At 45.7% G+C, this 144,179-nt stretch overlaps 2 protein-coding genes, 2 long non-coding RNA genes and 1 pseudogene across 4 annotated transcripts; 2 read left to right on the top strand and 3 right to left on the bottom strand.

The window, feature by feature from the left end:
• Positions 1-5,562: 5,562 nt before the first annotated feature.
• On the bottom strand, positions 5,563-15,574 carry LOC138922053 (ral guanine nucleotide dissociation stimulator-like). The gene is made up of 14 exons (XM_070258890.1): positions 15,362-15,574; positions 14,807-14,923; positions 13,752-13,942; positions 12,187-12,299; positions 11,692-12,053; positions 10,694-10,909; positions 10,231-10,334; positions 9,687-9,753; positions 8,102-8,155; positions 7,609-7,683; positions 7,012-7,044; positions 6,525-6,646; positions 6,215-6,318; positions 5,563-5,889 (listed from the first exon to the last, which is right to left on the bottom strand). The coding sequence occupies exons 1-14, from the start codon at positions 15,494-15,496 to the stop codon at positions 5,732-5,734; spliced, it is 1,851 nt and encodes a 616-aa protein (XP_070114991.1). The 5' UTR covers positions 15,497-15,574; the 3' UTR covers positions 5,563-5,731.
• A 21,538-nt stretch (positions 15,575-37,112) lies between these two features.
• Positions 37,113-40,017, top strand: LOC138922082 (ral guanine nucleotide dissociation stimulator-like). The gene is made up of 7 exons (XM_070258910.1): positions 37,113-37,212; positions 37,426-37,479; positions 37,898-37,972; positions 38,537-38,569; positions 38,935-39,056; positions 39,263-39,366; positions 39,692-40,017. Exons 1-7 carry the CDS (start codon positions 37,150-37,152, stop codon positions 39,847-39,849), a joined length of 609 nt encoding a protein of 202 aa, XP_070115011.1. The 5' UTR covers positions 37,113-37,149; the 3' UTR covers positions 39,850-40,017.
• A 16,019-nt stretch (positions 40,018-56,036) lies between these two features.
• On the bottom strand, positions 56,037-60,232 carry LOC138922102 (uncharacterized). Its single transcript, XR_011435184.1, has 2 exons — positions 60,113-60,232; positions 56,037-59,234 (listed from the first exon to the last, which is right to left on the bottom strand). It is a non-coding gene; the product is annotated as an uncharacterized lncRNA (long non-coding RNA).
• On the top strand, positions 60,233-101,724 carry LOC138922098 (uncharacterized). Its single transcript, XR_011435180.1, has 3 exons — positions 60,233-60,327; positions 72,701-72,877; positions 101,269-101,724. It is a non-coding gene; the product is annotated as an uncharacterized lncRNA (long non-coding RNA).
• On the bottom strand, positions 91,326-96,393 carry LOC138922067 (ligand-dependent nuclear receptor corepressor-like protein pseudogene; annotated as a pseudogene).
• Positions 101,725-144,179: the final 42,455 nt, after the last annotated feature.

Raw genomic sequence — 144,179 nt, 5'->3', positions numbered from 1 at the left:
AGGAACCTCCAGACTATTTTCCATCATTACAGTATTAGTTTACGTTCCCATCAACAGTTGCAAGGCTTCCTTTTCCTCCACAACCTCACCAACATTTGTCACCTCTACTTTTTTTGATAATAGCCGCCCTAACCGGTGTCAAGTGATATCTCCTTGTGGTTTTGATTTGCATTTCCCTAAAGATTAGTGATGCTGAGCACCTTTTCATGTGGCTGTTGGCCATTTGTGTGTCTTCTTTGGAAAAATGGCTATTCTACTCCTTTGCCCATTTGTTAACTGAGTGCCTTGGTGTTTTTGCTATTGACCCGAGAGATGAAAAAAGAAAAAAAAATGTCCAGGCATTATGGATGCTTCCCAGTTGATGCAGATGATTTTGTCTTTATGGTGATGACAAAATATCGTGTTGTGTGCTTTTTCTTCAGCAGTTATCATAAGACTAGCAGTAGAATGGCAAAGCAGATAATCAGGATCTCCCGGGTTTCCAGTTTTACAACACAAATAAGACGAGTGGTAAGGAATTTTTGATTATTTCAAGGAAATTATTGAGATCACAGTCCGTGGAATGTAGGACTGACAGGTCCACGAGGAAATTAAAGTGAGGACATGGTGATCTGGCATCACTTCCGATCTGAAGGAACAGGTATCTTCTGTATGAATGTTTGAAGACATATTGGAAATCAGGAATTTGTGGTGGATGAATACATTTTCTGAAGGGTTTATTTCTTTATTTAGGAGGAAGATTACCCTGAGCTAACATCTGTGCCAGTCTTCCTCTCCTTTGTCCGTGGGATGCCTCCACAGCGTGGCCGATGAGTGGAGTAGGTCTGCACCTGGGATCTGAACCCGCAAACCTCAGGCCCCTGAAGCAGAACACACGCAACTTTAACCACTCAGCCATGGGGCTGGACTCTAACTTATTTAGTTGTGAACATGATCGTTTGGGTTATGTAAATATCAGGACCTGGGAGTGAGTCGCTAAGAGTGGGGTAGTTGATAATGTCACAATTGATTTAGACCCTAAAGAGGCTAAGAGCAACAACTGGCCAATGGGTTAACCAAAGGAATAGTCAGAAAACACAGAAAGGATGGGAATTGGGATCTATAGTAAGCTGGGGGATCACGTGTCCTCAGAGAGAGTGCCAGGACTTGCACAGGTGAGAATGGCAAGAGCAATAAAAGAGAATAAAATCACACTGAAACAAGGAGGGGGTGTTACGAGACGGGGGAGGAAAACTGATCTGGAGCAGTCCTGAGTTTTGACCTTGAGCTTTCTGTCCTTGACCCAAATCTGCTTGACGATGTCCTGGGACACAGGTCAGAAGAGCTCCAGAGGGAGAGAGGAAGGGTGGAAGTATAGGGAAACTGAGATAATTGTCCTAAGAAGCCATGCTTCATTTCTCATTTGGGTCCAGTTTCATGATTACTTTTACAGGATGAGAGGAAAAGAAGTGATGATGGTCAAGTCTTCGCAGAGGAAGCTGCGTGATCGTGGGAATCAACCCAAACCAAAGCCCGGATTAAGAATTCCCATCTCTTTGAGGATGCGCAGTTACATATTCAGAAGGCCAGTTACTAGAATGCCATCCCACCCAGCAGTGAGGGGTCGCTGGGAGAGCACGTGGCACCAGCCCCAACAGGTCTGCTGGCAGGAGAGAAGTGGCAAGCCCTTTGGAACTTGCCGTAGCCTTGCAAAATTGCACCTTGCAGCAGAGGTGAATTCCTGCGGGGTGCGCTCGCATGGGGTGCCCCGTCCAGTCCCATACACACCCCTGCCCTTCCTCAGATTTGGCAGAGATGATTCTGGGAACTGGTCTGGGCATCCCATAGCTCCACGGCCAACAATTGCTGGTGACTGTGGAAGATCTGAGCAAACAGGAGGGGACGGGGAAGAGGGCGGGAGAGAGCGATTGTGGACAGGCTCAGCAGCCAGGCAGAGAAAGTGAGCGCCCAAGAAGGATGTGCTGACAGCACCAGGAAAGAGAGGAGACGCTGGTGCCCCTGAGATGGAGCCCGGCACTTCACTGACGTCTCCTTGAAGGGTCCCACGTTTTCTTGCTTGAGCTCTTGCAACTTCAAGACATACCAATCCTTTTCTTTTATTAAACTCCTCTGTGGGACGTAGGAAGCATAGACAGGGATTTCTTGTGGAGGAGAGACTGGATTTCAGCTGAGTAGAGCAAGGAGGGCTTTCCGTTTCACGGTGCTCTCGCATTTTCCTTTCCGAAGTATATTATTTATCTGCGCTTGAAAGTCACAGAGAGTTACCGATTCGCGGGATGATTCCGTTGTCGCCCTCACAGCGACACAGTAAAACCTACCTAGTCGGAATGGATCATTCCTTCTGTGCAATACTCCGGTAGACTCCAAAGATCATTTCAAAAGCGCTGGTATATCTCTGTTCTCAAATAAGAGGTCTGCTTCCAGGTCTCCATTTTTCTGCTCTTTATTGCATGTTAATTCAGAGTTGCAAGGAGGAAAGACCACATTTGCCTCAATCTTTAGATCTCTATGTGCTGGAAATTGGATTCACAGAAATGGACAAGGCCTTTGAGGGATCGTGCTGTCAACAGAGACCTTTTCCGGCATCAGCAACGTGACAATAAACCGCTGCTTGTTAGGACTTGATTGTCTATTGGAGGGATGGAGCTTGCAGTATTATGGAAATCCTCTTTAGAATTGCTTACCTTCACGTGACAGATTTATCAGTTTCTGAGAGTGATGTGTTAAAATAACCTAGGGTGGCGCAGGGCTTAAACTGGCCCACTCCACTTTGGAGGCCCGGCATTGGCACGTTCGGGTCACGGTTGTGGACATTCACACCGCTTATCGGGCCATGCTGTGGCAGACATCCCACGTGTTAAATAGAGGAAGATGGGCACAGATCTTAGCCCAAGGCTAGTCTTCCTCAAGCGAAAAAAAAAAAAAAAACCGAGGAAGATTGGCAATGGATGTTAGCTCAGGGTGAATCTTAGCCCTTGGGCATCTTCAGCTGTGGTCATTTGCAAAATATGTAGACCATGCATGTACTGGGCAAGCCCAGGCAGGACAGCGCAGCCGGCCTCCCGCCTGGGTGCTTGGGGCTGCTTGTTGTGGAGCCTCTGCTGGAACCGTCTGGGTGGATTCAGTGCAGAGAATGATGACAACGGACTGCCTTGCTTCACCCTCAGAGTTTCCCCTGAGTTTTCTCCATCTTGACATGCAAAGCAGACACTGTCTGGAGCCCTCGTGTTCCTCTGGGACTCGGGCTTCCCTCTGCTCCTCAGCCTGGAGAGGAGGAAGCCCACGTGTGGACTTCAGGAGATTCCTGACCGCGTTTTGTGGGCTAGCACGTCCTGGGCTTGAAGTCCCCAGGGAATGAGCAGAATCCAATCCAGGTAGGACTGCCATGACCCAGACCCTTCAGGAAGGCAGGTTATGGTCCCCTAACCAGGCAGAGCACCATGACCAGCCGCGGGGTTTGTGGAGGGCGAAGGGAAGATGAAATGGGTCCTGGAAGAAGGTGCTTATAAATACCAGCTACCGAGAGGGAACCAGCTGCAAAACCGTGCATTTGAGGAGTATGAGTATTATTTCTTGATTCTGTTTGGAATAAGTTAGAGTGCATGATATATTTGTGTGTGAGTGAACATATATATATAGCTCTCTCTCTAAAATTTATATCAAAGTAACATAAAGACTGATGAGATACAGGTGCTGCACATGTGGGCCTCTTTTTGCTGGCGATCAGTTCATTTTTGGCCATTGGAAGCCCAAAGAGGCAGCGAGTTATTGTCCTCTGCCGTCTGGTAGGCTCATGACAAACAAAGCGCTGCAACCAAAGGGTCGGCTCTCAGGAGCCTCACGGCCCTGTGAGGGAAACCCCTTGGACACGGTGTCTTCCTCCTGGGCCTGGACTAGCCTTGGGACTTGGCACTTCTCTTTCTCTGTGGCGGGAAGGTACAGCCGGCTCCGGCTTCCATTTAGAAAGTCACCTTCCTGGATGGCTGTGCCATACCAAGAAGGGCCTGGGCTGCTGGGAACCAGCATTTCTCCTCAGCTGCTGGCCGTACTGAGGAGGCCTCCCTGGCAGGGTTCACGCTGCTGTGTGTCTGGGTGACACTTGCAGCCATCAGAAAGGAGGGGAGAACTCAGAAGGGCCAAGCACTTCCTGTGGTCCTAGTCTTACAGGGTCTTTCCCGGGGTGGGGTGGGGGGGGGGCGTTCAAAATGCCAGGTGGTAACCCTCTAGCTCCTGGTCACCGGGTGGGTTCTTGGAGTGAGCTCGGAGCAGTGTCTGCTCACCACCAGACTGGAACCATTTAAGTGTTTTAATTTTGTCAGGCTGTGTTTACCCGTCATCCGTTTGCTTGCGTTCCCTGCTGGACCCCTCAACCACCCTCCTCTCACGACTCATCTCTGAAAGCTTCCAACGGGAAAGGTTCACACCCACACCATAAACGGAGAATAAGGCTGGGCAAGAGAACACAGCCCTCCGAGGGGCTGCATGGTTTATAGGCTCAGGTCCTCCTGCCCCGTTAGGATGAGTCAGAAACAACATGCCTGAGTGTGTGAACAGGTGATTGCCTGAGACCACACACCTCAGAACCACAGGGGCCCAGATGTCACCCTGGGCAGCGAGGGAGAGTATAGGTCATTCTTTGGCCAGGATTAGGGTATCTAATGTTTGCAAAGCAGACTCCACCCGTGATCCGTCAGACCCTGCCAGGGAGGAGTGGCCACGAGGTACGGGACAGAGAGGCCGAGGCATTCGAGGGAATTTCTGCCCTTCCAAGAATTGCAGAAGGAAGTGCACGGAGGCAGGAAATCCTGGTGGACAAGGAGCAGTGATGCGTCGGGAAGGATGCCCAGATGTAGCCTTCAAAGCTGCATCACAGATCTGTCCCCCTGGATACCAAACTTGCAGGGAAAGGAATTCAGAGCCGTGGACCAGGATCCCAGAGGATTCCAATCCAGGTGAAGGGTGAACATGGAGCCCCCAGAGGGGCCGGGGGAGGGAGGGTCCTGCCTGCCCTTAGTCCATCTGCACATGACCTTCTCCGGCCTTGACCCTCCACATGCACGTTTTGAGCTTTTACATCGTTCTCTGCACTTAGAGCTGCTGCTGTCCAGAGCCTCATTAGAAAACGACAAGTTCCTAACATCTGGTGAAGAGGAACCTCCACAAGAGAAGCCGAAAACGTGGCCTCTCCTCCAAAGGGGTGGAAAAGCAGCCACTGTCCTGGGGCAGGTCGTGGTGCTGGCCCGTGCCATTTTAAAGACACCCGCATTCCAGTGGTTGTTGCTCTGCCTGTGAAAGTACCTCCACCCTCTAAATGCCAGGAGCTCTGGGTGCTGTCTCTGCTCCTGGCCCACGTGAACCACACTGAAATGAAGCCGTCCTCTGAGTAAGGGGGGGCGCGGAGGTGTCCCTCAGTATCCAGGGAGGGGCCTGGCCCTTCTCCCTTCTCTCACATACAATAAGCCGAGACCCTGCAAGATTTCTTCATTCCAGGAGGAACGCGAGAGTCTGTGTCTCCTTGACACGAGCACAGGAGGGGAAAGAACCAGACCGTGACTCGCAGGCTGGAACAGAAACAGGATTTTAACATCAAATTCAAAACTAGCACTAACTACTAACACGAAAGAAATACGGCCCCTTCCCAAGTGGTAAACAGGCGCTGGGGTGGAGCTGCCAGGCCTGTGGGGTGGGGTCGTCCCCTCCCTCTTGGGCTCCAGGGCTCCCAGGAAAAGGCTTAGAATGTTCTTCTCCCCATCAGCATGGGAGGAGCCGGCCTGGGGCCCCGCGTGTTTCCCAGCCGCGTCCCCGCCGCTGAAGAGCAGGCTGCACTCGAGCTGTTGGAAGGACCGGGATCTGCCACTGTTGCTGGGTTCTGCGTCAGGGGTCTGGTGACTGAAGAGAAGACACTGATGATTGGGGGGGTCACACCAGTATCCCAGCCCAACACCTCAGCCCCACTGCATTCTGCTCCAAACCTTGTCCTGAGTGTTCAGTCAACACTACCCCATTGTCCCTGACATGGGAGCTGGCATTTCGCTTCACCCATTTCACAGAAGAGGAAGCTGAGTCCCACAAAGGTCAAGGGAATTGTCCCTCACAGGCCTGGTCAGCAGTGGAGCTGGGATCCCCGTGCCGGCTGTCCATCTCCCTAGGCCCGTGCTTAGCCCGAAGCTTTCCGGAGCCCCTGGCTTCAGTCCCTGCCTGTCTGGACACTCACCGAGCCCTGAGCTGAGAGACGCGCGGTTCTTCTTGGGCAGGAAAAACCGGCGCATCTTGCCGGCCCTCTCCTGTGGGGGCTCCAGGTGGCAGGACAGGCTGTAGCTAAAGGACAGAGGGGACTTTTCAGCTACCGGGAGCCACACCTCAGGTGACCCTCCCAGAGACGGCCAGCAGTTGGAGTCCCAGGGCCCCACGGGTGACCATGCGACAAGCCCCGGGACTGACCCGGAAGCCACGGGCACGGGCTCCCTGGAGCTGGCCATCAGAGAGAGTCCGCCTTGCCCTCACCAACTCCTGCCCCGCCTCACCTCTCATCCTCGCTGAGGGGCTCCATGGCCTCGAACCAGGCCCCAAATCGCTCCTCAGCCTCAATGTGGTAAAGATGGACTGCCTCCTGGAGCAGGAAGATCTGCTCGGTGACTTTGAATTCCTGGGAGAAAGGACATGATGCAGACGGGGCCTGGGTGGGGGACCGTGCTGGGGACTCAGACAGGTGAGAAGAGGGTCAAGGAGCTGGTCTGGGGTCTTGGCCCACATGGGAACCCTCCTTCCCTCCAATTCCGTGCAGGACTTGCTCGTTCTCACAGTTGGCTTGAAATAGCTCCTCCTGCAGGAAGGTGTCCTTGGTGCCAGCCCCTTCCCCCACGCACCAATGGGACGGCTTTCCCAGCTCTGGGTGCCGAACTCTCCCAAGGAAAGCAAGGCCCAAGGCATCGGGCCAGAGAAGGTCTTCCCCGGAGGAGTCTCTGATTGCCACAGCCCCACCCTCCGCACGGGGAGGCCACAGCTGCTCACCTCACTCCTTTTCTCAAAATTGATCTCATTTCCCTGGAAGGCAGAGAGCCAAAGCCCATGAGCAACAGCCCCCTTAGCCCATAGCTAGCCCCCGTCTCCACCCTTTCTCAGGTTGCACTACCAGCAGGGTCGACCAGGGAGCAGGCGCTACCAGAAACGGGAATGGGTCCCGGGCAAGACTCTGAGCTCCAGAGCAAGGAGGCCACGGGGCTATGGCTCAGGGACATTCTAAGACAGCCCTCTCTGACAGACAGACAGACTGAGGCCTCAGGCAGGAAGGGGTGCTCAGCCACTCGTGTGCTTCCTGCCTTGGAGGGGCCTGGCTTCACTCCCTGCAGGGGCGGGGCCTGAGGGAGAGGCTGAGTCCAGCTCAGACACACCCTCCAGCAGCTCCGCAGTCAGGCAGCCTGGACTGGCGGCTCACCTGGATCCTATATTCACTCATCACTAAGATGGCCATGACACCCAGCTCCCGGGGTGGCTGTGAGGCCCTCACGAGAGGACTCTGCCAAGGGTTGTGAGCTCAAGCCTCAGTGCAAGTCTCTCCTCCCAAATCTCCGAATCCTGATCCCCAGCTCCACCTCCAGGCTCACTCACCTCCAGGTAATCCTCCATGTTGGTGTCCAGCAGCAGTAGGTAATTGAGGAATGTGCCAAGGAAGGGGATGAGCCCCTGTGCCAGCGGGGTGGAGACGGTGATGAGATCCCGCTCTCAGGAGCCGTCAAAGACCTCTCCTCCACTCCTCACCCCAGCCTCCTGCCCAGCCCAAGCTACCCACCTAGGCGGCCTCCCCCCAATTTCCTCCTCTTCTCTCCTCCAGGAACCCCAAACTCCTCCAGGCACCTCCCAGCAGCCGGCTCTGGCAAAACCCAGGGTACGTGGTCCCCGCCCCTCCCTGTCCCAAATCCGTTGTGCGCCCATCCGTTCCAGGCCTCCTCCTGGTCACTTCCAATGCAGGCATTTCAGGTCTGTGGCACCAGGAGCAGGGCTGGAGGAGAAAGGCTCCCTCTCTGCTGGTAGAGACCTCCGGCTAGGAAGGGGAGTCCCCTCTCCTGCGACTCCTGGGCCCCTCCTCCACAGGCACCCTTACCTTCTGGGCACCTGTGGGGCCCGTCTCCAGGCTGGTCAACATAGAGGTCGCCTCCTGCCAGGGTGTTGACAGGGCCAGTGAGCCGACGCTCCCCTCCAAGTGTCCTCCCAGACCCCTCCCAGATCGGGGACCCTGGACATGTGGCCCCAGTCACCTGGTGCCCCTGCGGCTCCCGCCTCCAGGGTGCTCTGATTCCAGAGCCATCCCAGCTCCAACACTCACTCCTGTGTGACCTTGGGCCCGCCCAGGCCTCCCTGAACCTGTTACCTCGTCTGGAAGGTTTGACGAACTCTGTCTGCCTCCCACAGTCTCCTGAGGCCCAAGCGTCATCTGACCGTCATCACTGCTCTCCGCTCAAGCCTGCCTCTGGAGCCAGGTCCAAGCTCCCCACATTCCTCCCCACCCTTGAGCCTCGGCACCCACTGTGAGGCCTGCACCACGGCTCATCTCCCTCTGGCTCCCAGATGAGGAGACCAAGGCCCACACAGGGGCAGGGACTTGCTCAGGGGGCCCCAGAGGAGAGGCTGCTCCCCCTCCCAGCCACAGGCCCCTGTCTCCTCTGCCTTCACACCACCCTCTGCCCAGCCGCTGACCACAGTGCTGTCCTCGGGACTCTCAGGCTGTGTTCGGGCCCCCAGCTGGGCCGAGCCACGGATGGAGGGAGATGAGGTGTCTCAGGAGGCCTGGTCAAGTGGCTTCTGCCAGCCCCAACGCCCAGGAGTCTCTGATCCCAGGCCGAGGCCAAGGCCTTGCTAAAGCCCTCAGCTCCCTAGGATCCCCTCAGGGAGTTCCCCTGCACAGAATTCTTTCTTCATCCGCTCAGGATGGGGACCCCGAATGCCACGTCTGACTAGCAGGGGAGGGGGCGACCAGGGCACTGCGGGGTGGCATTTCCTTTCTGTTTTACGAGGAAACTTCTGACGTCTGGGCGGGAAGGATCCCTGAAGAAGCCATCAGTTCCCTGGGCACTTGCCCTTGCCCTCCGGGGCACATGTCATCGCCAACAAGGACCTGGGTGAGCATCCCACTGGGACTGTCTGCAGCGCCCACTTTAGGGGCCAGAGTGGGGAGTCACCGAGGGGACACAGATCTGTCCCAGGTCCAGTGTCCGTCCCAAGGCTGGGAAGCCCCTGAGTGCCCCCGGCCCGTGGGATCCGGCAGTGCCCATCCCTCAGGCAGGCAGGGTGCCCTTCTTGCGAGGCACAGTGAAGACAGAAGGAGCAGTGGGGCCCTGGCTTCCTGAGCACAGACTGGGCTGACTTCGGAAGAAAGGAAGCCCGCCCACTCGCTCCAGCCAGTGGCCAGGAGGAAGATGCAGGGCAGCTGATGGAGCAGCATGGAAGCCAGACACCGGCACCTTCTGCCAGGTCCTCAGCCTCCTGGAACAGTCCAGCCCGCACCATTCTATCCCATGCCCCTGGCCTCCTGTCCCAAACTGCCCCCACCTGCCCATGGAGCTAGCACATCCCTCTTCCTGTCCATCTTTTCCTGACCAACTTCACGTGACAGGAGAACCAAAGCTCATCCTGCCGGGTCCCCTCCCCTCTCGCTCCCCCTCCTTCCAGATGTGCAGCCTCCGTCTTACCTTCACCAGCTGCCTCCTGCTCACCCACTGGTCTTTGATGAACCTCTTCAACTTTCGAGAGCTCTTCCTGAGGGGAGAGGAAAGGAGGAAAGAAAACCCGGGGCGGTTGAAGGCGAAATGCCTTTGGCTGAGAACCCGGAAGGTTCAAAGGGCCTGGGGCCTGGACGAGGGTTTTCCCCGGGTTCTTCGGAGCTCTGAGGTCACCGTGGGACTCGGGTGGAGGCTCTCCTGCGGTCACCTGGGGCCTCCATTCCCACTCCGACTGAGCACATTGTTTCTAACAGCGTTGGTTGCCGATGAGGGCTCCGTTGCTGCGAAGTACACCCTTGGAAATCTCCAGTGTGGCTCAATCCAGGATGTGACAAGGGGGGAGCCACTGCCTAGGGTCTCAGAGAGTCTCAGAGACCCGAGCAAGGAGGCCAGTCCCCATCCCTAGGGTCCGCTGCCTCCCAGATGGTCCTAGCTGAATGAGGGGTCCATGGCAGTCGCACGGGGGATGTCTGGTCCGCCCTGGTGGTGCTTGGATGGAGCACGGCCTACCCACCTGGCAACTCGTCCCCATGTCTTTTGCAGACGGCTGATGGAGGGGCTCTGCAGAGCAGACACGATGGCACGCAGGGACGCATAATTTCCAAGGACTCGGCACTCCTGAGGAAGGGAAGGGAATGAGCTGCGACGGCGGGCTGGAGCCCTGCTTCCTCTGGCTTGTGTCCCCTCGTGGGCTTCTGCTGTCCTGGATGAGGCAGATGCCCAGGGAAGCGAGGGAGGGCACACCTGGGAGCTGATGAGTAACGCTCGCGGGCAGGAAGATTTTAGCTCAACCCAGGGCGGGAAGGGAGCTTCCCACCACTGGGACCAGCACTCAAGGTCAGCAGGCCCTTGGCAGCAAGGGGCCTAGGACTTTGCCGAGGCCCAGACCACCGACTTCAAGGCTGAAAGCTGCGAGAGGAGAAGGGGCAGTCCCCCTGACTCCAGGGAGGGGCTCCCTGGGCCCTGCCGCTACTGACCTTGGCCACCTGAATCCACAGCTCGACGACTCTGGCCCTGTCCTGGGCCGTCATGCTGAGGTCCCCAAGGCACGTCGTGATGACGCAGCCGGACACGTGAAGAAACTGGTTGATAGTGGCCCGAACCGTGGGAGCCAGGTACTCCTTGCTCCCATTGGGCCGCTGGCACCACACAAAACCCAGGCAGTGGCGGGGCTCCACCTTCTTGAACAGCTCCTGGGGAGGATGGGGACTGTCACCTGACCCTGCCACACCCGAGCTCAGAGTCTGCAGGCCCCCGCAGCCCCAGGCAGGAGGCACTGGTCAGCTGCAGCTCAGGAACCTGAGGAGGTGGCCTGAAGCTTCTGGGAGTCTCTGGGTTTTGTCTGTGTCCGCTGAGGCCGCCCAGCGCAGGATGACCGAGGACCCAATAGGGGCGGGGAAGAGAAGTCCCATTGGCTCGCAGCCCAGTCTTGCTTCCCCCAAGCACCAGAACACGGCTCACACCTGCCCATCTCAAGGGGCATCTTCCACCCGTTCTCATCACCCCCTGGTCCCACTCCCCTTTCAGCTGCACGTTCCCCCGAGGCAGCAACAACCATGGGCTTTGTTTGCCTGTCTTCCATGTCGGTAAGGACGCACTAGGTGTCTAATAAGTACGGAGGCTGTTGAGGCCTCCTGGGCCGATGGGTGAGTGACCCAGGACTTGGCAGCACTCCAGTGAGCTTCCCTCCCCCACCAGAGGGCTATTCTCTGCCCCGCTTCCTCTCTGTTCGACCTCATCCATCCGCACAGCCACTCTGCCCAGCAGGTGCCCGCCCTTGGTGTGCTCTCTACTGTCCATGTGGGGACAGCAAGGACTTGGGGGCCAGAAGGTGGCCCAGGTCACCCGGTGGGTAAGTGGGGGAGCTGTGACTTGCACCCACATCGTTGGATTGCGGCTGAGGGAACAGGAGGTCTGGGGCAGCTGATGGCCCACCAAGGCGGGCCCCACCTAGCCCAAGAGCCCCGCTGCTCACCGCATCCATCCGGGTCAGCTGCTCGGCCACCAGCTTCGGAGGGAAGTCCAGCAGCTTAGGCCTCTCCTCTCTCAGCTCGGCGCTCGCTTCTGCGGTGACTTCGGCAGCTGGAGGCAGAGATCGTCCAAAAGTCAATGGCGCATCTTGCTCCAGCTCAGAAGCTGGCACTGGGGCTGAAGCTGATGGCGCTCGCTCCGGCCCTGGAGAGGCCGATGGAGGTGAGGCTGCTGGAGGTGAGGCTGCTGGTGGTGAGGCCGCCTCCAGCTCCGGCGCGGAAGGTGGAACTACAGCTGGAGCTGCCTCTGGCCCCGGAGCTGGCCCTTGCTCTGGCTCTAGAGCCGGCAGGAGCTCTGGAACTGGCGCTGCAGCGGGAGAAAGAGAAAGTTTCACCTACGTACCCGACTTTACAAGACAGGAGAGACTCCGCTGTCTTGAAGGGAACCCCAGCCCGTGAACCCCACCGCAGACAGTCTTCCCAGACTGCTGTGCCCTCACCTTCCAGCTCTGCCCTCCTGGGCCCCAGATGTTGCAGCTGGACCTGGGGAAGGTAGGCAGGGCCTCCCAGGTGCGACCCAGGCCAGATGACACGCAGAGAGGCCAGCCGCATCCTGAAAGAGGGAAAGGGCGTGGGCTCCCAGAAATCCTGCATTGGGTCCAGCCAGGTTCCCACCATAGAAGACGCGGTACTGGGCGGAAGCAGTTGGGCCACAGAGCCAGAGGCCTGGCCGTCGCTTCCACACTGTCCTCCCAAGGCACCCTGCTTTGGGTCTGGGCCCTGTGCCTGCCCCTTTCCACCAGGGGGGAGTCCCACCCCGGCGCTGACTCCTGTGTGGCCATCCTGGCAGTGGCAGGCCTGCTCATCCAGCAGGTGGAACACGGGGTTTGTGTGAGTCTCTTCTTCCCACTGCCACTCTTCTCGCAAAGAGGCTGGACACAGTCCAGCCCAGCCCTCCACGCCCTTGTGCAAGTGGACTGAGGACTGAGGCCGATGTGTGAGCGGCTCGCTAACACCCCTTCTCTTCTGGGCCTGCTGGTGGTGGTCAGAAGGGGTGGATATGGAGAAGGGGAAGCGGAGGGAGACGGGACTGTGGTGGGGATGGGTCGCCAGGGAACAGCTCAAGCCAGCCTCCCCTCTGGTTCCCAGGGGCTCTGGGACCCCACCCACAGCTCTCTTTCACTCCTATCCCCTTGCAGTAGAAGCCATCAGACCTCAGCCCTCCCAGAGGAATCAAAAGATGAGTGAGATCAGAGTTGTGCCGGGCCCGCCCCAGCCACAGTCCTCTGTCCTCTTGTTCTCCCCCAGCCCTGTTCTGTGGAGACAGGAGGCCCTCGTCTGGCACTCAAAGAACACTCAGGTCTTTAGTTGGCGCTGGGGTCCATCATGCATGAGAACGTGGGAAGAGGCCTCCAGTCGTAAAGGAGCATAGGAGGGCATCCCCTGGGACAGGCGGGGGACAGGATCTGTGGATGATATGGTGTGTGACTATCTGAGTCTCAGGCTGCTGCGGGGGTCCAGGGGCTGTGTCTGCTTCATTCACTGCGTTGTGCCAAGTGTCTCTAAAGCTCCCGCATGTCACAGGTGCTTAATATACAGTGTTCTCGAATGAACTCCAACCAGAAGCATCCCCGGTAGCTGAGTGGGCCTGGGGCCCCTCTGCGGCCCCGGAGACCCCTCCTTGGCTACTCCAAGGACCCGCCCCACGACCAGCTGCATGGAATCCCACACTCCCTGCCAGAGTGCTTTCCGTGTGCCTTTGCAAACTCAGAAAGGCCCCATCCCAGCGATGGGGGAGCAGACTGCTCTTCATCGGGGAGAGGGAAAGAATAACCAGGAACAACCACGGCACGTCTCTCAGCCCCTTCTGTAGAGCCAGGCCCCAGGGAAGCACCTGCCGTGGCTCATCCCATTCGTGCCCACCAGAACCCGATGAAGTTTATCCTCTCCCACTCCACTTTGCAGAGGAGCAATCGAAGCTCAGAGAGATGGAGGGCCGTTTCCAAGACACACAGCTGGCAGTGGGCAGAGTCACCACTGTGCTGAGGAGGGGCTGGGCACTCACGTAGCAAGTAGGTGGTCCAGGACCCCGTGGGAGGTGAGGACAGCCGCGCAGTCAAACACGATGGTGGTGACGTTGGCCATGTTTCGAGGCGCCAAGGCTGGTCCTATGGACGGCGGCAGCCTCTCCAGCAGGCCTGCCTGGAGGGCCCGCATCCTGCAGGCCTCATTCCGCTGCCCGAGTGACTCTCCGCGCTGGGTGAGATGAGGAAGGACACAGAGTCACCAGCACCAGCGTGAACCTCCAGGATGTCAAGGTCTGGAGGTCCCCCAGGAACTGTGAGCCCCTCAGGGATGTGTGCAGAGGAGGGACAGGATTGCCCACAGCCAACCGGTTTCCAGGCTTGAAAAGTCCAATTTGAGTTTGGGCGGGGGGAGGATTATACGATGAGTTCCTCAGGACACTTGGCTGGCTTGGCAAGGACAGACCGCCCCGCACCAAAGCGTGCGTTAAGAGCACTGACCAGCGAATCCAACACAAACATCCCCATTCTAGAGATGAGAGGACGGAAGCTTCGGGCTGCCAAGTGGCTGCTCAGGGTCCTGTGGGTCGGAACTGAGAACCGCCCTAAGCCAGGGCTGCAGGACTCCCCCGCTCCCCCACCTGAGGCTTCATGTGCTCCTGACATGAAGGGAAATGTCTGGTGGGAACCTCAGCCCTCCCCAGTCGGGAGACAGTGCACGGGCAGACAGACGCTGTGAGGATCTGGCTGACTACAAGAAAGGACGCTGGTTTTTCTTTCTTTTACACGAAAGGGAGGTTTGAGACCCTCGTTACAGAGGTTTCAGATTCAGAAAATGGCAGATTTCAAAGATGCCCCTGGCCGAGTGTGAAGCGCAAACATCAGTGTTTTGTCTACTCCGCCTGGGGTTAGGAAAGAGCGACTTCCCACCCTCCTAGGTAGCTGGTGAGGAGGCGTGGAAGTCCAGATTCCTTTGGGACTGGGCCCTTGGGACACTCCAGTGGGAAAGCCCTGGGCGGGTCCAGGGGAGGGCTCCAGATTTGACTCTGGATTGTGGACACACCCCGGTGATCTCAGGGCCCCGGGTGTCACTCACTCTCCCCTCAGTCCAGCCCCGGGCAAGGTCGGTGGTCTGCTGCACTTGCCCCCTGTCCAGGGAGATGGAGCCGTAGGACCCATGCGCCAGCTCCTGGACCATCTCCTGGGTGGAGCTCTGCAAAGACAGCGTCCGGTGGCCGCGGCGGCAGGTAGCAGGGGCCTGCCTGCACTTGCCCACAGGGGGAAAACTCTCCCGCACACCGAGCACAGACAGAGGGGCATCCGCATAGACCTCCAGACAGGGAGCGAATGAGATGACACCTCACGGGCTTGGGATTCACCTACGGGTAGGGCAGCTTGGCTCCCAGCACTCACCTTCCATCCTGCCAGCCACCACCCGGGATATGAACACGACATACCGCCAGGCTTCCAAGCCCTAACCGTCTGCTCCCGTCCAGGGTAGCTCCACGCTCATCCCTGCCTTCCGTCACTCCATGCCCGCCAACACACACACACAATAAGGGTCAAGGGGTGTGAGGCTGCCCGCATGGGAGGGTGGGATCACACTTGTGGCCTGACCCGGAGTGGCCCGCCCTGGGCTGCCTTGTGTTACCTGAGGGTTCCTTCTTCCGAATGGCCTGAGGTCTTGGAGGTGCGGTCTCAGCCAGTGTCGACAGCGCTGGAGAAGACTGTCATTGTTGGCTCTCTGTGCGCCAGAGCCTCGCAAAGAGGGGATACATGAACACATCCTCCTGTGTCGAGTGTCTCTGGTCAAATGGGCTATGTGTACAAAATGGCTGCCTGGTGACCAGAGTTCTAAGCTGTTGGGGTCGGTCGCCAAGGAAGTGAGGTCATGTCTCCAAGGTTCCAGGATGGGGGGCCCTTCCCTCCATCAGACCCACCCAAAGCCCCCTCGGGGCTGTTGACCGCTCACCCTCCTTGCCCGTGTCATCTCCCGAGCTGTACAGAAAGTTCCATCACAGCCCTCCCCACAGCTCCTTGGGATCGGAACCAGCGCCCCAGCTTTGAAGAGAGAGCGCCCAGTTCGGATCTCCTTTTTCCTAGCAGTTCTGTGTCCTGGAAAAGCCACTGTGCCTCTCAGGGCCTCCCCAGTCTCCCAACCTGCACGATGGGATGGCGCTAGAAACACATTCCCAGGGACGTCTTCGGGTGGACATGTGATAACGCCTCCCATATCTGGGAGGTGGTGCCGCCTGGGTCTGGTCCCCGAACTTAGAGGTGGAAGAATTACAAGAAGGGGTGGATGCAGTCGGGAATACCTCTCCAAACAGGCCTGGATTCCAGCCGTGTGATTTGGGAAAAGTCCCTGCCCCTTGGGGGCTCCTTGTCAGGTCTGCACCTTCAAGGGTTGGAAGTTCGAGGAAATTCAGATATTGTCATTCACTAGCATTCAACCTTTCCCAGTCTCCTGTTGGCCTTAGAACCAGACCCAAGCGCCTCATTGTCGGCCTATGTGGTGGGCAGCCTCCACCAAGGCTCCCAGCGCTCCCTCCCTCCTGCTGTGCACATCCTTGTGGAACCACTACATCCTGAGTAACTGGTTTCTGAGCAATAGAATACAGCCCAGCTGATGGAATGTCACATCCAAGTTTTAATTACAAAAACTCTGTCACTTCCCTCTTGCTTGCTTTCCTGAGTTCCCTCCCTTTATCTCCCCCTCTGTTTCCATCTCTTGCGCTCTCTCTCTGACACATTTCTGGAAATGAGATAGCAAGTGGCGATGATTTCAGTTGCCCTATGTAGAGGCCAAGGGAGGCGAGATCTGAGGGAGCGCCCAGCCAACAGTCACATGGAGACTCAGACTCTCAGTCCCAATGACTCCTGACACCACCCGTGTGAGTGACTTGGGAGCAAATCCTCCCCTAGTCTAGCCTCAGTTGAGACTGAAGGTCCTGCTTCACGGAGACCTGGAGGCAGAGGCTCCCAGCTAAGCCGTGCCCAATGCCTAGACCACGGAAACCGGGAGAAGTTCAATATTCGTACTTCAGAGGTGCAACTTTTGGGAGCAGTGTTGTGAGAGAGAAACCCAAATGAACGCAGACTACCGGGTTCCCCGGTCTGGCCCCATTAACCGCCGCCCCTGCCGCAGCTCCTGTTGCTTCTCAGGCTCCCTCCAGCCGCCTGGGCAGCTTTCTGACCTCCTCTGCTCACGCTCACTTCTGCCCCAGAGTCTCAGCACCAACAGCGCCTTTCCCCCGACTCCCTGTTCCCGGACCTACGCAGGCGTGGCTCAGTCTTGTCCTTCTGGTCACAGCCTAGGTCACTTCAGTGAGGCCTTTCAGAATCTCCCAGGCACAGTCTCTGCCACCACACATCTCACATCTGGAAGCGTCTTCAATTGTTTCCTCCTTCTTGCTCCCATTTGGATAAAGTGAGCCCAGGACGAGGGGCTGTCTGCTTTGGCTGAAGGAGACGTAATTCCTTCTGGTTACCCCGGGCACACGGCTGTCTCCTCCAGGCTGAGTTTTTCCCACCACCAGTCCGTCGGGAAGGCGCACTAGCCTTCCCTCTCTCCCGTGGGGCTGGTGTCCCAGGAACACGGTGAGCCGTCCTCTCTCCCTGTCATGCAGCACCAGCCCCTCACCCCACGGCCAGAGAACTAGCACCCGGTCTGAGACTCCACCACATCCTGAATTCAGTTACTGCTGAGACCCTCCCATCCATTTGGGGATTCCCTGGTACCTCCTGAGGGCGTCTTTCCCTGAGACCCCACTCCCAGCCTGCCCTTGCTTATTCCAGTAACAATGGCCTTTCCTCAGAGCCCCCCCAGTCTGGAGAAGAAAGGTGTTGAAAGGTTCTCCGTGTTAATTTTCAGGGCCGGGGGAAATTGGTAGAAGTAATTTGGGTGTTTCTGTGCAATAGTTCCCAGGAAGAAGATTCAGCCCTAAAAAGAAATGAACTTCTGACACATGGTACAACGTGGATGAACCTTGCAAACCTTACGCTCAGTGAAATAAACGCAACCCAGAAAGACACCTATGATACGGTTCCCCTTACATGACGTGCCGAGCACAGGCAAATTCATCGAGATGGAAGGAAGAATAGAAGTTCACAGGGGCTGGAGCTGAGGGTCATGGGGAGGCAGTGTTTAATGGGGACAGAGTTTCTGTTTGAGATGATGAAAAGAAGTCTTGGAAATGAACACGGTGATGGTTGCGCAGTATTGTGAATGCATTTGATGCCACTGAATTGTCCACGGAAAAATGGTTCAAATGGCCAAGTCTAGGTTATGCATACTTTGCCACAATCAAAAGGCACTTAAAAATGCAGCGGGGGGTCAAGATGCAGGTTCTGGGGCCCTCAAGTCAGCATATGGGCCAGGTAGGTGTCCAGGGTCTGAGATCTTGGACCCTGGTGAGGCTCTGGAGTGGTCCTGATTGATGCTAGTTTACAAGTTCAAAGTAACAGGATTGGAGCAATTTCACCGATTGGGGGATAAGAAAGGAAACAACTGCATTCAGTCCCATCCAACGTGGAAGAGACCTTTTTCTTAATGGGAAGCAAATGTCAGTCCTTCAAGGAAGTCACTTCTCAACGTCTCTACCCCTCCCCAACCCCACCCGCTACTCCCAGAAAGACGCCGCAGTGCAGAGCTCGGGTACCGTGGTTGTGGCCTCATCCGTGAGTCATGTTTGGGGTCAGATCCCCTGTTTTCCTTCCCCAGCCATGTGACCCTGGGCATGTCACTCAACATGACTGAACCTCCATTTCTTCAACCGTAAAATGGGGAGAATCATCCTGGTAGGGAAATTATGAAGGTCACAAGACTTTCTCAGAGGAGGTAGCACATGGCAGAGGCATTATGCTGAGAGCCGCGCCCCACAGGTCACACGTTTTCTGATTCTGTTGATACGACCTTCTCAAAACAACAGCATTATAAAGATGGAGAACAGATGAGTGAAGGCCAGGGGCTGGCCGGGCAGATGTGACTATGAAAGAGCAGCACGAGGGAGGGCTTGTGGGGATGGGACAGTTCTGTGTGTGGATTGCAGTGGTGGTGGCGCAAATCTGCATGTGTCATAAAATGGCGTTGAACCGCGCGCGCGCGCATACACGCACACGCGCACACACACACACCCCCCAGTGAGCTCACGTCAAACTAGCGACATCAGAAGTCTGCGGTCTGTGGGTTTAACACTGCCAATTCATGTCCTGGTCGTGACACTGTACTAGAGTCCCGCAAGATGTTAACCCCCGGCGGAAGCTGGTGGAAGGGTCCAAGGCACTCTGTACTATTTTTGTTGCAACTTCATGTGCTTTCATATTTATTCAAAGGGAAAAGTTAACAGTGAAAGACACAACAGGACACAGCCTGGCACGTAGTAAGTGGCAAACAACACGGTTCTCGGTGACAATTCTTTGCGATTGTAATTGCACGTTCATTTCCAGTCTCTCTCCATACACAGTGACCTTGGTGAGGGACGGACACACCTCACTAACGTCGTCTGCCCTCTGCCCAGCACAGAGCACGCGCCCACTCAATATTTGTCCACTAAATCCCCCGTGGTCCCTGCGCCAGGTGTTCTTACGTCCACGTTCACGGACCCTCCACGACAACCTTAGGCAGTGTTATTCTTCGTGCTGGGCAGGTGAGGAAACTGAGGCACAGAGAGGGAAAGTAAATTGTTCCAGGTCAACACACTGGACCGACGAGGAGGTGCCATGCCCTGCTCTGGAGGAGAGCAGAGGCTGTCCATGGCAGCTCCAGGGTCCCTCACGGCGGCTCCTCTCTGCGACTGCCAGGTCCTAACTTTGAGGCCAAATAGCTTGACTTCCTAGAGGGAGCTGGAGAGAGAAGTCACCTACCTGTGGCGCTGGGGGGGGGGGTCGGTGGCACCAGTGGGTTCTGTGGGAGGAGCATGGAGGTCACAGCAGCTGAGGAGAAATGGTCTGGAGTGAGACCGGGGACTCCGAGGGGGGGCATGGAGGCCACCGCGTGCATCTTTCCTATCCAGCCTGAGCCACTGATTGCGGGTCCTCTGGCTTCTTCTCCCGTGGGTGCCCTGGGATGAGGAGATCAGTCGCTCTCCCTAAGGGGCCTGCAGCACACGGTCATCAGAGCCCTGAGGACTCACCGCGGGGAGTGAGGGCTGAGGTCCGATGTGTAACCTGCTGTGAGAAAAGGAGACAGAATTGGCATGCAAGAGGGGCACGAATGTCCAAAATACAGCCCGAGGACCAGCAGCCCCACCCACAACTGACACTTCCAGTCTACACGGTTCCACATTAGGATTTAGGAGCAACTATCTCTTATTCCTAAAAGGCTGACAAATCAAAGATCCAGTCCCTGTTTTCATGAGTTTGCAATTTATGTGTGAGATCAATGCGCTAACCTTGCTCGAACATGGGTTTGCAAATTGTGCTCTTCAGGTTCCAGAGGTATTTAGAGGTGCTGGCAGGGAGAGAGAGGAATAGCCAGACTCTTGAATGCCCATTGGCTTCAGAGGGATACTCTCTTTCATCTGACTGGAGAAAGGCTTCTGTGCCTCAGGCAAGGGGACGAATCACAGCCCCAGAGTGCAGAGCTGCAAAGGGAAGAGAAGGATTCACAAAGTGCAGGGCCTTGGGGTCCCTGAGCCTTGAGGGAGGTTGCTCAGCTGGAAGACTAGACACACAGGATGGCTCCTGAGGAACACTGGAGAGTGCACATCCTCCTGGGGCCCATCCTTAGCTTCAGTATGGGGTTACTCGCTGTCCAGGATGAAGGAGCCCAGCTGAGTGCCCCCACAGGTCTCATGTCTCAGCTTCCGTGACAGCCCCTCTTTTTCCAGCTTAAGGCCCACAGTGTCAGGATGGTGAGTGAGGACAGTATCATCTCCGCCGGCTGTTGCAGTTTTCTCAGGCCTGGAGCTGGAGGGACACAGGCATGGGGAGGTGGGGACTCCAGGCAGGGGCGCTGAAACGCCTCCCTGAGGGAGGGGACAGAGACAGCAGGAAGACTGACGGGCAGCTTGGAACAGCCTTGGTGCTGGGGGAGGGTTGTAAGTGAATAGGACAGCCAAGGTCCCTGAACACAGAGGACGTAGCACCTCCAAATGTTGGTGTCGGTGCTCAACTCTGAAAGGACGTTCATGATACGGCAACGCACACCCTAACAACAAAGCATGCGGCAGCGAGCGGAGGAGGACTCTGGGCACAGGACCAGGTGAAGCAAGGCAACATCAAGTTGCTTAAATTGCAGCTCTGCCACTCACTTTCTGCATGCCTCTGGGTAAGTCTCCCAACCCCTCTGGCTCCTTTTCTTCATCTGTCCAGTGAGGTGAGAGTTCAGACCTCACAGCACTTAGCACTAGTAACTGTTCGATGAAAAGCGGCCATTTTCCTTAGGTATTAATAGGGCCCGCATTCTTGGTGTCAATGGACCTGGCAGGGAGAGAGACTGAGCCTTTTGAAGGCAACACTTAGGGCAAGCAGCTGTCCTGGGATGGAGGCGGCGATTGGGCTGTGTGGGATCTCAGAGCCAGAAACATCTCAGGGCCAGTGGAAAGGGAAGACACGCTGCATCACGGCTGCAGGACAATGGTGAGGACCTTTGGAGCTGGGTCGTTTCATCCTCAGACAAACGGGTTCACGACTGGGAGGTTCACACGAGGGCTGAGGCCACCCAAGTGCTCCTGCGGGGGTTCCCACGTTGAAACAATAGATAATGCTTCTAAAAGATTGATCAACATGCTCTTGTCCTGAGAAGAGTGGGGAGAGGCTCAGTAGCTGTGCACTGTTTCCTCATGAGATGCCTCTGTCCTTCGTAGTCCTTTTGGGGTTGCTTAACACTTGTCGTTTCAGCAGGTGCCCTTGCCCTGGAGGGAAGAGATAGCAGGGCTGCTGAGCGTTGGGCTAGAGTTTCAGTCTAGGGGGCCGGCCCCGTGGCCAAGTGGCTGAGTTTATGTGGTTTGCTTTAGTGGCCCAGGGTTTCACCCGTTTGGAGCCTGGGTGCGGACCTGGCACCACTCATCAGGCCACGCTGAGGCCGTGTCTCACATAGTGCAACTAGAAGGATCTGCAACTAGAATAGACAGCTATGTACTGGGAGGCACTGGGGAGAAGAAGAAGAGGAGGAAAGAAAACAACGTTTAGCAAAAGAATTTCAGTCTTGTCTCTCCTGTGTGTGAGGACCTCCACATTCCCAATCTTTGTTCCTCATAGCTGTCTCATTTCATCTTTTCTCTCGGTTTCTTTCTGTCGTTAACCACTTCAGACACTTGTCTGTTCTACTAATGTCCTAACCTCTATCAGGCCTTTATCCTGCCTCTTCCTGCAGAGCAGCTATGCCTGGCACCTCACTGCCGTTCAAATCTCAGCTCAACCATCAGCTGCTCTGAAAGACCTTGCCAGACCACCTTCTATGAAGTAGCACTTCTGAATACACACCTGGCCCTCAGGTTTTCTCTTCCCATATCACCCTGAGTATTTCTTTCATGGAATTTACTATCATTTGCTGTATTCAGTCTTTATGCATTTGTCACCTTGGCGCCGAGTACCTAGTTGACACTCGCTTTATGCTGCTTGCTGGAATGAATGCATGAATGTAGCAATGTCTGTACGTGTCCACATTTGTGGGTTCTATTTGAACAGACAGAAAATCTTTCTGGATCTTAGTCATGACTTTGACTCTAGCCCTGTCTCCTCATCTGGCCCCAATGTGGATCTGAGAGCCCCTGAGTTTCCAGGAACCTGATATAGAGGCTTGATTGATGCCGTGGAACCTGTCGTACCCCAGCTCTGAAGATTCATTTTTAAAATTGAGTCCATGGGGGCTGGCCCGGTGGCGTAGCAGTTAAGTGTGCACACTCTGCTTCAGCGGTCTGTGGTTCCGGTGAACTGGCCCACTCAGCTCCCAGGCGTGGACCTATGTACCACTTCTCAAGCCACGCTTTGGCAGGCATCCCACGTATAAAATAGAGGAAGATCAGCACAGATGTTAGCTCAGGGCAAATCTTCCTCAGCACACAAGGAGGATTGGCAGTGCATGTTAGCTCAGGGTTAATCTTCCTCAAAAAAAAGAAGAAAAAAGTCAAGTCTATGAGTCTTTTTCATGCTTGTGTCCTGACCCAGGCTGGGCCTCCCCATCCCTTAATCCTGCCATGTGAGTCTGGAGTCATGGGATATAAACCGGAGTCCTGAAATTTGAATTCCGCCTTCAGGAATTCTTTGTTTCGTGAGTCAAGACCCTGCACATTTTCTACATGCTGTAGACATGATGCACACTCTCCACTTCCTCACCGCTCCGTCCTGACCAGCTCAACCATTTGTGTAACATGCCTAGTTCCAGCAGAATGTTAAATATGTGACATGTGCTACAGACCAAGTTATGTCTGCGCGCCCCCAGAAGGATTCCTGAGCAGTAGAGCACAGTGGTCACATGGTTTTTGGGGGGTCTGACAGGCCTGTGTTCCGATCCTAGTTCCCTGCTTCAAGACTGTGTGTCCCTGACCAGTTGCTAAACATCTCTGTGCCTCGGCCACCTCATCGGTCAATCGGAAGGGCTCAGTTTGCTTTTCTGCAGAACCAATTTAGCCCACATTCTGCTGGATAGTGATTTGTTCTGAATGCTGCTGGGAAGTTCTCCTGCCGGGGCTGGCTCAGCTGATCTCAGCTGAGGCTCACTGATGTGCCTGCGGTCGGCCGCTGGCTGGCGGACCTCGGGTCTCCCGCACATTCTCTCATCCCCCAGTGGGCACCTTGGGCTCATTGAGCTGCTCCGAGTTCCAGGAGCAGCAAGAAATGGCAAGCCCTAGTGTACACGTGCTTCCCAAGCCTCTGCTTCCGTCACATTCACTAACATCCATTAGCCAAGGCCTGTCATGTGGCCGAGCCCAGATTCAAGAGATGGGGAAGTAGACTCTGCTTCTCACTGGGGAGAGGAATTTGTGTGAGGATGAAAATGAAAAGTGCTTAGCAAAGGTCCCGACATGTAGACAACAAGCGGTAAAGGACTCGCACCCTTTCTTACACCCAACTGTGAGAAGGACCCCAGCACGTGGGAACCCCAGCATGAGCACTTGGATCCATCCATCCTCATAGAGCCTTCAACTCTGTGCTTTGTAATTATCGACTTTAACAGAAAGATTTGAAAGTACAGTGCTTCGCAGTAATTTTCTGATATTGTCAAGAAAGACTGTGCCATCAAGAATATGAAGCGTATCTTTATGAAGTGTCTTTACTTGAATGGGGATTAAGTTGGCTGCCCTGGAGACATTTTCCTGTCATTTCTGTTCGTCTACTTGCTAGTTGCATTGTATCTTTGATAAGTACTTTCTCAAGATATTGAGCAATGTTTGCTAAATCTTGACTTCTGTTTCTTTTATAGATAGTCACTGATGATTTTCTCCCATTCCTATCGGTCCAAAACTCTTTCATAAAGAACAGATTTGAGTATCTTCTTATTCACTGTGGAGGCTTTTGTGGTCAGCACGTGGGAACCCCCGCAGGAGCACTTGGGTGGCCTCAGCCCTCGTGTGAACCTCCCAGTCGTGAACCCGTTTGTCTGAGGATGAAACGACCCAGCTCCAAAGGTCCTCGCCATTGTCCTGCAGCCGTGATGCAGCGTGTCTTCCCTTTCCACTGGCCCTGAGATGTTTCTGGCTCTGAGATCCCACACAGCCCAATCGCCGCCTCCATCCCAGGACGGCTGCTTGCCCTAAGTGTTGCCTTCAAAAGGCTCAGTCTCTCTCCCTGCCAGGTCCATTGACACCAAGAATGCGGGCCCTATTAATACCTAAGGAAAATGGCCGCTTTTCATCGAACAGTTACTAGTGCTAAGTGCTGTGAGGTCTGAACTCTCACCTCACTGGACAGATGAAGAAAAGGAGCCAGAGGGGTTGGGAGACTTACCCAGAGGCATGCAGAAAGTGAGTGGCAGAGCTGCAATTTAAGCAACTTGATGTTGCCTTGCTTCACCTGGTCCTGTGCCCAGAGTCCTCCTCCGCTCGCTGCCGCATGCTTTGTTGTTAGGGTGTGCGTTGCCGTATCATGAACGTCCTTTCAGAGTTGAGCACCGACACCAACATTTGGAGGTGCTACGTCCTCTGTGTTCAGGGACCTTGGCTGTCCTATTCACTTACAACCCTCCCCCAGCACCAAGGCTGTTCCAAGCTGCCCGTCAGTCTTCCTGCTGTCTCTGTCCCCTCCCTCAGGGAGGCGTTTCAGCGCCCCTGCCTGGAGTCCCCACCTCCCCATGCCTGTGTCCCTCCAGCTCCAGGCCTGAGAAAACTGCAACAGCCGGCGGAGATGATACTGTCCTCACTCACCATCCTGACACTGTGGGCCTTAAGCTGGAAAAAGAGGGGCTGTCACGGAAGCTGAGACATGAGACCTGTGGGGGCACTCAGCTGGGCTCCTTCATCCTGGACAGCGAGTAACCCCATACTGAAGCTAAGGATGGGCCCCAGGAGGATGTGCACTCTCCAGTGTTCCTCAGGAGCCATCCTGTGTGTCTAGTCTTCCAGCTGAGCAACCTCCCTCAAGGCTCAGGGACCCCAAGGCCCTGCACTTTGTGAATCCTTCTCTTCCCTTTGCAGCTCTGCACTCTGGGGCTGTGATTCGTCCCCTTGCCTGAGGCACAGAAGCCTTTCTCCAGTCAGATGAAAGAGAGTATCCCTCTGAAGCCAATGGGCATTCAAGAGTCTGGCTATTCCTCTCTCTCCCTGCCAGCACCTCTAAATACCTCTGGAACCTGAAGAGCACAATTTGCAAACCCATGTTCGAGCAAGGTTAGCGCATTGATCTCACACATAAATTGCAAACTCATGAAAACAGGGACTGGATCTTTGATTTGTCAGCCTTTTAGGAATAAGAGATAGTTGCTCCTAAATCCTAATGTGGAACCGTGTAGACTGGAAGTGTCAGTTGTGGGTGGGGCTGCTGGTCCTCGGGCTGTATTTTGGACATTCGTGCCCCTCTTGCATGCCAATTCTGTCTCCTTTTCTCACAGCAGGTTACACATCGGACCTCAGCCCTCACTCCCCGCGGTGAGTCCTCAGGGCTCTGATGACCGTGTGCTGCAGGCCCCTTAGGGAGAGCGACTGATCTCCTCATCCCAGGGCACCCACGGGAGAAGAAGCCAGAGGACCCGCAATCAGTGGCTCAGGCTGGATAGGAAAGATGCACGCGGTGGCCTCCATGCCCCCCCTCGGAGTCCCCGGTCTCACTCCAGACCATTTCTCCTCAGCTGCTGTGACCTCCATGCTCCTCCCACAGAACCCACTGGTGCCACCGACCCCCCCCCCCAGCGCCACAGGTAGGTGACTTCTCTCTCCAGCTCCCTCTAGGAAGTCAAGCTATTTGGCCTCAAAGTTAGGACCTGGCAGTCGCAGAGAGGAGCCGCCGTGAGGGACCCTGGAGCTGCCATGGACAGCCTCTGCTCTCCTCCAGAGCAGGGCATGGCACCTCCTCGTCGGTCCAGTGTGTTGACCTGGAACAATTTACTTTCCCTCTCTGTGCCTCAGTTTCCTCACCTGCCCAGCACGAAGAATAACACTGCCTAAGGTTGTCGTGGAGGGTCCGTGAACGTGGACGTAAGAACACCTGGCGCAGGGACCACGGGGGATTTAGTGGACAAATATTGAGTGGGCGCGTGCTCTGTGCTGGGCAGAGGGCAGACGACGTTAGTGAGGTGTGTCCGTCCCTCACCAAGGTCACTGTGTATGGAGAGAGACTGGAAATGAACGTGCAATTACAATCGCAAAGAATTGTCACCGAGAACCGTGTTGTTTGCCACTTACTACGTGCCAGGCTGTGTCCTGTTGTGTCTTTCACTGTTAACTTTTCCCTTTGAATAAATATGAAAGCACATGAAGTTGCAACAAAAATAGTACAGAGTGCCTTGGACCCTTCCACCAGCTTCCGCCGGGGGTTAACATCTTGCGGGACTCTAGTACAGTGTCACGACCAGGACATGAATTGGCAGTGTTAAACCCACAGACCGCAGACTTCTGATGTCGCTAGTTTGACGTGAGCTCACTGGGGGGTGTGTGTGTGTGCGCGTGTGCGTGTATGCGCGCGCGCGCGGTTCAACGCCATTTTATGACACATGCAGATTTGCGCCACCACCACTGCAATCCACACACAGAACTGTCCCATCCCCACAAGCCCTCCCTCGTGCTGCTCTTTCATAGTCACATCTGCCCGGCCAGCCCCTGGCCTTCACTCATCTGTTCTCCATCTTTATAATGCTGTTGTTTTGAGAAGGTCGTATCAACAGAATCAGAAAACGTGTGACCTGTGGGGCGCGGCTCTCAGCATAATGCCTCTGCCATGTGCTACCTCCTCTGAGAAAGTCTTGTGACCTTCATAATTTCCCTACCAGGATGATTCTCCCCATTTTACGGTTGAAGAAATGGAGGTTCAGTCATGTTGAGTGACATGCCCAGGGTCACATGGCTGGGGAAGGAAAACAGGGGATCTGACCCCAAACATGACTCACGGATGAGGCCACAACCACGGTACCCGAGCTCTGCACTGCGGCGTCTTTCTGGGAGTAGCGGGTGGGGTTGGGGAGGGGTAGAGACGTTGAGAAGTGACTTCCTTGAAGGACTGACATTTGCTTCCCATTAAGAAAAAGGTCTCTTCCACGTTGGATGGGACTGAATGCAGTTGTTTCCTTTCTTATCCCCCAATCGGTGAAATTGCTCCAATCCTGTTACTTTGAACTTGTAAACTAGCATCAATCAGGACCACTCCAGAGCCTCACCAGGGTCCAAGATCTCAGACCCTGGACACCTACCTGGCCCATATGCTGACTTGAGGGCCCCAGAACCTGCATCTTGACCCCCCGCTGCATTTTTAAGTGCCTTTTGATTGTGGCAAAGTATGCATAACCTAGACTTGGCCATTTGAACCATTTTTCCGTGGACAATTCAGTGGCATCAAATGCATTCACAATACTGCGCAACCATCACCGTGTTCATTTCCAAGACTTCTTTTCATCATCTCAAACAGAAACTCTGTCCCCATTAAACACTGCCTCCCCATGACCCTCAGCTCCAGCCCCTGTGAACTTCTATTCTTCCTTCCATCTCGATGAATTTGCCTGTGCTCGGCACGTCATGTAAGGGGAACCGTATCATAGGTGTCTTTCTGGGTTGCGTTTATTTCACTGAGCGTAAGGTTTGCAAGGTTCATCCACGTTGTACCATGTGTCAGAAGTTCATTTCTTTTTAGGGCTGAATCTTCTTCCTGGGAACTATTGCACAGAAACACCCAAATTACTTCTACCAATTTCCCCCGGCCCTGAAAATTAACACGGAGAACCTTTCAACACCTTTCTTCTCCAGACTGGGGGGGCTCTGAGGAAAGGCCATTGTTACTGGAATAAGCAAGGGCAGGCTGGGAGTGGGGTCTCAGGGAAAGACGCCCTCAGGAGGTACCAGGGAATCCCCAAATGGATGGGAGGGTCTCAGCAGTAACTGAATTCAGGATGTGGTGGAGTCTCAGACCGGGTGCTAGTTCTCTGGCCGTGGGGTGAGGGGCTGGTGCTGCATGACAGGGAGAGAGGACGGCTCACCGTGTTCCTGGGACACCAGCCCCACGGGAGAGAGGGAAGGCTAGTGCGCCTTCCCGACGGACTGGTGGTGGGAAAAACTCAGCCTGGAGGAGACAGCCGTGTGCCCGGGGTAACCAGAAGGAATTACGTCTCCTTCAGCCAAAGCAGACAGCCCCTCGTCCTGGGCTCACTTTATCCAAATGGGAGCAAGAAGGAGGAAACAATTGAAGACGCTTCCAGATGTGAGATGTGTGGTGGCAGAGACTGTGCCTGGGAGATTCTGAAAGGCCTCACTGAAGTGACCTAGGCTGTGACCAGAAGGACAAGACTGAGCCACGCCTGCGTAGGTCCGGGAACAGGGAGTCGGGGGAAAGGCGCTGTTGGTGCTGAGACTCTGGGGCAGAAGTGAGCGTGAGCAGAGGAGGTCAGAAAGCTGCCCAGGCGGCTGGAGGGAGCCTGAGAAGCAACAGGAGCTGCGGCAGGGGCGGCGGTTAATGGGGCCAGACCGGGGAACCCGGTAGTCTGCGTTCATTTGGGTTTCTCTCTCACAACACTGCTCCCAAAAGTTGCACCTCTGAAGTACGAATATTGAACTTCTCCCGGTTTCCGTGGTCTAGGCATTGGGCACGGCTTAGCTGGGAGCCTCTGCCTCCAGGTCTCCGTGAAGCAGGACCTTCAGTCTCAACTGAGGCTAGACTAGGGGAGGATTTGCTCCCAAGTCACTCACACGGGTGGTGTCAGGAGTCATTGGGACTGAGAGTCTGAGTCTCCATGTGACTGTTGGCTGGGCGCTCCCTCAGATCTCGCCTCCCTTGGCCTCTACATAGGGCAACTGAAATCATCGCCACTTGCTATCTCATTTCCAGAAATGTGTCAGAGAGAGAGCGCAAGAGATGGAAACAGAGGGGGAGATAAAGGGAGGGAACTCAGGAAAGCAAGCAAGAGGGAAGTGACAGAGTTTTTGTAATTAAAACTTGGATGTGACATTCCATCAGCTGGGCTGTATTCTATTGCTCAGAAACCAGTTACTCAGGATGTAGTGGTTCCACAAGGATGTGCACAGCAGGAGGGAGGGAGCGCTGGGAGCCTTGGTGGAGGCTGCCCACCACATAGGCCGACAATGAGGCGCTTGGGTCTGGTTCTAAGGCCAACAGGAGACTGGGAAAGGTTGAATGCTAGTGAATGACAATATCTGAATTTCCTCGAACTTCCAACCCTTGAAGGTGCAGACCTGACAAGGAGCCCCCAAGGGGCAGTGACTTTTCCCAAATCACACGGCTGGAATCCAGGCCTGTTTGGAGAGGTATTCCCGACTGCATCCACCCCTTCTTGTAATTCTTCCACCTCTAAGTTCGGGGACCAGACCCAGGCGGCACCACCTCCCAGATATGGGAGGCGTTATCACATGTCCACCCGAAGACGTCCCTGGGAATGTGTTTCTAGCGCCATCCCATCGTGCAGGTTGGGAGACTGGGGAGGCCCTGAGAGGCACAGTGGCTTTTCCAGGACACAGAACTGCTAGGAAAAAGGAGATCCGAACTGGGCGCTCTCTCTTCAAAGCTGGGGCGCTGGTTCCGATCCCAAGGAGCTGTGGGGAGGGCTGTGATGGAACTTTCTGTACAGCTCGGGAGATGACACGGGCAAGGAGGGTGAGCGGTCAACAGCCCCGAGGGGGCTTTGGGTGGGTCTGATGGAGGGAAGGGCCCCCCATCCTGGAACCTTGGAGACATGACCTCACTTCCTTGGCGACCGACCCCAACAGCTTAGAACTCTGGTCACCAGGCAGCCATTTTGTACACATAGCCCATTTGACCAGAGACACTCGACACAGGAGGATGTGTTCATGTATCCCCTCTTTGCGAGGCTCTGGCGCACAGAGAGCCAACAATGACAGTCTTCTCCAGCGCTGTCGACACTGGCTGAGACCGCACCTCCAAGACCTCAGGCCATTCGGAAGAAGGAACCCTCAGGTAACACAAGGCAGCCCAGGGCGGGCCACTCCGGGTCAGGCCACAAGTGTGATCCCACCCTCCCATGCGGGCAGCCTCACACCCCTTGACCCTTATTGTGTGTGTGTGTTGGCGGGCATGGAGTGACGGAAGGCAGGGATGAGCGTGGAGCTACCCTGGACGGGAGCAGACGGTTAGGGCTTGGAAGCCTGGCGGTATGTCGTGTTCATATCCCGGGTGGTGGCTGGCAGGATGGAAGGTGAGTGCTGGGAGCCAAGCTGCCCTACCCGTAGGTGAATCCCAAGCCCGTGAGGTGTCATCTCATTCGCTCCCTGTCTGGAGGTCTATGCGGATGCCCCTCTGTCTGTGCTCGGTGTGCGGGAGAGTTTTCCCCCTGTGGGCAAGTGCAGGCAGGCCCCTGCTACCTGCCGCCGCGGCCACCGGACGCTGTCTTTGCAGAGCTCCACCCAGGAGATGGTCCAGGAGCTGGCGCATGGGTCCTACGGCTCCATCTCCCTGGACAGGGGGCAAGTGCAGCAGACCACCGACCTTGCCCGGGGCTGGACTGAGGGGAGAGTGAGTGACACCCGGGGCCCTGAGATCACCGGGGTGTGTCCACAATCCAGAGTCAAATCTGGAGCCCTCCCCTGGACCCGCCCAGGGCTTTCCCACTGGAGTGTCCCAAGGGCCCAGTCCCAAAGGAATCTGGACTTCCACGCCTCCTCACCAGCTACCTAGGAGGGTGGGAAGTCGCTCTTTCCTAACCCCAGGCGGAGTAGACAAAACACTGATGTTTGCGCTTCACACTCGGCCAGGGGCATCTTTGAAATCTGCCATTTTCTGAATCTGAAACCTCTGTAACGAGGGTCTCAAACCTCCCTTTCGTGTAAAAGAAAGAAAAACCAGCGTCCTTTCTTGTAGTCAGCCAGATCCTCACAGCGTCTGTCTGCCCGTGCACTGTCTCCCGACTGGGGAGGGCTGAGGTTCCCACCAGACATTTCCCTTCATGTCAGGAGCACATGAAGCCTCAGGTGGGGGAGCGGGGGAGTCCTGCAGCCCTGGCTTAGGGCGGTTCTCAGTTCCGACCCACAGGACCCTGAGCAGCCACTTGGCAGCCCGAAGCTTCCGTCCTCTCATCTCTAGAATGGGGATGTTTGTGTTGGATTCGCTGGTCAGTGCTCTTAACGCACGCTTTGGTGCGGGGCGGTCTGTCCTTGCCAAGCCAGCCAAGTGTCCTGAGGAACTCATCGTATAATCCTCCCCCCGCCCAAACTCAAATTGGACTTTTCAAGCCTGGAAACCGGTTGGCTGTGGGCAATCCTGTCCCTCCTCTGCACACATCCCTGAGGGGCTCACAGTTCCTGGGGGACCTCCAGACCTTGACATCCTGGAGGTTCACGCTGGTGCTGGTGACTCTGTGTCCTTCCTCATCTCACCCAGCGCGGAGAGTCACTCGGGCAGCGGAATGAGGCCTGCAGGATGCGGGCCCTCCAGGCAGGCCTGCTGGAGAGGCTGCCGCCGTCCATAGGACCAGCCTTGGCGCCTCGAAACATGGCCAACGTCACCACCATCGTGTTTGACTGCGCGGCTGTCCTCACCTCCCACGGGGTCCTGGACCACCTACTTGCTACGTGAGTGCCCAGCCCCTCCTCAGCACAGTGGTGACTCTGCCCACTGCCAGCTGTGTGTCTTGGAAACGGCCCTCCATCTCTCTGAGCTTCGATTGCTCCTCTGCAAAGTGGAGTGGGAGAGGATAAACTTCATCGGGTTCTGGTGGGCACGAATGGGATGAGCCACGGCAGGTGCTTCCCTGGGGCCTGGCTCTACAGAAGGGGCTGAGAGACGTGCCGTGGTTGTTCCTGGTTATTCTTTCCCTCTCCCCGATGAAGAGCAGTCTGCTCCCCCATCGCTGGGATGGGGCCTTTCTGAGTTTGCAAAGGCACACGGAAAGCACTCTGGCAGGGAGTGTGGGATTCCATGCAGCTGGTCGTGGGGCGGGTCCTTGGAGTAGCCAAGGAGGGGTCTCCGGGGCCGCAGAGGGGCCCCAGGCCCACTCAGCTACCGGGGATGCTTCTGGTTGGAGTTCATTCGAGAACACTGTATATTAAGCACCTGTGACATGCGGGAGCTTTAGAGACACTTGGCACAACGCAGTGAATGAAGCAGACACAGCCCCTGGACCCCCGCAGCAGCCTGAGACTCAGATAGTCACACACCATATCATCCACAGATCCTGTCCCCCGCCTGTCCCAGGGGATGCCCTCCTATGCTCCTTTACGACTGGAGGCCTCTTCCCACGTTCTCATGCATGATGGACCCCAGCGCCAACTAAAGACCTGAGTGTTCTTTGAGTGCCAGACGAGGGCCTCCTGTCTCCACAGAACAGGGCTGGGGGAGAACAAGAGGACAGAGGACTGTGGCTGGGGCGGGCCCGGCACAACTCTGATCTCACTCATCTTTTGATTCCTCTGGGAGGGCTGAGGTCTGATGGCTTCTACTGCAAGGGGATAGGAGTGAAAGAGAGCTGTGGGTGGGGTCCCAGAGCCCCTGGGAACCAGAGGGGAGGCTGGCTTGAGCTGTTCCCTGGCGACCCATCCCCACCACAGTCCCGTCTCCCTCCGCTTCCCCTTCTCCATATCCACCCCTTCTGACCACCACCAGCAGGCCCAGAAGAGAAGGGGTGTTAGCGAGCCGCTCACACATCGGCCTCAGTCCTCAGTCCACTTGCACAAGGGCGTGGAGGGCTGGGCTGGACTGTGTCCAGCCTCTTTGCGAGAAGAGTGGCAGTGGGAAGAAGAGACTCACACAAACCCCGTGTTCCACCTGCTGGATGAGCAGGCCTGCCACTGCCAGGATGGCCACACAGGAGTCAGCGCCGGGGTGGGACTCCCCCCTGGTGGAAAGGGGCAGGCACAGGGCCCAGACCCAAAGCAGGGTGCCTTGGGAGGACAGTGTGGAAGCGACGGCCAGGCCTCTGGCTCTGTGGCCCAACTGCTTCCGCCCAGTACCGCGTCTTCTATGGTGGGAACCTGGCTGGACCCAATGCAGGATTTCTGGGAGCCCACGCCCTTTCCCTCTTTCAGGATGCGGCTGGCCTCTCTGCGTGTCATCTGGCCTGGGTCGCACCTGGGAGGCCCTGCCTACCTTCCCCAGGTCCAGCTGCAACATCTGGGGCCCAGGAGGGCAGAGCTGGAAGGTGAGGGCACAGCAGTCTGGGAAGACTGTCTGCGGTGGGGTTCACGGGCTGGGGTTCCCTTCAAGACAGCGGAGTCTCTCCTGTCTTGTAAAGTCGGGTACGTAGGTGAAACTTTCTCTTTCTCCCGCTGCAGCGCCAGTTCCAGAGCTCCTGCCGGCTCTAGAGCCAGAGCAAGGGCCAGCTCCGGGGCCAGAGGCAGCTCCAGCTGTAGTTCCACCTTCCGCGCCGGAGCTGGAGGCGGCCTCACCACCAGCAGCCTCACCTCCAGCAGCCTCACCTCCATCGGCCTCTCCAGGGCCGGAGCGAGCGCCATCAGCTTCAGCCCCAGTGCCAGCTTCTGAGCTGGAGCAAGATGCGCCATTGACTTTTGGACGATCTCTGCCTCCAGCTGCCGAAGTCACCGCAGAAGCGAGCGCCGAGCTGAGAGAGGAGAGGCCTAAGCTGCTGGACTTCCCTCCGAAGCTGGTGGCCGAGCAGCTGACCCGGATGGATGCGGTGAGCAGCGGGGCTCTTGGGCTAGGTGGGGCCCGCCTTGGTGGGCCATCAGCTGCCCCAGACCTCCTGTTCCCTCAGCCGCAATCCAACGATGTGGGTGCAAGTCACAGCTCCCCCACTTACCCACCGGGTGACCTGGGCCACCTTCTGGCCCCCAAGTCCTTGCTGTCCCCACATGGACAGTAGAGAGCACACCAAGGGCGGGCACCTGCTGGGCAGAGTGGCTGTGCGGATGGATGAGGTCGAACAGAGAGGAAGCGGGGCAGAGAATAGCCCTCTGGTGGGGGAGGGAAGCTCACTGGAGTGCTGCCAAGTCCTGGGTCACTCACCCATCGGCCCAGGAGGCCTCAACAGCCTCCGTACTTATTAGACACCTAGTGCGTCCTTACCGACATGGAAGACAGGCAAACAAAGCCCATGGTTGTTGCTGCCTCGGGGGAACGTGCAGCTGAAAGGGGAGTGGGACCAGGGGGTGATGAGAACGGGTGGAAGATGCCCCTTGAGATGGGCAGGTGTGAGCCGTGTTCTGGTGCTTGGGGGAAGCAAGACTGGGCTGCGAGCCAATGGGACTTCTCTTCCCCGCCCCTATTGGGTCCTCGGTCATCCTGCGCTGGGCGGCCTCAGCGGACACAGACAAAACCCAGAGACTCCCAGAAGCTTCAGGCCACCTCCTCAGGTTCCTGAGCTGCAGCTGACCAGTGCCTCCTGCCTGGGGCTGCGGGGGCCTGCAGACTCTGAGCTCGGGTGTGGCAGGGTCAGGTGACAGTCCCCATCCTCCCCAGGAGCTGTTCAAGAAGGTGGAGCCCCGCCACTGCCTGGGTTTTGTGTGGTGCCAGCGGCCCAATGGGAGCAAGGAGTACCTGGCTCCCACGGTTCGGGCCACTATCAACCAGTTTCTTCACGTGTCCGGCTGCGTCATCACGACGTGCCTTGGGGACCTCAGCATGACGGCCCAGGACAGGGCCAGAGTCGTCGAGCTGTGGATTCAGGTGGCCAAGGTCAGTAGCGGCAGGGCCCAGGGAGCCCCTCCCTGGAGTCAGGGGGACTGCCCCTTCTCCTCTCGCAGCTTTCAGCCTTGAAGTCGGTGGTCTGGGCCTCGGCAAAGTCCTAGGCCCCTTGCTGCCAAGGGCCTGCTGACCTTGAGTGCTGGTCCCAGTGGTGGGAAGCTCCCTTCCCGCCCTGGGTTGAGCTAAAATCTTCCTGCCCGCGAGCGTTACTCATCAGCTCCCAGGTGTGCCCTCCCTCGCTTCCCTGGGCATCTGCCTCATCCAGGACAGCAGAAGCCCACGAGGGGACACAAGCCAGAGGAAGCAGGGCTCCAGCCCGCCGTCGCAGCTCATTCCCTTCCCTTCCTCAGGAGTGCCGAGTCCTTGGAAATTATGCGTCCCTGCGTGCCATCGTGTCTGCTCTGCAGAGCCCCTCCATCAGCCGTCTGCAAAAGACATGGGGACGAGTTGCCAGGTGGGTAGGCCGTGCTCCATCCAAGCACCACCAGGGCGGACCAGACATCCCCCGTGCGACTGCCATGGACCCCTCATTCAGCTAGGACCATCTGGGAGGCAGCGGACCCTAGGGATGGGGACTGGCCTCCTTGCTCGGGTCTCTGAGACTCTCTGAGACCCTAGGCAGTGGCTCCCCCCTTGTCACATCCTGGATTGAGCCACACTGGAGATTTCCAAGGGTGTACTTCGCAGCAACGGAGCCCTCATCGGCAACCAACGCTGTTAGAAACAATGTGCTCAGTCGGAGTGGGAATGGAGGCCCCAGGTGACCGCAGGAGAGCCTCCACCCGAGTCCCACGGTGACCTCAGAGCTCCGAAGAACCCGGGGAAAACCCTCGTCCAGGCCCCAGGCCCTTTGAACCTTCCGGGTTCTCAGCCAAAGGCATTTCGCCTTCAACCGCCCCGGGTTTTCTTTCCTCCTTTCCTCTCCCCTCAGGAAGAGCTCTCGAAAGTTGAAGAGGTTCATCAAAGACCAGTGGGTGAGCAGGAGGCAGCTGGTGAAGGTAAGACGGAGGCTGCACATCTGGAAGGAGGGGGAGCGAGAGGGGAGGGGACCCGGCAGGATGAGCTTTGGTTCTCCTGTCACGTGAAGTTGGTCAGGAAAAGATGGACAGGAAGAGGGATGTGCTAGCTCCATGGGCAGGTGGGGGCAGTTTGGGACAGGAGGCCAGGGGCATGGGATAGAATGGTGCGGGCTGGACTGTTCCAGGAGGCTGAGGACCTGGCAGAAGGTGCCGGTGTCTGGCTTCCATGCTGCTCCATCAGCTGCCCTGCATCTTCCTCCTGGCCACTGGCTGGAGCGAGTGGGCGGGCTTCCTTTCTTCCGAAGTCAGCCCAGTCTGTGCTCAGGAAGCCAGGGCCCCACTGCTCCTTCTGTCTTCACTGTGCCTCGCAAGAAGGGCACCCTGCCTGCCTGAGGGATGGGCACTGCCGGATCCCACGGGCCGGGGGCACTCAGGGGCTTCCCAGCCTTGGGACGGACACTGGACCTGGGACAGATCTGTGTCCCCTCGGTGACTCCCCACTCTGGCCCCTAAAGTGGGCGCTGCAGACAGTCCCAGTGGGATGCTCACCCAGGTCCTTGTTGGCGATGACATGTGCCCCGGAGGGCAAGGGCAAGTGCCCAGGGAACTGATGGCTTCTTCAGGGATCCTTCCCGCCCAGACGTCAGAAGTTTCCTCGTAAAACAGAAAGGAAATGCCACCCCGCAGTGCCCTGGTCGCCCCCTCCCCTGCTAGTCAGACGTGGCATTCGGGGTCCCCATCCTGAGCGGATGAAGAAAGAATTCTGTGCAGGGGAACTCCCTGAGGGGATCCTAGGGAGCTGAGGGCTTTAGCAAGGCCTTGGCCTCGGCCTGGGATCAGAGACTCCTGGGCGTTGGGGCTGGCAGAAGCCACTTGACCAGGCCTCCTGAGACACCTCATCTCCCTCCATCCGTGGCTCGGCCCAGCTGGGGGCCCGAACACAGCCTGAGAGTCCCGAGGACAGCACTGTGGTCAGCGGCTGGGCAGAGGGTGGTGTGAAGGCAGAGGAGACAGGGGCCTGTGGCTGGGAGGGGGAGCAGCCTCTCCTCTGGGGCCCCCTGAGCAAGTCCCTGCCCCTGTGTGGGCCTTGGTCTCCTCATCTGGGAGCCAGAGGGAGATGAGCCGTGGTGCAGGCCTCACAGTGGGTGCCGAGGCTCAAGGGTGGGGAGGAATGTGGGGAGCTTGGACCTGGCTCCAGAGGCAGGCTTGAGCGGAGAGCAGTGATGACGGTCAGATGACGCTTGGGCCTCAGGAGACTGTGGGAGGCAGACAGAGTTCGTCAAACCTTCCAGACGAGGTAACAGGTTCAGGGAGGCCTGGGCGGGCCCAAGGTCACACAGGAGTGAGTGTTGGAGCTGGGATGGCTCTGGAATCAGAGCACCCTGGAGGCGGGAGCCGCAGGGGCACCAGGTGACTGGGGCCACATGTCCAGGGTCCCCGATCTGGGAGGGGTCTGGGAGGACACTTGGAGGGGAGCGTCGGCTCACTGGCCCTGTCAACACCCTGGCAGGAGGCGACCTCTATGTTGACCAGCCTGGAGACGGGCCCCACAGGTGCCCAGAAGGTAAGGGTGCCTGTGGAGGAGGGGCCCAGGAGTCGCAGGAGAGGGGACTCCCCTTCCTAGCCGGAGGTCTCTACCAGCAGAGAGGGAGCCTTTCTCCTCCAGCCCTGCTCCTGGTGCCACAGACCTGAAATGCCTGCATTGGAAGTGACCAGGAGGAGGCCTGGAACGGATGGGCGCACAACGGATTTGGGACAGGGAGGGGCGGGGACCACGTACCCTGGGTTTTGCCAGAGCCGGCTGCTGGGAGGTGCCTGGAGGAGTTTGGGGTTCCTGGAGGAGAGAAGAGGAGGAAATTGGGGGGAGGCCGCCTAGGTGGGTAGCTTGGGCTGGGCAGGAGGCTGGGGTGAGGAGTGGAGGAGAGGTCTTTGACGGCTCCTGAGAGCGGGATCTCATCACCGTCTCCACCCCGCTGGCACAGGGGCTCATCCCCTTCCTTGGCACATTCCTCAATTACCTACTGCTGCTGGACACCAACATGGAGGATTACCTGGAGGTGAGTGAGCCTGGAGGTGGAGCTGGGGATCAGGATTCGGAGATTTGGGAGGAGAGACTTGCACTGAGGCCTGAGCTCACAACCCTTGGCAGAGTCCTCTCGTGAGGGCCTCACAGCCACCCCGGGAGCTGGGTGTCATGGCCATCTTAGTGATGAGTGAATATAGGATCCAGGTGAGCCGCCAGTCCAGGCTGCCTGACTGCGGAGCTGCTGGAGGGTGTGTCTGAGCTGGACTCAGCCTCTCCCTCAGGCCCCGCCCCTGCAGGGAGTGAAGCCAGGCCCCTCCAAGGCAGGAAGCACACGAGTGGCTGAGCATCCCTTCCTGCCTGAGGCCTCAGTCTGTCTGTCTGTCAGAGAGGGCTGTCTTAGAATGTCCCTGAGCCATAGCCCCGTGGCCTCCTTGCTCTGGAGCTCAGAGTCTTGCCCGGGACCCATTCCCGTTTCTGGTAGCGCCTGCTCCCTGGTCGACCCTGCTGGTAGTGCAACCCGAGAAAGGGTGGAGACGGGGGCTAGCTATGGGCTAAGGGGGCTGTTGCTCATGGACTTTGGCTCTCTGCCTTCCAGGGAAATGAGATCAATTTTGAGAAAAGGAGTGAGGTGAGCAGCTGTGGCCTCCCCGTGCGGAGGGTGGGGCTGTGGCAATCAGAGACTCCTCCGGGGAAGACCTTCTCTGGCCCGATGCCTTGGGCCTTGCTTTCCTTGGGAGAGTTCGGCACCCAGAGCTGGGAAAGCCGTCCCATTGGTGCGTGGGGGAAGGGGCTGGCACCAAGGACACCTTCCTGCAGGAGGAGCTATTTCAAGCCAACTGTGAGAACGAGCAAGTCCTGCACGGAATTGGAGGGAAGGAGGGTTCCCATGTGGGCCAAGACCCCAGACCAGCTCCTTGACCCTCTTCTCACCTGTCTGAGTCCCCAGCACGGTCCCCCACCCAGGCCCCGTCTGCATCATGTCCTTTCTCCCAGGAATTCAAAGTCACCGAGCAGATCTTCCTGCTCCAGGAGGCAGTCCATCTTTACCACATTGAGGCTGAGGAGCGATTTGGGGCCTGGTTCGAGGCCATGGAGCCCCTCAGCGAGGATGAGAGGTGAGGCGGGGCAGGAGTTGGTGAGGGCAAGGCGGACTCTCTCTGATGGCCAGCTCCAGGGAGCCGGTGCCCGTGGCTTCCGGGTCAGTCCCGGGGCTTGTCGCATGGTCACCCGTGGGGCCCTGGGACTCCAACTGCTGGCCGTCTCTGGGAGGGTCACCTGAGGTGTGGCTCCCGGTAGCTGAAAAGTCCCCTCTGTCCTTTAGCTACAGCCTGTCCTGCCACCTGGAGCCCCCACAGGAGAGGGCCGGCAAGATGCGCCGGTTTTTCCTGCCCAAGAAGAACCGCGCGTCTCTCAGCTCAGGGCTCGGTGAGTGTCCAGACAGGCAGGGACTGAAGCCAGGGGCTCCGGAAAGCTTCGGGCTAAGCACGGGCCTAGGGAGATGGACAGCCGGCACGGGGATCCCAGCTCCACTGCTGACCAGGCCTGTGAGGGACAATTCCCTTGACCTTTGTGGGACTCAGCTTCCTCTTCTGTGAAATGGGTGAAGCGAAATGCCAGCTCCCATGTCAGGGACAATGGGGTAGTGTTGACTGAACACTCAGGACAAGGTTTGGAGCAGAATGCAGTGGGGCTGAGGTGTTGGGCTGGGATACTGGTGTGACCCCCCCAATCATCAGTGTCTTCTCTTCAGTCACCAGACCCCTGACGCAGAACCCAGCAACAGTGGCAGATCCCGGTCCTTCCAACAGCTCGAGTGCAGCCTGCTCTTCAGCGGCGGGGACGCGGCTGGGAAACACGCGGGGCCCCAGGCCGGCTCCTCCCATGCTGATGGGGAGAAGAACATTCTAAGCCTTTTCCTGGGAGCCCTGGAGCCCAAGAGGGAGGGGACGACCCCACCCCACAGGCCTGGCAGCTCCACCCCAGCGCCTGTTTACCACTTGGGAAGGGGCCGTATTTCTTTCGTGTTAGTAGTTAGTGCTAGTTTTGAATTTGATGTTAAAATCCTGTTTCTGTTCCAGCCTGCGAGTCACGGTCTGGTTCTTTCCCCTCCTGTGCTCGTGTCAAGGAGACACAGACTCTCGCGTTCCTCCTGGAATGAAGAAATCTTGCAGGGTCTCGGCTTATTGTATGTGAGAGAAGGGAGAAGGGCCAGGCCCCTCCCTGGATACTGAGGGACACCTCCGCGCCCCCCCTTACTCAGAGGACGGCTTCATTTCAGTGTGGTTCACGTGGGCCAGGAGCAGAGACAGCACCCAGAGCTCCTGGCATTTAGAGGGTGGAGGTACTTTCACAGGCAGAGCAACAACCACTGGAATGCGGGTGTCTTTAAAATGGCACGGGCCAGCACCACGACCTGCCCCAGGACAGTGGCTGCTTTTCCACCCCTTTGGAGGAGAGGCCACGTTTTCGGCTTCTCTTGTGGAGGTTCCTCTTCACCAGATGTTAGGAACTTGTCGTTTTCTAATGAGGCTCTGGACAGCAGCAGCTCTAAGTGCAGAGAACGATGTAAAAGCTCAAAACGTGCATGTGGAGGGTCAAGGCCGGAGAAGGTCATGTGCAGATGGACTAAGGGCAGGCAGGACCCTCCCTCCCCCGGCCCCTCTGGGGGCTCCATGTTCACCCTTCACCTGGATTGGAATCCTCTGGGATCCTGGTCCACGGCTCTGAATTCCTTTCCCTGCAAGTTTGGTATCCAGGGGGACAGATCTGTGATGCAGCTTTGAAGGCTACATCTGGGCATCCTTCCCGACGCATCACTGCTCCTTGTCCACCAGGATTTCCTGCCTCCGTGCACTTCCTTCTGCAATTCTTGGAAGGGCAGAAATTCCCTCGAATGCCTCGGCCTCTCTGTCCCGTACCTCGTGGCCACTCCTCCCTGGCAGGGTCTGACGGATCACGGGTGGAGTCTGCTTTGCAAACATTAGATACCCTAATCCTGGCCAAAGAATGACCTATACTCTCCCTCGCTGCCCAGGGTGACATCTGGGCCCCTGTGGTTCTGAGGTGTGTGGTCTCAGGCAATCACCTGTTCACACACTCAGGCATGTTGTTTCTGACTCATCCTAACGGGGCAGGAGGACCTGAGCCTATAAACCATGCAGCCCCTCGGAGGGCTGTGTTCTCTTGCCCAGCCTTATGCTCCGTTTATGGTGTGGGTGTGAACCTTTCCCGTTGGAAGCTTTCAGAGATGAGTCGTGAGAGGAGGGTGGTTGAGGGGTCCAGCAGGGAACGCAAGCAAACGGATGACGGGTAAACACAGCCTGACAAAATTAAAACACTTAAATGGTTCCAGTCTGGTGGTGAGCAGACACTGCTCCGAGCTCACTCCAAGAACCCACCCGGTGACCAGGAGCTAGAGGGTTACCACCTGGCATTTTGAACGCCCCCCCCCCCCCACCCCACCCCGGGAAAGACCCTGTAAGACTAGGACCGCAGGAAGTGCTTGGCCCTTCTGAGTTCTCCCCTCCTTTCTGATGGCTGCAAGTGTCACCCAGACACACAGCAGCGTGAACCCTGCCAGGGAGGCCTCCTCAGTACGGCCAGCAGCTGAGGAGAAATGCTGGTTCCCAGCAGCCCAGGCCCTTCTTGGTATGGCACAGCCATCCAGGAAGGTGACTTTCTAAATGGAAGCCGGAGCCGGCTGTACCTTCCCGCCACAGAGAAAGAGAAGTGCCAAGTCCCAAGGCTAGTCCAGGCCCAGGAGGAAGACACCGTGTCCAAGGGGTTTCCCTCACAGGGCCGTGAGGCTCCTGAGAGCCGACCCTTTGGTTGCAGCGCTTTGTTTGTCATGAGCCTACCAGACGGCAGAGGACAATAACTCGCTGCCTCTTTGGGCTTCCAATGGCCAAAAATGAACTGATCGCCAGCAAAAAGAGGCCCACATGTGCAGCACCTGTATCTCATCAGTCTTTATGTTACTTTGATATAAATTTTAGAGAGAGAGCTATATATATATGTTCACTCACACACAAATATATCATGCACTCTAACTTATTCCAAACAGAATCAAGAAATAATACTCATACTCCTCAAATGCACGGTTTTGCAGCTGGTTCCCTCTCGGTAGCTGGTATTTATAAGCACCTTCTTCCAGGACCCATTTCATCTTCCCTTCGCCCTCCACAAACCCCGCGGCTGGTCATGGTGCTCTGCCTGGTTAGGGGACCATAACCTGCCTTCCTGAAGGGTCTGGGTCATGGCAGTCCTACCTGGATTGGATTCTGCTCATTCCCTGGGGACTTCAAGCCCAGGACGTGCTAGCCCACAAAACGCGGTCAGGAATCTCCTGAAGTCCACACGTGGGCTTCCTCCTCTCCAGGCTGAGGAGCAGAGGGAAGCCCGAGTCCCAGAGGAACACGAGGGCTCCAGACAGTGTCTGCTTTGCATGTCAAGATGGAGAAAACTCAGGGGAAACTCTGAGGGTGAAGCAAGGCAGTCCGTTGTCATCATTCTCTGCACTGAATCCACCCAGACGGTTCCAGCAGAGGCTCCACAACAAGCAGCCCCAAGCACCCAGGCGGGAGGCCGGCTGCGCTGTCCTGCCTGGGCTTGCCCAGTACATGCATGGTCTACATATTTTGCAAATGACCACAGCTGAAGATGCCCAAGGGCTAAGATTCACCCTGAGCTAACATCCATTGCCAATCTTCCTCGGTTTTTTTTTTTTTTCCCTTGAGGAAGACTAGCCTTGGGCTAAGATCTGTGCCCATCTTCCTCTATTTAACACGTGGGATGTCTGCCACAGCATGGCCCGATAAGCGGTGTGAATGTCCACAACCGTGACCCGAACGTGCCAATGCCGGGCCTCCAAAGTGGAGTGGGCCAGTTTAAGCCCTGCGCCACCCTAGGTTATTTTAACACATCACTCTCAGAAACTGATAAATCTGTCACGTGAAGGTAAGCAATTCTAAAGAGGATTTCCATAATACTGCAAGCTCCATCCCTCCAATAGACAATCAAGTCCTAACAAGCAGCGGTTTATTGTCACGTTGCTGATGCCGGAAAAGGTCTCTGTTGACAGCACGATCCCTCAAAGGCCTTGTCCATTTCTGTGAATCCAATTTCCAGCACATAGAGATCTAAAGATTGAGGCAAATGTGGTCTTTCCTCCTTGCAACTCTGAATTAACATGCAGTAAAGAGCAGAAAAATGGAGACCTGGAAGCAGACCTCTTATTTGAGAACAGAGATATACCAGCGCTTTTGAAATGATCTTTGGAGTCTACCGGAGTATTGCACAGAAGGAATGATCCATTCCGACTAGGTAGGTTTTACTGTGTCGCTGTGAGGGCGACAACGGAATCATCCCGCGAATCGGTAACTCTCTGTGACTTTCAAGCGCAGATAAATAATATACTTCGGAAAGGAAAATGCGAGAGCACCGTGAAACGGAAAGCCCTCCTTGCTCTACTCAGCTGAAATCCAGTCTCTCCTCCACAAGAAATCCCTGTCTATGCTTCCTATGTCCCACAGAGGAGTTTAATAAAAGAAAAGGATTGGTATGTCTTGAAGTTGCAAGAGCTCAAGCAAGAAAACGTGGGACCCTTCAAGGAGACGTCAGTGAAGTGCCGGGCTCCATCTCAGGGGCACCAGCGTCTCCTCTCTTTCCTGGTGCTGTCAGCACATCCTTCTTGGGCGCTCACTTTCTCTGCCTGGCTGCTGAGCCTGTCCACAATCGCTCTCTCCCGCCCTCTTCCCCGTCCCCTCCTGTTTGCTCAGATCTTCCACAGTCACCAGCAATTGTTGGCCGTGGAGCTATGGGATGCCCAGACCAGTTCCCAGAATCATCTCTGCCAAATCTGAGGAAGGGCAGGGGTGTGTATGGGACTGGACGGGGCACCCCATGCGAGCGCACCCCGCAGGAATTCACCTCTGCTGCAAGGTGCAATTTTGCAAGGCTACGGCAAGTTCCAAAGGGCTTGCCACTTCTCTCCTGCCAGCAGACCTGTTGGGGCTGGTGCCACGTGCTCTCCCAGCGACCCCTCACTGCTGGGTGGGATGGCATTCTAGTAACTGGCCTTCTGAATATGTAACTGCGCATCCTCAAAGAGATGGGAATTCTTAATCCGGGCTTTGGTTTGGGTTGATTCCCACGATCACGCAGCTTCCTCTGCGAAGACTTGACCATCATCACTTCTTTTCCTCTCATCCTGTAAAAGTAATCATGAAACTGGACCCAAGTGAGAAATGAAGCATGGCTTCTTAGGACAATTATCTCAGTTTCCCTGTACTTCCACCCTTCCTCTCTCCCTCTGGAGCTCTTCTGACCTGTGTCCCAGGACATCGTCAAGCAGATTTGGGTCAAGGACAGAAAGCTCAAGGTCAAAACTCAGGACTGCTCCAGATCAGTTTTCCTCCCCCGTCTCGTAACACCCCCTCCTTGTTTCAGTGTGATTTTATTCTCTTTTATTGCTCTTGCCATTCTCATCTGTGCAAGTCCTGGCACTCTCTCTGAGGACACGTGATCCCCCAGCTTACTATAGATCCCAATTCCCATCCTTTCTGTGTTTTCTGACTATTCCTTTGGTTAACCCATTGGCCAGTTGTTGCTCTTAGCCTCTTTAGGGTCTAAATCAATTGTGACATTATCAACTACCCCACTCTTAGCGACTCACTCCCAGGTCCTGACATTTACATAACCCAAACGATCATGTTCACAACTAAATAAGTTAGAGTCCAGCCCCATGGCTGAGTGGTTAAAGCTGCGTGTGTTCTGCTTCAGGGGCCTGAGGTTTGCGGGTTCAGATCCCAGGTGCAGACCTACTCCACTCATCGGCCACGCTGTGGAGGCATCCCACGGACAAAGGAGAGGAAGACTGGCACAGATGTTAGCTCAGGGTAATCTTCCTCCTAAATAAAGAAATAAACCCTTCAGAAAATGTATTCATCCACCACAAATTCCTGATTTCCAATATGTCTTCAAACATTCATACAGAAGATACCTGTTCCTTCAGATCGGAAGTGATGCCAGATCACCATGTCCTCACTTTAATTTCCTCGTGGACCTGTCAGTCCTACATTCCACGGACTGTGATCTCAATAATTTCCTTGAAATAATCAAGAATTCCTTACCACTCGTCTTATTTGTGTTGTAAAACTGGAAACCCGGGAGATCCTGATTATCTGCTTTGCCATTCTACTGCTAGTCTTATGATAACTGCTGAAGAAAAAGCACACAACACGATATTTTGTCATCACCATAAAGACAAAATCATCTGCATCAACTGGGAAGCATCCATAATGCCTGGACATTTTTTTTCTTTTTTCATCTCTCGGGTCAATAGCAAAAACACCAAGGCACTCAGTTAACAAATGGGCAAAGGAGTAGAATAGCCATTTTTCCAAAGAAGACACACAAATGGCCAACAGCCACATGAAAAGGTGCTCAGCATCACTAATCTTTAGGGAAATGCAAATCAAAACCACAAGGAGATATCACTTGACACCGGTTAGGGCGGCTATTATCAAAAAAAGTAGAGGTGACAAATGTTGGTGAGGTTGTGGAGGAAAAGGAAGCCTTGCAACTGTTGATGGGAATGTAAACTAATACTGTAATGATGGAAAATAGTCTGGAGGTTCCTCTAAAAATTAAACCTAGCGTATAATGTAGCAATCTCACGGTATTGTGTTTTGTACTTAAAATTTCTAACAGAGTATATATTCTGTTAAGTGTTCTTAAAGCAAAATAATGATAATAGTAAAGGGGGTGGGAGAAAACTTTGGTAGATGATGGATATGTTTATGGCCTCGATGGTGGTGATGGTCTCATGGGTGGACACTTATGTTCAAATTCATCAAGTTGCATACGGAAAAGTATGACATCATTACCGATTCTTCTGCACCTTAAAACACAACATGTCCTCATCCAGAAAATGAATATTGACTACGTCTGGGGACAGACGTTAGTTAGACTTATCGTGGTGGTTATTTCACGATACATGCAAATCATTATATTGTACAAATGAAACTAATATAAAGTATATGTCAATTATACCTCAATTAACAAGCGCACACATCATACAAGACTATTTGAACACTGTAAACGAGTTCAGTGAATCCCTGAAACTATCCCATCCCCAAATGTCACAGGAAGCAAGGAGGATGAAGTAAGATGGAAAGTTGTTGTGCAAAGCTGCATGCAAATTAAAATCCTTTAAGTTGCGTTCAGCTGCTGTCACTGCAAACCAAGACAAGCATGGACAGTCCTTGGTGAGTCAGCTTCCGGTCAGCTCTTCCCCAAGGCCCGGCAGTCATGCGCCCCTCCCCTAGTGGGTCACTCTGCTCTGTCCTCCAAAGTGGCCAGCAGGAAACCCTGGTAAGATTCTGGAGGACAGCCGCTTTCTATCCTAGATACTCACGTTTTAACAGACACTCGAGATGAAATGTCAAGACTTAAAAGCATAAGTGTCTATTTGTGTAGTGTAGGGTATAAGGGAAACCATAGGAGGTCTTTTCAGCATCTCTCAACTCATAATGCAAACATAGCCCTGTCTTCAGAAGGACCGTCCTTGGTCTTTGGTGCAGAGTAGGGCATGTCGCAGGTGGCACGAAGGACAGGTTGTAGCAGCACTATCCTCACTCCAACAGAACTATCTCACTGGACATGACCCCGTGGGTCTCCAAAATAAGTTACTGAACATAAAGAAAAAAACCTTTCTTGAGAGGGGCAATTTTACCGATCAAGGGAAAACTTCTGAATTTTCGCATCTTATAACAAATAAATGATATGTCCTATTCTATCCTAATGAGGTAGCATGGGTACTTCCATAATAAATACTTTTCATTTTCAGTTCAAACATGCTCAGCTGCTTTCAAAAACCAAAAAACCAAAACAGAAACCCAGGCATGTAAAATTAAGTGTTTTAACTTGATAAAGTACTAACACAGCAGTGGCTTCTAAGGGAAGAGCTTTCAAACGAAATGATCATTTTTGGTAATGACCGTAGAAGATGGTGCTATCGCTGTGAAAGGATGGAACCAATCCAGAACGAGCCAGCTTTTGATTAAGGACAACGGAATTGAATCAGATGCCAGAAATACTCACTTGGAAATCAAAGTCCCATCATCATCCCTGGAAGCATTTCTGGAACTTTCCCTTTGGACACAAATTTTTGTCTTCCAAAGGAGCAGACATAATACAGAGCAAATAGCAGACAGAGGAAGATGAGTCCCAGTTTGCCAGGCACCAAAAGGGAATTAGTGGCCCTGAGTCACATCTCTAGGAGCCCCACTGGGTGAGGGCTTTCAACAGGACCACACATGTCCACTCAGCAAGGGGAGTCCTCAGGGATGTTCACCTTACTCCCCAGCCCATCGAAACTGAAACAAGACAACCCAGAGAGAGAGAGAGAGAGAGAGAGCACATGTTAAATTCAATGAGTTGGGGGGCCAGCCCCACGGCCACGTGGTGGAGTTCCCGTGCCCCGCTTCAGCAGCCCAGGGTTCGGATCCTGGACAGGGACATGGCACGGCTCATCAGGCCATGCTGAGAGGGCATCCCACATGGCACAACCAGAAGGTCCTACAACTAGGATACACAACTATGAACTGGGGAGGGGAGGTTGGGGAGAAGAAGAAGGGGAAGAAGAAGAAAAAGATTGGCGACAGATGTTGGTTCAGGCGCCAATCTGGAAAAGAAACAAAAAAAATCAAATGAATTGCTCACGTAGGGCACGCAAAGCGTCTAACTGTGAGGTGAAACAATGGAAAAACAAACTTACTGGCCTCCTGGCAGGAACCTTGTTCTTTAATGAGCACAGGCCTCGTGCTTCACTGTCTCATCCCCTGGGATGATGCTGTTTGGTGCGACAGAGGATGAACTTTCCCTGCAGAGGTCAACATGCATTTGTTTTTATAAAATCAGGATTCTGCTCTCTACTTTCATATCTCAGTTGTCAAATATCCACTGTGATTATAATCATTTTACTATTATTTGAGACAATTTCAAAGGTTACACAATATGCAATCAAAAGAATGTCCTAATTTGTTCCACAGTGGCCTGAAGGGAAAGTCACCAGACAACAGGCAGGGAGGGAAGGCTTACTTCAGCAGCAGTTTGAACAAAGGGATCTCGGAGGACCTGACGTTTTGAACTGAAACGGAGTATAGAGTAGGAATACGTGTGTGGATCCTGGGGCGGAGATGAAGGGTGACTGCTCAGTGTGCTGGCAGCAGCAGTGCTTGTTCTGTCAGGTGGTTCTGAGAGTTTGCGTTAAACATCACTCCCTGGATGTCAACTGTAGTCATCAGACGAGATGGGAGACCGAGAGGTGAAGGGGTGTCTAGTTGGCGAGGGGGAGTTAACAGCTTCCGTTGGAAATATGTTTGCTTAAGGTGCCTATAACATACACCTGGAGCATTATAGCTCAGAAATAAGATCTGGACGTGGTTTTTAGACATCGCCATCATAGAGATAACAGTGGAAGGCATTGAAGCAATAGAAGAAATGCACAAGAGTACTGAGACAACGTAGGGTCAATGGAGAGAATAGGGCTCACATTGAGTCCTGAGCTTTCGCAATAGTGCTGTGTGAGAAGGACCCTGTGAAGGACACCAGGGAGTGTGAGCTGGTTCACAGGCAGTCAGGAGCCTGAGATGTCGAGAAACGGAGGACAGGGAATCATTCCAAAAGAAAATCGTGGCCCGGTTCTGCGTTTGTTCCAAGTAATAGAAAGATGCAGAAACACTCTTTGGATTTAATTATGGGGAGATAGCTGTGATATTATCAAGATTGATTAATACACAGACCATTGTCTGAAGTGTGGGGGAGTGAGGAGCTGGTAATTCCATGAACACTGATCTTTCAGCTTCATTGTGAAGGGGAAGGAAGACGTGGGGTGAGAACTAGAGAGAAATGGGTTCAGGAGAGGCTGTTGTTTCAACAATGAAGAGATTGAATGAGTGAAAGGAATTCGATGGGGGAGGGGAGGGGAGATTGCTAGCAGAGAACATGACGTTTGGAATCAATAATAAAACTTCTCTAGAGAGGAGGAAGAAGGGAGACAATTAGGCTAAACCAAGGATCAAGATGAATTTTCAATGGAATCAGGAGAGGAGTCATTGATGGTTAAGAATGGTGGGATATTTGTAGACTTTGCGGCAGTGAGCTCAAGTATTTCTTGTAATGATCTAACTCATCAACATAGCAGGAGATGACCCCCTTGGTGGAAAGTGAGGGGAAAGGCAAGAAGTTTTTAGATTGGAAAGGCTCGGTGAAGGTCTGAACTGTTTCTGAAGCCCGGAAGGACGCACCAACTATCACGGCGCCGTAGGATGTAAAGGGAAGGAAAAGGAGGACATGTCGCTTCTCTCCTGTCAGGATGTGTGTCTGCTGGCACAGCCTGAGCCAGCAGCTGGGATGGCTGCTTTGTGTCCTGAGAAAACAGGGTCCGAGGTGGAAACCTACACCGAGGACCGGGCCGGGCAGTTCTACGGGAGATGTGCAGTGACATGTGGAGAGCCCGCGCTGCTCAAATCACAGCCTAATTTGCTAATGACATCTGAATCCCCCAATACACAAACACGCACTGTGGTAATGTCTGGTAACACCAGCTAAATTGACAGGAAAAATGTCACAGCTCAGTGTCATAAGATGGACACTGAGCATCCTGGCTGCTAGAGTATTTCGGGTCTTCGTTGTTGTCAATCTGGATGTTTCAGACATGCATCTCTCTTCTCACCACTGAGACTGTGCCTGTCGCCTCCTACTCAACCTCTGAGGCCCCACTGTGATGCCGTCGTCTTCCCTGACGCTTCCTCCTTGGCTGGTTCACCGTGTGCTCTCTGTGCTCCTGACGGTTTGCCCCTCTTTAGAGCTCTTTGCACGTGGACCCAGAGTTATTTCTTTACCCTGCATCTTTCTGGCTGGTTTGTGAGCAGGGTCTGTCTCTTATTCATCTTTGCAGCTCTGTTCTTCCACACAAGAATGCCAGCAGAAGTTGAGGGACATACCCTAAAGGGAAGACTTAGTGATTGTATTATTGGCGGTACTTTGATGTTTTGTTTTGATTTTGGTGAGGGTGCTAGAGGGTGGACTGCCAATCAGTGACAGTCCCAGTCGCTCAGTGCTCAGCTTATTATTTTGACTTGAATTTTACTAATGAGTTTGTGTCATTTACTCAGTATACAACATGCTTGATTGGGCTAAATGAGGAGAATTCCATAACTCAGGACCTGCAGGGAGGCTGATGCATGCACAGCAATCTGCAGTACTGTCCCCAAAGTGGGATTACACAAGTCTGGGCAAAGTCCTCGGAGGACCAGGAGAGGGGGCCCAAGGAGGATGTGGTTGAAAACCAGAACAGTGATGACATCGCTTCACATTTTGCTCCCTTGACACCCTCAGACCTCAGGGCTTTGCTGTCTATGATCATTCTCAGAGTGCTGGGAAGCCCGTTATGTATCGCACTACTGCCGTCCCCACTACTGTAGATTTTGGTAGAGTGTTTACCTTGGCTTTGATTGTGTCTCTACAGAGCCAGCCACCTGGTGGTCTGCTCATGTCGGGTCACACTTGATATTTAGCCTTTTGTGGTCAGAGACAGCGCTGTCCTGTGTATTCATTCCTCTGGGGCCTAGAACACAGCAGGTGTCCAATCACTAGGTGGAAGGCATCCATCCTCATAGAGCCTTCAACTCTGTGCTTTGTAATTATCGACTTTAACAGAAAGATTTGAAAGTACAGTGCTTCGCAGTAATTTTCTGATATTGTCAAGAAAGACTGTCCCATCAAGAATATGAAGCGTATCTTTATGAAGTGTCTTTACTTGAATGGGGATTAAGTTGGCTGCCCTGGAGACATTTTCCTGTCATTTCTGTTCGTCTACTTGCTAGTTGCATTGTATCTTTGATAAGTACTTTCTCAAGATATTGAGCAGTGTTTGCTAAATCTTGACTTCTGTTTCTTTTATAGATAGTCACTGATGATTTTCTCCCATTCCTATCGGTCCAAAACTCTTTCATAAAGAACAGATTTGAGTATCTTCTTATTCACTGTGGAGGCTTTTGTGGTCATGATGTATATCTCATAGACTAGACCTCAGGGATATGATGCTTTTGATTAAAGATGAGTATTTATTATATTATTATGGTGTATGTAGGAGGAGAAAAATTGAGAAGGAGTGATGGTTTTCAGTTTCTCAGGTATGTGTATATATATACATATAAACATATATATTGAAAATTTTGGGGGCCGGCCCAGTGGCGCAGTGGTTAAGTTTGCACGTTCTGCTTCTCGGCAGCCTGGGGTTTGCTGGTTTGGATCCCAGGTGCGGACATGGTACCGCTTGGCAAAAGCCATGCTGTGGTAGGCATCCCACGTATAAAGTAGAGGACGATAGGCACGGATGTTAGCTCAGAGCCAGTCTTCCTCAGCAAAAAGAGGAGGATTGGCAGTAGTTAGCTCAGGGCTAATCTTCCTCAAAAAAAAAAAGTTTCTTAATAATGAATGTGTTACTTTTTAACTCAGGATAAGATAAAATTTAAAAAAAAGAAGCTTGTTTATGATATAAAGGTGGAGTTGAGAACTGGGATATAATGCAGGTAAGTCATACCCAATGGAATTTACTGCAGAGCCGTGTGTTTTCATCCCGCCATTGACAAGGTGGACATTCACGCGGGTCCAAGTCAGGCTGAGTTTGCCTGGTGACCAGCTCTTTCTTCTGACCATCACCTCTGGGATGTGAGTTGCTGTCAGTGGCCCTGCTGTGGGGACCAGGGCCGGTCACAAGGTCTGCTGCAAGCCCAGGAGAGTCCCCAGTGATCCTGCTCCAGGGCCAGAACATCAGCATACCGGTGACTCCGTGTGGCTTTGTTTCCTGGGTGTATCTTGTAGGTAGCCTTGTAGACTCATCGGGTCATATTCTGATCCCTGGAATCTATGACCACGTGGCTCCTCTTACTGAAGAGGAAAAAACAAATGTACGAAGCCATTGACCTGGACCTAGAAGAATACCGGAATAGCAGCCAGGTTAAGAAATTTCTGTTTGACACCAAGGTATGATCACAAGTTGATGGATAATCTGAACAAAGAATGATGGTAACAAATATTTTCCCAAGGCTTAATTTACTGTGTCCTGTTTATCTGCACATCTTAGAACTGAAAGCAGATGTTAATTCCAAGGGGGACTTTCACTTTCAAGGCCACTTCCCTGTGGTCTAGATCAAGCAGACCTTTATCTGGGGTCCCACTGGCACCGGACTCAGGCACCTAACCGTGGAGCAATTGCTCATTTCACAGATGCGTTTTTCCAAATCAGTTTTCTGGACTCAATCCCAAGCCGGCCTGCAGCCGGTGAGCTGGGCTCCCTAACTGTTTAAAGATTGAGAATAGTCTGAGGTTATTCCAGCTCCATGACGCTAATTGTTCATTTTTCTAGACAAAACCAAGAGACTTAGGGGCTAATCTGTAGACTGCCACGTCACTGCTGCCTTGGTGTAATAAGTAGACCCAAAGCCGAAAGCGTTACTGGCAAATTTAGATTTTTTCCTTTTCCCTTCTCCTCCTCCTCCTCCTCCTTTCTAAAACGCTTGCCTGCTAGGGTGTTTGCTAGCTATGGCTGGTTCCTGGGGGAACAGCCAAGAGAGGGAGAAGCATGCAGAAGAGAGCGATAGAGTTTCTTATCATGAAGTGTAGCTCTTCCTCAGACTAGCTCTACAGCGGCCATAGCAAGATTGAAAACTGGCTCAAACATCTGCAGAGTTCTTTGAAGCCTTCTGAAAAATAAAATACATTTAGCACACAAATTATCATCGCAATGACTGGGATAGAAATTTATAACTGAACCCAAGTTTCTGAAAGGGCCCCTTTGCCATCTAGTAACTGCAAACTTCAGCGACGAGGGGCCCTCGCCAATAGGAGTGGCTTGGGCAGGCGAAGGCAGCAGAGATCTCGTGTCCTGAGGGGAAAGTCCACTTGTACTGTTTGTCCAGACATATCTAAGTGAGGCGATAATTAACTTGCCATTAACCGTGTCACAGATGTACAGAAATTGGTGATGCAAGCAATACAATTCAACTGAGTTTTAATTAAACATTCTTTCATATAATAAAATACTTTTATTTCAATTTAGGAGGAAATTCTAATGCACCTATGGAGGTACCCATCTCTTTCTATTCACGGGATTGAGGGCGCCTTTGAGGAGCCTGGAGCTAAAACAGTCATACCTGGCCGAGTTGTAGGAAAATTTTCAATCCGTCTAGTCCCTCACATGAACATGTCCGTGGTGGAAACACAGGTAACAAACGTGCATTGTTCTTCTGTCCAGCAGCGCCGTTCCTGAGAGCCACATGCCACACAGTAGTGAGCAACTCAGTTGTTAGCATTGAAGTATCACTTTTTTCCAATACAGAAGGGACTGGAACAAATGTCAAGAAACCAACAGGATTTTTGTTCAGTAAAAATCTCTTCCCTCAATTATATGCAATTACAGTCATCAGACAAATAACCATTTGGAGTTGGAGTGATGGGAAATTTTTGAAAACTAAATGGTGCATAAAAAGGCAAGATGGGTTTTACACACAGACGGAGAAGCTACTTGTCTACGGCTGGACTGAGCCGGAAAATCTTTACCCCCAGCGTTGGTTCGTCCATGATGTCTGAAATGAACCCCCTGAAAGCAGCCACCTTAATGAAAATGTTTGTGTCTGGAAGGAGGTGCGTGCCTGAAGTATCGACCTATCATCAGTGTACCTCAAGTTGCACAGAAGGTAGACTCTGAAGAAGGGAGCTCAAGGAATACCTCGGCGCCCTCTCTCCATCCACTGTCCGCTTTTATCGTCGTCTTAGCGCTAATTACATTCTCAAAGATCCTCCTTCCCCTCTGCGTCCCTCCGTCTTTTTGTTTCCATCTTCCTCCCTCCTTCCCTTTCTGGATGGACTGTTCCTCCTCCTCACAGCACACACTTTACATGAGCGCAGGACGGTCTTCGTCTTGCTCACAGCTATGTCCCAGCACCTAGAACAGTTCCTGCCACGTGACAGGTGTGCCTTAAATGTTTGTCGAAGGGATGAATATTTCAGAGTATGGAGTTTTTCTCTGGTGGATTTCCATAATGGCAACCGGAATGGAGCCCAGGGGAGAGAGAAAGATGCTGTCAATGAGCCTCCTTCACAGCTTAGCGTGAAATTGCTCCCACTTTTTGGAAATTTCCAAGTGTGTAATGTTCCCAAAATATTCCTTAAGATACTGATAAGTCCAAAAAGAGGGATATTCAAATTGAGAAGTTCTACTTGTGTTGTGTTTCATAATTACCTCAAACATTCATCATATTTGTATTACCCACAATATCATTCAAGGTTTCATAATTACCCAAATTCATAATAAGCCGACATTAACAGTGAGACACTGTGGTCGGGGACGGGTGGGGACGGGAGGGGGGATTGGGGGGTCTCGGGAGGGGTGGGAGTGAGAGCAAGCATTCCTCACACTGGGCGCAGCTCTCCGTCCTGGAGACCCGGCTCACTCCGCGTCCTCCCTCTGGAAGAGCTGAGGGAAAATCAGAACGCTTGAATGCGTCAGCTTGGGATTCCAATCAGTTTCTTGATACAAGGCTATGAGAGCTACTCAAAATTTTCTCTTACAACTGAAAATGTTACCTTTAGGTAAAGCAGCATCTTGAATATATATTTCCCAAAGAAATCGTTCCAACCAGATGGTTGTTTCTATGGCACTAGGACTACACCCATGGATCGCAAATATTAAAGATAATCAGTATCTTGCAGCAAAAAGAGCCATCAAAACAGGTTAGACTTATGCTATTTTGATTGCTGGTTTACACTGGGAACAAGGGGTGGTACCCGGTGGGGCTGTAGATAAAGCAGACACTTTTAAAACTTCACTGTGGACTCTCCTTTTATATGGGCTGCATTACTGACGGTAAACGGTGTGGTTCAGGGCTCTTTACACACACTGTCTCATGAATCCTCCCAACAGCCCTCCCCGGGGTGCAGATTAAGGCGAGAAGAGATTAAATAATTTGCTGGAGGGCACTCAGCTAGAAGTAGCGAAGCCAGGGTTCAAACTCACGTTCTGGAGACCTGAATTTGGGGGAAAATGATGGACTTGGAAACCTCCCAACCCTCCTTCTGCAAAACTCATGGAAATATTGGCCGATACATAAAAACTTTTAAAAGCACAGCTGAACTTGCACGAAAGTAAAGGAAGTCCTCTGGGGTTAAAAATGAAGAAGCTAAACTGTAGTGGAGCGAGCAAGCTGGCACCGGGCTGCCCTGTGGGGACTTGCTCTTCCCGGTCACAGAGCTCTGGGTTTAATGGCCTCCAGACCTCCTTGGAGCACTAACTCTCTGCATCTATGAGTACAAGGGACACAGACGTCAAAAATTAGAGGACAAGTCCAACACCGAGAGCCATACTTCTCTACACAATCATCCCCACTGCCCTCAATTGTAGCAGTATTTTACCAGTAAAATTTGGGGGTGAAGAAAAGAGGAAGAAGAGTTAGGAAGTTAAATGGAATGCCAGCTGAAGAGAGATGTGTGATTGAAATGTCAAATTCAACAGTAAAGACATGAAATACAGGAAAATGCAGGAATGCATAAGGCACCTTTTTGTCTGTCTGTGTGCTAAACCAGTCCTGCCAACAAAGGACAGTCGTCTGCCACATAATGAGTTTTTCGTCAACAACGGACTGCATGTATGACAGTGGTCCCATAAGATTAGCACCATATCACCTAGGCGTGTGGTAGGCTATACCACCTAGGTTTGTGTGAGTACACAACAATTAAACCATCTAACAATTAAATCACCTAACGATGCATGTCTCAGAATGTATCCTGTCGTTAAGCAATGCACGAGTGTACATCATCTTTATTCACATTCACGCCTTGCTCTGTGGATCCAGAAGACATGGCATGTTCTCTTTTGTGTCTTCATTTATTTTTCATTCCCACTCCATCTCTGGCAACTTTCCCTATAGCCTAGAAGGTTTCAACTCATCTCTTTCTAGACCCCAGGATATCCATTAAAACTGTTTCCTGGGATACCTTGAAAGTTGAGTACAAACACTGCAACATTCAGGTGAAAGTTGAGTACAGCGATTTATTCATATGTTGGTTACAAAAGAAACACAAAACACCAAAGAAATGTGTTCCTAATATTTAATATTAGTGTTTCTAATACTTAATTCGTGAAGCAACCATAAAAGTAGGTAGGTACATCTTCTGTGGTACTCTGGCCAAAAACACATGACCTCTTCCAATCGTGAAAAAACGTCAGATAAACCCAAACTGAGGGACATTTTACAAAACAACTGATCAGTACTCTTCAGCAGGGTCAAGGTCATGAAAGACAAGGGAAGACTGAGAAACAGTCACAGACAAGAGGAGACTAAGGAGCAATGACAAAATGCCGTGTGGGATTCTGCATTGGATCCTGGTACAGCAGAAGGGAAAGAGTGAAATTCAAATAAAGGCTGAGTCTAGTTAATAATATTATCCAATGTTAATTTCCTATTCTTGATAATTGTACAATAGTTATGTAAGATGTTAACATTAGGGAAAGCAGAGTAAGGAATATATGAGAACTCTCTCTGTACTACTTTTGCAACTTTTCTGTAAGTCTAACGTTACTTTAAAATATTATTTAAAAATATTTTTTAAAAGTAGATAATAGTAAATAAGGCAACCACAGTTTTCTTCTTGACTCTATTGACTATTTTAGAATATAAATTGCATGATATCAAGACGCTTACTTATCCCAGCCACCAAATTTCATGGTGGGAAAAAAAAAAAAAAAGAAAGAAAGATAAAGTGAACACGACATTTGCGGAGATCACTGGGGGTAGTCTTCTCATTAATTTATTCAATGCCTTCTTTTCCTGTGTTTCAGTGTTTGGAACAGAACCAGATATGATCCGGGATGGATCAACCACACCAATTGCCAATATATTCCAGGATGTTATCCAAAAGAGTGTGATGATGCTCCCGCTGGGCACTGTGGACGATGGAGAGCACGCGCAGAAGGAGAAAATCAACAGTGAGCAGGTTCTTGAGGGGGCTGATCTCTCAGTGTGCAAACCACAGGGTGTCCACATCAGTAACCTTCCGACATGCTGCATATTTTAGATTGAATTTATGTCATCAAATCTTCCTGTTTAAATTGTAGACTACTTTTCCTCCATTATTTGAATGGAAATAACAGTTTCTCTTTATTTCTTCTTTTGTTAGGTGGAACTACATAGAAGGATCCCAATTATTTGCTGCCTTTTTCCTAGAGACGGCTAAGCTGCATTAACAACGACGGGAACCTTCCAGCTTACATCTGAGCTGCTGACATATCCCCTCTCTCACATCCCTGGACAGGAATAGAATCTAAATATCCAGAGAATTTCTGTCCAGTAAATAATATTTTCCCTCTTTAATACGTCTTTGGACATTTGGACCAGTAATAAACTATTTTAAAGGTAGAGACACTGGAAATGGCTTAATGTCTCTGTTGCACACCTCTCTAAAGTCACAGCTACCTTCAACAACTTGATTTCCCCAAGTCTGGCCCCAGTAGTCCCCGGACTGGACTCATTCTGCCCTTCCAGCACAAGGATGGTTCTTCGATTAGACTTCTCTTGCCATTTGATTGGTGGAATTGCTCTAGTTTGCTGTGTCCTGAGGTGCTCAGGACACATAATCATTCATCCACTGACTGTCAGTACTTATGTCACCGTTGCTTTCACCACACATTCCTTTTATATTGTTAATAAAAACATTGGTCTACCCCACCGACTACCATGATTTCCCTGGGGGTTCATTTTCAGATGAGTTATTGAAGCGTGATACATATTCACTTCTTGCCTCCCCTTCACTTTTTCCTTTCTTGAAAAGTTTTGAAACAGAAATGACCAATATTCACACTCTTATGCCATTTGGGATTCCTTGTGAGAAGATGCGTCTATCTTTATTCTAAGCCTCTTTACCTTTGCTGTGAGTGACGCCAGCCCACCGCCCCTCCTGCATCCTGTTCTGTCTCACTACCCCATCGGGAGAGGCCACTCTCCCTCTGACACCTGCGCACATGGAAATTCACCACAGCAGAATCAGCCCTGATGGAATTCTCTCACCCCGTTGGGATTTTACTCAGTGACTACATCTAAATTGTTCAAAGCTTTAAATAGCATCAATTTTAGACAGAGAACTGATCAACCTGACATCAGTAACACATCCCAAATTTAAAGCTGTCAGCTCAGGTTGCATTCATCAGTCATTTCAGTCGACCATCTTGTTTGGCTTGATTGGATTTGATGGTGTAAACAAATAAACAAAAGCACGTAAGTTTTCTACAGCTAAGTATAAGTAAACAAATCACTTCAGTCTTTATGAATTCACTATTTAAATAGCATTAATGGAGAAGAAGTTAAGGGTTTATTAAAAATGTTTCTCTTATGATTCCAAATAAAAACAAAGTGCCACACATTCCATCTCTTTGTGGGTGCTTGAAATGTCAGTTTTAAAGCTTGCTGCGTCATCTCTAAAACGGCTGGATCATGGGGCCAGCTTACCCTGCCTCTTGTCACAGAAACGGGACCCACCTGTGGCATCAGCCTCGCTGAGGCATCCATAAGGAGCCACTTCTTCTCTGGTGCTGGACAACATCAAGTCCTCTTGGTTAAATATTCGCAGGTGTTTGGTACTCGTCACTATTTAAGCACAGTCCATGCTCGCCAGATTTGGTTGAATCTTGTGAGGTTTTCGGATTCCGTGGACCTACCTGATGTATTTGGCAGAGGTCCCAAGGACTAACTGTACACGAGGTTTCTGACGCCAATTTATATTTTAACAAGGGTGTTCATAGTAGTCAATTAACAAAAGTTGGTTGTAAAATATAACCATTTCTGAGCAAGGGAACATCAGTTTTACCAAGTCACTAAATAAGAAGATGTATTTGCTGATCTGCATTCCTGCTGAATCTCTGAGACCTGCAGTGTCTTGGTCAATTATTCAGCTGCCACCAGGTGAGGAGAGGAGGAGGACGAATGAGGTCATTGAATCTAGGAGATTCCAACCCTGGGATGCCTGAGTCCAGAGCCGTGGTTTTCTGCCTCCCCGGGTCATGATGGGTCTCCCCAGCTCTCATTGATGGGTCCACGTTTTCTACCCAAACCCAAGCCATGTGGCTACCTGGGTCTTGCTGTGGTTTGGGAGCCAGATAGGAAGTATTTTCCAGATAGATTACATTCAGAGGGATGACAGAAATCCGCCCAGTGATTAGCCAGAAGACCAATTAACTAGTAATAAGAAGACAAAGAGGTTGGGGATAGAGAAATTTAAGTATTTGCTTTAAAAAATTTTACCAAAGAAGCATATGCACATGGATAAAGATGACCACCCAGTATACTTATTGGGAGTATATAGTGACATGATCAGGAGGGGACGTCATCGTATTGAAGGAGGGCAACATGTCAGGTTTGGGACTGTCCAGGTTTGGACTGTCAGTTAGATTTGGTAGATGCTCTTATGGAAGATAACGAGGACTGGGAATGTTCTTGGTTTTACGTTGTATTCATAAAAATAAACCTTGCGTGAGTGTGTGCTGGACAGTGCAAGAGCCCTGTGGTGACACACGTTCTCTGCACTTGCAGCTGGAGGAAGGCAGTCGGCCACAGACACACAAAGAACCTGGTCTGGGCTTCTTCGCGCTCCACATGTTCATTCCAGCGCATCCCTCCCTCAGCCTCTGTGTTAGCCAGACACCAGCCCAGCCCAGCGCAGCCCAGCCCCCTCTTCTGAGAACTGGACCCCGATCCTCCTGCATTTTTCATTAGAACCCGTTAGAATCCGAATTCGGCTCGTGGCTTCCTAGGGTCTGCGACTCTGAGGACCCCTGCTAGGAGCATCCAGAGGCTGTTCTCCTAACCCGGAGGTGCGCACGCGCCTGGCACAGCAGGAAAACCTCGCTCCGTTAGAGGAGGCCTCAGAGGCGCCGGGCATCGCTTGGGCCGGTGGAGGCGGAGGCCGGCCGCCCGGCCCGCAGGCCTCCGGCTCCCGCCCGGCCCGGGCGCGTCCGTTTCTCCCGCACCGCCCTCGGGGTTCTTTACCGCGGGCGAGCGAAGGGGTGGAGTGAGGAGGGATGGAGAGGGAGGAGGCGGGATCGCCCGGGGGTTACCCGCTCGGGGAGCCGCTGGAAGTGCCAGGTGGCCTTCCCGGTCAGACGCCGCCAGGCTCTCAGCCTGACGCGCGTCTCCCCTTCCTTAGATTGACTCCTTCGGCTTTCCGTTTTCCTCTTGGGGAGGGGTGGGACTTCCGGTTTCATCACCGGAAGACGACGAGCCGGAGGAGTCCGTCAGAGGGGCCAGCAGGAGCGATTGCGTCGGCAAACGGGTAAGTTATTCTCTGACCGGGCCGGGGGGGGGAGGTTTGGAGGCGGGGACCGTCCAGCGTCTGCGCGGGGCCTGGGGGCGGTGGCTTGAGGGCTCGAGCCGTGCAGCTGGGCGCCGGGAGTCCCGCCAGGGCCCTTCGCTCTTCCTCCTCCCTCCTCCCCCCGCCTCAGCCCCTCCCCCGCTCGCCGGTCCCTCCCGACGCCGCCCAGACTCGCCCGACACCCGCCCGCCGCCCGCGCGGCGTCGCAGCCGCCCTGCCCCCGCTGTCACCTGCTCGCTCCGCGAGCCGGGCTCCCGGGGACCCGGCGGGCCTCCGTTTCCCCGCGGGGCCCGGGCTCTTGGCGCGGAAGCGGCGCCCCGGGCGCCCCAAGCACCCCTGCACGCAGTCGGGGCGCTTCCGACCGCCTGGCTTCTCCGACTGGAACGCGGGCGCCCAGGCGGGGAGCTGCCCGGTGTGGGTTTCTAGTCCGGGCGGTGGTGTCCGTGGCTGCCCGCCCACGCCCTGTTTTCCCCAGCGCACCGATGCGCTGCTGCCACCCTCGCCTCCTTCGGTTGAGGATGCTGGTGCCCGAGAGCACCACGCCTGGAAGTGGACGGTCCTGGCCACTCAGGGTCCAGCTGCTCTCAGCAACTAGCGGGAGACCCCAGGCTGCCGCACGTCGCTGTTGGCAGCAGCGGGATCGTCCCTGGAGATACCCACCTCTTCCTAGTGGGCGAGCACGGCCTGAGTGTGCGTGCCCGCTTTCTGGAGCTTAGTCGGGGGGAGGTGGGTGCCAGGAGCTGCTGACCCCTGCGGTTGCGTTGAGTTTTGAATAGCCTGTTTATTGGGTTGGGGGGTTCTGGACTAGGACATCTTGGCAGGGTTGGCATCTGTGGACACATATGTAGGATTATTTTCTAGGTAATCATAGCCCGAATGGTGATTGTGTCGGGACTTTACAGTCCGTGCCGGTGGAACTAGTTACAGTATGCACCTGGTTTGCGGTGAAGCGTTAGTCCAGATGCAACACTGCCTGGGGAAGGTCACTAACACGTATTGATTAGAACATCGTTAGGAGAGCTCATTTGATGTATACTCTGTAGACTTCATGTAGCACGGCAGCCGTGTAGGGTCGGAATTACTATTCCCTTTTAACAAACTGAGACTAAAGTTAAACAGTTTGACCAAAGTTAAGGTCAGGATTAGCGTCTCAAGTGTTTGTTACTCATTGTTTTTCAAGTTTGCTACATGTAAGGTTACTGACTTCTGCTGGCACGTCTGAAAAACACTGAGGCAAGGCTCTCTAGTAGCTGTTGTCTTCTTGCGTGACATGTAAGGCAGGTGTGATTATTACTGATAATACAGTGGCTCCTGGTGCCTTTTTTAAAAAACCTGTTTATTTCGGAATAATCTCAGATTTGCAGAAAAGCTGTGAGATAGCACAGAGAGTTCCTCTTGTATTCAGCAAAGCAGAGTGGCTCCACTTGAGCAAACTGCTTCATGCCAGTCACCATTCTAGGTGCTGGAGAGAGTAACACGCTGCCCTAGATGATTTCAAGGTCTGGTGGAAGAGACAGATCCATAAGCAAGTATAGTGCCTTTTGCTCAGTGCTGAAATGGAGAAAGGGGAGCACAGAGTAATTTATGACTGACTGCCTGGGAAGGAGTGGCGCGAGCTTGCAGGATACAGCATTTGAGTTAGGTCTCAAGGATTAGTGGGTATTCACTTGATTGGTGGGACATTTCTGCCCACATTCATGCTACCTAGGTTTGTGTTCGAAGAGAACTCTCTAACCTTTATAAAACGGACTCTTCTTATTTGATTCTCCTCTCTCCCTCTTTCTCACATCTCCCCTGAGAGGTTTTTGTCATAGTTTCCACAGGCTGTGAGAAGAATCGCGGTTTATAAATCCATGACTAGGAGATGAAATTAAGCTGTGTTTCTTAGTAATGGAAGTATCTAGATCTGTACGTTTTAAAATTCTTTCTCTTTCATAGTTGCTGAGTACTTCAGTGGTCTGATCACACACATTCTTTATGCGAGGTTGGAGCACAGTTCTTCTGAACTATGCCCACAGCAGAGGGGTATTTTGAGTGAGTGTGTTGGTCGTTGTGGGCTGCTCTAGGAAAACACCATAACCCCAGGTGGCTGAAACAACAGTCATTTACTTCTCCCAGTTCTGGAGGTTAAGTCCAAGATCAAGGTGCTGATTCCTGGTGAGGGCTCTTCCTTGCTTACAGACAGCCACCTTCTTGCTGTGTCTTCACATGGCAGAGATGGAGAGAGAACTCTGGTCTCTCTTCGTCTTCTTCTAAAGACGCTGATCCCGTCTTGGAGACCCTACCGTTCTGACCTCATCTAAACCTAAGTACCTCTCAAAGACCTCATTTCCAAATACCATCACATTGGTGATTAGGGCTTCGGCATCAAAATTGTGTGTGTGTGTGTGTGTGTGTGTGTGTAGGGGGGGGTGCACAATTCAGTCTGTAGTAGGTGGGTTTCTTGGAATTTTTGTTATTATGAGGAATTGCTCCAAAATAGGCTTGATAGAGAACTAAATAGGAAACTGTAAAATTAGCGTTTATATGGCTTTTGCTACAGCAAAGTAGTAAACACAATTTTATTTAAAATCAGAAGAAATTATTGTAGCTATGTTAAGTCTGATTCAGAGGCTGGTGGATGCCAAGAAGAAATTTTAATTGTTTCATTTGGATGAAAGAGAGAAATACGTGGTGAAATACTGCAGTGGTGTTTTCACTTTTAGGCCTTATACAAATGAATGCTTTCATGGTTATCAAATTAGGGTGTAAGGACTGTGGTAGTGAGCTATTGCAGTTCCCTCACTGATCAGGAGGCTGAGCCCCACAGAAGCTGAGCGGCTAATGCATTGTAGAGGTGTTAGTGGCAGAGCAAGGATTGGAATCAGGCCTCCGGATTCACGGGGCCAGTCTTTCTGCTGTTCCATCAGTGGTTCTCAAACTGATGGTGCATCAGAGTCAGCTGGGGGGGCTTGTGAAAACGCAGATGCTGGGCTGGGTCTCTGAATCAGCGGGTCTGGACTGGGACTGAGAATTTGCATTTCTGACAAGTTCCTGGGTGATGTTAAAGCTGCTGACTCTGAGGGCACACTTTGAGAACCCCGGCCTTCTGTGATGTTGCCTTTGACCTCTTCTAAGAGGATAGTAAGTAAACGTCTGTGGGTTTATACCAGCTTGACCCTTCCTTGACGTTCAGAGAATCAAGTTCTTTAATTTTGTGTTGTGTACTGTAATGCACCAACAACATAATGATTAGATGGAAAAAAAGTACTAGAAATGGAGTATGTTTTAGAGTCATTTTGGCATCTTCAGGGATAATTTTTGGAGATAATTGTAGAGGTCAGAACCGCTTATGCTGAAGGGGATGCACTTGAGCTCCTAGCAGCAATCACACTAAAAAGGGTGCCGGTATTGATTGCTAGATTGTATGGGAGTGAAAAGTTCCTTCCAGTTTTGTTACTTTCTGTTTTTCTTTCTCATTTTGTGTACTGAAATGTTCTTAATGTATCAAAATCTGATCAGGCCCCAGCACAGTTCCATGCCCATAGTAGATGTTAAATAAATATAAGTTGAATTGAATTAAAAAAGATTAATAGGGAAAATGAGGTAGATTATTTATCTGGAGAGACTTCAGTGCCCTAGGAAAGTTAGTCGGCTCTCTAGATTATCCCAATCACAGGTTTTTAGTGAATACTTACAGATTATTCTGGTTTACGCCTTATTTGCAATTACTGGGTTTTTTTTAGCACAATTATTGGAGGAGGTAGCATATTTTTTTTTTCCTTTTTCTCCCCAAAGCCCCCCAGGACATAGTTGTAGATTCTTCGTTGTAGGTCCTTCTAGTTGTGGCATGTGGGACACCACCTCAGCGTGGTTTGGTGAGCAGTGCCATGTCCACGCCCAGGATTCGAAGCAACGAAACACTGGGCCACCTGCAGTGGAGCGCACGAACTTAACCGCTCAGCCACAGGGCCAGCCCCGAGGAGGTAGCATATTTTTATGTAAGAGTTATTGAGTGATCCCCCATATCTCTTTATCATTCATGTGAAGTTACTTTTGCAAACATTTTACTTTGAAATAATTTTAGAAGTAGAAAAAAATGGCAAAAATAGCCCAGAGAATTCCTGTATACCTTAGAACCAGCGTCCCTTTGTTAGCCTCTTATGTAACCATAGTGTGGTTATTGAAACCAGGCAGTTGATAGAGTTAATCTAAAGTCTTTATTCGGGGGGCTGGCCCAGTGGCCGAGTGGTTAAGTTCGCGCGCTCCGCTGCAGGCGGCCCAGTGTTTCGTTAGTTCGAATCCTGGGCGCGGACATGGCACTGCTCATCGAACCACGCTGAGGCAGCGTCCCACATGCCACAACTAGAAGGACCCACAACGAAGAATACACAACTATGTACCGGAGGGCTTTGGGGAGAAAAAAGGAAAAAATAAAATCTTTAAAAAAAAATAGAAATAAAAAATAAAGTCTTTATTCGGGTTTCACCCCTGATGTCTTTTTTCTGGTCGAGGATCCAGTCCAGTAGCCCACACTGCATTTAGTTATGGTGTCTCCTTGGTGTCTTCCAATTTGTGACAGTTTTTTATCTTTCGTGACCTTGGTACTTTTCCAGAGTACCGGTCAGTTATTTTGCAGAATGTCCCTCAGTTTGGATTTATCTGGTGTTCTTTCATGATTAAATTGAGGGTTAAGCATTTGTGACAAGAATACCACAGTGGTGAGGTTGTTCCCTTCTCAGTGCATCATATTGGCACATGTGTGATGTAGATAGGTCTTATCGCTGGTGAATGTTAACTTTTGATCTCTTGGTTGAGGTGTCTGACATGTTTCTGTGCTCCAAAGAAAAAAATTTTCCCTTTATAATTAATGACTCTCGTAAGTTTACTGATTGTAGTGCAGATGTTTAAATGAAATGGATATAGAATGTCAGAATCCTTTGAGCCTGACCCTAATTATGAGATCTTTCTTATCTTGGAGGCTTCATTATTATTTGTTAGATCCCAACATAGTAGGGAAGGGTAAAGCTGTAGACTTGTAGAAGAACAGTTATTTGTTCAAGAACTTGTACCTGATCTTGGTCAGTCTTAGTCTTGAATTGTCAACAGCGGAAGCTCTTTGTTCCAATTCTTTTTCTGTGGTTCTGCGATCTGTCTCGCATCTGTCTTCCAGTGGATGACTTTCCATAACTACATTGCGTTTCTTAAGATTCTCCCTAGAGCATTTTTGTAGAAGATTTGTGTGCTTCAGTTCATCACAAGGCAGTTGCTCCAAGTATCCTCTTGTTGACCCACTTCCTAGTCCATACAGCTGAGTGTGTGTGTTCTCTTTGTAGACTATGCTGATGAGGTGCTGCAGATATTACATAGATACACAGACACATAGAAATGGTCTGTATTTTCAAAACGTATATCCCTTTAATATGCCAACAGGAGTCAGTTGGAAGATATATATGTGGCCTGTCTCCCTCCCCCTCATCCCCCTCCAAAGCTTGTAAACTCCTTAGAAGCAGGGAACAGATCTCTTTTTGTTTACCAGTCACTTGCTTGGTGCTTGGCATACACAAGGCTCTCCATAAATATTTGAGAATAAAAGAATATCATATGTGCATCTTGTTAACTGGTTTTAGAAATTACCAGACTATTAGAAACATCTTTCCACATTAACACAGCTATATAATCATCATAGTATTCCACTATAGTCATGCCTTGCTTAACAATGGGGATACGTTCTGAGAAATGTGTAAGTGATTTTATCATTGTGCAAACATCATAAAGTGTACTTTCACAAACCTAGATGGTCGAGCTGTTGACACGAATAATCAATAGTCATTCTACAGCGGGGAGTTTTATTCGAGCCAAGCTGAGGACTGCAGCCTGGGAGTGCAGCCTTCGTAAGTGCTGTGAAGAAGAGTGATTTTTCAGCACCATTATATACCATTTCCAAACAGACATACATCAAGTGTGACAGGGGTACATTCTCTCAAGGGTTCAAGGAGATACTTTGTTATAGATTAGTACATACACAGTGGGTCAGCATGACCCCAGTGTCATGGGAAAGGACACTTATCTTCAAAAAGTACTGGTGTCATAAGAAGAGAGGCATTGGTTCTTACCTTCAAAGAGTACATTCTGGGGCCGGCTCTGTGGCTGAGTGGCTAAGTTCGCGCACTCCGCTGCCGCGGCCCAGGGTTCGGATCCTGGGTGCGGACATGGCACCGCTCATCAGGCCACGTTGAGGCGGCGTCCCACATCCCACAACTAGAAGCGCCTGCAACTAAGATATACAACTGTGTGCGGGGGGGGGCGGGTTGGGGAGATAAAGCAGAAAAAGAAATATTGAAAAAAAAAAAGAGTACATTCTTTATTTTGGGACAATATACAACGAACATTTGACAGGCTGTAAGTCAGGCTTCTTTGGTTTAAATAAAATTTAGTCCAAATCGCATTTAAACCAGAACGGCTTCCCCGTACACCTCAATATATAAAATTTTCTTCTATCATAGCCTCCTACACATGTAGGCTCTGTGGTACGAATCTCATGGGATGGCCATCATCTACGTGATCTACTGTTGACTGAAACGTCCTTAGGTGGCGCATGACCATATATGGATGTGCTGCAGCAGCTACGTCTGTAACCCATCCTGCGTTGTTGGAGATTAGGCTGTTTCCAATTTTTTCTATTAGAAAGAGTTCCATGGTGAATATTCCTAAATATGTATTTTGTTCAGTTGTTTCCTTAAGATAAGTTCTGTAAAGAGTCATTGATAGCTCAAAGAAGATATGTATTTTAAGGCTTTTGATATATTGCAAATAACCCTCTAGAAAGTTTGTATAGATTTATATTCCAGCCAGTACTGTTGAGAATGCTCATTTTGCCACACTTTCCCCAATGCTCAACTTTCAGTTTTTTAGAATAAGACTAAATTTAGAGTTAAAAAGATTTGTTTTTTGTTTTTACGATTTGCACCTTTGTTTTTCTTCTTCTTCTCCCCAAAGCTCCCCAGTGCATAGCTGTGTATTGTACTTGTAGGCCTTCCTGGTTGTGCTCTGTGGGACGCTGCCTCAGCATGGCCTGATGAGTGGTGCCATGGCCCTGCCTGCAGCCAGGATCCGAACTGGCAAAAGCTGGGGCTGCTGAAGCCGAGTGTGTAAACTTAACCACTTGGCCACAGGGCTGGCCTCTTTTTTTGTGTGTGTGGTATTTTTAAGGATTCTTCCTGGAGTATGGTGGGGTGGGGATCATAGTCTGACTAATTTGCTAATAACCCTCCAAGTTTTCCGTATGAAAATTATCCAGTGTTTGGTTTGCCTTGATGAGAGAGCAGAATAAACCTCAATAAGGTAGGGGTTAACAGGAATCATTATCCTCTCTGAAGTTATAGTTGGTCATATCTGTGGGCCTTAGCCAATAGGAAACTTCTTGAGAGTGGGATACATTTCTAATTCATATCATTCAGAAAAATCAACTACAGGTGAATTAAAGGCTTAAATACAGAAGGCAAAACTATGAAATTTTTGGAAGACAATGTAGGACAGTAATTGTGTGAGTCTAATACAAGGAAGAGCTTCTTAAACAGATCACAGAAGGTGTAGACCATAAAGGAAAAGATTGACCGCTTTGACAGCATTAATTTGACAGCTTGTGGTTATGAAAAGAAACCATCAAGAAAGTGAACAGACAAGTCACAAGTGAGAATAGATATTTTCAGTACGTATTATTGAGAAAGGATTGTATCTAGAAAGGTAAACAGTGACAAATCAGTAAGAACAATAGAAAAATGGGCCTATGACCCAAGTAGGCATCTCACAGAAGAGGAAACCTGCATGCAGAGATTCTCGACTTCGTTAGCAATTAGGGAAAGGCAGTTTAGGACCAACGTGGTGTATAGTTTCATAACATTGGGTTGGCAACAGTGTAAAAATCTGACAATGTCTGCTGTTTAGGAAGGGCGGAAATAACTGGAATGCTTACACACAACTGGTGGGATTGTAAATTGGTACCATAACTTTGGGATTACCTAGTAAAGTTAAAGATGGATGTACACTTTGACCCAGTGATTCTACTCCTGGGTCTTTATCCTGGAGCAGTGCTTCTAAATTGTGTTTTCAGCATCTCACAGGAACTTCTTATAAATGCAAAATTTGGGGCTCCACCCTAGACCTATTGAATCAGAGGCTTTGGGGATGAGCCAGCTTTCAGTCTTAACAAGCCGTTCAGGTGGTTTAATGCATGCTAAAATTGGCAAACTGGTGCCCCAGAGAAACGCATGTATGTGAGTGCCTGAGGACATGACAAAATGCTCACAGTTGCACTGTTTGTAAAAGGCAAAAACTGGAAGCAGTGTCCATCCGAGGAGAATGGATAAATTGTATTCCTATAGGAGTGCAACTGAATGGATTTTAGCCACCTGCACCACTGAGGATTATTGTCAGGAATATCATATTGAGGAAAAAAAGCTACTTCCAGAAGAATGCACATAGTATTTTTCCTTTTTTAAAGTTTTGAAACATGTGAAGCAAAAGTCCATACTGTTAGGAATACAGATATGGCAAAGTAATAAAGCAGATTAATTACAAACACATTCAAATTAGTGGGTAGCTCTATTAGAAGAGAGAAGGTGATAGGGATCCCAAAACGGAACTGAAAGATAGGAATTTAATTTTTTTTTTTTTTTTTGGTGGGGAAGACTCGTCTTGAGCTAACATCTGTTGCCTGTCTCCCTCTGTTTTGTGTGTGGGATGCCTCCACAGCATGGCTGATGAGTGGAGTAGGTTTGTATCTGGGATGCGAAGCTGTGAACCCAGGCTCCTGAAGCTGAGTGTGCAGAATTTTAACTGCTTGGTCATGGGGCTGGCCCCCTGAATTTAATTTTCTTAAACTGTGATCTGTACTCAGGGTTTTCTTATGTTATGCTTAGTGCCTCGCACATATTCAAATTATTTTTTGTACCTGCCAAATTTTTAAAAAACATACACTTATGTCTTTTCTTTTTGCGAAGTCTGTCTACACAGGGACTATTCAGTTTGTATGAAAAAGATCTGGTGGGGGTGATGGTGGAGAAGATATGTTCTTGCAGCATTATGGTCTGAAAGTACTTTCAGCAGTAGGGATATCAAACAGAAGATTGTTTTTGATGATGATGATGGTTAATACTTGCTGAGCACTTGCCAGGTGCCAAACACTGGTCTAAGGACATTACGTACTGAGTTTATCCTCAGTTAACTGAGGATTGAGCCTCACAGTGAGCATATGGGGGTTGGTACCACGACTCCTCCTGTTTCCTAGGGGAGGAAAGGTGTGTGTGGATACAGAGGTGAAAACGGTAGAGGCTGGCTGACTCCTAACACTCTGTCAGACCTGGTCAGAGGGAGAGGACAGCCAGACAAGACTGTTATGCCTGAGAGTGTTGGAGTTTCGAGACAAAAAGGAAAAGTCAAAATAGGAATGGGAGTGTGGAAGACTGTGGAGAGGGAAGGCTGTATATACCCGCATTTTTGAAGTTGCTTTCTTTATCTTAGTAGGTTTGTTTCTAAACCAGCGTATATGACTGTCATTCTAGCAGATGCTGAGTCCCTAAAGCAGAAAAGTAATTGGATTTTGTTTTTAGTTTTAAGGATTGCATCTTCCAGTTCATTAGAAATTGGTAAGATCACACCATAGGATTTGGGAAATCTTACTTCTTTGCTTAGGCAGTTTGGTTGCTAAAAAGGGCACTTTTGGGGACTCTCCCTTTGCCTATTGTTTTCTAGCCTTTGATAATTGTTTTTGTATCATAATTATCTCATATTATGAGGACTATTTCTTAGATACACATTGGTTATATTGTAAACTTTATTTTAAGCCACCGTAGTATGACAGTCACTCCTTAAAATGAACAAATACAGAAAAAATTAAAAGATGTTCCAGAAGCCATAAGTCAAATTATATGAAACCAAATAGCACTACTGTTTTTGTTTGGTATTCAATTCAGAGTGCTCAAATTGTCTAAACCACATGAACTGTCAAGCATTTGTAATTGTGTAATGTCATGCTTTCCAGCAGAGTCAGCCCCTTACTAAGCTGACAGCCAGGAGAGTCCTTCCATAGCAGGGATGTCTGCATTTGAGACACATGTAGTGCTTGTTGGAGATCCGAACATAGGCTTCTTAAAACAAATTTTAAGTACTTCAGCTCTTCTAGTTTCAGATGCATTTTGCTGAAGCTGGATAATCTCAGTCTTAATTGCCAGTGCTTTTCAATGTGTTTCATGTTCCTATTTCTCTTTTATTTTCTCTTATATGCTTTTTTCCCCCCTTTAAACAGAAACACGAAAAGTTTTAAATAAAAACAAGTAAGGTAATAGGAAGCCTAATAGGAAAAAGATATTTATTGTTTGATGCATTTGGAATAATAGCAGTGTAATCATCAAATGTAGCCAAAGCCCAGCATGCTTGTCAGTTACTAAGGATAATGGAAACTTTGTGTTTTAAACCTAGAGCAAGCAACAAACCACTTCTTTCAAAGTGTGTAATTCACTTGTGATTTCTGCTGATCGTGGATTCCGGACCAGAATTTGATGCGTATTATTGGATCAATTATTCTAGAATGAGAAATCACAGTTATAGAAGTTCATATAACTATAAAACCATTAGAATTTAAACTAAGATGGTAATCTGCTTTTACAAATAGCTTAGACAATTTAGATCATTCGAGGAGAGGTAGTAGGAATTATAGTCTTTCAAAAAATGAGACCAAATGGTTTTCATTAAGAATCTTCAGGGTCTGTAATCTGGTTTTCCATATGGGTGGTGTTTAACACCCTAGGATTTCAGGGTGGGAGGTGGAGGCAGTGTTTGCTAAAAGTGACATTCCTCAGAGTCATTTTGCATGAGAGATTGTTTTGGAATCCCTGTGTGACATCCCTATTGAGTGCGTTTGTTTACTCTCCTTCCTCATTCACCCTTCTTCTCCTTTTTTCCCCTCTTCTCCACACTTCAGCTCTCTGTCTAGTAAATATATGTTAGGTTTATATTATTTTTTTTTGAAGTTAGAAGGGACTTTACTCCAGGGGGTCCCAAATCTGGCTGATCAGAATCACTCAGGGAGCTCTCTGAAACTACAGATCCTTGTCCTTACCCCAGACTCTCTTAATCAGGATCTCTCCATGGGTGGGACCAAGGGATTCATGTTTGGCTGATTAGCTAAACTGATAAATGATTGGTATTGTCTGTGGCTCCCTTGTGTTACAGACGTGGAGGTAGTAAGTCCAGGCATGCTCTTCCAGGGACAGTTGCGTTTCTCAGAAAAGGTTGTCGAAGGTCTTGCAAAGCCTTCATTAATGGTAGAGTGACAAGCGATATGATAATTTTTGGGCATTGGTATGTGGCAGAGATGGCTAGCTGTCCATCTAAATCGGTTCTGTCCTTCCATAAGATACAGTTCTACAGCTCCAGGTTTCACTTTTCAGATTCCCTTGCGGCGAAGCAGGTATGAGTGGAAGTGGCAGATGCCCCTGTCCGGGAGGGGGAAATTTCCCCCTTATTCCTCTTGAGTTCTTGTGGCTGGCCTCATAGTAAAATGAACACAAGACAGATTAAAGAGAAAACTCGAATGTAATGCGTACACGTGGGAGATCCTAAAATTAACGCTCAGAAGTGACCAAAGCAGGCAGCTTTTATACTTTTTACACACAGAAACACTAAATTTGTGAGGATTTGACAGGACAAAGATACTTAGGTTTGGGTGCTTCATTAGTAAGCAATCTAAGCAGAGTTTGGACTTGTGGTGGTAAATTAGTAAAAAAGTAACAAGGTGTGTTTATACAGGCCTCTCCGCCCTGAATTCCACCCCCTCCCAGCCCCACCCTTTTTGCTTGAGGAAGATTGTTCCTGAGCTATCATCTGTGCCAACCTTCCTCTGTTTTATGTGGGATGACGCTGCAGTGTGGCTTGATGAGCGGTGCTAGGTCCGCCCCGGGATCCGGACCTGCAAACCCTGGGCCGCCGAAGCAGAGCACGCCAACTTAACCCTTATGCCGTTGGGTCAGCCTCGTGAGGAAGCTGTTTTTCACATGGGAGATTCGTTTGCTGCTTTCAGGGGGAAATGGAAAGGGTCAAAGTGCAATTTTTGCATCAGCTGCTTCTCAAATAACTAAGTCAAAATAATCAGTGTGCCCTTGTAGCATATTTTGGGGGCAGTCTGCCCTGGGTCCCAACACTGCTTTTGAGTCAAGATTGCAAGACTACTGTTAGTTATGTCTGACCAGATACTGAAAGTCAAAGGTCAGCAGATGGAAGCAGAGCTGGTTGGGACATGGAGAATTGTCTCAGAGCACGTCTCGATGATACTTCATCAAGAGTCTGCTGCTTCCAGGCTTGCTTTCTTCAGTCAGCTGAATGCAGGGAACGAGGAAGCTCCAGGGCAGAGCTGCAAGATGGAAGGAGCCAGGATCCCTGAGTCGGCCTGCAACAGACCGCCTGCTGACCAGGAACACCTGCCGTGGAAGTTTACCAGAGCGAGAGAGAGACTTCTGTTGTGCTTTGGCCAGTTGTAAGTGCACGTTTTATACCAGTATGGTATTAGGGCATTATCTTCTTGTTAGATGGATTCTAGCCACTGTATCCAAATCTCAAAGGAAAGGCAGGTTCTGAGTATGTAGAAAATTAGTATTCTGCAGTTTTCCTTCTCCACGTGTATAATTCTGTTATCTGTTCCTCAGAATGTAGACGTGTGATGTGACAGAGTTGGGACGTTTTATTAGGCTGCAGTACTTTCTTAGAGGTGTAATCTGAAGGAGGCTACTACTCAGGTGAAAACTGGTGAATGAGGATTTGTGATGCCAACTGTGAAGGTTGCCAGCAGTGGAGGAGAGACTGATCTTCAGAGCACTCTCGTTTAATAATGATCTTAGGGCTAAGAATTATTAGTTTTTATTGATTTCCTAGAATTTACATAATTGAAAAATTAGCAAATGTATAAGGTATGTATGATGTGGCATTTTCCAAACTTAAGTCATTTCCCTACTCCTTCATTGTTTTTGCTGTGTTTTATACCACAGCATTTTATCTCACTCTTGTTTTTTGTTTGTTGTTCTGTTTGTTTGGTAACGTCTGTTGCCAAGCTTCCTTTTTTTGCTTGAGGAAGATTCTCCCTGAGCTAACATCTGTGCCAGTCTTCTTCTATTTTGCATGTGGGATGCTGCCACAGCATGGCCGATGAGTGGTGTAGGTCTGCACCTGGGACCCGAACCCACCAACCTGGGCCACTGAAGTGGAGTGTGCCGAACTTAAGCACTACACCACAGGGCCGGCCCCTTTCTCACTTTTTTTTTTTTAAACTTAGCATTGTCATAAGAAGTAATACATGTGGAGTCATAGGTTGGTGTGTTATTTTTTCCTAATATCTATTTGAATAATACATACTTATTTAAAAATCCCAACATGTGGTAGATAACTTTATTTTAAACGCCACTAGTGATATTTCTGTCATACTTGGGAAATACTGTTCACATAATGAATATTATTTTTTAGGATCTTCAGTGCTTAATCCATAAAATCCTAATAGAAATAGATGCAGTCACAGGAAACTAGCGGACGTACTGTGTCTGACAGGGCTTTGGTTACAGCTTTTTCCTATCACAGATTAGTATTCTGTTTGATTAATATCTACATTTGTTTGTGACTGAGGGACAACGAAAACAGTGTATTTAAATAATTTTTGAACAGTGTTAAGCAGGATGTGCTTCTAAAGTTAGTGAGGAATGGGCCTAAGGAAGTGCTAATGACCGTGACATTAAGATACAAAAATCTTGGAAAATACTGATACTTGTGGTAGAGAAAGAATTGGATAATCCCGTGATCCGAGGGTGAAGAAGATAATGAGGCTTGAACGGCCCGGGGAAGCGTTGTTCCCTGCTCAGGTGAGTGTCAGGGCATCGCTGCTGGTGAACAGATGGGAAGGTCTCGAGCCCCTCCTTCCTGACTCTGACCAGCTCATTCCCTAGAGACCATCACAGACAATAAGAGGCTCGTGTGGTTTCTGAGGCAGCGGCTTGGTCAGAATCTAAAATGTTTTGACTACAAATTACTTCTGGGTACCTGCATTAATTTCCTAGGGTCACTGTAACAAGTTGCCACAAACTGGGTGCCTAAAAAAACCATAAATGTCCTCTCCTCCAGCTCTGGAGGCAAGATTCTCAGATCCAGTTGTCGGCAGGGCCGCGTTCCCTGCAGAGACTGCGGGGAGCATCCACTTCACGCCCCTGTGGCTTCTGGTGGCTGAAGCTTCCTCAGCTGGTGGCCACATCCCTCCAATGTGTCTCTGTCCTCACGTCGCCCCCTCTTCTATGTCTGTCTTCTCTTGTGTGTGTCTTATAAGAACAGCTGTCACTGGATTGAGGGCCCACCTGGATCCTACAGGATGATCTCATCTCAAATCTGTAATTTAACTACAACTGCAAAGGCCCTTTTTCCAAATAAGGTAACAGTCACCAATTTCAGGGGTTAGGATGTGGACATATCTTTTGGGGACCACCGTGCAGCCCACTACAGTATTTGAATAATGTCTATGAAGTTTAGGGCTCATTTTATTACATTTCCCATATTTCCCTAATTCTTAGCTGTTTTTCCTCTTATTTCTTTCATTAATAAAAACAAAAACAAAGAATGCATCCCTCTATGTCAGGCATCTGTTGTCACAATAACGAGCATAATAAACCCACTTCAAAACATAACTTGGGTAGAACAAAAAACCTGTTACTGACCATTTCTGCACAGTCTCGGGGGTAGCTGGCTGCTTGCGCTGGTCTCGGACGGGCTCTGCCGAGCTCTGTTGGGCTCACTCAGGTGTCCGCATTCAGCTGGCTTGTCAGCTGGGTGCTGGCTGGTCTGGAATGTCCTCTAGGGGGAGTGAGGCATCTCTCCTCCACATGGTTCCTGATCCCCCAACAGGCTACACAGACGTGTTCTCATGATCACGACAGAGGGGAAATCAACTCCACAGGCACACACAGCTTCTGAAGGCCTAGGGTCAGAACTGGCACACTGGCACATTTGCCCACTCTGTTGACCAAAGCAGCTCACAAGTCTAGGCCTGTTTCGAAGGGCTGAGTTGGCAGACGCTGCAAGTCACATGGCGAAGGGCACAGAAACCGAGGGATGTGAAATATTGGAGCCTCCGTGCCACCCAGCCACAGCAACTTCCTACACCCAACCAGGAATCTGCCACTTCTAACAGGGTTCATTGAAACTCTTCCAAATGTCATTTCAGTTAAGATAGAGGATTCAAACTTTATTAGCTTTTTAAATACATATTTTGCGTCTCATTTGTGAATGGGTTTCTCCTCTAATTCAGCAAAAATATGTTTTAGTTTTCAGAACCTTGCTGTACTCACCTTACAAGGCTTGAACAGCTGTATAATGAGCATCTTATTACATTTAAATGATAAAGAAAAACTCAAGTTGCTCTGTAGTCAACATATTCCACATAATAGCCAAATTCCCAAAGAAAATGTAAACTATTGTAAAATATTGAAATAGTCAACAGCATGAGGAACTGTGGTAGAAGCCTTTACTCCAATGAAAAAAAGGACATGCGCTGCACCTGACGTATTTTGTGACACTGTTGTGTCACAACGGTGCAGGATGAATCAGCACAGTGGAGAGTGGTCATCTTGCTACATCTGTTCTAAATAACTTAATACAGATGTGACTGCAAACCACAAAAATCAGTGCCATTCAGCCAAATTTAGTCATACCCTAAGTCAGCTTTGTCGTTCTCAAGCCTTCTGATACGAGAGAATATGGGATGTAGGGAAAGTTGAGAGTTGGAGACAGGAGTCAATTGCATTTAAAACTATTTCAACGTTACAAAAAAATCTCTGACCAGGTGAACAAACTGCTGGATTTTATCCCAAGGCCCTTAAGGAGTGCAAGCAAGTGTAGGAACCCTGATGGCTGAGCTTCATTAGCTTGATGGAAAATGCTTAAGATCATAGCTTTTATGGATTAATCTAGGATCAGAGTGGCAGCCGCTAAAGGGAATAGTTCCAAATTTGCTTGAAGCAGAGGACCGTCTCTGGACCTCACTGTCACATAGCTGCAACTGGCTGAAGGATCAATAATACAGATGATGATCCCTGGGAGTAAAGACCACACCCTCCCCCAGGCTTTCATATGATTCCTGAAACAGGGTTTTATCTTCTCTCTCTCTTACTTTCGTGATATTTTAACAATTTTAATAACTGTCATTCATTTAAGAATGTCTAAAGTTAGTTATGATTAGTCTCCTCCCAAGATATACAAGATGACGCATATAATTTATAGGTATTCACTTTGGTTCTTTTCCAAATCTGCCTGGTCCTTACTGAAAGAGTTTTTCTTTTTCTTATTTTCAATTCCTTCTTTTATCTGTTTAATCACTTACACATATTTTATAGTTTATTGATTTGTTTAGTGCTAGCTGTTGCTGCAAAAACGCAATCAGTCTCTGTGCCATATATTCCTTGCAAACAGAAATCAGATCAACAGGTATTTGGGGCTGAGTGGTCTTCCTTGTGCCTATTTGAGTATACATCTTGGATCCTCCTCCTCCAAACCCATACTGTTCTCTCCATTCTGCAAGGTTGAGAATGGAGGATTGTATTTTGGAAGTTTCTATCAAGTAGGCCTGAAAGTGACACATTCCATAGGCCAGAACTTGGTCATATGGCCATAGCCAACCATAAGGGAAACTTGGAGATGTAATGACTCCATCTCTGAATCCGAGAGGAAGATGAAATACATTGAGAGAACAGCTAGCCAGTCTACACCACATAGTCTCCGTCCAATAATTCTATTCTGCTTTTCTTGACAGATTAGTGATGCGATTTGTTTCTGTCTGCTGCTGACATCATGATAGCTTGCTTCCTCTTGTATTTTGTTATTTTAGATTCAAAGTTTCCATTTGGTGCGACTTTATCTCAGAAATTCTGTGTCGTCTGAGTTCCCAGACCTCATAAGTAAAGCAATACAAATATGAGCACAAAAATCCATGTGAATGGAAGCATGTGGTCATAAAATGTTAGGGGGAAAATTTTTTTTCTACCCTTCCCACAGCCAGAACTGAAGCAGACAATATTTCTTTTCATTTCCTATTGAAGGTGGGCATTTTCTTTTGGTCCACATTTACACGGAGAGCAGAGATCCTTTGCAAGTCCAGGCTTCATGCTCAAATCTGTTGCTCAAATTCCCACATCCTATGTGACCATTAGCACTCAAGCCCTTTGATCACCACTATCAACAATTGCCACAAGCACGGCTGAAGCATCGGTGCTCCCTTTCAGCCCTAGTGTAGAACTTACACGTTGTCTTGTGGACGACTATCAGCCAAGCCTTCGGTCACCACTATACAGACGTGCCTCCTGGCACAGCAGCTGTGTCAGCTCTCACTTTCCACTCCAGCTGTCCATTCACTCTTTGTTTTTGGAGCCGAGGTGTTACACTTTCAATCATGAGCATTTCAGTATACCTTTACAATGGTGTTTGCAATATTCTAAGTGCTTTTGTCATGAGAGAATTTTCAAAGTCCCTTCTCTTCTATATTCCTGAAACAGAGTTTTATCTTCTCTCTCTGACTTTTGTGATATTTTAACAATTTTAATAACCGTAATTCATTTAAGAATGTCTAAAGTGAGTTATGATTAGTCTCCTCCCAAGATATACAAGATGCTTATTATCTGTTACTTCCAGTTACTCCACTGCCTCCTGTCTTACACACTTTTCTTTTCCATAATTTTTTATATCTCCAGAACTTGGGTAAACCTTAATTGGACTTACCCATGTATCTAACAGATTCTTCGATCCCCATTGGATCTAGTATCCTATTCCTTCCTAGTGTGGAGACTTCCCTCCTCCTAAATGACACCCTTTGTAAGTTCTTTTATGAATGTCTATAAGTGGTAGACACCTCCTGCCTCGTGGTTTCTCTAGAAAATGTCTATTTCATGCCTACGCTTAATGGTAGTTTACCTGGGCTTGGAATTCTAGAATGATAGTTAATTTTTCTGAGCACCATGAATATATAATATTATCTTTCGACATTTTATTGATGTTAACTTTAACGTCAAGCTTACTGTTTTTTGTAGTTATCCTGTCTTTTTTCCCCAGGCTGCTTGTAAGATCTGACTCTGAAATTTCCTTTAGAATATTTCTAGGTATAGATTTATTGTTACTTATCCTTTTGGGGGGTAATTATACTTCTGGGATCTAACGATTTAAGATAAGTCTGGAATATTTTCAATCATTTTCACATCATATATTGCCTCTTTCCTTTCCTCAAAGACATTCCATTAGATATGTTAGACCATACAGTTTTATCCCACAAGCTCATTAAACCTTACATATTTGTTTTTCACTCTAATCTGCATTCCCTTTAGTCCTTTCTTCTGGTTAACTAATTCTGTCTTCAGTTGTATCTAAACTGTTATTTTACCCGTGTAAGGTGTTTTAAATTTTAATAAAACTTTTGTTTATAAAATTCTACTTTTTTATACCTACCCCTTCGTGGTATCTTATTTTTCAGATTTTAAGATTGTGTCTTAATCATTTAAAATATGCTTTTTATAATTTATCATACCACTTTTATAAATTCTTAGCATTCTAAACCTACTTTCAGTTGATATTAATTACATTCAATCATGTTAGGTTTTTTCATAATGGGCCTTATAACTTGGCATCTTTAGCTCATAATTTGTCATGCTTTATCTATGGAAATACCGTGCAGCTTGTCAGAGTACAGAACCAAGAAACCAGAAGTCAAAGCCAAGCACCATGGGGAAAGCAAAACAAAAGCAAGAAAAAAACCCTCCAGAGAGTAGGGCTGAGCCTACATCAGAGAACTGCCAGCATGCACCTGGGTGTACCTCAGAATTGCTGTGGATACACAGCATATGTATCCGACACTGTATCACTGTTACATAACAAATTTTTTTTTTTGCCATCTTTTTAAGTGGGTATATCAGTAGCAGTTATCCAATGCCTGTATCCCCACAGATGTGTATGTTTGGAAGAGGGGTGTGGCTAGAGGGGGCAGAAAACTTACCTCTTTGCTTCACAGGTCTTTATATCAAGGGTGACTGTATCTGAAGAACTTAATCTGGCCTGGATCTGATTTAGATTATGAGATCCTGGGCCTTGAACCCGGACCCAAATGCTGTAATGAAATCAAATTTTTGAGGGGTCTTGGGAGAAGGTAAGTATGTTTTGCAAGTGAGAGGAATTTAAATAATTTGTAGCCCAAATGCAGACTGTGGTGTTTTTAAAATATGTCCATAAATCCTTTAACACTCTTCTCATTGAGGGCAGTTTCCGTGTCCCCTTCCTTCAAATCTCAGCTGATATAAGTAACTCACTTTTAACAAATAGAATATAGCAGATGTGATGCTGCAGGACTCCTGAAGCTATGTCATGAAAGGCAATGTTGATTCTGACTTGTTTGCAAAGACGCTTGCTTTTGGAACCTTGGGGCCACCATGCAGTGGAAATCCCAAGTCACACGGAGAGGCCAAATGCTGGTGCTCCTGTGAACCCTCACTGAGGACCCAGACTACAGCCAAAATCAACTCACAGACATGTGAAGACTCCTCTGATTGATTCCAGCCACCAGCCACGGAGTCACCCTGACCTGTCAAGTCTTCACGAGCCTGTGCCCCAGACACCATGCAACATGTAGAAGCTTCCTCCTATGCTTTTCCTGAATTCTAAACCCACAGAACCCATAAGTATATGGAAAGGTGGTTTTCAGCCAGTAGTTTTGTAAGAATTTGTTATCTAACAATAGAAACCCCAATATAGGATTTGTAAATTTATATTTATACTAGAAGCTAAAACTTCATAATGCTTTATCTTGAAACTGTTGTGTAGCCTGGGTGTAGAGTTTCTCTTGCTACGGAAATGCAATTAATTTAGAATATACTTTTATATTTATTTTTCGGCTAGACTTTTCCTAGGTACAGTTGTGGTGGACACTGAAGCCACACCAACTGGATGGCACACATTTAGTGACAAATTCTTAGAGGAATCCCAGCTGGAGTCCAAGAAAAAAACAAAGACTTGTCTGTCAACTCCCTGTGTTTGTGGGTTTCTATTTCAGCCAAGTTTTTCATTGAGGGTTAGTTTTACTGTAGGGGTTTCATTGTGAAACACGGATCCTTCAGGGTCCCAGTACAGAGTTCCTCTTCCAGTAGGGATAGTAAAACCCAATCCTCTAGGTTCTAGAGAAGCTCCCCACCCATCCTCCCATACCCATCAACTTAGGGAAGCGGTACACCAGCCTCAGCACTGGATGCTCATTGAGCTTGTTCTGAACTCCTCCTCCTTTGTGGAAAACGAGGCATTGTGCTTTCCTTTATATGACCTCAATTTTGCAGGTACAAGAATGCTTGATATAATTTGTCTTGCATATCCAGGCGTTTACAGTGGAAGGTTTTTCAGATTAGCTACTCATGCACAGTGCCATGCCTTATTTTATTTTTTGTTATGAACAAAAAATGGTGCCTTTAGAAAACATAAATAAGCATTTTCAATGTTTTTTACTATGTATTTGTTCAAATAATGATAAATGTTTTTATTTTACCAAAATGAAGTAATATCAGACACAGTGTCTTCTAACTCTTTTTACTTAAAGATACTTCATGGCTATATTATCCATGTTATTAAACACAACATTTATTAAATACTCATAACTTTTATTGCCTCTATTTTGTACTATTGGATTACTTCAAATATTTTCTGTTAGTCTTCTAATATTGGCTGGTTATGTTTCAAATATTTCAAAATTAAAAGCAGATTTGTGATGATTATCTAAATATTTTCTGATGTGTGGTCTATGTTTTGGCTTATGGTACCTGCTTGATTTCTCTCCAAGGGGAGGTGGTTTTGTATTTTAATTAGGCATGCATCTTCATTATGCACATCAATTCATATAGAACTATTTTAACCCACCACCGAACTTGATTGTCACGGTAGCTGTGCTGCTTTAGTCAACCGGAAACAGAGCAGCTAAATCCCAGATACTCTGGAGTTGGACTGTCCAACACAGTAGCCATTAGCCACATGTGGCTATTGAACACTTGAAATCCAGATAGTCTGAATTGAGATATGCTGTAAAAGCCAGATTTTGAAAACTTAGTACAAAAAAAGAAGATCAAATATCTCATTACTAAGTGTACACTACGTACATATTGAAATGACAATACTTGGAAATACTGGCTTAAGTAAAACAAATCATTAAAATTAATTTCACCCGTTTAGTCTTACTTCTATTTTTAGTGCTTAGGGGACTGCTGAAGGGCCAGATGGTGAATGGGAAGTTCCTTTTGATAGCGAAAGTACACAACTTTATTCCAAGTGGAGACAAAGGTTGGGGTTACAAGCTGAACAGGTGAAATCCAGTCACATTCGTCTCTCCATCTGACGTTGGGAATGGATCCAGAGAATGGAGATGATGGTTTCACCCAAGTATTTTCGCAATTAGGAGCTCCTTTATGAAATAAATGCATATCTAGCCAGGAAAATAGTCCATTTTTATTCTGGTCTCACGGATATGTACAGGAGAAGAAATTAATAGTAAAATGGTGTGTTCATACATTGTTGTAGACTTTCAAAATACATTTTTAAAAGAACAATTTAATGAAACACATTTATAGCACTTTTTCCATTCTTGAAACTTCCAAAAGTGACTTTTTTCAGATTGAAAACAAAAATGAATTTGCCTCAACTTTTGTTATACTGTTACTAATGAGCTCAGAGTGAAAATTATGTCTTAAAAACATAATAATAATATCTTAAACATAATAATGATAATCTTGAACATAATAAAGATACTATTAAACAGTTGTCTTAAATTTACCAAATAAATAGATGTGCTATTATAAGATAATACTATTCCTGTTGTTTCTCTATCTCTTTCAGGATCATATATGTAACTTCAAAATTAAATCGCCCCTTTTAATTTTCTCTTTTCCACGGCCCAATATTTTCTCACAGAACACAATGTGTTATTATCATCTACCCTAAGTCTATCCTATTGCGTTAGTAAGAAAAACCAACTTAATAGCAGCAGCAACGGATCAACGAGTATATAAAAGCTACGGTGCCTGGCAGCACATTGTTAAACCCTCTGTCATGTGCATTATGGGTACATCAGCCCTTTATGTTCTCACAGAAACATCTTTATATCTACAAGTTTTTGCTACAACTATTTACTTCTGTTTTCTAGCGTAGTACCATTCAAACTGCAATACCTGTTTTCATTACATTTTCCAGAATGCCTAGGTACGGTTTTTGAAAGCACATTTTAAAAAATGTACATTGAAAACTTCTATTATGATCTTTTTTTGAAGTAGTGCACCTTTTCTAAAGTATTTTTAATTATTTTATATTTATAAAAATATATTTTGTAAATATCAAGTACCCTATAAAATATATGTATATTATGTTATTTAAATAGAACCTAGAATACTTGACATTCAACAAATATATACTGAATGAATAACTTTTTTGATGACGTTGGCAGTCCTTAGTGGTTGGCTAATCAATTTCCATCCCCAAGGATGTTCTGCCTCTCCCATCTACCAACTGTAGAGGCAGGCATAGTTAAGTCTCAGTGCGTCAGCCTCATTGCCCTTAGAGGGAATCAAATGACACAGCTATGGATAATAAGATGTATATGAAAGTCTGCAAGGGGTGGTCATGAGAAAACTTTTGCTTCCTTATGAACAGGGCAGCTATAGCTTGAACCATTCTCCCCGCTTCTTCCTGCCCTTTAAGGTTATTCTTACTGGAGCCATGGTGATCATCTTAGGGTCTTGGGGAGAGGCCATGAGAATTGCAGATACAGAAACTGCAAGATTATTGAACTGCTATGGCTATTACCGTCACTACCAATTCTTCTTAGGTGATAAAAAATAAGAAAAAAACTAATTTGTTTAAGCCATTGCTAGGCAGACTTTCCTTGACAATGACTATGATAAGAAATAATACAATGACCAAGATGAAAGTATTATTGAGAGCCAGGTCGTAGACATCACTCAAACACAGTGACCGCACCAATTCTTTGTTTTATCGCATGGCCTCCTTTTCCAGTCCTCTTTTCCAACTCTGCTTTCTTGGAAGGGAATTCATGAGCTGTAATACTTGAGGACATTCTCCTCTGTAGGTTTCAGGATTTTCTTATCTGCCATATTCACCACCCGTCCAGGAGCAAGACCAAAGAAAATCTGCCTTGGGTCCTTTCGAGTAGTAACTTTGAAGAGTTCATCTTTAGTAACGTCAGGTAAAATATAACCATACTTCTGGGCGAGTTCAAGTCTTGCTTCAGGAAATTTGGCCGGATCCGCCAGGTCACCACGATTCTTTGCATCAGTATAATACGGCACCAGTGCTTCAGGTGCAAGCATTCGTTTTGGAATGGGTTGTCCACGCAGAAAGAATGGAACAGGTTTGCATAGAATTTCTAAAACAATTTTTAAATTCAAAAAAGAGAAAGGCAAATGTTGACTATTTTATTTACATGATGGTTTTCTTTTAATAATGGTATTTTATAATCATTAATTTTTAAATATGACCAAGATGAGAACTTAATTCCAAGAACTCTTTTAATTAAATAAGCTTGTTTTAAGTAAACAAATGGAAATGCTTAATTTTCAAAAGTTTGTATCTTGAAAGTCAGAGTTACTCCTGGGTTACCAACCATTAGTGAGTTTCTAGACATAGGTAACATTGTATTTAAGCCCTGTGTTCAAAAACAAAAACAAAACCTTTTTATGACCTACTGGCTGAGGTCTATCAGAGGACAGAGCCCCACCAGCCACAGCACTAATAAGAAATCCTGAAACAGAAAACAGAGGTGTCCAAACGGCAAGTCAAACAGCCATGAGGACTTTTACAATCCTCACATGCAGCCAGCATGAGACAAAGAGGGAGAGAAGAAAATGACTGCGGAGCAAGCTTACCCAGACTTCTGGGATCACAGAAGGCTGTAGTAACGACACCACCACTCTCTTCGATTGCAGCAATGGCTAGTTCCGAAGCCAACTGTACTTCAATATTAACTTTCGCCTTAAAGGTATCAGCACCCTGTAACACGTCAAAATAGTCTGTGAGTAGCTAGCTTGGCTAAAAGTAAATTAACTATGGCAAGCTTCCTTTTTACACTGTGTTTCCTCCTCCAAAATGCCCACAATGTAACAGCAATTCCTACTTCAAAGACTTCTGCTTCCAGGTCCTATCAAATAACATCAAATTCTTTTACATTTTCTAGGCCCCCTTCTTTTACCAATTTTCCTTCCCTGTGAGCAGAGATGACTATATTTTCACTTGATGTATTTCGTAGACACCAATATAAGCACCCATTCCCAGTACTTCGGTAATAGTTGGCTGTTTAACCCTCATAACAACCCTATGACAGAATTATTGCTAAACCAACTTCACAGATGGGGAAACTGAAGCACAGATAGGTTAAATAACTTGCCCAAAATCACAAAGCTAGGATTCTAACCCAGACAGTCCAGCCACAGTATGTGTTCTTAACCACAACATTATGCTGTAGGATACAGATCATGACTTATCTTCCTATCCCTTAACAAGCAAGAGGCCAAGAGAAGGTTAAAGAGGGGGACGAGTGGGCTAGAATCAGCGAAAGAATAAAATATCTGAGCTTTGGAGGGGTCACCCCCTCTAAGAAAAAAGGGAGCAAAGGACAACAGAAATTCACTTTGCATTCATTATTGACTTTACTACAGCCTCTAAACTGACAGAAAATAAGTTTACCTTTCCCTACCATGGTCAACACTGAAAAATGTAGTCCTGAACTTTTTTAAGTTCTACTTTTGATCACTTTAGTTAGGATGTGCTATATTTTAATTTCAAAACAGATTCTGACAAAAATAAAAAGATGGCATCATTACCATTCTTTTTGTAGTGATAAGAATTTTTTCCTATTTTGGTGTGGTTGAAACAAGCTGGCTCCCAATCAAGTTCCTTTTATTAATTATGAACCTTTAATATATTTAAAAAATATTCCATCAATTCTAAGATACACTTTTTCCATCTATGATACCGACCTGCATTTTAATAATTATGGTACGTTTGACTCAATAAAGTAAGGTCTTGCCATATTATTTGTGATTTTTTTTTTTTTTCTGCTGAGGAAGATTCACCCTGAGCTAACATCTGTTGCCCGTCTTTCTCTATTTTGTCTGCGGGTTGCTGCCAGAGCATGGCCGTCGACGAGTGGTGTGGGTCTGTACCCAGGAACTGAACCCAGGCCACAGAAGGGGAGGGCGCCAAACTTAACCACTAGGCCACAGGGCCAGCCCCTATAATTTGTGATTTTTAATTACTATTCCATAGATTGCTTGACCACTCCCCATCCTTGGACATTGGGGTTAGTTGCAGTATTTTAAGTATTATAAAAGCATTTTTAGGAATGTCTTTCTATCAGTTAGGTTTATTTTGTTTTTCCTTGAAAACATGTCTTTCCAAATTGGTAATTTTATGCTGAAGGATCAGAAAGTCTTATTATCCACTATTTACTACAAATCTGAAATCAATTTACAGAGCTGTAAACGATGTGGAACTGTACTTACACAACCACTGCCCTGGTGTCGTTTTCAGGATTATTTTTGTTAGTTTAATAGACACATACCTGTGAGTTGCTGGGATGCGCAGTTTAACAGCTGAAGAGGTCACGGATTTTTCCATGTCAATTTACATGTGCATTCCCTTATACACCCAGAGTAGGATACTGAGACTTAATCGCATATTTGGTAATCTATCTTCAAATCATCTTATTTGAAAATCCTTTATCCGTAAGGTTTACTTTTTCAAAGGAATCTAAAAGGTTTTTCCATAAACATATGCCTCCCTCTAGTGGACACTAAGTTACACAGTTACATTACTGACAACAAGGAGGAGGAGCAGTTAATTAACAACACGTTTATTTGCTTATGAAATGCCTGGCCAATGTCTATAAATAGAAAAGTCCTTTACTGCGATTAGAATTGGATTTGATCCCTTTCTTCCATAAATACTGAGTTATTATCATGAGCCAATATTTCCAATATTGCAAACATAGGAATGAATCACAGTACCTGCTCTCAAAGAACTTACATCACACTGAGGAAGACAATGAAAAATAAATGCATTACTTAGTAATAAATGTCAGGTGTTCATATATTCAAAGAAAAAATACTTCGGGCAGAGTAATGCAGACAGAGTACGACTGGGGGGGAAGCGGGTGGGGGCTGAGTGTTCCTTTATAAAAGAAAATCAAAAAAGACCTTTCTGATATTATCAGATCTGAACAGAGAACCAAAGGGAGGGAGGGAACAAGCTGAACGGACACACGGGAGAAGAGCATTCCCGGACCATGGGAACAGAGGCCCCTCGACGTGATCATGCTGGCTTTCTAAAACCACAACTGAGTATAAACACAATCACCACTATGTAATGGTTATAACAATTCAAAAGGGATAAAAACAAAGGAGGCAGAGTATAGATTATATGAAAATCAGAAATAGCCTCCTATCTAACTCCAAAAATACTAATCCAGACTTACCTCCTCTACCAGCTGGACACCATAATCCCTTTTATATGGCTGGATGGTCACACCTCTCCCATTGACAAGCTGGGTTAAGTCAATAGGCTGAGTAGGATCAACTCGACCCAAATCACTAAGACACTGCAGCCTGTTGAGACTCAAAGGCTGATACCGGCGTCCGAAGCTACAAAACAAGAAAGTAACAGTTGGAAAACTCAACTCTCTTCCTCTAAGTTCTCCAAATCAACTTAAAAGTTTTGTTCTCTATTTTCCTCCAACAATTTAGATGGTAACAAAATAAGACCCTCCTGACTACAACGGAAACGTTATACTGCTTGATTTTTGGTAACGAAACAAAACCAGTATTTCCTTTATTTTGCTAAAAATACTTTGCCTCTTAAGCATTTTACTTCACTCATTCACACAAATCAACAAACAAATTTGGGGAAAATTTAACCCACTATCTGAATTATGCATTAATGGAACTCAAAGTAACCATGGTAGTTGTCATTTTATTGGGTAATCACAATGAGCCAGGTTTTTATATATATTATTGCTAAGCCTCTAAACAACCAGGAGAGCAGGCATCATTATCTCCATTTTGCAGGCTCAATGTCTGGGCTTTTTTCCCTGCTATTCCAAACTAATTGCACGACTAAAGATGCTTCAGAGGAACAGGGGCAAAAGTTTGCTTCAAAGTGACTATCAATTTCTACCAAGCTATTTTTTAGGTGATTCTCAGCGAAAAACAGGGCTTTCTACTTTAAAAAGCAGAACAACCTACCTATGTCCTTCATTAAACCCGTATTTTGGGATTTGTATGTAAAATGGAGTCTGGCCTCCCTCAAAGCCCAGTCGGGGCCGGGTTCCTCTCTGTCGTTCTCCTTTATCTGTCGCCTCTGCCACATCTTCTACCTCTTCTCCGCCCCCTCGGTCGTCTTTCCTAAAGGAAAGAACAAAGTTTTATGATCTACAGATGCCTTTTTATAAACTGTATCTCATCTTTTCGTTGTATATTTTTTGTTACACCATTTATTCATCCAACCAACCAGTACTAGCTAACACTACCTTGTGCCAAGCACTGTCCTAGCTGCTCTAGCGTCCAAACACTCTAAATCAGCATCTTTGCCTCTGAAGATGTACCTAATTCTTGCAACCAAAGTGCAAGCTGTGTTTCAAAGGCAAACTTCCAAGGATGGGATGGGGATAAGGGTTCTACAACAGGCTCGAACGGAAAAAAACCTAGAGTTAAACATCCACAACAAACAAAGCTTACATGATAGTTAAGAAATTCTATTTTGGAATTGTAAATATGTCATTGCTACCCATACATTATTTTATTTAAAGATTAATTTATAAAGAAAACATTTTTCTTAATTTACTTCCTGTCACTTCACGAAGGCAACGAACTGATTTTCAAAATTACAGTACGTCACCTAACAGCTTTTCTGGCTGTATTTAGTGATTTGAAGAGACATCTAACGGAATAAATCAATTCAACTCTTTCCCATGAAGCTATACTGGAAAAGTCCTTCATTTTAATTCCAATTTTGAACGGGACAATCATTTTGCAGTGCGACTTCGCTCCTACGCCCTAGCATAATTATGCTTTTAAGCATAAACCGTATTACGAGTTGACACCACGCGAGAAGATTTTCCTCTGCAGTTAAGGAGAACAGGGACTCAGAAACCCTACCTCCATCCCAATACCCTCTGGAGTAAGCAGTCCCCGGAAAGCGCGGGCAGTGCAGGGCCGCTTCCATCGCCCCGTGCGCCAGCGCTTGCCCGCAACGCCACCAGCCACTTACCAGTTTCCTGGAGCCCGGATTCGGCTTTAAGTTGGCCAGGCTAACCCGGGGCAGGGTCCGGAGCAGGTCCAGAGCCCTGGACCCACTGCCCTGCACCGAACCTGCCATGACCCCCCAGGAAGAGCCTCCAAGGGCACCGGGCCGCGTCGGAGCCCACGTGGTCTGGGGCGCTGCTTTACGGCTGCGGCCCCGCCCCTGTCGCAGTGCCGCGAGCGCGCCAGCGCCCTGGAATCCGGCAGCGGCTTCGGAAGCTTTAGAAGACTGACATGTCGGTGTTGCTCTGCCTTTTTTTTTTTTTGTAAATTCGCTGCGGATGTCTTCATGGTTTGAGAGATCGTGGCTTGAGCCCGGGCTTGAACGTCCGGTGTTCTCTTCCGCCACAGCAAACGCGCACTGCAAACGCTGCGGTCTGCGGTCCTCAAGAGGCAGCGTCTTCTCTGACCGCGCCGTGGAGAATGAGATAACCTGAGCGCAGAATTACTAATTTTGAATTTGGCTAATCAAACACAGTGAGATTAAACAATACTCAGAGTCCAGCTAGTAAAATGCCTGGCTAATACTAACCTGTGTAATGAAATTCAACCTACGCATTCCCATCAGTGTGCTTCTACGTGTACTGCATTGACCCACCGAGTCGCTGAGATACGAACTTCACTGAGCTGCTCGTGATGACAGGTGCCATAGGAGCGCTTGGCACGTGTCATCGCTGTGTTGTCAGCCTTATTCGATCAATAGCTTGTGGAGGTAGATGTTACTACCTTTTACGGACCGGGACGGTAAGGGTTGGCAAGGTCGGGTAGCTTGACCAAGGTCTCACAACAAGCGGCAGAGCCAGGACTCACACTTACACTGCCTCCTAGTAGAACAGTAGTGTTTCCTAGGACATAAAATTGAATATCTGCAGCATAGAACACATAACATTATTTTCAAGCTAAAAAATAGCTTCCCTATTTTTGTCTTAAGTGAATGTGGTATAGAAAACAAGGTTCCTTTCTTTTTCTTTCTCTTATTCTTTTTATATTTCACTTGTCTCGCTGGGGAGTTTTCTTTCTGGTTCCTCTTAGTGATCACAAATAGTGAAGGAGAGAAATTTTTGGAGGGGAGCTACTTCTATGTTTAATTAAACCCTTTTCAACTTATTTTAAAACAAGTATAAAATACTACAGAAAGAAAAATTTGCATTCATGCTTTATTTAAGCAATATTTATGAGCAAGACACTGAAACCTGTTACTGAAAAATATACGTGGATGAAGTCAAACAAGATCTCGCTCCCACGTTGTTTGAAATCTAGTAGGACAGACTTTCCCAAATTGAGTATTTTATAAGTTTAAAAAAAAAAGTACGTCTCTTGTGGACCTAATAATGCAAATTCAAGAAAAATACAGATATATGAGTTCTATAAAACAATGTGAAGATAAAGTCCAGACTCTATTTAGAAGTACAAAAGAAAATACTGAAAAAAAATAAGCTAGTTCCTGCCTTTAAGAGGTTTCACTTCAATATATTTCATAATCTTTTCTTTAGAATTTTCATACTTCTGAGAGGAAAATTACAAAATATGTTGCAAAATGTGCCCTCATCTACAGAAATACATACAATTTTTTTCTCTACCTAGAAAATCGTTTGCATTAAGTAATGAACTTTTGGATGAGTGTTAACACCAATAATGTTTCTCATGGAAAAAATGTGTATTGAATAAATGAGATACAGGAAATAGAAAACAATGTGCTGCATTTCTTGCAAGTAGATGCTCTTTGTTGTGTAGGTTATATAACGCTATTGGTGAACATCCGTTAATAATAGTGGAAATAATTGTTTGTAGTTAATTGTAGGCCGTTTGTTTATCCCATATCCAACATGTTGATGAAGCATATAAAACTGTCAAAATAATTTAATGAGTTTCATCTGTGTTTTAAGAATGTAGTTTAAGGTGTGTGGTGAATAAGTCATCAACCCTTACCTGAAGCCTATAGTTTTACATCATCATTATCATTGCATGATAATACTTACTAAGCACCCACCTGCTTGGGGTGTTGTGCTATACTCTGTTTAAATGATGTTAATGAGACCTTGCCATAAGAAAACATCTCAACAAGAGATTTAAAGTCCATCCTAATTCCAGTCCCAGTTGATAGTGACTACTGAATCATTACGTAAAAAGAATAAAACAAGCCCTGTAAAGATGGTGTAATTTGAAGTTCCTTGGGAAGGCCTCTTTCTCACACACTCCCAAATAATTTTCCCCTACCTATCCCAGTGCCTTAACAGTCTGCCAACAGAGATGAATTCTTTTGAGCTCATTATTTAGAGTTAAAATTCTCAAGGTGGGTAGAGAATGAGAGAGGGGGATGAAAATAAAAGGGGATAAATTTATCACATGAGGTACTTGGTATGAACCATAATACTAATACACCGTGCAGTGAAGCATCTGATCAATTTAACCCTCTGTTTCTGAGATTAAAAAACAAAAACATGCATATAAAACTCTCCCATCTAATCTCCCTAAATGAGATCACACATTAAATAATATTTGGCAGGGATGGGAACAGGAGGAGGAAGGGAATTTCAGTTATTAGATTATTACTGATTTTTACCATGAGCCAAAACCAAATCATTTTTATTTTTTATTTATTTTTTAAATTTAAGTGCAAAAGCACTGAAGAGCTTTACTACAAATTACAACCTAGAAACACGTTAACTGAACAATTAAAATTCATACAATCAGATTTAGATATATAACAACACAAAGTAGGAACAGAATTACAGTACAACACAAGACAGATACATGAATTCATTAGAAAATATTGTAATAAATAATTCATGAATCATAGAGCAATTGATTTATGCATAAATATAACTAATTGCCTAACAATCAGTTTATATTAACAAAATCTGTCAAAATCAAGGCAGCCAGAGTTTTACTAAATTACTGTGACAATGGAAATACTGCAATTAAAAAACAAATACAAGTATTTGTACTGTAAACAACTAAAAAAATCAGTCTCACTAAAGTTAGTATACAATTTAATATAAAATTATCATTAGCTACCAGAAATGGTTTAAACAACTTTACTGAGCAGTAGTTTTCTAAAAACAGAGGCACCGTTTTTTCTTTTCCTTCTTTTTTTTTTAAAATATAAAATACTTGAGGAACATTCAAATAAGTAGAAAGCACATAATGGTTGCTTTCACCTTCATTAAAAGTCTGCTGAAACTGGATTTTTCAGAAAATTGTCAATTAATAAGTAATAACTGGTAACTAAATTTATAAAGTACTTTGAAAGTTTAACATAGAGAATATCTTAATGGAATCACTGGGGGGAAGGGGAAGCCATAAATTTCCCTGCCTTTCCAAGTTTGTATGATCAAAAGTGAACTCAGTAACTAGAAACATTTTGTTTCTTTTAAAAGTTAGGAGTTGGGGGCTGGCCCCGTGGCCGAGTGGTTAAGTTCGCGCGCTCCGCTGCAGGCGACCCAGTGTTTCGTTAGTTCGAATCCTGGGCGCGGACATGGCACTGCTCATCAGACCACGCTGAGGCAGCGTCCCACATGCCACAACTAGAAGAACACACAACGAAGAATATACAACTATGTACCGGGGGGCTTTGGGGAGAAAAAGGAAAAAATAAAAAAATCTTAAAAGTTAGGAGTTGATCATTACCTACAAACTATCAAAAAATATTTAATTTACTATTTCTGACCAAAAATAAATAATACAAGTACTAAAACGCGGCAAATTAACTATAATATTACCTATAAAACTACTGAGCACTGTGAAGTCAATAGCAAAATGATCCCTGATTTTATGAATCCTGTCAAGTTTTTGGTCAGGTCATCTTTTAAATGATATAAAAGTGTTCTGTAAGTATCCCTTTACTATAAACTTCTCAATCAATTTATTAATGTAAATATAGTGTGAGGAATAAAAAAGCTCAATACAATATAAATATTATGTAATGCCTTCAAGCCCCCAAATTTTTGCAAGTAAAATTCTGTATAAAGAGGTCAATAAAATTGTGTTGAAACATTAACTTTGCTTTTCACTGGGGGCGCGGGGGGCGGGGAGGGGAAATACATTAAATCATCCAAGTTCTGGCCCTCACAAAATATGGCTTAATTCTTTAAAAAGAAAGATGACCCTGACATCTGCTGTTTTGCAATCTATTATGTATACTTTCTTGGGGGAATAAAAAAGAGCGAGAGGATTCATACCCTAGCATGCAGGTAACATTAATTGCTGAAGAGGGTTCAGTATAGATCGAAGAGACCAAATATCTACTTGGTTGTGTATTTCCCTCTCTTCAGTTTCCTTATACATATGTAAGCAGTTTTTCAATGTAATAGCTGAAAATCTCTTTAGTATTACATGTATATGTGATTATTAGATACACACAAACACAAGTGTAAAAACACAAGTATTTGACAAGGTGCACTTATTTTTTAAATTCAGCTTTAAGTATTCCTTTTGGACTTAGGAAAACTGGCTTAGAAAAATGATCAGAACCTGACTTTTAACAGAGCAAAGGGGCACTCGGAGAACTGTGAACATATGAAGCAAATCCCCAATCTTTATATGGAGGCACATGCTTTATAACATTTTACCACTAAAACGGCATACTCCATAAATCCAACATGGATACTCTGAACCACATTTTAAAACTGCTATATAAAAATTACTGGTCTCTTTTATGAGGCTAGTAAAAGTTAAAATGCACTGCCCAGCTTCTAACTGCCCAATTAGTAGAGTTTACATTACTGAAAGTTCAAAACAGCTTCAGTGTGAAATATCTGTAAATCCATTTAAGACCCTGAACAAACTGCAAATTTGGTTATTAGCAAAATGATAATGTATCGCCCACCAAAATGAAATCTGTAATTCATTTTTGATAAACTGAAAATGTTTTGAAATGTCACAGCAGCAAATATATTAAAGTTACACTGAGGTTTTTCAATAGTAGGAGTCTATCACAATCCTTAAAATTTAAAGTAGTCGTAACATCAACCAACCAGCACATTTAAACCAAAATGATCATTCTCAAGCTTTTTCTGTGCCCATTATAAACATGCTCTAAGTTGCATTCCAACTTTCTTTTCTAATCTTACACATTAGCTTATTTTTCAAATGAAAAACAAAATTAAATTATTTTAATAATTAAATTTAAATTACTTTTTGTTCTTAGTATTCCATCTTATATTAAAGGATTTTATAGCTCCTGGGGTTAACAATGTGTCAGTTTTTTTCAAAAAGTGTATACCTTATAAACCCCAACTTCCTGCTACAACAACTGTTAAATGATAAATATTAAATTTCATTATACATATCATTTAAGGTTTTCTTGTCTATTCCTGGTGGATGCACTTGAGTGCATTTCATATTTCATAGAATGCACTGTAGTGTCCTAATACTGTATATATTAATTTTTCTTAGTATGGAGATAGCTGCGTATTTAAACTCTGATTGGTTGGTTGACGTACTTACAGTAACTCTAAGTATGTTAGGTAAAAATGTTTAAAAACTATTAATATCATATTTCCATTATAAGATGGTTTAACTGAATGGCTGGGGTGGTCTTTCACCTATAAAAATGTTTCACTTGACAATTACTTGTTTTCCCACAACGCTTTATGCTATTGACTACTAAAGAAAACCTCAATCTTTTTCACCTATTTATACAAGGATTAAATACAAACTATCAGAATTAAGTAAGCAACTATATAATTCTGTCCACAGTGAAAACCCTGAATAAAACTTTTTTTCAAAAGGCATGTAAGTGGTTTTTCAACTGCAAAATTTCATGTCTCCTGTCAGAGTGAGCATCTGTAATTCCCACGTGTGTGTATATAGACACACAAACACACACCTGTGCACATACACACACACACACAAACACACGTACAAACATTTTCCTAACAAGTAATCTACACAGGCTTGCTGCTGTTTTTGCAGCTGCCAGTCCCTGAATCTGTCATATTATATAACCCAGTGTCTGGTACTCGGAGTTTCTTCGGAGGAGGAGTCTTCAGTGTTCCAGATCTTTCTTTTACCTTGTATTCTAAAGTGCCGTGAGGTACCCCATAAATTCCTTGTGCTTTGGAAGCACTCATTTTGCCACTCATTACCATTGCAATAGCCTCTTCCATTATTTCATGATCATACTGCCGATAACGGCCACGTTTTTTCCTGGGCTGCTTATTATCTTTTCGATCCAATCCATCTTCAGTATTTTCAGAGGTTCCATCAACTGTTCCATTTTTAGAATTAAGACACAAAGGAGAGAGGTCCCCGGGTAGAAAGTAAGAGTCAACACTTGAGTGAGTTACGGGCCCAGAACATTCTATTTTCTTCTGTTTAGGGAGTATATTTTTCAGTTTTTGGAGAGCTGATCCTTCTAGGACTGGAGAGGTTTTGGAAACTTGATACATAACATCCAGCAGACCAGGACCATCAGGTTGTGGTTTTGAAACAGAACTTACTCGTAGTTGAGGAATTTTTAACTGTACAGTAGGACGTGAAGTTTCATATTGTAGGCTTTCATTTTTTTCTTTAAATTAGATTGAGTTTACTTTTTTCTGTGCGCTCTGCTTGAGCTCTTGCCCACAGGGCTACTTTATGCAGCACTGCACAAGTTTCTTTACTGTCTTTATATGAGTAACTATCACTGAAATCTCGAGCTTTGTTTTTAAAAGATGCAGGCTTCCCTGCTGGTAAGGCTTCTAAGTGGAGAAGTAAAGTTTTTTGAGGTATGCCTGCTTTATTTCTGTCCAGTGCTCCAGACTGAATGTCTTTCAAAGCTTTTGAGAGCAAACCATCTGCAAACTCAGCACTTCTCTCCACATAGTCCTCTCTGTTTCTCTGTAGTCTCCCAGCCATTGAATTTTCAGAAGAAGGATCGCATACGGACGACTCTTCAGATTTTATGCTGGTTTTCTTTGTAGAGAGATCTAACACTCCATCCCCTTGCTGAGTATTTTGTTCTTGCATTCGATTCACAGTGAGGTCTAAGGGGCCTTCCTGTTCTTCCTGAAGGGAGTTTTCTGCTTGATTCATTTGAATACTTTTACATATTAGACTTGGTCCAATTGAACCATTTCTATTCTCTTGAATTTTACCACTTTTTGAAATATACTCAATTGCAAACTGACGTATCATCTTTTTCATTAATTCCTGAGCAACTAGGGGAATGTTAGGATCACAGTTCTGAGGAAGGTCTTTCTTTCGAAAGAGTGCATTTAGCTAATTTTCTGCTTGGCATTCAGTCTTTCAGTGTTGGACTGGCCCTGAGATGACAGTTCCTCTGTTGGTGTTGACTGTGAAGAATCAAGAGATGGTAGACAATCCTTCAAATAAACTCAGGGCTCTTCGTAGCCGTGGTCCATAAAGCCCTTCTAAAATACTCTCAAAACCTACACAGTGCATGAGACGGTGGCGCCAAGAGTCGAGTTCCCGCCGGCATCCTCTCCTCTCCGCCGCGCACCGAGGGCTCCGGCACCGGGCGGCGAGGGCAGCGGCCACTCTCTCTCTTCCCTTGTCCATCCGCGTCCCGCGTCACGCGCCCTCATTTACATACGAGCGGCGCAGGCACGAGGCAGGGGCGCGAGCCCCGGAGCGCCAAAAACAAATCATTTTAAGAATGAGACCAAGAATAGACTCATTTTGTAGTGATCAAAGTTGAGGAGCAGAAAACAACCAGAGATGTGCTTTTCCTCAGTGAAGGCGGCAGGAAGCCAGGGGCAGGAGGGCAGTGAATCCCTTTGATACTGGGAGAAAACCAATTCCGAGAGAGCCAATCAGAGGGCACGGGAAGGGGCTGGAAATAAATGTCACCTCGACAAAACCTACCCAGTTGTATCAAAGCTTGGCCCTGACTTCAAGGCCTTCATTCGCAGCTAAATAGTTTCTGTTTTAATTTTATTAAAGTATACTAACGCATACATTTGTTATGAAAAAAATCAAGTCATACAAAATAATAATGAGGGACAAAAGTTCTCCACAGGCAATTACTTTTCACTTTGTTTTTTATTTCTTCCGGTGACTGCCTCCATATTTATAAATTAAAGGATCTCAATCACTAATTGTTTTATCAATTTTTGACATTGTGGATTCACTTATGACAGGTGAGGATTTAGATAATTTAAACTATTTCCTCTTAGTATTTTAGTTATTTTATGATAAACCGTATAATTTAAGTAAGGTAAGTACTTCAAACATCTGTTTTTTTGGATTTTCAACTTTCAAAATTATACATTAGCTCCTCACTCTGTGCGAGATGAAGATACTCACACACCTAACCTCTCACACTTCTTTGCTCCTTCTACTTGCCAACTTCTGTTAGCTATATATTTTCTCTAACATTGTTATAGATTATAATGTACTTATACACTTTAAGTGATCATTTAGGGTAAATAAGAAGCTACAAGAATCACTGTATTTGCTCTCTCTAGAACACTTTTCATTATTGCCCTCTTTCCTGGCCACAAAGAACTGGCTTTCGGGTTGACAAGCTTTCTTTAAATTCCTGATCACAAACCTTAAGCTGGTCATCCTTTTCCAGGGTTTTAGAAAACTTACTTTTTCGCTCTCCGCGATGACTATTTTGTATGTTCTCTCTTGGCCAATGATTTTCCTTTACACTTCAGAAAAAAGTCACGAGATAGGGAACTTCTCCCACATCCCACCACTAAATGTACAATCCTTCCTACAACTGCATTTATCTTCTGCATCATATTAAAGAGAAGGAAGTGGCTTTTCTTCTGTTAATCTTCAGTCTTTCCAGCTGTGATCTGGACTCCTATGTCTGCTACCCACTTAGGGGTTTAGTTGTTTTCCTTATCCCCTCTCTTTACTGCATCATCAATCTCTCCTCAGGCTGGATGGTCTCTTCATCATAAAAAATGTTGTAATATCGCTCATCTTAAAAAAACAAAGACAAAACACCACTTTTCTTTACCCCGTAATCCCTCTAGCTGAGCCTATTTCTCTGCTAGCTTTCATAGCAAAACTTCTTGAAAGAGTTCTACGTGGACTCTCTTTTCCTCCTCTTTGATTCATACGTTTTCCTATGAATAACCTCCATATTGCCAAATCTGATAAGAAATGCAAATCAAAATCACAATTGAGATATCACCTCACAAATGTCAGGATGACTATTACCAAAAAACAAAAAATGGCAAGTGTTGGCAAGGATGTGGAGAAATTGGAACCCTTGCACACTGTCGATGGGAATGTAAAATGGTGCAGCCACTATGGAAAACAGTATGGAGGTTCCTCAAAAAATTAAAAGTAGGGGCTGGCCCAGTGGTGTAGTGGTTAAGTTCAGCTCTCTCCGCTTCTGCAGCCCAGGTTTGCAGGTTCAGATCCCGGGTGCAGACATACACCGCTTGTCAAGCCATGCTGTGGTAGCAACCCACATATAAAATAGAGGGAGACTGGCACAGACGTTAGTTCAAGGCCACTCTTCCTCAAGCACAAAGGGGAAGATTGGCAGCAGATGTTAGCTTAGGGCCAGTCTTCCTCAAAAAAAAGAAAAATTAAAAATAGAGGCTGGCCTGGTGGTATAGTGGCGAAGTTCATTCGCTCCACTTTGGCGGCTGGGGTTTCATGGGTTCAGATCCCAGGTGTGGGCCGACACACCATTCATCAAGCCACTCTGTGGTGGCATCCCACGTACAAAAAATAGAGGAAGACTGGGGCCAACCCGACGGCATAGTGGTTAAGTTCGTGTGCTCCACTTTGGCGACCTGGGGTTCGGAGGTTCAGATCCTGAGCATGGACCTAGCACCATTCGTCAAGCCACACTGTGAAAGCATCCCACATACAGTAGAGGAAGATTAGCACAGATGTTAGCTCAGCGACAATCTTCCTCAAGCAAAAAGAGGAAGATTGGCAACAGGTGTGTTAGCTCAGGGTCAATCTTCCTCACCAAAATAAACCACATTAAAATAGACTACCACATGATCCTGCAATTCTACTCCTGGGTATATATGCAAAGACTTGAAATTAGGATTGTGAAGAGATATCTACACTCCCACATTTATTGCAGCATTATTCACAATAGTCAAGATATAGAAACAACTCAAATGTCCATCAATAGTCAAGTGGATAAAGAAAATGAGGAAAATGCGAGATAGACACACAATTAAACATTATTCAAACTTAAAAATTAAGGAAATACTACCATTTGTAAAAGCATAGATGGACCCGGAAGATATTATGCTAACTGAATACCATTCACAATCGCAACAAAAAGAATAAAATACCTCGGGGTAAATTTAACCAAGGAAGTGAAGGACCTATATAATGAAAATTGCAAGGCCTTTCTGAGAGAATTGGATGACGACATAAGGAGATGGAAAGACATTCCATGTACATGGATTGGAAGAATAAACATAGTTAAAATGTCCGTTCTACCTCAAGCAATCTACAGATTCAACGCTATCTCATCAGAATCCCAATGACATTCTTTACAGAATTAGAACAAAGAATCCTAAAATTTATATGGGGCCACAAAAGACCCCGAATTGCTAAAGCAATCCTGAGAAAAAAGAACAAAACGGGAGGCATCACAATCCCTGACTTCAAAACTTACTACAAAGCTACAGTAATCAAAACAGCATGGTACTGGTACAAAAACAGGTGAACAGATCAATGGAATAGAATTGAAAGCCCAGAAATAAAACCACACATCTATGGACAGCTTACCTTCGACAAAGGAGCTGAGTGCATACAATGGAGAAAAGAAAGTCTTTTCCAAAAATGGTGCTGGGAAAACTGGAAAGCCACATGTAAAAGAATGAAAACTGACCATTCTTTTTCACCATTCACTAAAATAAACTCAAAATGGATCAAAGACCTAAAGGTGAGACCTGAAACCATAAGGCTTCTAGAAGAAAACGTAGGCAAGTACACTCTCTGACATCAGTATTAAAAGGATCTTTTCGGACACCATGTCTTCTCAGAGAAGGGAAACAACAGAAAGAGTAAACAAATGGGACTTCATCAGACTAAAGAGCTTCTTCAAGGCACATGAAAACAGGATTGAAACAAAAAAAACAACCCACTAACTGGGAAAAAATATTTGCAAGTCATATATCTGACAAAGGCTTGATATCCATAATATATAAGGAACTCTCACAACTCAACAACAAAAAAATCAAACCACCCGATCAAAAAATGGGCTGGAGACATGAACAGACATTTCTCCAAAGAAGATATACAGATGGCTAATAGGCACATGAAAAGACGCTCATCATCGCTGATCATCAGGAAAATGCAAATGAAAACTACACTGAGATATCACCTTACACCCATTAGAATGACAAAAATATCTAAAGCTAATAGTAACAAATGTTGGAGAGGTTGTGGAGAGAATGGAACCCTCATACACTGCTGGTGGGAATGCAAACTACTGCAGCCGCTATGGAAAACAGTATGGAGATTCCTCAAAAAACTAAAAATAGAACTACCATACGATCCAGCCATTCCACTACTGGGTATCTATCCAAAGAGCTTGAAGTCAGCAATCCCAAAAGTCCTATGTACCCCAATGTTCACTGCAGCATTATTTACAATAGCCAAGACATGGAAGCAACCTAAGTGCCCATCAACAGATGAATGGATAAAGAAGTTGTGGTATATATATACAATGGAATACTACTCAGCTGCAAAACAGAACAAAATCATCCCATTTGCAACAACATGGACGGACCTTGAGGGAATTACGTTAAGTGAAATAAGCCAGTTAGAGAAGGATAATCTCTGTATGACTCCACTCATAGGAGGAATTTAAAAATGTGGACAAAGAGAACAGATTAGTGGCTACCAGGGGAAAGGGGGGGGTGGGGGGCGGGCACAAAGGGTGAAATGGTGCACCTACAACACGAATGACAAACATTAATGTACAACTGAAATCACACAAGATTGTAACCTATCATTAACTCAATAAAAAAAAAGATATTATGCTAACTGAAACAAGTCAGTCACAGAATGACAAATATAGCATGATTTCTCCTATAGGAGGTATCTAAAATAGTCAAACTTAGACAAGCAGAAAATAGATTGGTGGTTGCCAGGGGACGGGAGTGGGGAAAATGGAGAGTTGTTGTTCAGCATCAAGTTTTAGTTATGCAGGATACATAAGTTCTAGAGATCTACAACATTATAAACTTAAGAGGATAAGTCTTAGGTTAAATGTTCTTCCCACACACACACACAAAAGCAAAGGGACGTAAGAAATCTTTTGGAGGTGATGGATATATTTATTACCAGGATTGTGGTGATGGTATCATGGGTGTAAGCATATTGTCCAACTTCATCACAATGTATACATTAACTATGTACAATTTTTTAATGTTAATTATACCTCAATAAAGCTGAAAAAAATATAAACTCTCTGTTCTCTTAAATGAGTTCTTAGCAGCATTCAAAGCAGTTGAGCACTTGCTCCTTGAAATACTTTTCTTGTTGGGTTTCTGGATAGCCCATGCTTCTCTCACTTTTAGTGGCTCCTCTTATACTATCTAACCCCTAAATGTTGAAATCTATTTTTCCTATGCAGGTGATGGGGTTCAGGGCATGCCCACACCCCCGCCCCGCCCACCGCAAGATGCACCACTCTGGTATGTGGATTATTTCAAGCTGAAGAAAATAAAGGCTCAGAAGACTCAGGAAGAACATTCCACCTTCTCCCCAACTGACTAAAAGAAATTTAAAATAAAGGCCAGTCCCCAGGACAAGCCATCACCTTAGATAACTCTGGGTATCTGGTAGACTGGGAGGATCCTTGCTAAGCCCATTCTTATCAAAGTTCTATTTACCAAACATTTGCTTTTCCATTTCCAGGAGTTGCCTTCCTCCCCTTTGAAGCTCCAAATCACTACCCCCAACATCCTCCTTGTCTGTAGCTGAAGAAATTTAAACAGGCAGCCTCAGCCAGATGACTGAGTTACTGTTTCTCCTGAGTTTCTCCCATGTATACATGCTATTAAACTTTGTTTGATTTTTCTCCTGCTAACCTGCCTTTTAAATTATTTGACCAGCCATAAGAACCTTAAGAAAAAGGGGTGGGGGAGGAATTCTCCCACTTCCCCAACACAGGTGATCTTAAATGGTTTATAAATTCTCAGGTTTATATCTGCATCCCAAATCTGAGTTCAACTTGTTTGTATTGACAAATAAAAATGGCAAGCAATAGGATATATTGGAGAATATGAGGAAGCCATTTGGTGTAAACCTAATTCGGCCTCACCTTGTCTTTCCAAAAGGGCCTGACCGTGGCTGTTGAGCATGCATTGTATATCTGCTTTAGATATTCCCTATGGCAAGAACAAAGGCCCTTGAGATAAAGGTGCAACTTCCCTCCCTCTCCCAAAGTTGGCATCTCCTTAAGGCTTAAGCGTCTTTCCTTAGGCTAGAAACTGATTGCTGTGCTCACCTGTGACTGCCCAGCTCGAGACAACAGACTTGCCTCCTGCTACGCCCTCTGAGATAGCAGACCCACTACCTGCGGTGTCCATCAAGAGCTGTGCCGACAGGGCAATCTTGTGACTATTGTGGGAGGGACATTTCAATCATATGTGAAACGTCCTGCTTGGCGGTATATAACCACTCTGTACACCTCACTTCTTTGGTGCCCTTTCTTCCTGTGGGAAGAAAGGCCCCGGGCCATGGTCCTCAGATTTCAGCTCAGAACAAATTCACCCAAATTTTCGTTTATAGATTGGTTATAGATTATTTTCATGGACAGTATCTAGCTGTTTAATTGATATCTTGACTAGGATGTCTTCATAACATAGTCAGAAGGAAATTCTAGATATCCAACTCTCTGCCACAGTCCCCCCAAAGTGCTCTTCCCTTATATTCCCCATCTCATTAAATGGCACCTCCATTTATCTAGTTATTAAAGCCAGCAACCTAAGAGTCTTCTTGATGCTTCTCTTCCCTAATTCCCACATAAACAAGACCTATCTTTTTGATCTGCAAACACCATACTTGTTCAACCCCCCTTTATCTTGCCTAGAACAATGCTAGAGTTTACTGACTGATCTACTTTCACTTCCACTGTTGCCCACTTCCAGTCCATTCTCCAAAAGTAGTCAGAGTCTCATTACCCTTCAGTGACTTCACATTGCACTTACCATGGCCTGTAAAAATCAGGCTAATCTGATTCTTTCATGTCTCTCTATCCTCAAAGTGCTGGGAATACTGCAGTGAATGAAACAGGCAAGTCTTCTATTCTCATGGAGTATTCTGGGGGCTTTTTTTGGCAGGGGGTGGGGAATAGAATAAAGAAGTGCAGATAAATAAAACCATTTCTGAAAGTAAAGAGTACTATGAAGACAATTAAACAGGGGATTGTGTTAGACAGCAACTGATATTTGCGGTGGGTTTTAGACTGCGTGGTCAAGGATTGCCTCTCTGAAGGGACATTTGAACTGAATGATACAAAGGAATTTTTAGCACTTTCTCAGCAAAGGTTTATTTCTTGATTGTATCATAATCTCATCAAGGATCATCTGGGAACTCTAGTTTTTATCTAATTCCAGGACCCAGGCTGAGAGAGCAGCCACCAAACTGAAACTTGCAGGTTGCTGTGACAAAAGGAAGTAAGATTCTCAAGGGCCTCACACCAGCAATGAAAAGCTCTAGTCTGTAAGTGACACAGATTTCTTCCACCTATACTTTATTAACCAGAACTATTCACATGACCCCACCCAAACCAAGAATCTGGGAATCGCAGTCCTACCACGTCCTGGAAGGCAGAGAATGAGAAATATTCGGAAAACATAATTAACTACTACTATAGTCCTTCATGTTCACAGGGGAAAATATAAAGGAGGGAAAGTCATAGATACATGCATGGTAGTGGCAGGAGTTCTCCTACAACTGTGCAAGGCCATTAGAATTGCTAGTTCTGGTTCCTCTGGGAGGCATATGGTAGAAACAGAAGACAGTTTGGTGAAGCTTTCCGAGTCTTGCTGCTATCTGATCCCTCTAATACTGAGGAAATGGTTTCTTACTGTTTTGCAGACCTGGAAGAATGAATCCACAGAATGTGACCTCATTGTCCCTACTCAGGATTCTAGTTTGCTCACTTCAGTCAAGGTGCCTTAAACTTTTCTAAAAGTCAAGAACAGTCTGGAAATACATATATTCTCCATATCAACTTCTCAGAGCAAAAATCAAAGAAATGGGCACAAGACCGGCTCAATGTTTTTTATGAATGATTGATAATATTAATTTGAAGACTATTTCTTACATATTATACATCCATTTGCAGAGGGAGTAAAAGGTTATAGACACCACTAAGACATACCTGCTTTTTCTTCTAGCATTTTCAGTTTGTCTTTTTAAAAAACTTAATCCTTTGTTCTGTTTGAAATCTTTCAATTGTGAAATATTTCAGGACTGATATTAAATGTGACTAACACTAAGCCAAATACCTATGTGCCCAATACCCAGCTTATGAAATAAAATATTATAAAAATAGTCATAGGTCTTGTTTTTGCACGCTTTTTGGTGAGGAAGATTGGCCCTGAGCTAACATCTGTTGCCAAGCTTCCTCTTTTTTGTCTCCCAAAAGCCCCAGTACATAGTTCTATATCCTAGTTATAAGTCATTCTAGTTCTTCTATGTGGGAGGCTGCCACAGCATGGCTTGATGAGCGGTGTGTAGGTCTATGCCGAGGATCCGAACCAGCGAACCCCAGGCCGTGGAAGTGGAGAGCATGAACTTAACCACTCGGCCATGGGGATGGCCCCCTATAGGTCTCTTTTTATACCTAATCACATTCCTCTTTCTCCCAGCTTCCCCAGAAGTAACCACTATTCTGAATTTAGAATTTATCCTTCTTGTGCTTTTCTTTGTACTTTTACTACATCTGTATGTATCTGTTATCAATATGTAGTATTTTTGAGATTTGGGGTTCTAGCAATGATGGGGTAAACACAACTGGATTAAAAAGAAAACAACAAGACTTATCCTCCCACCACACACAACTAAGAAACCGGACAAAACATACAGTGGTTTCCAGATATTAGACAACAGTCAGTGAAAGATAATGATCTCTGAGAGAAATGAAACAAAAGATGTGAGCCATATTATTGCCCCAGCTTACAGCCTGGAGAGAATTTTTAGGCTATGTGCAGGCAGGAAGTACCCAAACGGAGCCTGCTGGTTCCAGGAGCTAAAGATACAGAGCTCGTACAAGGAAATCTTATGAGCATTTATGGGATGAAGTATGAGAGAAGACAGATCTGCGCAGGAAGAGCTCCAAATGAGTACTGATCAATGCAGGTGTGTGAGGAAACTACTCAAGGCCAGTGAAAGACCATGAGAAAGATTCAAGTATAGCCATCCCAGAACTCACACAGGGCTGGTAATACTCTATATTCCCACTAGCCAAATAAAAAAAACCTCCTAATACAAGGACATTCTCAAGAGGGTATCACATCAGTGTTGGGACCAAATTAGTCCTATACTAAAAGTTGTACTGGATCCACCTAACAAAGCAAGAAAGCAAGCCTCAAAATGGCAGAGTTGATTACAAATGGCTTAACTGAATCTCAAAACAAAGCCTGAAAATATTTTAGAAAAAAAATACAGAAACTCCAACAACTAAGAAAATAAAATTCACACTATGTGGCACTTGACAAAAAAAAAATTACCAGATATGCAAGAGACAGGAAAATAAGACCTAAAATGAAAAGAAAAATCAATCGATATGAACAGACCCAGAGATGACAGAAATAGTTGGCAAGAATGTTTAAACACTTAGTATAAATATAGTTCATATGTTCAAGAAGGATGAAAGATGAGCATTTTAAGGAGATATGGAAGATGTAAAAGAAATCTATTCCTCAGCAATATGAATTTACTTAACACTACTGAATTGTGCTACACTCATAAATGGTTAAGATGGTATATTTTATATTTTTAGCATGGTAAAAGAACCTTTGTTAATCTAAAAGGAAACAAACAAAACAAACCACAAATAAACATCTAGAAGTGAAAATACAATGTCTGAGAAGAAAAACAGTATGGTTAAAATTATCAACAGGTTAGACACTGTAGAAGAAGATTAATGAACTTAAAGACAACAGAAATCATCTAAAATGAGAGAGAGGAAAGATTGGAAAAAACTAAACATCAGCGAGCTATAGAAAAACATCATGTGCCCTAATACAGATATAACTGCACTCCCAAAAAGGAGGAGACAGATAGGACTGAAAATTTTGAAGGACTTACGGATGAAATTTTTCCAAATTTAATGAAAACCATAAACTCATATTTCCAAGAAGCTCAATGAACCCCAAGCAGAAGAAACAAAGAAAACTACACCAATGCACATCATAATCGTATTGCTTAAAATCAGTGATAAGGAAAAAACGTAAAAGCAGCCCAAAAAAAGACACGTGTACAGAAGAAAAATGAGAATTACAGCAGACTTCTCACTGGATTGAATGAAAGCCAGAAGACAACGGAGCAACACCTTTAAAGAGCTGAAAGAAAAATAATGGTTGCCCAGAATTCTATATCCAGTAAACATACATTTCAGAAATGAAAATGAAATAAATACTATTTCAGACATATCAAAGCTAAAATTCATCACCAGCAGCCCAGCAATATAATACATATTAAAGAAAATCCTCCAGACAGAAGGAAAATGACACCAACTATAATTCTGGATATACACAAGGAAATAAAGAGCACTGGAAACGCAAAGTTTGTGAGTAAATACAAAATACACTTTTCCCTAATTTTTAAACATCTTTAAAACATTACTGACCGGTTAAAACAAAAATGTAACAATGCATGTGGGGTTACTAATATATGTAGAAATAAAATGTATATCCACAATAACCTAAAATCTAGGAAAGGTGAAATGAAAGTAAACTATTGTAATGAGCTTATACTATACATGAAGGATAATAATATGATCAGAAGGTAGAGCGCAATAAGTGGAAGATGTCTAATATAAACCCTAAAACAACTTATAAAATAAAGAAAACAAAGAGTACAGATAACATGAAAAGAATATTGACTTATTCCTAACAAGTCAATAAAGGAGATTAAATGGAATTAGAAAATGTAAAATTTTCTGCCTTCTAAAAGAAGGCAGAAAAAAAATACAAAGAGATCACAAATAAGAGAGAGAATGAATAAATAGCACAATGGTACATTTAACCACTTTAATCACAACAACCAGTAATCATTTTAACTGTGAATGCTGTAAAAAAAATCAAAAGGCAGAGATTTTTGAAACAGGAAAAGATAGAGACTGTCATGAAAAGGTAGAGACTGTCAAATTGTACGGAAAAGAACAACAACACTAAATACATATTCACCTAATGACAGAACTTCAAGATACATAAAACAGAAAATGATAAAATTAAAAGAACTGCACCAATCCACAATTATAGCCACTATTATAGATGTCAATACCCTTCTCTCAATAAATGACAAATGAAGTAGACAGAAAAATCAGTAAAGGAAGACCTGAATAACTCTATCAACCAACATTCTACCTAACATTTTTCCCAAATACAACTGGATCACTGACCAAGATAGACTGTAAGATTGGCCGTAAAGAAAGTCTCAATAAATGTAAAAGAATTCAAATAATAAAAACTATGCTTTCTGGCCACAATGGTATTACATTAGAAACTAACAACAAGCCAAAGCAATCTCGAGAAAAACCAACAAAGCTGGAGGTATCACAATCTCTGAATTCAAAACATACTACAAAACTACAGTAATCACAACAGCATGGTACTGGTACAAAACACACACACAGCTCAATGGAACAGAACTGAGAGTCCAGAAATAAAACCACACATTTACGGACAGCTAATTTTCGACAAAGGAGCTAAGTACAGACAATAGAGAAAGGAAAGTCTCTTCAATAAATGGTGTTGGCAAAACTGGACAGCCACAGGCAAAAGAATGAAAGTAGACTATTATCTTACACCATACACAAAAATCAACTCAAAATGGATTAAAGAGATGAATGTAAGACATGAAACCATAATACTCCTAGCTGAAAACATAGCCAGTATGCTCTTCAACATTAGTCTTCGCAGTATCTTTTTGAATACCATGTCTCCTCAGGCACTGGAAACAAAGAAAAAAATTAACAAACGGGACTACATCAAACTAAAAGTCTTCCCCATCAACAAAATGAAAAGACAATCCACCAACTAGGAGAAAGTATTTGCAAGTCATATATCCAATAAGGGGTTAATTTCCAAAATATATAAAGAACTCACACAACTCAACAACAACAAAACAAACAATCCAATCAAAAAATGGGCAGAGGATATGAACAGACATTTTTCCAAAGAAGATTTACAGATGGCCAACAGGCACATGAAAAGATGTTCAGGGGACGGCCCGTTGGCACAGCGGTTAAGTTCACACCTTCCACTTTGGCAACCTGGGGTCTCCAGTTCAGATCCCGGGGGCAGACCTACACAATGCTTCTCAAGCCATGCTCTGGCAGGCATCCCACATAAAATAGAGGAAGATGGGCACGGATGTTAGCTCAGGGCCAGTCTTCCTCGGCAAAAAAAGGAGGATTGGCAGCAGAAGTTAGCTCAGGGCTAATCTTCTCCAAAAAGGAAAGAAAAGAAAAGATGCTCAACATCACTGATAATTAGAGAAATGCAAACCAAAGCTACAATGAGATATCACCTCACATCCATTGGAATGGCTATTACTAAAATGACATGAAATAACAAGAGTTGCAGAGGATGTGGAGAAAAGGGGAGCCTCATATACTGCTCGTGGGAATGCAAACTGCTACAGCCGCTACGGAAAACAGTATGGGGATTTCTCAAAATATTAAGAATAGAACTACCATACAATCCAGCTATTCCACTTCGGGGTAGATATCCAAAGAAGACGAAAACACTAATTTGAAAAGATACATGTACCCCTATGTTCATTGCAGCATTATTCACAATAGCCACAACCGGGAAGCAACCTAAGTGCCCATCAACAGATGATGGATAAAGATGTGGTATATGCACACAATGGAATACTACCCAGCCATAAAAAAGACGAAATTGTGCCATTTGAGACAACACGGATGGACCTTGAGGGTATTATGCTAAGTGAAATGTTAGACAGAGAAGGACAAATACTGTATGATTTCACTCATGTGGAATATAAACAAACAAACAAACAAACACACAGAAACAGAGAACAGATTGGTGGTTACCAAAGGGGAAGAGGGTGGGGGAAGGCCAAAAGGGGTAAAGGGGCACATATATATGGTGACAGACGGAAACTAGACTTTTGGTGGTGGACATGATGTAACTTATACAGAAGCTGAAATATAATGATGTACACCTGAAATTTACACAATATTAAAAACCAATGTGACCTCAATTACAAAAATTTTCAAACTCAGAGAAAACAGTATTTGAAAGAGAACTGAGGGGCTGGCCCCGTGGCCGAGTGGTTAAGATCACGCGCTCCGCTGCAGGCGGCCCAGTGTTTCGTTGGTTTGAATCCTGGGCGCGGACTGGGCACTGCTCATCAAACCACGCTGAGGCAGCGTCCCACACGCCACAACTAGAAGGATCCACAACGAAGAATATACAACTATGTACCAGGGGGCTTTGGGGAGAAAAAGGAAAAAAATAAAATCTTAAAAAAAAAAAAAGATAACTGAAAAATCCGCATATATATGGAATCTAAACGTATTTCTAAATAACTCACGCATCAAAGAAGAAATCCCAGAAGAAATTTTAAAATATTTTGAATAGAATGGAAATGAAAGCATGACATATCAAAATTTGTGGGGTATACCCAGGCAGTTCTTAGAGGAAAATTTATAGCATTAAAAACTCATATTAGAAGAGAAGAAAATTCTCAAAACTATGGTTAAAGCTTAAGAAGCCAGAAAAAGAAGAGCAAAATAAACCCAAATAAGTAGGAAAAAAGTAAATGAAAGGAAGAAATCAATAAAAATAAAAAACAACCAAAAATGACAAAAAGAGAGAAAACCAATTAAACCAAAAACGATTTGTCTGAGATCAATAAAACTGACAAATCTCAAGCAAGTCCAATAAGGATAAAAAAGAGAAAAGACACAAATAAATAATATCAGGAAAGAGAGAGAAGACATCACTACAGAACCTTCAAACATTAAAAGTGATATGGGAATAGAGTAGACAATTTTACGCCAACAAACTAATGACTTAGATTGAATAGACAAATTCCTTGAAAGACACAAACCAGCCAAGTTGACTCAAGAAGTAATAGAGACAGGACTTCCAGAATGGTGGTATAAGGAGCTCGGCAGAACATTTCCCCATGAAACGATCATTTAAATGATCAAAATTGGAGCCAGCCTGTGGCACAGTGGTTAAGTTCGCACATTGCACTTTGGCGGCCCGGGGTTCGCCGCTTCGGATCCTGGGTGTGGACATGGCACCACTTGGCAAGCCATGCTGTGGTAGGCATCCCACACATAAAGTAGAGCAAGATGGGCACAGACGTTAGCTCAGGGCCAGTCTTCCTCAGCAAAAAAAGAGGAGGATTGGCAGCAGATGTTAGCTCAGGGCTAATCTTCCTCAAAAAAAAAATGGTAAAAATTATTATTATTTTTAAATTTAAATTTTCTGGAAATTGTCCTAATGGCATACAGCAAATTAAAAAACATTTACTCAGGAAAATCTAGTAAATCTGGGTAAGAACAGCAAGTCTGTGCCATTTGAGCCATGTCCCACTCCTACCTCCACCCCTCCTACAAGTCGGAGTGATCCAGCTTTACAAGAAAATGAGACCCTCTCTCTCCTCTTAGCTCGCAGTCTAGGGTGAGAGTTTCTCCCTGGGAGAGCAGGCTGCTGCAGTCTCTAACGTTCTCAGCTTCATGTTGCAGAAGTTCTATTCCAGGCAAATGTAGCCAAGAGGACTGGGGCTCTGTTACCCCAAGTAGCCCCTACTTGGAAGGTGGACCTCTACCACAGGTAGGAGCAGGTTGAAAACACTGGGCCCTGAGCACCCACACCCCAGCTTGCTGACAGGATGCAGGTTCCATACCAGGAAGTATGTCACGGGCTGAAGTGTGTTCCTGAAAAATTCGTATGTTGAAGTCCTAACTCCCAGTACCTCATAATGTGATTGTATTTGGAGAAAAGGTCTTTAATGAGGTCATTAGGATGGGCTCTAATCCAATATGACTGGCGTCCAAACAAGAAGAAGAAATTTGGACAAAGACTCGTCTAAAGGGAAGACCTCGTGAAGACACAGGGAGAAGACGGTAACCTACAAACCACGGAGAGAGGCCTCAGAAGAAACAGCTCTGCCCACAACTTGATCTTGGACTCCTCACCTCCAGAACTGTGAAAAAATTAATTTCCGTAGTTTAAGCCCCCCAGTCTGTGGTAATTTGTTAAGGCAGCCCTAGCAAACTAATACAGATTTTGGTACCAGGATGTAGGGTGCTGCTGTAACAGATACTTAAAATTGTGGAAGTGGCTTTAGAACTGGGGAATGGGTAGAGGCTGGAAGAGTTTTGAGGTGCAAGTTAGAAAAAGAAACCAAAATTGAAGATTTGAAAGTTCTCAACCTATCTACATTACAAAAAAATGAGAAAATCTGTTCTGGAGAGAACATCAAGGGTGTGGCTGGACAATCACTCACTAAAGGAGCCCAACAATAAATCTGAACCGAAAGATGGACAAACCCGAAAACTTAAACACAGACTGATGGAGATTATGCAATCTGAGGAGCAGAGAGAAAAAAGAATGAGGAAAAATGAACAGAGCCTTAGAGAATTGTGGAACACCATTAGGCACACCAACCTATGTGTAATGGAAGTAACAGAAGGAGAGGAGAGAGAGAAAAGAGCAGAAAAATATTGACTATGTAGTGATCGAAAACTTCCCAAATATGATAAAAACAATATATATCCCTGAAGCTCAACAAACTCTAAGTCGGAGAAATGAAAGGAGGGCTACACCAAGACGCATCATGGTCAGATGTTGAAAGCTGAAAGTATATATCCAAAGGAATTCAAAGCAGGGACTCAAACAGATATTTTTATGCCAATGTTCATTGAAGCATTATTCACTAAAACCAAAAGGTGAAAACAATCCAAGTGTCCATCCACAGATGAAAGGATAAGCAAAACGTAGTGTATATGTACAAAGGTATATTATTCAATGATAAAAAGGAATAAAGATCTGATACATGACACAACATGGATGAACACTGAAAACATTATGCTAAATGAAATAAGCCATGCAAATGGACAAATACTGTATGAATCCACTTATATGAAGTATCTAGAATAGGCAAATTCATAGAAATAGAAAGTAGATTAGACATAACCAGGGGTTAGAGAGAGGGTAGGGTGGAGACTTATTGCTTAACAATTACAGACTTTCTGTTGGGGGTGATGAAAAAGTTTTGAAAACAGTGGTGAAGGTTGCACAACATTTTGAATGGAATTAGTGCTACTGAATTGTACACTTAAAAATGGTTAAAATGACAAATTTTATGTTGAATATATTTTACCACAATTTTAAAAAATCAATAATGTAATATATCGAAACCCACTGAATTGTACACTTGTAATGGGTGAGTGGTATGGTATGTAAATTATATCTCAATAAAGCTGTTTTTTACCCTTAATAAAAAGATATAAAGAACATAACTAGCTTTATGCCTACTAAGGAAATTGATTTCCACTTCAGGCCTAGATGACTTTATGGCTGAATTCTACTAAACATTTTTTTTCGAACTTTACAGAAGTATAATTGACAATAAAAATTGCATGTACTTAAGGTGTACAATGCAAACAGTTGATATACACATACATTGTGAAATGATTATTACAGTCAAGTTAACTAACACATCCATCACAGTTACTTTTTTGTTGTGTGTGGTGAGAACACTTCAGATCTACTGTCTTGGGGCTGGCCCAGTGGCATAGCAGTTAAGTTTGCGTGCTCTGCTTTAGCGGCCCAGGGTTCACCGGTTCGGATCCTGGGCACGGACATGGGAACCACTTATCAAGCCATGCTGTGGCAGGCGTCCCACATGTAAAGTAGAGGAAGATGGGCACATATGTTAGCTAAGGGCCAATCTTCCTCAGCAAAAAGAGGAAGATTGGTGGCAGATGCTAGCTCAGAGCTAATCTTCCTCAAACAAAACTACTCTCTTAAAAAATTTCAAGTATACAATACAGTATCATTAACTATAATCACTATGCTGTACAATAGGACCCAAAGGTTATTTGTCTTATAACTACAAGTTTGTACCCTTTGACAAGCATTTCCCTATTCCCCCCCCACCTTCTTCCAAACATCCCAGGAGGGAGTATACCAGTTCTACGCAAAATCTTCCAGACTTTTAAAGAGGAAGGAATACTGTCCAACTCACTTTATGTAGCCAACATTATCCTGATACCAAAACCAGATAAAGACATTACAAGAAAAAAGAACTATAAACCAATATCCCTCATGAAAATAGATGGAAAAATTCTTCACAATTTTTGAACAAACAACTTATCATGAATTGAGTGAAAAAACAAAATATATCATGACCAAGTGGGGTTTAACCCAGGAATGCAAAGTTGACTTAATGTTAAAATCAATTAATATAGTTCACCATGTCAACAAACTAAAGAAAAAATAATCATTTTAATATATATATAAAAACATTCGATGCACAAAGATTCATTCAGTACAATAACTCTCAACAAACAAGGAATAAAAGGGAATTCTTTCCACCTGATAAAGAGTATCTACAAAAACCCTACAGTTGACATTATATTTCAGGATGCAAGACTGAATGCTTTTACCCTAAGATCTGGAATGAAGCAACAATGTTTACCTACCACTTCTATTGGAGGTCCTAGACAGTACCGTAAGGCAAAAGAAAAAATCAAACATGCAGATTGGAAAAGAAGTAAAACTGTCTTTATTTTCAAGTGCATAATTGTCTAAGAAAACCCTGAGGAATCTACAAATAAAAGCTACTAGAACTTTTAAGTGAGTCTAGCAACATTGCAGATACGAGGTCAATATGCAAAAATTAGTTACATTTCTATGTCTAGCAAGAAATGGTCAAACTGAAATTTAAAGTACCATTTTCAATAACGTAAACATGGATTTTCTAGGAATAAATTTGAGAAAAGATATTCAGGACTATACACTGAGAAGTGTAAAACATTGCTGACAGAAATCCAAGATTACCTTAATAAATGGAGAGAGATACTGGTTCATGGATCGGAAGACTCAGTTGTCATTTTTCCTCAAATTGACCTGTAGATTTGAGAGAATCTCAATGAAAATCTCAATAGGTTCTTTTGAAGAAATACATTAGTCAACCCTAAAATGAATATGGAACTACAAAGGATATAGAATAGCCAAAACAACTTGGAAATAGAAGAGCAAAGTAGAAGGACTAAAACTACTTGATTCCAAGCTTATCATAAAGAGACAGTAATCCAGACAACGTGGTATTGGAATAGTCACAGGCCAGCGGAACACCATAGAGAGTTCAGAAGTAGACTCACAAATTTATGGACAATAGATTTTTAAAGTAACAGTTTTATTAAGATATAATTCACATACAATACAATTCACGCATTTTAAATGTACGATTAAATGGTTTTTCGTATATTCAGAGAGTTGCGCAACCATCATTACTATTTAATTTTAGAAAATTTAGGTCACCCACAAAAGAAACCCTGTATCAATTAGCAGTCACTCCCCATTTCCTCCTGAATCCTCCTACCCTGGCCCTAGGCAGCCACCAATCTACTTTCTGTTTCAATGGACTCGCCTATTCTAGACATTTCACATAAATGGTATCATACAATATGTGGTCTTTTGTGACTGGATTCTTCACTTAGTTTAATGCTTTCAATGTTGTAGCATGTATCATTTCTTTTCCTTGCTTAGTAATATTTCATTGTATGGATATACCACCTTTTGGTTATTTATTCATGAGTTGATGGACATTTGCTTCCCCTTTGGGGCTTTTACAAATCATTCTGCTATGAGCATTTGTTTACAAGTTTTTGCGAGGACATACGTTTTCAGTTATCTTGGTTATATACTTGGGAGTGAAATTGCTGGGTAACTTTATGCTTAACCTTTTGAAGAACTGCCAGACTTTGGAAAATATCCCAAGCAGTTGCACTATTTTACATTCCCAACAGCATGAATGTTCCAATTTTTCTACACCCTAGCCAACACTTACCTGTCTTTGGTGATTATGGCCATCCAAGCAGATGTGAAGTGGTATCTCATTTGGTTTTAATTTGCATTTCCCTATTAGTTAATTATGTTGAGCATTTTTTCATGTGTTTATTGGCCATTTGTATATCTTCTTTGGAGAAATGTCTATTCAAATCTGAGAAACCATTGCCTAATCCAAGGTCACAAAGATTTAAATCTACGTAGTCTTGTAAGAGTTTATAGGTTTAGCTCTTGCATTTAGCTCTTTGATCCATTTGAGTAAATTTTTGTATATGGTATGAGATAGCTGTACAACTTCATTCTTTTTATGTGGCTATCCTGTGGACAAATGATTTTTGACAAAGAAGCCAAGAGAATTCAAAGAGGAAATGATCATCTTTTCAATAAATGGTGATAGGAAATTGGAGAGCCATACGCAAAAAAAGGTCTTAATCGTTGTTTCACACCATATGGAAATATTAGTTCAAAATGGATCATAATAAGTGTCTAAATATAAGAGCCAAAATTATAAATTTTCTAGAAGAAAATATAGGAGAAAATCTTAGTGATGTTGGGTTAAGCAAAAATTTCTTAAATAAAGCATAAACTAAAATAAAAGGCATAAACTATAAAAGAAAAGTCAATAAATTTGACTTCATGAAAATTAAAAATTTTTGTTCCTTAAAAGACACATAAGAAAATAGACGATCCAGCCACAGATTGAGAGAAAGTGTTTTCAAAACACGTATCTGACAAAGTAACTGTATCTAGAATAGACATAAAATTCTTACAACTCAATAATAATAAGAGAATCCAGTTTATCACATGGGCAAAAGATTTGATCAGATGTTTAAACTAACTATTTTGGAAAACATTTTGGCAGGTTCTTAAACAGCCAAGACTTCACCTTCCAGTTGATTCAGTACTCCCACTCCTAGAGAAATGTGAACATACATGCACATGAAAACTTGTACAAGATTCTTTATAGCAGCTTTATTTGTAATAGCCCCAAACCGCAAACAACTCAAAAGCCCATCAGCGGGGGAACAGATAAACAAATTGCGTTATATCTATATAATGGGTGCTACTTAGCAATAAAAGAAATGACAACTGATACAACAACATGGATGAATCTCTAAACAGTGATGCTGAGAGAAAGAAGTGCTAGAAAATGCAAACAAATCTATTGTGACAAAATAATCAGAGGTCTCCTGGGGATGGGGCACAGAGGGAAGAGACAGGGATAGACTACAAAGGAGCAAGAGAAGTTTTGTGTGTGATGGATATGTTCCTTATTTTGATTGTGGTTATAGTTTGAGTAGTATATAACAAGACAAAACTTATCAAATTGTACACTTTAGGTATGTGCAGTTCATTGTACATCACATATCTTAATAAAACATCGGAAAGAAACAATATATGGTACTTTAATGTGTTTTCACATATAAATGAATTTATCCATTTTCTTGTTGATGAGTGTCTAGGTTGTTCTCAGTTTTCAATTTAGAAAGAGCGCTGCAGTTAATATTCTTATATGTCTCTCTGTGTACGTACATGTGAGGGTTTCCAAAGTAGGCCCCCAGAGTAGAGTTGCTGGGTCATAGCTATGCACATCTGCCACTTTACTGGATCTTCCCAAATTGTTCTTCAGGGTCATTCCCTTTTATACCACACACCATTAGCAGTGTACGCAATTTAAGCTTGTTCCACTCTTTCCAATATCATGGATCTAAAGTAATAAATTGTTTTAATTTGTACTTCTTTAATTATTAGAAAAGTTGGGCACTTCCTTGTAAATGCTAGTCATTTGAATTTCTGGATACTGACTAAAATTTGGTGGGAGGAATAATGGAGGAACCACCTGAATTTTCTCCCAAATGTAGCCAATTACTTTAATATCATTTGCTGAAAAATTATCATTTTCCACTGATTTGAAATGCCACCTCTAATATGTACTTATTTCTCCCGTGTGCTTTTTTTTTTTTCCTGGAGTTTTAATTCTGTTCTAGAAATAAATCTGAGTAACTAAGGGCATTCAGTAAATGACCTGATCTGCTTATCCTTTCCTACATTGGTAATTTACTCTTGCAATTTTTGTAATTCTAGATGATGTTGATGAGGAGGGAAAAAATTTTTTCCTTTACTTTCTCAGGTTCAATAACTGGGGTCTTGCAAATTGAACTGACAAAAGACAGATTAACAGGAGAAAAAGGTTTATTTCATATGCATATGGTGGAGGGGCCTCAGAAATGACATGAAAATCCTAAAGAGGCAGACTGTTACCATTTTCACAAAGGGAAATAAATTTGTGAAGAAATGACAAGACAAAGGAAAAGAGGTTTGAGCTTCTAAGGGTGGTAAATTGTGAGGAGGTAAATATAGGGGGAAACTAAGGAAAGATAAAGGTTATTTATTAAAATTTGTTTGTGCAGGCTCATGTTGGTGCCGATTTTCTGTCTTCTTCATAGCCATAAAACTCCCTTAGGAGAAGAGACTTATGGCAGCCCTCAGTTTTTAGAAGTTTCTGCTCTTAGTCAGATAAAGAATCTCCAAGAAGGCTTCTTTCTGTATCTGTTGATTCTCAATGGCCTTACCTCAAAATAATCCATATGGCATATTTTGGGTGGTGCATTCTAATCCCCTTCAATAAACTGCCAATTACTCTATTTCTTTTTTAACATTCCTGGATACTCCTACATGTTTATGAATTTTAGAATTAGTTTTTAAGATTAAAAGAATTTCCAGAACTAAAAGAAACAACTGGGTTCAAGCAGAACAAGAATTAATAACCTGGGACTGAATAAGCTGAGAAGGATAGTTACAATTTTTACGACTTCTTGTTTGAAACATTTCTGGTTCTTTGGTGTTTTGTTTTTCCAGATTTAAGGAAACTTTTTCTCTTAAGCTACCTATGATTTACAATTGGTAAAGTATACCTTTGTAAACAAAGAGGAAACATTTACTTTTTCTCCCTGTATGATCCCTCCAGAATTTAGAAACTCAAGTGTTCTTTTCATGGCAATACAGTAAGTTACTTGCATAATTTCAATAAGAATCTGTTCTCCTTCTAACAGGGTACAATTGAAAACATTGGCTATGTTACCAAGGCTTTGACTGGAATGTCATAGTTGAGAGAGAGATGCATAGATTCAGACATGACCAGACAGCTGTAAGGAACTGCCTGAAACTTGGCTGGGCTTCCTGGCCTCAGAGGCTTTGAAAGAGTCAAATCTGAGATTCCTTATAAAAAGTTCCAGCAAAGCAGTCTTAAAAGAGCTTATGTGGTCAATCACCATTCTTGCTACACTCATGTAAATAATCAGGCCAAGTTTAATACAAACAAATTAGTTTTACTGTGATTATCTTTGGTAAAAAATGGGGTAATTGTAGAGAGAAAAATTATGTTTGCACCTTTGTAGATATTTAGATTCTAACCCTGTTAATTGTCTTTGAGGTTTTGTTATATACCTGTAAACTGAACTGGATCCTAAATTCTTCTAATTTTCTCAAATATCTGGCTACCACTCTCCAACCGAATGTTTCCTATTGCCTCCCATCCTTCTGATTTGGAATCACTGAGACCAAAGACTGTCCTTGAATCTCCTTGGAAAGGAATATACTAGGTCTTCCTCCCGACCCAGATGGCAGCCAAACCTCCAGGACTTAAACCTTGGCTACACATCTCACAGTGGAAGAAAGCTCCTCCTGACCTCTGGTCCTTTACAAACACTGAAGACCTCTGAATCAAACTGATGAGCAGGAGAAGCAGCTGACATTGACGTAGACTGCTTCCACCCAAGACACCAGATCAAGATTTCCCATTTTAACTAAACATGAAACACTGTCTTCCTCTCTTTCTTTCCTTTACTCTGGCATTGGCCTGGCAAGATAATGCCACCATCATATCTCCCAAGCCATTACTAAGGGAGAGCAACCTTTCAGACAGCTGGATTCATCATCAAAAACTCCAATCTGTTCATGATGCTGGAACCCATGAACAATGCCACCTGAGCAGTAATGGTTTACGCCCCAACAGGATTTAATTTCATCGGTGGTGGTGATCATTCTCCTTGGACCTATAAATGCTTAGATGGCTAACACATAACTGGGCAATGCCCCTTAGGTTATCTAACTGTGCCACTCAACTGTTCTCAAATAGGCTAAGACACTTCATTGGTCAACTCCCCTAATCATCCAATTCGAAAAGACCTGCCAGGAGGCCTTCATGATTCAGGATGTGCTTCTTTCGGCAGGTCCCTACTTCCTTTGTTAGGAGTGAGTACAAATGAGGCTGTGATCAGAAATCCCTCCTTAACTCTTGAAAGTATTGCAGAATTCGCTGCTAAAGCAATAGCTGCCCAATGAAAATCTCTAGACTCTCAGCTCAAAGTAGTTCTTGATAATATGACAGCCCTTGATCATTTGTTAGCTGAGCAAGGATGTGTCTGTGCTGTGGCCACCACCCGCTGCACCTGGATTAACACTTCTGGGGAAGCTGAAATTTAGTTACATAAAATCACTGAGTGCGCCACTTGGCTTAAAAAGGTGACTCCTTCAACAGAGTATTTCTTTCACTTATTGGATTTTGATTGGTTTGGGTCTTGGGGACCATGGCTCTGAAGTGCACTCCAGACATGGGAATTATCCTACCAGTAACAGTCATAGTAATCTCCCTGATGCACCGTATTCTCTCAAAAGCTTTAAATGCGTGTTTGCAGCTGCTAACCATCAAGCAAATGAATGTGAAGTCGTGACCTGTGAATACCACAGGATTCGGCAGAAAACCTCATGACCTGTGACTATAACACGGAGAAACAGTAAAAGCTGCGAGACCAACAGAGCGGTAGCTGAGAGTGGCACTAATGCCTTAAATTTTGATCACATCTTTCAAGTTATGCTAAGAGTCTCACGCAAAGGGGGAGAACTGTTAAAAAAGAAAAAACAGGAACAAAATGGTGTCACTTGTGCTAAGTCCCACATCAATAAATCAAGACTTAATTGCACTTTCAGTCTCTCACAGGAATGTGACCTTTAACTAGTCAATCTGGAATTACCTGGTCGGCATGAGTGAGTAATCTGCCTCATAGATCCCCACACTACTCTTCCCCAAAGGAAGGTGATCTTGCCCGAATCTGCTCTTTGCTAGAAACTTCCTTTATTCCGTCCCTTCTGCCCATAACAGCCTTCCACTTTGCATAGCTCCTTGGACCTCCCTTCTATTTGCTAGCTGGGATGCTGCTCAATTCATGAATTGTTGGATAGAGCCAATTCGATCTTCAAATTTACTCAGTTGGCTTTTGCTTTAAACACCTTAGCATCATCATCCTCTGAAAATAATGCTAATTTTGTCTTTTTTCTATTACTATATTTCTTTCTTTCTCTTATCTGGGGGACAAAGAGATTAATTAGAACACTAAGGTTCCTTAGAGGATGAAAGACTTCGGTGAATCTTGCAGGAATAGCAGCATTTGGACTGGCTAAGAGGGGAGGATGACAGAAATATAGCCACGCATTGCTCAATGATGGGGATACATTCTGAGAAATGTGTTAGGCAGTTTCATCATTGAGCGTACTTACACAATTCATCATAGAGTGTACTCACACAAACCTAGATGGTATAGACTACTACACACCTAGGCTATATGGTACTAATCTTACGGGACCACCCTCCTATATGCCCTCCGTCCTTGACCCAAACGCTGTTATGCTGTGCATGTCTCTAGATAAAATTGAGCTGTCCTACTCCCAACTAACGGAAGTCAGTTGATAGAACCGCTGGTGGCACCTGGAACTCTACATACTACATCACAGAAAAACTCAGACTAGTAGTGTCTTGGAACATGTTTTGTTCATAGTAAGTGTGAAAATAAAGGAAAACCTCTTTTAAAATGGAGTCATGAAACCCTGAAGGGGGACCTCTCACGTACATACCACTCACTGCTGCCTGCCTAACTGGCAGGAAGATGGACGATAAGAATTATTTTAACCAGGCCTATTTGTATAAAATTCTCTCAGTCCCAACTTCTTATCCGTGATGATAAGAATGTAACTTTTCTGCTGGTGCAACGGAGGACATCTTCACCTAGGAATTTCATCTCCTGCTTTTAAGAAAAGGAAGGAAGATCCGTCCCTGCCGCAGCGACAACGCATTGTCACAACCTTACACTCTTGTTCTTCTCCAATGAACTTTTATTCTAAATAACCCTCCTTAATTTCCTCCTAACACCTAATAAAAACTAACTTTCCCCTTGTCTCTTCCAACTTGCCTATGGTTCACCATAGTTTGCACGTCCAGAATTGCAATTCCTCGGCTATTCCCAAATAAACTCATTTTTTGAGCTTGCCCCCCAGACAGCTTCATTTAGGTTGACCTAACAGCTAAAGATAGTTTTAGTCTCTATTAACATCACAACCAAATACTTAAATCACAACCAAGTACTTAAAAGCCTGACATAATTGTAGACTCATAAGTGAAATGTCACATTATCATTTTCAATAAATCAGCATCAATTTAACATTTCGGAGAGCCCCCCAAATTCTCAGCACTCAAATCCAAGACAAGAAAGATAAAAAACAGTACGACTGCATTCTGGTTATCCTATGAATTAAAGTGGAGTGAGTGTGAGTGAGTGTGTGTGTGTGTGTGTGTGTGTGTGTTTTAAAGCCTTTTGTTCACCAGCTTCTTTCCCTATCTTACACTGTACTCCCTAAGGACTGTGTCTATCATTTAACTTTCTCCATTGAACGATAAACTTCAGAAGGTCTGGCCATTTTGGTTCTACGGGGTTTCTATCTCTTGCGCTTTCCCAGATCATACCATGTATTTAATATGCATTGACCCACCTGTGCAGAAAAGGGACCGTCTAGTCTCATGCTTAAATCAGTACTATGTCACTATCCATCGATCAATAAGTTGTGCATTCTCGGTGACAACTGAATGTTTTCTCTTTCAGCTGAAGTTTAAAGGAGGAGGGGAGTCGACTCCAAAACTGCACACTGGTGTAGCCCCAAACGGAAATACAGCGAAAGCTCGAGCGACCTCTCCCAGCGCAAACGAGTCCACCCCAGCTTCAGGAAACGAAGGAGTATGTGGGGTTGCGGATGACTGGCTTTGGGGCTCATTCTTTTCACTACAGCGCCCCAGGAGCGGAAGGCAAGCCCAGGCTCCAGGGACCACGCAGTCCCGCTGGGGCTGAGAGCGTCTCCCCCAGGGTGTCCCGGACGCCCGGCAGGAAAGAGCGCCGCCGGGCCGCCGACACCTGAGCGCGCGCCCGGTGGGGCGGGCCGGGAGCCCTCTCTCCCTTCCGCCTGCGACGCGCGTTGTCGGTCGAGCCGGTGTATGTGCGGTAATAACATGTCTGCCCCGCTTCCCGCCATCATCCCCGCCGCCCGGAAGGCCACTGCTGCGGTGAGTGGCGGCAGCCGGGGCTCGGAGGGGACCCTCGGCCCGCTGCTCACCACTGCCCTTCGCGCAGGGTTGGCGTCGCTGACCGCCTGGCGGCCGGTGGGTGGGTTCCCTCCGCCGGGTCCGGGGTGGGCTGGGTGGGGTGGGGTGGGGTGGGGTGGGGTGGGGTGGGGTGGTCGGTGTCGGGAGGGCGCCGGGGCTGCGGCCGGGCCGGAGGATCAGCGCGCCCGCCCCCGTCAGCCCCGAGCCCTCTGCATTGCGGAGCGAGTCCCCAGCTTGTAGGGACCGGCGTTAGCGGCCAGGCACCCTAACTCGAGGTGGCTCCGTTGCTCGTTTCTCTCTTGTTTGTGGGTGAGGGAAGTCTGAAGTCCTCAAGAAAATGACTTTATTTTCTTACCTTGCACTCGTGTCCTGAATTAAAGAAGTTTGAAGATTGGCAACTTATGACATCACAGGGTGCTGTTTTTTAGAAAACCGTGTACGAGGAGCTCAAATGTCTTTTTAACCCCGGAAGCTCCTTTTTGTGATGGAAAAAGTCTACAGTTTACATGAGACTTGCATGGTTTGACTTGAAACAAACTATTTTTCCTAGAATGTTATTTGCACTTAAGAATGTCTAACTGGGACCTCTTTAAGTGCTAAGGCCGCACATTAATTATCTTCGGAACTACAGTGAGAGAAATTAAGTATTTTTCCCACTGAAGAGAGCTCTATGGAGTTTGATTTGCTGAAGGTAGTGTTCTGAAATTCTGGCATCCAGAATTGACCAACGCTAGTGTGTATCAATTCTGTGTGGGTTTATTTGGGCATTGTTTATTAATTTTTTCTCTTGTAGGTGATTTTCCTTCATGGATTGGGAGATACAGGGTAGGTACCATTATTTTTAATAACAGTAATGAAATGGGGTCATGCAACTCTACTTACATGATCAAAGGTTTAATGTTAATGAACTCTAGGATTGTATGAAAAAAGATTGCTAGTGATATTTCTTACAGTCCAGTAATATGATAGAATCTTTTCTTTTTTAAAAACCTCCAGAATTTCCTCTCATCATCGTGAATTCGTCATTTTTCAACTCCTGTTTCTGGAACGTATTAAAATTGCAAACGCCTCCTTGAGTTGCTGTGGGCATTGGATACCAGAGATGGGTGGAATGTTTGTAGAGAGTGTGCAACTGAGAGCTTTCCGGAGGAGTTAAAATTTCAGGGCAAGTTGAGGAGAACAACTGGTTGATTTTGATAAGAGCAATAATCGCAATGTGAGGTATACGGCATTCTGAATGAAAGCTTAATTATGCCCTTAAGAGAAAAAATCAGTTCAAAGGTCGGGGAGGCAACTCAAAGATTTATTTGGCAGTTTATCAAACAGATTTTGTTGTGCTAACTTGAGATGTACAATTTATCTTTCAGTCAGGCTTTTCCTATATTGTGAAGTGTTTGTTTTTAATTTAAATTGTGATTATCTGTTTGAAACTTAGGTAAAACTGTAACAAAATTGCAGAATTAGAGGAAAACTGAAGATAAACAAATTTTGAGTAGGTGGTCAAATAAACTATTAAATAAACTATTAAATCTTCTTTATAAGGGTGAGTTGGGCTAGATTAATTCTTCAAAGTGATTCCTGATATTCTTTTATGCCCTTTAAGTAGAGGTACATGACAACACGGAAAAGATTGTAGGACTCTTTCCGGCAATGAGGTAGTCCTATGAAAATGATAGACTTATATTTTACTATTTATTTTCCTGAACAGGTTTAGAGAAGCTCTCTTTTATAATCAAACCCTTCTTGATACTGAGAGCCGGGGAGGAACTTGCTACCCTGTCACTTGCCCAATAAAGAGAGCTTCTAGGCCTGAAGAATCAGTCCAAGAAAAAAAACTTCAGTGTAGAAAGCTTCTCTGTGGGCCCCCATTTTGACATATTCTGTAGACTGAAGTTAAGAGTGAAAATGAACAATGTGAGATTAAAAATACCAAGAGCATCCAGGACATCTTGACCGAGAATTAAGTTTACATACAAAATTAGCTGGCCAGCCCCATGGCCGATTGGTTAAGTTCACGTGCTCCGCTCCGGTGACTCAGGGTTCACCGGTTCCGATCCTGGGCGCAGACCTGCACGCTGCTCATCAAGCCATTCTGTGGCAGCATCCCACGTGGAAGAACTAGAATGACTTACAACAATTCAGGCGTGAGGAGGGGAGAAGTCCTAAGGCTCTGACATTCATACCGTGTCCCTGGTTCCATTCTAAGCTAGGAAATGCTAACTCTTATGAGGTTCATGTAGAAGAGTGAGCTTCGGGTCTTTTCTCTCAAAATTCTATGACGAGACTAACCAAAGGTGGGAATTCTAATGAGGGAACTTGGCTGAACTTTAGGCTTTGAACACTGAATCTAGGATATCGCTGAGAGTGTAAGTACATGAAGTGGATTAAGTGACGGAGTGATGGCCATAGTGAAGATTTACTGGGCTCCGAAATAGGAGAGAAATCACTGAACATGAGGCTCAACTTATGTCCTATCTACGGAAAGCCCATTAAGGGAAGATCAATTTTAGAAAATGTTAAAGAACAACCAGGTTTAAATTTAGTACCAATACTGAATACTCATTGATTTTAAAGAAAAATATATATGCATATGCTATAATGCTAGTACCCCATTTTAAATAGAAAAATTACCATACCTGACTCACCTTCTCTTCACTGAAAGAGAAATTACTAATCTTAAAAATGAAACTGTCTAATTGCCATTATATTTACATTTCTCTACATTTTATCGGTGCCAAAACATTTAAAATATATCCTTCTAGAAAATAAATATACTACAGAAGATAAAACTAGTTGAAAACACAACCATGTAACGTTTTAAGGCACTGCATTCCATTAGACAGAACCCAAAGTGAACTGAGTACAAAGACACAATGTGAAGTTTATACGTGAGACTCTTCCCTTCTCTCCGATTTTGGACTCCAGTGTTAATCTACATGAAGTCAGCTCCCTAGCTACACAAAACATAACTTCTCAGGATTTATTTGAATTGTTATAAGCAGGTAATTAAGTAAACTAAAAGAAGTCTAACTGAAAATTCAATGTGCAAGTAAGCCGAGATACACTTGATAAGGATTCCATATGCTAATGGCCTTGGTGCCACGCCAGCTCTTTCCTCTGAAGTTCTCAGATTTCATCAATCTTTGTGGACTGGCAGCTCAGCAGCTCCCTCACCTTCACTGAGCCACAAACACGTCTGGGCCATCTGTGTCCTGAAGACAGGGGAGGACATATCAGCATTTCCCCTTCCCCAGGAATTCAGTTGACATTCTTTAGTAAAATACACAAAAGAACAGATTGCGCTTCATCTATAGGGCAATTTCACATTTCGCAAAGCTGTATGGTGCACAAATCTCATCCATACACATCTGAGGTCGTCAATTCATCATCTCATTATAGCAAGAAAGAACAAACATTCAACAAATATATATTGAGTGCCTAGCATATGAAAGGAAGGACACTGATATGAACCCATTCTTTGCCCTCATATTCTATTAGAAGCCATGTGACATATACGCAAAGGAACTCACACAAGGCCAAATAGGATCACGTGTGTGATACACACCAAGATCTAGAGCAGTATAATGAGCAAGAGATCCTACTCCCAAGTAGAATAGCTGGCTAAAATAGTAGAAATGTTCTTTCAGCTAAACCTTGAAGAAACTAAAACCGTTTTTGTCTTCTGTTGAAGAAGCAGATAGGAAGAGTTAAACATCTCAAGTAGAAGGAAGGGATTAGGCAAAGCCAAAAACACACACAGTGAGTGTGCAAGGCCGTGAGCAGTCCAGACAGCGACAGCACTGGCTGTCTACTGCACAGCAACTTAAAACAAAGGCAAATGACCAGCCCGGACCAGACCACAGAAGGCTCTGACTTCAAAGCTGGGATTTATCCAGTAGCGTCAGTGGGGAGTCACCAAAACACAGCACCGCTTAAGGAAGGTTAATTTTTCAGTACACAGGACATAGTATAGGTCGAGAAAGCCTCGAGACAGAAAAAGTACATTCTAATAGTTTAACTGATAAAGCCCAGAACTAGAATGATGTCAGTAAGCGGGAGTGCAAGGTGATTTAATAAGTATCTTAAAGTGATCTAGAAAAGTATCTTATAGTGATCTACAGAAGATGAAACAGAAATGAGGAAATTTATGCAAATATAAATTAAAAGGAAAAATCTTCATCAGAAAGCTTATTCGAACAAGTACCTTGTAACCAACGGAGACAGGGGATGGGGTCTTTCTTAAAGAAGAATTCAAAAATCACCCAATTGGGACGGACAGTTTAAGGGCTCATTCTTCTGGAGACAGATTTCGTTTACTCATTCAACAAACACTTATTGCAAGCCTACTGTGTACCAGAAAGCATCGTTAATTCCCTCAAGAACAAAGCAAACAACAGAACAAGCAGGGGATTCACTGTTGGCCCTTAAGAAAGGCATCATCTCTGTCCTCTCTGAAAGAACTGGGACTTGTTCCACTGGAGAAAGAAAATGAGCCTCGAATTTCTTCCCATAGTCAGGTTTCAAGACTCACAAGACATAGCAGGTGTTCAGACTACAATAATGAGATACGTTATTCCCAAATCTTAAAGCACATGCTGCCTATGCAAATTCAACAACATCCAACTCCACAAAGATTTTCAAATATGCAATTCCACTTAGACTATCAACTCTTATCCAAATTCTCAACTAGCTGTTCCTTGACTAAAAAGTTACCTGTAACTTGATCTTCAGTGTTACCCATAAAAAATTATTAGCCCAGCAAGAAACTCCCAAAAGAAAGTCCCCGCTCTGACTGAAACAGTCTCTGCTGTGGTTTAAAAAGAAGAAAAAAAAAACACACTTGCAAGAAAGAAATCGAAACACTCCAATACTCTTTAAGAACAAGAACAAAACAAATCAATAGCAGCCCTCTGATGACACCTGGTGGCCGCTTCTCACAGGAAGTTTCTTTCAGCATTTTAAAGAAATTATTCCAGGAAACGTTAACAGTTCTCAACCACTTCACATGCTATCTTGACTATGGGCAGCACACATGAAGTCTCTCCCCTCATTTCCCTCCTTTTTGTTCCAGTTTTCACTTATTTTGTTCCAGTCTTCACTTCTCTTTTCATCTCTTCTCTCTTTTCTAACCAGTAGACATTAAGGCAGCTTGAGCTTGCTTTCTGTCTCTTTCTCACACCCTCTCTCACTCACTCACACACACACACACACACACACTCACACTCACAGACATCCTCTCTCACTGGTACAAGGCCACCCACACAGGAAACCACCTTCTCCCTGCCTCCGTCCCACGCCATCTCACCCTTCACCCCTCCTAGACTTACCCAAATTAGTGGTGCAAGCAGTGTGCAGTTAGCACGTGTTGGCACCAGGCCCATGGTAAAGTCACAACAGGGGATAGTGTGCAGCATGGCTGGCGTGCACACACGTGCATTTATAAAAGCTCCCAATGCTCTTTTGCCCTTTCCCTTTGAGGAGGTCAAAAAAGGACGAACTCCAGAAGTTGTGGAGATCCTACAGCACAGTCTCCTCCTGGAAGGGCAAGGTAGGACACGTAAGACTTCCTACAAGCCTATTGCGAGCTGAGCAAGACAGGAATAAACGGAAATTAGCGGACTGCTCAGATCTCTTTCTTAATCTACCATTTTCAATTGGACCTTTTATCGAAAGTATATGTCTTATACGATTACCTGATTTAATAAAGTACCACCAAGTCCATATATAGTCTGTTCAGGAGAAAACTGTAGTATTCGTTGTCGTTACAAAACACCATGTGCATAACCTAAGGGGAACCAAAGGGAGCTGTGCTTTATGTAATCCTCCTCTCACCACACTCTCCCATCAGAAACATCACTTTGTAACAGAGACCACAAAATAAAGTATCTGATCCTACAAAGAAAAAAATCACTCTTCTATGAAAATGCTAACAGTCACAAGTTGAATAACTTCTTCCATGACAAAAGAGTAAAATTTAACACCCTAAAAACCATTTATTGGTAACATCAGAAGCAATTTTACCACAAATGGATGTGTAACATAGTTGTTTATTCACAATGGGATCAGCTCCTGAACACTCGGGTCCAGCCAAACCCACCTCCATCAACGTGCCAGGGACAGGCTGCATTGCATTCCTAAGGGTAAGTCTGTTAACTCTACCTTCCCCCACTAGGAAAATGCCTGTGGCGATTCAGAATGAGTCCACAAATTCTCTGACACTCCCTTCAAAAGGTGGAGCCTAATTCCCTCCCCTTGGTGTGGGCTGGCCTTGGTGACCAAGTGCTTGCAAGGGACAGAAAACAGTGGCAGTGAGGGTTTTCGGCTCTGGAGACACAGTCACAGAGGTGCCGGTATCCTGCTTGCCCCCTCTCTTGATCACTCCGCCCAGGGAAGTGGGGGACCTGTCGCAAGAACACTTCTGCAGCCTGTGCACATGGAGGCCCAGGGGGCAAGGAACCGAAGCCTCCTACCAAGAGCCAAAGAGGAACTGGGGCCTCCTGCCAACAGCCATGGGAGTGAGCTGCCTGGAGAGCAGCTCCTCCAGCCCCAGGCAAGCCTTCAGATGATTGCAGCCCCTACAAAATCCTGACTGCAGCCACAACCAACTGGGTAATGAGCCTACTCCACACCCTGACCCACAGAAACTGGGGGATAATAAATGCTTATTTGCTTTAAGCCACTAAGTTCTGACATAATTTGTTACACATCGGTAGATAACTAATATAATGCCCTCTCTCTCCTTTGCACCTTGGCAAGAGTAGATAGGGCTCAAGTTCACCCCTCGTTTGTATATATTTTACATAGATTTCCTTTCCTATACCCTCCAACCTTTAACAAGAATGTTCTATACTATCACAATAGTATTAAGGTACACGGGAGGAGGTCCACGAAGTATACTGGTTGAAGAGAAGAATTCCCATCAAACTTCTGAAAGATTTCAAAACTTAATAAACTGACATTTACATTTATGCCTCTCCCACTACCAAAACCAGACTTGACACGGCTTACAATGAAAAACTGGGATACTAAAATCAAGAATTATTAAAGAGCTAACTAACAAAGACATGAGGTAGAGAGTTTCAAATTTAGATTTGTATGGAATAAAAGAAATGTCTTCATGTTTCCTGAAAAACCTCATTTTGGATGAAGGCATTCATTCTTATTGGCCCCTAGAATCATTTATAGCAAACAACTTGCCTCAAAGATAACAGTAGCCATGAGTTCCTGTCCAGCTAAGCTCAGAAATGTTAGCAACCTCTATTTCTACTCTTCCCCAAACCTGATGGGGCAGCCCATGCAGTAAACACCTATACAGCCACATGCCACTGGGGCTGAATGAGTCACAATCCTTTTGGCCACACAGAATACAAAACTTCCTCACCCTCACCTAGCAGGAGGCATTCAAACTTCGGAGATGTAGGGGCCTCTGGTCACAGGACTCACATCTGATTAAGTTCCACCTCCAAAGCATCTCACATGCCATGTCTAGCCTACTTCTAAAAATAACCTTCCCCAGCCAGAGTCCAAGGACAAACCCAAGACAAGCTAGAACTATGTGATCTTAAGCCCAAATGGTCAGAGTAAATAAAACTATCGACAGAGAGAAAAAAATTCGCACTCAAGTCAGAAGAGAATACTGTTCCTATTCCAGGGGATACCCATGTTCTGTTTCAAATACCTAATTTGATTCTGCCTGCAAGTTAAAAATTAGAATATTTGTTTAGCGCTTAAGTTAGAGCTAAAACAATCATTAAAAAGCCATACTAATAGGGATCAAGCCATGGTGACTGTAACAGAATAAACAGACCTCACCCCTTTCATTATCAAAGAGTCTCCCCTTCCCAACACTACTCGTGAGGATGTAGTAAGAGCAACATAACGTGACAAGTCATGGGACAAAAATAAACTGTAACATTAGCCCAGTTTTCTTACTTGGCTGTTTCTTTTATTAAAATGTTCCTACACTTCAAGTACTATTTTCCAAATACATTAAATTGATCCAGTAATAAAGTCAATTTTATGGCGATCTTAACCACCTCTGACAAAGCTATCTTGTGTAGTAGGAAAGATTTTACACAAAAAGTTAAAATTCAATATATCTCCTTTCAAAATGTATTTTTAAAATTAATGCTTTGTTAATATTTCCATCTAATTGTTCTGATTTTTTTTAAAAGGAAGAAAATTCTTATTGGAACAGGAAAACAGCATAAAAAAAGGAAAATTCTATGAGTAAAACAGAAAATGAAAAATTTCAATGCCATTAAAAGCAGACACACACGATCATTCGTGTCGTATGCCATTTGAAAAGGTTGTTTTATTATCAATGTAACTAATCACAATGAAACCATCTCTTACAACTAAAGACATCATAACGAATTTTCTTCACAGCTACAGAGAGACGGGATTTGCTGTTTCACATCAAATAGAACAGGCTACATAAATTCTTCTTCCTATTTATTGTAAAATATAATTTCATCTATAAAATCAGTCATGAAATATTAAAACAAACAACAGACTTTATATCCTTTTCTTAATTTAGTTTAAACGGTCTGTTCGCTCAAAAAGGGGGGAGGTTTGCAATCACACACATCTCTAGATTCTTTCACCATCTCAGCAGGTTCTCTCTATAAACGTTATGCCATTCATTCGAGAATGCTATCATTTTTCTGTAACTTTCCTGATCCCCTTTTCCTTAGTTTTCACCTAGCAAAACTGCATTTCCATTTTCAAGTTTTCCCTCTAAATTCTCCTTCTGAATTCCATTTTGCTGCTTTTCACTAAAGCTCTGTCAGTGTCTCTCACATCTCACTGTCAATTAATTGTTCTAAGTGAGAAAAGGGCAAAAAAATCTCCAAAGTTTAAACGATTGTTCTTTGACTATTTTAACATACTCCTGTTTTAACTGATCTAACACAAATTACAAAATTAACTCATCTGAAGTTCTATCACTTTTCCTTTATTTACCTTGCCTGCTTTTACTATCCTGCCTGCTGGTATAGGGTGTTAATGATTCAAATCATAAAAAATGGGTAAAGGAAGTCAGGAGCGAAAACAGGACTATATATGAAGTTAGACTCTTCAAAAGGAAAACCAAAAAGACTAAGTTTCAATGTGCTCACTGTCTATAGTGTATAAGACTCATCTACAAAGTTCTGGAACACCTGAAATAAGCAACTTGCTTTTCAACTTTAAACACAGATGTTTTAGAACAAATTTAAAGTATTAATTTATACACCAAGGGACAAACTTACCAAAATGACGGAAGAAGTTAACATTCAAATTATATATAAATCCAATGGTTTAGGCAAATTCTAGAACTTTAAAACCATTTGAGAGGGGAGAGAAGCAGCACGTGGGTACTTCCTCAGCTACCAAGGATCGCCAGGGCACCCCTCCAACAAAGTACTCTTTCCTGCTGACACTGATAGGAAATGTCCCCAGGACAACATCTTACATACTCTCAAGTGAACAAAAAGATATGGGCAAATAAAAGGAGAAGAGGAGGAAAATGCGAAAAACTTCCCTACTGGAATTCTTTCCTCAATACCTGAAATTTAAGTCACTAATCTAACAACGCTTCCCCGGGGCCGGTCAAGCCTCATTATCTTCTTCACCCTCGGATCACGGGATTATCAAATTCTTTCTCTACCATAAGTATCAGTATTTTCCAAGATTTTTGTATCTTAATTTCACGGTCATTAGCACTTCCTTAGGCCCATTCCTCACTAACTTTAGAAGCACATCCTGCTTAACACTGTTCAAAAATTATTTAAATACACTGTTTTCGTTGTCCCTCAGTCACAAACAAATGTAGATATTAATCAAACAGAATACTAATCTGTGATAGGAAAAAGCTGTAACCAAAGCCCTGTTAGACACAGTACGTCCGCTAGTTTCCTGTGACTGCATCTATTTCTATTAGAATTTTATGGATTAAGCACTGAAGATCCTAAAAAATAATATTCATTATGTGAACAGTATTTCCCAGGTATGATAGAAATATCACTAGTGGCGTTTAAAATAAAGTTATCTACCACATGTTGGGATTTTTAAATAAGTATGTATTATTCAAATAGATATTAGGAAAAAATAACACACCAACCTATGACTCCACATGTATTACTTCTTATGACAATGCTAAGTTTAAAAAGAAAAAAGTGAGAAAGGGGCCGGCCCTGTGGTGTAGTGGTTAAGTTCGGCACACTCCACTTCAGTGGCCCAGGTTGGTGGGTTCGGGTCCCAGGTGCAGACCTACACCACTCATCGGCCATGCTGTGGCAGCATCCCACATGCAAAATAGAAGAAGACTGGCACAGATGTTAGCTCAGGGAGAATCTTCCTCAAGCAAAAAAAGGAAGCTTGGCAACAGACGTTACCAAACAAACAGAACAACAAACAAAAAACAAGAGTGAGATAAAATGCTGTGGTATAAAACACAGCAAAAACAATGAAGGAGTAGGGAAATGACTTAAGTTTGGAAAATGCCACATCATACATACCTTATACATTTGCTAATTTTTCAATTATGTAAATTCTAGGAAATCAATAAAAACTAATAATTCTTAGCCCTAAGATCATTATTAAACGAGAGTGCTCTGAAGATCAGTCTCTCCTCCACTGCTGGCAACCTTCACAGTTGGCATCACAAATCCTCATTCACCAGTTTTCACCTGAGTAGTAGCCTCCTTCAGATTACACCTCTAAGAAAGTACTGCAGCCTAATAAAACGTCCCAACTCTGTCACATCACACGTCTACATTCTGAGGAACAGATAACAGAATTATACACGTGGAGAAGGAAAACTGCAGAATACTAATTTTCTACATACTCAGAACCTGCCTTTCCTTTGAGATTTGGATACAGTGGCTAGAATCCATCTAACAAGAAGATAATGCCCTAATACCATACTGGTATAAAACGTGCACTTACAACTGGCCAAAGCACAACAGAAGTCTCTCTCTCGCTCTGGTAAACTTCCACGGCAGGTGTTCCTGGTCAGCAGGCAGTCTGTTGCAGGCCGACTCAGGGATCCTGGCTCCTTCCATCTTGCAGCTCTGCCCTGGAGCTTCCTCGTTCCCTGCATTCAGCTGACTGAAGAAAGCAAGCCTGGAAGCAGCAGACTCTTGATGAAGTATCATCGAGACGTGCTCTGAGACAATTCTCCATGTCCCAACCAGCTCTGCTTCCATCTGCTGACCTTTGACTTTCAGTATCTGGTCAGACATAACTAACAGTAGTCTTGCAATCTTGACTCAAAAGCAGTGTTGGGACCCAGGGCAGACTGCCCCCAAAATATGCTACAAGGGCACACTGATTATTTTGACTTAGTTATTTGAGAAGCAGCTGATGCAAAAATTGCACTTTGACCCTTTCCATTTCCCCCTGAAAGCAGCAAACGAATCTCCCATGTGAAAAACAGCTTCCTCACGAGGCTGACCCAACGGCATAAGGGTTAAGTTGGCGTGCTCTGCTTCGGCGGCCCAGGGTTTGCAGGTCCGGATCCCGGGGCGGACCTAGCACCGCTCATCAAGCCACACTGCAGCGTCATCCCACATAAAACAGAGGAAGGTTGGCACAGATGATAGCTCAGGAACAATCTTCCTCAAGCAAAAAGGGTGGGGCTGGGAGGGGGTGGAATTCAGGGCGGAGAGGCCTGTATAAACACACCTTGTTACTTTTTTACTAATTTACCACCACAAGTCCAAACTCTGCTTAGATTGCTTACTAATGAAGCACCCAAACCTAAGTATCTTTGTCCTGTCAAATCCTCACAAATTTAGTGTTTCTGTGTGTAAAAAGTATAAAAGCTGCCTGCTTTGGTCACTTCTGAGCGTTAATTTTAGGATCTCCCACGTGTACGCATTACATTCGAGTTTTCTCTTTAATCTGTCTTGTGTTCATTTTACTATGAGGCCAGCCACAAGAACTCAAGAGGAATAAGGGGGAAATTTCCCCCTCCCGGACAGGGGCATCTGCCACTTCCACTCATACCTGCTTCGCCGCAAGGGAATCTGAAAAGTGAAACCTGGAGCTGTAGAACTGTATCTTATGGAAGGACAGAACCGATTTAGATGGACAGCTAGCCATCTCTGCCACATACCAATGCCCAAAAATTATCATATCGCTTGTCACTCTACCATTAATGAAGGCTTTGCAAGACCTTCGACAACCTTTTCTGAGAAACGCAACTGTCCCTGGAAGAGCATGCCTGGACTTACTACCTCCACGTCTGTAACACAAGGGAGCCACAGACAATACCAATCATTTATCAGTTTAGCTAATCAGCCAAACATGAATCCCTTGGTCCCACCCATGGAGAGATCCTGATTAAGAGAGTCTGGGGTAAGGACAAGGATCTGTAGTTTCAGAGAGCTCCCTGAGTGATTCTGATGAGCCAGATTTGGGACCCCCTGGAGTAAAGTCCCTTCTAACTTCAAAAAAAAATAATATAAACCTAACATATATTTACTAGACAGAGAGCTGAAGTGTGGAGAAGAGGGGAAAAAAGGAGAAGAAGGGTGAATGAGGAAGGAGAGTAAACAAACGCACTCAATAGGGATGTCACACAGGGATTCCAAAACAATCTCTCATGCAAAATGACTCTGAGGAATGTCACTTTTAGCAAACACTGCCTCCACCTCCCACCCTGAAATCCTAGGGTGTTAAACACCACCCATATGGAAAACCAGATTACAGACCCTGAAGATTCTTAATGAAAACCATTTGGTCTCATTTTTTGAAAGACTATAATTCCTACTACCTCTCCTCGAATGATCTAAATTGTCTAAGCTATTTGTAAAAGTAGATTACCACCTTAGTTTAAATTCTAATGGTTTTATAGTTATATGAACTTCTATAACTGTGATTTCTCATTCTAGAATAATTGATCCAATAATACGCATCAAATTCTGGTCCGGAATCCACGATCAGCAGAAATCACAAGTGAATTACACACTTTGAAAGAAGTGGTTTGTTGCTTGCTCTAGGTTTAAAACACAAAGTTTCCATTATCCTTAGTAACTGACAAGCATGCTGGGCTTTGGCTACATTTGATGATTACACTGCTATTATTCCAAATGCATCAAACAATAAATATCTTTTTCCTATTAGGCTTCCTATTACCTTACTTGCTTTTATTTAAAACTTTTTGTGTTTTTGTTTAAAGGGGGGAAAAGCATATAAGAGAAAATAAAAGAGAAATAGGAACATGAAACACATTGAAAAGCACTGGCAATTAAGACTGAGATTATCCAGCTTCAGCAAAATGCATCTGAAACTAGAAGAGCTGAAGTACTTAAAATTTGTTTTAAAAAGCCTATGTTCGGATCTCCAACAAGCACTACATGTGTCTCAAATGCAGACATCCCTGCTATGGAAGGACTCTCCTGGCTGTCAGCTTAGTAAGGGGCTGACTCTGCTGGAAAGTATGACATTACACAATTACAAATGCTTGACAGTTCATGTGGTTTAGACAATTTGAGCACTCTGAATTGAATACCAAACAAAAACAGTAGTGCTATTTGGTTTCATATCATTTGACTTATGGCTTCTGGAACATCTTTTAATTTTTTCTGTATTTGTTAATTTTAAGGAGTGACTGTCATACTACGGTGGCTTAAAATAAAGTTTACAATATAACCAATGTGTATCTAAGAAATAGTCCTCATAATATGAGATAATCATGATACAAAAACAATTATCAAAGGCTAGAAAACAATAGGCAAAGGGAGAGTCCCCAAAAGTGCCCTTTTTAGCAACCAAACTGCCTAAGCAAAGAAGTAAGATTTCCCAAATCCTATGGTGTGATCTTACCAATTTCTAATGAACTGGAAGATGCAATCCTTAAAACTAAAAACAAAATCCAATTACTTTTCTGCTTTAGGGACTCAGCATCTGCTAGAATGACAGTCATATACGCTGGTTTAGAAACAAACCTACTAACATAAAGAAAGCAACTTCAAAAATGCGGGTATATACAGCCTTCCCTCTCCACAGTCTTCCACACTCCCATTCCTATTTTGACTTTTCCTTTTTGTCTCGAAACTCCAACACTCTCAGGCATAACAGACTTGTCTGGCTGTCCTCTCCCTCTGACCAGGTCTGACAGAGTGTTAGGAGTCAGCCAGCCTCTACCGTTTTCACCTCTGTATCCACACACACCTTTCCTCCCCTAGGAAACAGGAGTCGTGGTACCAACCCCCAAATGCTCACTGTGAGGCTCAATCCTCAGTTAACTGAGGATAAACTCAGTACGTAATGTCCTTAGACCAGTGTTTGGCACCTGGCAAGTGCTCAGCAAGTATTAACCATCATCATCATCAAAAACAATCTTCTGTTTGATATCCCTACTGCTGAAAGTACTTTCAGACCATAATGCTGCAAGAACATATCTTCTCCACCATCACCCCCACCATATCTTTTTCATACAAACTGAATAGTCCCTGTGTAGACAGACTTCGCAAAAAGAAAAGACATAAGTGTATGTTTTTTAAAAATTTGGCAGGTACAAAAAATAATTTGAATATGTGCGAGGCACTAAGCATAACATAAGAAAACCCTGAGTACAGATCACAGTTTAAGAAAATTAAATTCAGGGGGCCAGCCCCATGACCAAGCAGTTAAAATTCTGCACACTCAGCTTCAGGAGCCTGGGTTCACAGCTTCGCATCCCAGATACAAACCTACTCCACTCATCAGCCATGCTGTGGAGGCATCCCACACACAAAACAGAGGGAGACAGGCAACAGATGTTAGCTCAAGACGAGTCTTCCCCACCAAAAAAAAAAAAAAAAAATTAAATTCCTATCTTTCAGTTCCGTTTCGGGATCCCTATCACCTTCTCTCTTCTAATAGAGCTACCCACTAATTTGAATGTGTTTGTAATTAATCTGCTTTATTACTTTGCCATATCTGTATTCCTAACAGTATGGACTTTTGCTTCACATGTTTCAAAACTTTAAAAAAGGAAAAATACTATGTGCATTCTTCTGGAAGTAGCTTTTTTTCCTCAATATGATATTCCTGACAATAATCCTCAGTGGTGCAGGTGGCTAAAATCCATTCAGTTGCACTCCTATAGGAATACAATTTATCCATTCTCCTCGGATGGACACTGCTTCCAGTTTTTGCCTTTTACAAACAGTGCAACTGTGAGCATTTTGTCATGTCCTCAGGCACTCACATACATGCGTTTCTCTGGGGCACCAGTTTGCCAATTTTAGCATGCATTAAACCACCTGAACGGCTTGTTAAGACTGAAAGCTGGCTCATCCCCAAAGCTTCTGATTCAATAGGTCTAGGGTGGAGCCCCAAATTTTGCATTTATAAGAAGTTCCTGTGAGATGCTGAAAACACAATTTAGAAGCACTGCTCCAGGATAAAGACCCAGGAGTAGAATCACTGGGTCAAAGTGTACATCCATCTTTAACTTTACTAGAAAATCCCAAAGTTATGGTACCAATTTACAATCCCACCAGTTGTGTGTAAGCATTCCAGTTATTTCCGACCTTCCTAAACAGCAGACATTGTCAGATTTTTACACTGTTGCCAACCCAATGTTATGAAACTATACACCACGTTGGTCCTAAACTGCCTTTCCCTAATTGCTAATGAAGTCGAGAATCTCTGCATGCAGGTTTCCTCTTCTGTGAGATGCCTACTTGGGTCATAGGCCCATTTTTCTATTGTTCTTACTGATTTGTCACTGTTTACCTTTCTAGATACAATCCTTTCTCAATAATACGTACTGAAAATATCTATTCTCACTTGTGACTTGTCTGCTCACTTTCTTGATGGTTTCTTTTCATAACCACAAGCTGTCAAATTAATGCTGTCAAAGCGGTCAATCTTTTCCTTCATGGTCTACACCTTCTGTGATCTGTTTAAGAAGCTCTTCCTTGTATTAGACTCACACAATTACTGTCCTACATTGTCTTCCAAAAATTTCATAGTTTTGCCTTCTGTATTTAAGCCTTTAATTCACCTGTAGTTGATTTTTCTGAATGATATGAATTAGAAATGTATCCCACTCTCAAGGAGTTTCCTATTGGCTAAGGCCCACAGATATGACCAACTATAACTTCAGAGAGGATAATGATTCCTGTTAACCCCTACCTTATTGAGGTTTATTCTGCTCTCTCATCGAGGCAAACCAAAAACTGGATAATTTCAATACGGAAAACTTGGAGGGTTATTAGCAAATTAGTCAGACTATGATCCCCACCCCACCATACTCCAGGAAGAATCCTTAAAAATACCACACACAAAAAAAGAGGCCAGCCCTGTGGCCAAGTGGTTAAGTTTACACACTCGGCTTCAGCAGCCCCAGCTTTTGCCAGTTCGGATCCTGGCTGCAGGCAGGGCCATGGCACCACTCATCAGGCCATGCTGAGGCAGCGTCCCACAGAGCACAACCAGGAAGGCCTACAAGTACAATACACAGCTATGCACTGGGGAGCTTTGGGGAGAAGAAGAAGAAAAACAAAGGTGCAAATCGTAAAAACAAAAAACAAATTTTTTTAACTCTAAATTTAGTCTTATTCTAAAAAACTGAAAGTTGAGCATTGGGGAAAGTGTGGCAAAATGAGCATTCTCAACAGTACTGGCTGGAATATAAATCTATACAAACTTTCTAGAGGGTTATTTGCAATATATCAAAAGCCTTAAAATACATATCTTCTTTGAGCTATCAATGACTCTTTACAGAACTTATCTTAAGGAAACAACTGAACAAAATACATATTTAGGAATATTCACCATGGAACTCTTTCTAATAGAAAAAATTGGAAACAGCCTAATCTCCAACAACGCAGGATGGGTTACAGACGTAGCTGCTGCAGCACATCCATATATGGTCATGCGCCATCTAAGGACGTTTCAGTCAACAGTAGATCACGTAGATGATGGCCATCCCATGAGATTCGTACCACAGAGCCTACATGTGTAGGAGGCTATGATAGAAGAAAATTTTATATATTGAGGTGTACGGGGAAGCCGTTCTGGTTTAAATGCGATTTGGACTCAATTTTATTTAAACCAAAGAAGCCTGACTTACAGCCTGTCAAATGTTCGTTGTATATTGTCCCAAAATAAAGAATGTACTCTTTTTTTTCAATATTTCTTTTTCTGCTTTATCTCCCCAACCCCCCCTCCCCCCCCCCGCACACAGTTGTATATCTTAGTTGCAGGCACTTCTAGTTGTGGGATGTGGGACGCCGCCTCAACGTGGCCTGATGAGTGGTGCCATGTCCGCACCCAGGATGCGAACCCTGGGCCGCCGCAGTAGAGTGCGCGAACTTAGCCACTCAGCCACAGAGCCGGCCCCAGAATGTACTCTTTGAAGGTAAGAACCAATGCCTCTCTTCTTATGACACCAGTACTTTTTGAAGATAAGTGTCCTTTCCCATGACACTGGGATCATGCTGACCCACTGTGTATGTACTAATCTATAACAAAGTATCTCCTTGAACCCTTGAAAGAATGTACCCCTGTCACACTTGATGTATGTCTGTTTGGAAATGGTATATAATGGTGCTGAAAAATCACTCTTCTTCACAGCACTTACGAAGGCTGCACTCCCAGGCTGCAGTCCTCAGCTTGGCTCGAATAAAACTCCCCGCTGTAGAATGACTATTGATTATTCGTGTCAACAGCTCGACCATCTAGGTTTGTGAAAGTACACTTTATGATGTTTGCACAATGATAAAATCACTTACACATTTCTCAGAACGTATCCCCATTGTTAAGCAAGGCATGACTATAGTGGAATACTATGATGATTATATAGCTGTGTTAATGTGGAAAGATGTTTCCAATAGTCTGGTAATTTCTAAAACCAGTTAACAAGATGCACATATGATATTCTTTTATTCTCAAATATTTATGGAGAGCCTTGTGTATGCCAAGCACCAAGCAAGTGACTGGTAAACAAAAAGAGATCTGTTCCCTGCTTCTAAGGAGCTTACAAGCTTTGGAGGGGGATGAGGGGGAGGGAGACAGGCCACATACATATCTTCCAACTGACTCCTGTTGGCATATTAAAGGGATATACGTTTTGAAAATACAGACCATTTCTATGTGTCTGTGTATCTATGTAATATCTGCAGCACCTCATCAGCATAGTCTACAAAGAGAACACACACACTCAGCTGTATGGACTAGGAAGTGGGTCAACAAGAGGATACTTGGAGCAACTGCCTTGTGATGAACTGAAGCACACAAATCTTCTACAAAAATGCTCTAGGGAGAATCTTAAGAAACGCAATGTAGTTATGGAAAGTCATCCACTGGAAGACAGATGCGAGACAGATCGCAGAACCACAGAAAAAGAATTGGAACAAAGAGCTTCCGCTGTTGACAATTCAAGACTAAGACTGACCAAGATCAGGTACAAGTTCTTGAACAAATAACTGTTCTTCTACAAGTCTACAGCTTTACCCTTCCCTACTATGTTGGGATCTAACAAATAATAATGAAGCCTCCAAGATAAGAAAGATCTCATAATTAGGGTCAGGCTCAAAGGATTCTGACATTCTATATTCATTTCATTTAAACATCTGCACTACAATCAGTAAACTTACGAGAGTCATTAATTACAAAGGGAAAATTTTTTTCTTTGGAGCACAGAAACATGTCAGACACCTCAACCAAGAGATCAAAAGTTAACATTCACCAGCGATAAGACCTATCTACATCACACATGTGCCAATATGATGCACTGAGAAGGGAACAACCTCACCACTGTGGTATTCTTGTCACAAATGCTTAACCCTCAATTTAATCATGAAAGAACACCAGATAAATCCAAACTGAGGGACATTCTGCAAAATAACTGACCGGTACTCTGGAAAAGTACCAAGGTCACGAAAGATAAAAAACTGTCACAAATTGGAAGACACCAAGGAGACACCATAACTAAATGCAGTGTGGGCTACTGGACTGGATCCTCGACCAGAAAAAAGACATCAGGGGTGAAACCCGAATAGAAGACTTTAGATTAACTCTATCAACTGCCTGGTTTCAATAACCGCACTATGGTTACATAAGAGGCTAACAAAGGGACGCTGGGTGTAAGGTATATACGAATTCTCCGGGCTATTTTTGCCATTTTTTTCTACTTCTAAAATTATTTCAAAGTAAAAAGTTTGTAAAAGTAACTTCAGACGAATGATAAAGAGATATGGGGGATCACTCAATAACTCTTACATAAAAATATGCTACCTCCTCGGGGCTGGCCCTGTGGGTGAGCGGTTAAGTTCGTGCGCTCCACTGCAGGTGGCCCAGTGTTTCGTTGCTTCGAATCCTGGGCGTGGACATGGCACTGCTCACCAAACCACGCTGAGGTGGTGTCCCACATGCCACAACTAGAAGGACCTACAACGAAGAATCTACAACTATGTCCTGGGGGGCTTTGGGGAGAAAAAGGAAAAAAAAAATATGCTACCTCCTCCAATAATTGTGCTAAAAAAAACCCAGTAATTGCAAATAAGGCGTAAACCAGAATAATCTGTAAGTATTCACTAAAAACCTGTGATTGGGATAATCTAGAGAGCCGACTAACTTTCCTAGGGCACTGAAGTCTCTCCAGATAAATAATCTACCTCATTTTCCCTATTAATCTTTTTTAATTCAATTCAACTTATATTTATTTAACATCTACTATGGGCATGGAACTGTGCTGGGGCCTGATCAGATTTTGATACATTAAGAACATTTCAGTACACAAAATGACAAAGAAAAACAGAGAGTAACAAAACTGGAAGGAACTTTTCACTCCCATACAATCTAGCAATCAATACCGGCACCCTTTTTAGTGTGATTGCTGCTAGGAGCTCAAGTGCATCCCCTTCAGCATAAGCGGTTCTGACCTCTACAATTATCTCCAAAAATTATCCCTGAAGATGCCAAAATGACTCTAAAACATACTCCATTTCTAGTACTTTTTTTCCATCTAATCATTATGTTGTTGGTGCATTACAGTACACAACACAAAATTAAAGAACTTGATTCTCTGAACGTCAAGGAAGGGTCAAGCTGGTATAAACCCACAGACGTTTACTTACTATCCTCTTAGAAGAGGTCAAAGGCAACATCACAGAAGGCCGGGGTTCTCAAAGTGTGCCCTCAGAGTCAGCAGCTTTAACATCACCCAGGAACTTGTCAGAAATGCAAATTCTCAGTCCCAGTCCAGACCCGCTGATTCAGAGACCCAGCCCAGCATCTGCGTTTTCACAAGCCCCCCCAGCTGACTCTGATGCACCATCAGTTTGAGAACCACTGATGGAACAGCAGAAAGACTGGCCCCGTGAATCCGGAGGCCTGATTCCAATCCTTGCTCTGCCACTAACACCTCTACAATGCATTAGCCGCTCAGCTTCTGTGGGGCTCAGCCTCCTGATCAGTGAGGGAACTGCAATAGCTCACTACCACAGTCCTTACACCCTAATTTGATAACCATGAAAGCATTCATTTGTATAAGGCCTAAAAGTGAAAACACCACTGCAGTATTTCACCACGTATTTCTCTCTTTCATCCAAATGAAACAATTAAAATTTCTTCTTGGCATCCACCAGCCTCTGAATCAGACTTAACATAGCTACAATAATTTCTTCTGATTTTAAATAAAATTGTGTTCACTACTTTGCTGTAGCAAAAGCCATATAAACGCTAATTTTACAGTTTCCTATTTAGTTCTCTATCAAGCCTATTTTGGAGCAATTCCTCATAATAACAAAAATTCCAAGAAACCCACCTACTACAGACTGAATTGTGCACCCCCCCCTACACACACACACACACACACACACACACAATTTTGATGCCGAAGCCCTAATCACCAATGTGATGGTATTTGGAAATGAGGTCTTTGAGAGGTACTTAGGTTTAGATGAGGTCAGAACGGTAGGGTCTCCAAGACGGGATCAGCGTCTTTAGAAGAAGACGAAGAGAGACCAGAGTTCTCTCTCCATCTCTGCCATGTGAAGACACAGCAAGAAGGTGGCTGTCTGTAAGCAAGGAAGAGCCCTCACCAGGAATCAGCACCTTGATCTTGGACTTAACCTCCAGAACTGGGAGAAGTAAATGACTGTTGTTTCAGCCACCTGGGGTTATGGTGTTTTCCTAGAGCAGCCCACAACGACCAACACACTCACTCAAAATACCCCTCTGCTGTGGGCATAGTTCAGAAGAACTGTGCTCCAACCTCGCATAAAGAATGTGTGTGATCAGACCACTGAAGTACTCAGCAACTATGAAAGAGAAAGAATTTTAAAACGTACAGATCTAGATACTTCCATTACTAAGAAACACAGCTTAATTTCATCTCCTAGTCATGGATTTATAAACCGCGATTCTTCTCACAGCCTGTGGAAACTATGACAAAAACCTCTCAGGGGAGATGTGAGAAAGAGGGAGAGAGGAGAATCAAATAAGAAGAGTCCGTTTTATAAAGGTTAGAGAGTTCTCTTCGAACACAAACCTAGGTAGCACGAATGTGGGCAGAAATGTCCCACCAATCAAGTGAATACCCACTAATCCTTGAGACCTAACTCAAATGCTGTATCCTGCAAGCTCGCGCCACTCCTTCCCAGGCAGTCAGTCATAAATTACTCTGTGCTCCCCTTTCTCCATTTCAGCACTGAGCAAAAGGCACTATACTTGCTTATGGATCTGTCTCTTCCACCAGACCTTGAAATCATCTAGGGCAGCGTGTTACTCTCTCCAGCACCTAGAATGGTGACTGGCATGAAGCAGTTTGCTCAAGTGGAGCCACTCTGCTTGGCTGAATACAAGAGGAACTCTCTGTGCTATCTCACAGCTTTTCTG

The sequence above is a fragment of the Equus caballus genome, unplaced genomic scaffold (assembly GCF_041296265.1).
Source record: "Equus caballus isolate H_3958 breed thoroughbred unplaced genomic scaffold, TB-T2T haplotype2-0000448, whole genome shotgun sequence".
Taxonomy (NCBI): Eukaryota; Metazoa; Chordata; class Mammalia; order Perissodactyla; family Equidae; genus Equus; species Equus caballus.
The sequence above is the reverse complement of the archived record's forward strand: the minus strand, read 5'-3'. Positions and strand labels throughout refer to the sequence as shown.

Excerpts from the sequence above, each read along its gene's own strand:
- LOC138922053 (XM_070258890.1), bottom strand. The coding sequence starts at position 15,496 with ATGTGTTCATGTATCCCCTCTTTGCGAGGCTCTGGCGCACAGAGAGCC. Across the intron at positions 14,924-15,361 it reads TCGGAAGAAGGAACCCTCAG|AGCTCCACCCAGGAGATGGT; the intron begins GTAACACAAGGC and ends CTGTCTTTGCAG. Across the intron at positions 10,335-10,693 it reads TGTGGATTCAGGTGGCCAAG|GAGTGCCGAGTCCTTGGAAA; the intron begins GTCAGTAGCGGC and ends TCCCTTCCTCAG.
- LOC138922082 (XM_070258910.1), top strand. The coding sequence starts at position 37,150 with ATGACGCTTGGGCCTCAGGAGACTGTGGGAGGCAGACAGAGTTCGTCA. Across the intron at positions 37,213-37,425 it reads CGTCAAACCTTCCAGACGAG|GAGGCGACCTCTATGTTGAC; the intron begins GTAACAGGTTCA and ends ACACCCTGGCAG. Across the intron at positions 38,570-38,934 it reads ATTTTGAGAAAAGGAGTGAG|GAATTCAAAGTCACCGAGCA; the intron begins GTGAGCAGCTGT and ends CCTTTCTCCCAG.